The 138,509-nt window shown below is 36.8% G+C and overlaps 1 pseudogene; it reads left to right on the top strand.

The window, feature by feature from the left end:
* Window positions 1-27,909: 27,909 nt before the first annotated feature.
* Window positions 27,910-126,780, top strand: LOC125171733 (tigger transposable element-derived protein 1-like; annotated as a pseudogene).
* Window positions 126,781-138,509: the final 11,729 nt, after the last annotated feature.

Raw genomic sequence — 138,509 nt, 5'->3', positions numbered from 1 at the left:
CGAATTGTCGAGCTACATGGCTGTGTGCACGGCACACTGCTTCTTGTGGGCAGGAGTCCAAACAGTACAGTTTCTGCACATAAAAGGTGTCCAATAATGTTTTGGGATATTAAATAAAGTGATTAGAAAACATAGGAAGGTTGATGGGATGTGTGCCTGATTCATGTAATGCCAACTGAGAACAGCAACAAGAAAAAAAAAACCCTATTTTTATTTTTTATTTTTTTATTTTTTTATTTTTTATTTTATTTTATTTTTTAAAACCGTTTTATCAACGTTTATTTATTTTTGGGACAGAGAGAGACAGAGCATGAACGGGGGAGGGGCAGAGAGAGGGGGAGACACAGAATCGGAAACAGGCTCCAGGCTCCGAGCCATCAGCCCAGAGCCCGACGCGGGGCTCGAACTCACGGACCGGGAGATGGTGACCCGGCTGAAGTCGGACGCTTAACCGACTGCGCCACCCAGGCGCCCCAAAAACCCTATTTTTAAATGTAGGAAACCAAAGTAGGAAAAGGCAAAGAAAGGAGGAGCTGAAGCCATTACTCCTTTTAATAGTCAGTCTTAACAGCTATCTGCATTCATCAGACTCCCGCAGAAAATAGAAGCAACTCCAGGTCTTTTAAGCAATGTAATTTAATGTAGAAATTTGGCTATGCAAATGATGGGGAAGCTGAGAGGTCAAAGGAAAGACAGAGAAGCAAACCATAGGTTAACCAAGTAAAGGAGACAAAACTTTACCTCTACCCATCCTAACTTTTCAGCTGGGACTCTTTATTTATTTTTTTAATGTTTATTTATTTTTGAGAGAGAGAGAGAGAGTGTGTGTGTGAGCATGAGCAAGGGAGGGGCAGAGAGAGAGGGGGACAGAGGATCCCAAGTGGGCTCTGTGCTGACAGCAGTGAGCCCTATGCAGGACTGGAGCTCACCAACTGTGAGATCATGACCTGAGCCGAAGTTGGACGCTCAACCGACTGGGCCACCCAGGCACCCCTCAGCTAGGGCTCTTTAACAAAAAGTCGGATCAGGGGCGCCTGCGTGGCTCAGTCGGTTAAGCATCTGACTTCAGCTCAGGTCATGATTTCACATTCCATGAGTTTGAGCTCCACGTCAGGCTCTGTGCTGACAGCTCAGAGCCTGGAGCCTGCTTCGGATTCTGTGTCTCCCTCTCTCTCTGATCCTCCCCTGCTCATGCTCTGTCTCTCTCTGTCTCAAAAATAAATAAAAACATTTAAAAAAAGTTAAAAAAATTAAAAAAACAAAAAGTCGGGTCAGCAAGACAAAAACAGTTTATTAACACATACACAGTGCCCATCATGTGGGACAAACTTCAGTAACTCCAAGCTGTGGCTTAGAAAAAGATCTATGCTTCCCTGAATTCACTGCAGCATTATTTACAGTAGCCAAGATATGGCAGCAACGTAAGTGCCCATCAATGGGTAAATGGAGAAAATATATATATGACAGAATATTACTCAGCCAAAAAAAAAAAAAAAGAACAAAGTCTTGCTATTTGTGACAGCATGGTTGGACCTAGAGAGTACAATGCTAAGTGAAGTCAGAGAGAGAAAGACAAATACTGTACCATATGATTTTACTTATTTGTGGAATCTAAAGACAAAACAAATGACGAGGCAAACAAACAAAAAACCAGAAACTCTAATATGGAGAACAAACTGGTGGTCAGAGGGGATGGGGTGGGGGATGGGCAAATAGGTGAAGGGGATTAAGAGGTACGAACTTGCAGTTATAAGGTAAATAGATCACAGGAATGAAAAGTACAGCCTAGGGAATATAGTCAATAATACTGTAATAACGTTGTGTGGCGATACATGCTGACTACACTTGTGGTGGGCATTGTGTAAGATACAGAATCACTGAGTCCCTATGTTGTACATTTAAAATTTATGTAACTTTACATGCCACCTGCAAAAAAAGAAGTTACAACACCAGCTTAGGTAGCATTTATATCCTACCTTTAGGCAGAAAAGGGAAGGGGAGAGCTTTTCTGGCTTCATTTTTTTTTTTTTTTTAGAGAGAGAGAGAGAGCTAGTGAGCTTGAGATCAGGGGAAGGGCAGAGGGAGAGAGAAGGGGAGGAGAAAGAGGGGAGGGGCAGAGAGAGGGGGCAGTAAGAATCTCAAGCAGCCTCCATGCTCAGCACAGAACTTGACTGAGGGATGGATCCCATGACCTTGGGATGACCTGAGCGGAAATCAAGAGTCAGACGCTCAACCAACTGAGCCACCCAGGCGCTCCTCCTGCTTCTTAATTGCCTTTAGCTCAAAATAATTTTTATGTCAAGAGGCATATTTTGGGGTGATGTATTCTAATTTCCTTCAACTAAAACAGGAAGCTGCTACCACCCTTAGGGCAGAAAAAAACAGCATGACAAGAAAAAGTTCCCAGAACTAATAGGCCAAAGCTCTATGGAGGAAGCTAATCTAAGTGGGGGCTTCCTAGTAACAAGTGAAATTGCTCAGGGTGGGGTTGTCCCATGATAGCTAGAGTCACGAAGAAGACACTTTTGCTGCCAGAGGTAATACCCAAGAGTAAGACACGAGCAGATATACCCCAAGATCTCGCACATCTGCCCTCCCATCTCTAGTGGGTACCTCCTATTGGCCAAACCCAGACATAAACCAGCTGAGGTGGGAGTCTGAGAAAGCAGCTTGCAGAAGTGGGCTTTTCTGTAATATTGAGTAGAATTGGGCACCTACCTGAGGCACAGATCTGGAGGCAAAGATGCAGTGACCACTTAAAACCCCTTTTCTTCCCTCCAACTTTCAATCCAACCTCTGGTCTTCTCTCCATTCCAAAACACAGGATAAATGTTCACGCCTTCACTACTCTTGCAGCATAGAATGCAATCTCTGTGTTTCTTCCTACCGGAATTTAATAAATGTTCAAAGCGCAATTTGACTGCATTATATAGCTTTTCTCATGCCATCAGCTACATAAAGTACCCCGTTGGTACTTTATAGTACTTTGATTATATTTCTTTTGTAGCAATAATTTTTGCTTTACAGTATAGTGACTTATGTATATGTCCTTCTCTCCTAATATTAAAAACAGTTTTGGCTAATGCTTGACTAAATATGCCCCCTCATTCAACACTTTTTTTTAGTGCCAAATGTGTGGACTGTGAATTGTGTCCATAGGGCATTACCTGAGGTGGTTTGCCTTCACCTGCTTATGGTGATATCTATTAGTTCAGAGACAATAGGAAAAGAACTTTCATCCTGAGATATGGGCCGATGAAAACTACAATGGATGTCAAGATTTTGCCCTCACTGTCTTTGGATATTCCATTGCTGGAATAAACCCAATTTAGTTAGAAGAATAAATACATGGATTTTTTTTTTAAGATTTTTTTCCCTCCAAAGACAGAGAAGATTTCTATCTCTTTTTCAAGATAAGGCTATAGAGGATAGGAAAGTTATGGCCAGTATGTTTTTCCTTTACAAGTGGTATGGAGCTTGATTTATTAACACCAATATTAGAGTTGGTTACTATCTACAGATGTACTTCAAACTATATATTTCCCAATGTTTCATCTTATAAATTTCCCAGTATTCTGAGAAGAGGTAATTCACCTGTGAAACAACATTCTCTATTAAGCATCCATGTGCCATGGACTGTGCAAACGTTTCAGGAGGGTTAGTTCTGCACAGAGTTTGGTTATAATGATCCCTGGGATTCTTTCCAGGAATGTGGACTGGGGCTATCAAGGGTCCAGTTTAGATTAAAAAGATACCATCTAACTGAATCACAGCAATGCCAAGGACATGCATTCGACATATAGGCCTTAGTTAGTCATTCCAAGATCTCAGTATCTAGAAACTTGCAACTATTTTGTAATTTCCACAAATTTGAGATACTATACTTCAAAGTCTCAGACAATGGACTTTTGAGACTCCCTCCTGTACTGTTCTAATTTTGCTTCTTTCCAGGCATATTTTGTTTTAAAAATATTTAGCACTCATCTGGACTACATTTTCTATGCATTCCATATTTCTATGCATGGAAAATATGCTTATTCTGAAAATCATGTAAATTGTAAGTTACAAGAATGGACTCTTATTTGTATTCAAGAATATTGATTTCTTCCATGGTTCAAGATTATGATTCATGAGGGGCGCCTGGGTGGCGCAGTCGGTTAAGCGTCCGACTTCAGCCAGGTCACGATCTCGCGGTCCGTGAGTTCGAGCCCCGCGTCGGGCTCTGGGCTGATGGCTTGGAGCCTGGAGCCTGTTTCCGATTCTGTGTCTCCCTCTCTCTCTGCCCCTCCCCCGTTCATGCTCTGTCTCTCTCTGTCCCAAAAATAAATAAATGTTGAAAAAAAAAAGATTATGATTCATGAGATTCTCTGTGGTGCAGAGTATTCTTCCAGATTCTAGAGTCTGAGGATGTAGGATTAAAATGGGACTTTGGATGCAGGGACTCAACATTTTGCTTTACTGTTAAGTAGCTCTGTGATTTGAGGTTAATTTCTTTACTTCTGTAAGATTTACGTTTTTTTTTTTTTTTTTTTTGTAAAATTAGGAGCTTGGACTTCACAAGATTAATTCCAAGCTCTTTTCCAGCTCTGAAATTCTATGATACTATGATTTAAATATTTGCATATATGGGGCAGACACTTAACACTCTACAAAGTGCACACTTCTGACACATGAGGTTCTAAGTGACATAACTTGATTTTGAAAGTATCTTTGATGAGCAAGTGGTAGAAGAAACACATAAAGACATTGGCAGCCTGTAGGTTACAGACCATCCTTCTGTGACTTTTATCTCACTTTTCCCTAGTTTTTTATTCAAAACAAGTTTTACCACAATTTGCAGTTGAGCAGAATCAAAGTAGGATACAAAAATCAATCCATGTTTTTCCTGTTTCGTAGATCATTTAAAATTACAAATGATGTGCCAAGTATCTATAATTGGTCCCAGTTAGCCATTTGTGGGCTGAAATGACAAGACGGTGTGTCCAGAGGAGTGAGAATATCATTTCGTTACTTCAGGCAGGTGAAGTCTGGCCAAGAAGAGACAAGCTCATAATCTTCAGTGAGACCTGGGCAGTGGGGAGGGTATGGGAATAATAGACCGAGCAGATAGGAAGGAACAGGAAGATCAGTGGTAGCCCGGACCAGAGAGACTGGGAGCACTCGTGACCTGAGGAAGAATCACGTGAAGGCAAGCCCTAAAGCTTCCACAGTGATTGTTGATCAGAATGATGGCTAGGTGGCTCTGTTCAGCTGCTAATTTCATGTTTTCTCTTTTTTGCTATTAGTCACAAAATGAATCGGTTGCATTAAGAGCCAGTATCAGTCGTAAAAACACATTAGCTCTTATTTTTCTCTGCACTGCATTTATTATTGTTGTTTTCCCTTAATGCCAGTTATTATAAATACATTGCAAAAATTTAGAATAATATACAGGATTATAAGACAAAGACTCACAAGGGCTAATTGTAATCCATGCACTCTTTTAAATCATCATTTATTAATTTAGATGACACTTCAGGGTGATCAAATCCCTTCACCGAAATCAAAGATAAGGACAGTGGAACTAAGCTTAAAATATCTAAAGAAATAGGTTGTTTACTTCATTCTTCCCAGGTACCTGGCAAAAAGTATGTGGATATGCAAACAGGTGGAGAATCAAGTAGAATCTTGGCTCTATAAGTCACCAGTGAAAACTGCCTACATTGCTAAGAGTGCTTCCTAAAAATGACCCATTAAGAGGGGGCTCTACCTAGGCTTCCATGGGTGATTTGCTGTTCTAATGTGGTGCTTCCTACCTGGAGCTGTAAAAAAGCATCAGAAAGGGCACTGACGCTTAACTGTTCAGTGGATTTTCAATCAAAGTTCCAAAGTCATTCAACAGGAAAAGATAACCTTTTCAAAAACAGTCCTGGAACAAATAGATAAATAAATAAGGAGGAAGAAAGAAACTCCAACCCTTGCCTCACCGTACATATGAAAGTTAACCCCAAATGGGTTCTAGAGTTAAATAAAGAGCTGAAATTTTGACATAAAGATAAAACAATTTTAAATAGACAAAAGATTTGAACAGATACCTTGCAAAAGTGGCCAGTTACATCATAATCCATCACAAAGGGTGACCAACACCAGCAGTCGTGGGGAAATGCAATTGAAAACACAGCACTGCCTATGACTCTCTTACAGCAAAGCGTGCTTTCAGAAAATTAACGTTGCATTGAAGCTTACTACCTCCATAATTTGGGAAAATAAGGATTCTATGGTCACCTAGAAGACGAAAGCAAAAGTGTAGAGAGATAGAGGCAATTGGGTTCCGAATATGTCGTCATGGAGCTCAGTATTCACACAGAAACATGATTAAAAGGGACAAATGAGGGTATCCAGTGGCAAGTCAGACATGAGTAGCCATTACGGATTCATACTCTCTCAATGGCATTTCACTTTCCAAAGATCTCCTTGGGACAAAATTCCGTTCTCATGTAGGTCATAGTTTGGACTCTTCTGTCACATAATTGTATTATCTCTACTATAGCGAAGTGAATCCCTTTGACACTCTGTGAAAATATAATATACTTTATATCATAAAGACATCTCTCAGGATTTCCAGCCTACGGTCACTTTTTCTTGGAATGGAGCAGACAGATTTATCATCTAGTAGAAAAAGACTTGAGACGATTATTTCCTTTTAAAAAGAGATTAAAAAATAGTGCTACTTCTGGTTTTAAGGGAGTAGCTTACAAACTTGCTGTCTTGAAACAAACAATAAAACCTGGCTACAATAAAAGAAATCAAGAAATAAAAACAGCTATTTAAAAGTCCTGGAAAAAAATAAAAGCACTGGAGGGAACCAAGGCAACCAGAAATAAGAAAGAAAGAAACCTTGAGGTGAGCTCCTCTTTCTATGCAACTTTTACCCCTTGAGGCACTTGCTGATTAACAGGTTTGAAGGTCAAAATCTACATAAAAGAGGCTTAAAACTTGCTGTAATTTTTCTGGGCTAGTGATATAAAATAGGAGTTTAGAGATACCAAGGAACTCATGACTTCACCAGCAATGTCCTGAAGAAAAGAGAACCATGGAGAAAGGAAGTCATCTTTCTAAGTGGCTTTTGCCCTCATATAATATTATAAAATGAGTAAGGATCGTACTCTGAAGAACCTCAGCTTGTTTTCTGTGAAACTACCTGGAGCTTCCCAACTCTTTGTTCAGAATGAGCCTCCAACGACCACCACAAGTTGATATTTGTAGGGGAAATTTCCAGTACAAGCCCTTCCCTTTTTTGTGTGTGTAGTTCAAGGTGAACTAACACACCATGGAAACAGCAACAAAGGAAACCCAAGAGTCTTGAGACCAGTGTCTGATGAAGAAAGGCTTAAATTAGGAGGATGAAAGAAGAATGGATTTTGAGAAGTGAGGGGCTGGCTGCATTAGTTCACCTGTTTTGCTGTGTTTTGTTGTGTTTTGTTGTGTTGTGTTTTGTTTTGTTTTGTTTTGATGGAAACCCATTGATCTCAGGCTGTAGAGACCACCAAGGATATTTTACCAACTTGACTAGGTCAGGAGTCAACAAACTTTTTCTGTAAAGGCTGGTTAGTTAGCATTTTCAGCTTTTCCGTCCAGGTAATCTCTGTTGCAACTACTCAACTCTGCTGTTGTAGCATGTAAGCAGCCAGAGACAAAAAGCAAATAACGAGAAAGGCTGTGTTCCAATAAAATATTATTTATAGACACTGAAATTTAAATGAATTTTGTGTAATTTTCATGCATTATGAATTGCTATTTTCGTTTGATATCCTTTTTTTCATGATTTAAAATATAAACAAAGGGGCACCCAGCTGGCTCAGTCAGTTGAGCGTCTGACTCTTGATTTTGGCTCAGGTCACCATCTCATGGTCATGGGATCAAATCCCATGTCAGTCTCTGCACCGACAGCACCGAGCCTGCTGAGGATTCTCCCTCCCTCTCTCTCTTGCTCTCTAAATAAGAAATAAACATTACAAAATAGCTTTAAAATTTAAAAATAAGTGATGGAGATAAAGGAGTACACTTGCTGTGAAGGGCACTGGGTGATGCACCGGGTGAAGTGTTGAATCACTATGTTGTACACCTGAAACTAATATTACACTGTATGTTAACTAACTGGAATTTAAATAAAAACTTAAAAAATATTTTAAAAAAGCCATTCTTCAGTCACAGGCTGTACAAAAACAGGTGGTGGGTACACTGCACTCATGGCTATAGCTTTCCAATCTCTCTCTTAGTGTCTCAAGTCCTCCCTGATACTCAGGATCCTCAGGAGATTCTGTCCTCTTTCTCTGTAATGACAACATTATGGTCATATGGAATTTGAGGGAAATACTCTGAGGGCAACTGTTCCTGGAATTGACTTCATCTGCTTAATAGCCACATCATCAAGGAAGAGAAGATGGCTTGTCAGTTTTGTGGTTATTCTCCGTGTTTGCTCCAGAAATCACTTGCTTGATTCTTCTCCTTCAGAGTAACAGGCTCTAAACACGAGTGAGGAATCATTTAATATGATGAACTGTACTGTCAAGAAGGTAATGTGGAATGAGACATAATTTTTGTTTTTGTTGTTGAAATTTTACATTTGTTAGTGAATGGCTTCTATTTATGAACAGGTATAAGGTGACTAGGTTCCTGGGGCACCTGGGTGGCTGCAGGTCAGGTCATGATCTTCTGGCTTGTGTGTTTGAGCCCTGCATCAGGCTCTGTGCTGTCAGCCTGCTTCAGATTCTGTGTCTTCCAATATCTCTGACCCTCCCCCACCCTCTCAAAAATAAATAAACATTAAAAAAAAAGACGATTAGATTCCTGCACATGTTCGGAGGAACCATCAGTAATGAGGCAAGTGACTGGCTGGCTGGCTGAAACAGCTTTCAGATACTGACTATCATCTTTTCCTTATGAGTCGAGCCAGGGAATAGTCTGATACATGAGAAAATTAAAAGAGAAAGATGGGAAATGGCAATAAGATAATAAGGGCATATGACAGTACACATCCAACTGTGAGTAAGATTGTTATAGTTCAGAAATTTACACTCAAGTGAAAAACAACAATCCAGAAATCTATCCCTAAGATTATAAGTTTATGCAAATCTTTTAAATTCAAATGGGAAAGTTTTACAAATGAATTTTAGGTGGACATAAGGATACCCCATTCCAAGGCAAGTTTCCAGTTATGGAAAAGGAAATCAAAGCTGATGTTTATAACAAATTTGGCAATGGTTTTCTTGCCTCCAACAAAAACTGCATCCTTTCCCCCCACCCCTGCTCCCTGCCCCCAGAGAGTACTTGGGATGAATGAAGGCAATAACTTTGCCGAGTTTTGCTACAAAAGGGAAAGCTTAAGGTGGATATACCAGGACAGGAGCATGACGTTGCTTTGGAGAGGGTACTTTGGCAAGAAATGGAGCATTTGAGCAAAAAGACTCTCAGTACTGGCTCCCAAATCACTGTAACATTGTCCAAGTCAAGCAGCAAGTAAGTGAGAGCTTTGCAAAGGCCATTAATGGAAAGGGCCAGTAGATGGCATAAATAAGTCAGGATAGACTCAGAGGCTCAAGGAAAGGAAAAGGACTTTCTTTCGGGCAGCTCCTTACTTTTATGTCTAACACTTCTGCCTGAGCTTGTACTATTCGCCTCTCTGACCCTAGCTGTCTGAACTGTGGTTGCACCTTTAGTTCACATTCAAGAATGGTTCCACAAACACAGCCTAAGGTACTTAGGACCAGAAACTCAATGAAATGGTGAGATCCAAAGAGGATTATGTTTACTATCATTATTTTCCTTTCTAACCCCTTCTTTTCCTTCTTCCTCCCTCCCTCACACTCCCTTCTTTGATGCCTCAGGTGCAAATATCTGAGCCACTTATACTCTGCTCACCATCATCACTAGTTGTAAAACACTCTTATTTAAAAAATTTCTCCTTCTCTCTCAGGATTTCCACTTAAGTCTCCCCCATAGGCATTCAAGGGCATGTAACTGATATTTACTCTTGAAAGTGTATGTACACTGGTGACATATATGTTACACATGCTTATATTTTTAATTTTCATAAATGGCCCTATGTTGTTGATTTTTTGCTTCTTAGTGTTTTCACTGAACACTAGGTTTCTGAGACATATTCAAGTTGCTGTCACTTCTAATTGCTATCTGGTATTATTCTGTGCTAGGTGTGCACCTGCTAAAATTTAATGGGCTATTCCTTTAGTGATGGACAAAACTAGGCCTCCATTATTTAGGAGTTATCTTTTATTTTTTCTTTCCTCTACTTCACACATAGACTGGGAAAATGCTACATTTTGTTAAATGGCTCCTATAAATGTGATACACAGTGAATAAGACTGAGAAAGCAAGCTGAGTGTTTTGGAAAAGTATTCTGAGCCCACTACAGATCTGTTCTGCTCCTTTAAGGCTGCTAGAAGGACTTTCTGATTCTTATTCCTAATTTTTATGTTTTTACTAACCATAAGGAGGAAAACCAATGAGATATTTATGTTCATTCTATTCTTAAATTTATTTTTTCTTGTTCTAACAGTGTAATTTGAAGAGAGAGCAAAAGTGAGAATATTATAAAATTAAAATAACTAGTTAATGTTTTATAACCAACATCATGGCTATTTCTAATCTGAATCCTCTCTATATACACAATACTTTGTATGGAAAATGCATATGTACTCTGCAACATTAAACACCAGTAAAATATTTATGCCAGATAGATGGGAAATATGGTGGGTTGGAAAGATTATACTGTTTTGGTATAGGCCAAGAGTGTCAAACTTTTTCTATAAAGGCTGCTATGGATAAATTGTGTCTCCTTAAGATTTGTGTTGAAGTTCTAACTCCCTATGTGACTACATTAAAGATGGGGTATTTAAGAAGGTTATTAAAGCTAAATGAAGTCATAAGAATAGAGTTCTGATTCACTAGAATTGTGCTCTTATAGGAGGAGGGGGAGACACAAGAGCTGTCTCTCAACCATGTGAGGATGCAGTGGAATGCAGCCTTCTGCAAGCCAGAATCGGGTTCTCACCAGAACCTTACCTGCTGGCACTCTGAGCTCAGCCTTCCAGGGTACCAGGGTCTCCAGAACAGTGAGAAAATAAATTTCTATTGTTTAAACCACCCCCTCTATGGCATTTTGTTATGGCAGCCTGAGCTGACTAATGCAAAGGCCCAGATAATAAATATTTTAGGCTTATGTGCCAGGACCAGCATTACAAAACTTATTCTGGAATGCTTTTCTAAGAAGGTGACAGTTGGCTAAGGAATCAATCATGAGCGGGATCCAATTATGCAAAACTCAAGGTGTTCTTGGCAGAGCAAACAGTAGGCGTGAAGTTCTCAAGGTGGTGGAGGTTGCATCCAGCTGGTGAGGGAGGGAGGTAGGGTGTGCTCAGGACAACAATAGACCCAGTGTGTCTGGTTTAAACTGTGAAAATATGAATCATGTGAAAAGGAAAGAGAATGAGGAGGGTCATGGTGAGAAGATGGAAAGAAATTTGGATTTTATCATAAAGTGTTATGGGAAGATTTTAAGTGTGTGAGTGTACTTTGTGTGTTTAACCTTGTATTTGTTTTGGATGCCTTAAAGCCCAGAAGTGACTTGATCTGATTTATGTTTTGTTTTTTTTTAAAAAAACAAATCACTTTGGCTACTAAATGGAGTAGAAGCTGGGTACTCAGTTAGGAGTCAATTGTAAATCTGGAACATGATTGCTGGAAAGAGTGGGTGGATTTCAGATATTATTTTGACATGGAATCATCAGGATTTGTTGATGGATTACATATGGAAGGCAAGAGAAAGACAGGATGATGTACCATGTTTTGGTTTCAACAACTATAAGAAGGATGGTGCAATTCACTAAGATGGAGAAAATAGGGAAAGAATAGAGTGTTTTTCTTCTTTTTTTTAATGTTTACTTATTTTTGAGAGACAGAGAGAGACGGAGTGTGAGCAGAGTAGGGACAGAGAGAGAGGGAGACACAGAATTGGAAGCAGGCTCCAGGCTCTGAGCTGTCAGCACAGAGCCTGATGCAGGGCTCGAACTCACGAGCTGTAAGAACATGATCTGAGCCAAAATCTGCTGCCCAACTGACTGAGCCACCCAGGCGCCCCAAATAGAATCTTTCTCTAAGGAGAGGGAGGCAAGAGTTTATTTTGGGAATGTCGCTTATTGGATGCTATTAGAAATGCATGGAATTATTGAGTAGATAGTTATAGGTACAAAATCCACATCTCAGTTGAGAATGTGGGTTGGGTGCGGTCTTCAGCACAGAGATGGAAGAAGAGCCATGGAACTGAATGGAAGCCCCTGGGGCAGCAGTGAGCAGGGCAGAGAAAACAGGGGACTCGGGGCTGAAGTTTGGTGCATTTAGTGGCCGAGCAGAGAAGGAGCCATCAAAGGGCACTTCCAGGAAGGAAACTTCCAGGAGGGTAGGAAGGACATTTACCTCAGGTTAGCAGTTATTATAGAAATGAAGATCAGAGAGGATTTCAAGAAGGCCAAAGAAGTCAGTTGTTTTGGATGCTGATTGAGGGGTTGTGAAGGATGAAGACTGAGCAATGACCACTGGGTTTGGCAATGGAGATTGTCGGTGGACCTGACACGAGCAGTTTCTGTAACAGAAGGGGATAGAGACCTTAATGGACAGTGTTGAGAAGAGAGTAAGGGTAGGAATTTAAAGATTAAGAAGGAAAATAGCATGAGCACTGAACTTGCCTCTTAAGACCTGAGACTGAAGTTGATCTCTTCCACTTACTAATTGAACCATCTGGGGAAAATCATGTAATTTATTTTAATCTCATTGTGTTTCTCTGTAAATTGGGTGTAAAACAGCACACACAGGTTAGCCATGAGGATTAAATGAAATAATTCAGGGAAGTGCATAATGCACATAATAGACACTTTACAAGTATCATTTGTCTTTTCCTCTCACATTCTATTCATTTGATCCACCTTCTTCTTCTGGAAATGAAGGTCTCCAATATATGTAGAGTCACAGCTGGCTTTTCCAAGTGCCAAAGAACTCTGATGTTGTGAGTACAAAATCTTCTAAAATAAAAGATTTTGAAAAAATAAAAAATAAAAAAAAATAAAATAAAATAAAAGATTTTGCTGCTCTAATTTCCCTATCTGTGCACGATATGCAATAAGCATAAAACTCTCCATCTTGGTTTCTGGGGGCTACCACATGGGAGAGTAAGAGGATACTTGTGCCATATCCTGAACATTTTCCTTGGGATCTGTCAAATGATCCTGATCTGAGGTTCATCTACACCTAAGGTGTACATACCTATGGACTGAGTGATAAGAGAACATTCATAAGCCAAAGTTGGTGCACTTTTTCCCAGAAAAGCAAGGTTGGCATTGTCCAGTGTGTGCTGAGGAGCTCTAGAAGCTCTGTTGTCTGTTCCTATTTAATTGCATTGCACATGCACTTATGTCTATACTTGAAGAATGGGTTGAAGGAGCCAGTGAATAGCATCCCTCAGTCTTCTACACTGTTGCCTCCCCCAGGAGATTTTGTTTCATAGCAGGCCACCCTGGTACCCACAATCGAAGAGGAAAGTGCATTATTCTAATTGAGGGACTTGCCACATTCAATTTACCTTCTTTTGAGGATGTGTCCTTTTTTTCTGTCTATCTCCCCACCCCTGCACCTGTCACTAGAAAAATAGTCTCTTTAAGCTTCATAATTAAAAAATGCTCTACTGATTAAAATATTTGTTTATGCAATAACAATAATAATAACTAATTGCATTCAGCCTGATGAGTTTTATATCACGTTTCAGCCAAGTAGGACTCAAAACATCTGAGCTATTAAATCCTGATAAGTGATAATGGAAAAGACTGCTCAGCCTTAACTGTAGTGATGTTACCAGCAGCGCTATAATTATAATTTCCTCTTTCATTAAGTACCACAATTTGCCATTGATTTTTATGTAAAACCCCATGGACTTCAATGGGAGTTCCTTATATACAGCAAAGGGAAAAGATGCCTTTTGTTATTTCTTTGAATGTTTCTAAAACATTAAAACTTTAATCCTTTACAGTGTGATTGGGTCATCCTATTTATATCTTATTTTCTGCAAAAAGTGTATATAAAGCTACTGCAGTTCTGCTTAGAATGTTTATTGTTTTTGGAAAAATTCGGTACCGAATCATATTTTCAAGAGAACTGTAACACAAGTGGTGTCTGTTTGAAGATTGATAGAAGTTCAAGAGAATAATCTTCTTAGAATCTACAGAATCTCTTTTCTCATACTTCATGCCACGTTTCACCTGGTTTTATTGTTGTGTGTGTGTGTGTGTGTGTGTGTGTGTGTGGTTGTGTGTGTACATGTGTTGATAGTGTCTGAAGTCTGTGAACTTCCTGGGATATGTTCGCATGGGATACGAGACATGCTAAAGAGGCAAATTCCCCTCTGCTCTCAAATATCCACTCACCATTCCAGCCAGCCATCCTCTCACACTCTCCACCTCCTTCTCTGCTTATGAACACACTCTTTTGCACCTACATGCCTTCTATTACAGGGCACAATCACATCTATTGTCAGGCCAGCATTTCACTTGCCATTAAAGTAGTAGAACTGGAAAATGGCAACTCGTTAGATCTCTTATCAGTATTCCTCCTTCCTTCCGCCCTTATTTCCTCCTTCCTTATTCCTTCTTCCTTCCTTCCTTCCTTCCTTCCTTCCCTTCTTTTCCCCTGCTGAGGACTTGATGTTCACTAAAGAGAAGTTTGGACACTCCCATCTTGTTAGTTAAAGCAAAAACAGGAGTAATTTTCATTGTGGGAAGGAGCATCCCCTGTTTAATGCTTACTGAGTATCCTGTAAGAAGGTCCTGGGGATTATGGCTGGTTGTGGATTCCACTTTTAGGAGTAGAGCTGACTCCAGGCCCATGCACAGTGTTGTGGGGGGTGGGGGGAATGAATCATGGTTCTTCTTTGCTTATGATTTTCTAAAACAAAGCATGTCTCAGCAGTTCAAGGTAAATTCATGAGCATGCCTCAGTCTGTGTGTGCATAGGGAGTTCAGCTCTGCCACTATCTCACAAAGTGAATGTGGACAAGTTACCCAACCACTCTGGGCAAAGTTACTATTATTACAAGCTGAAGGTTAAGAATCAGAGGAAACTAGGTTCTGTATCATCAGTTATTGCTTCTTAACCAATCCAAAGTTCAGATGTCCAATAATAATTTATTCCTGCCTATGTGCCCATATGGGTCATGGGGGTAAACAGACCTATGATGAGTACAGCTGGGTGGTTCTGCTTCAAACTGTGGATCCAGCTGAAGTTGGTTTGACGGCCAAGCTCAGATATGTTCCACCTGTTTATTCTGGGCCCAGAGTGACTGGGCAGTAACTAACCTGGGGAAGCTCTTTTTTTTTTTTAACATTTATTTATTTTTGAGACAGAGAGAGACAGAGCATGAAGAGGGGAGGGGCAGAGAGAGAGGGAGACACAGAATCGGAAGCAGGCTCCAGGCTCCGAGCCATTGGCCCAGAGCCCAACTCGGGGCTCGAACTCACGGACCGCGAGATCGTGACCTGAGCTGAAGTCGGACGCTTAACCGACTGAGCCACCCAGGCGCCCGGGGAAGCTTTTCTTACAATGTTATCAAAGGCACAAGAGAGTAAAACCAATCTCCCAGGCACTGCGAAGGCTCGTTTTGTGTCATGTCTGCTAATATCCTGTTGGTGAAAGTAAGTTTGGGGACTTATTCTGGTCATGGTATTGGAGGGAACTATCTCCCATTGAGGTGGGGGAAGGCAGAAGAGTAACTATTTGTGAAGAATATGATTATAAGTAGAATTATTTTTTCTAGATATTTATGTTTCCATTTTATGTGTTGGTGCCTCCAGAAAGGAACAGTTTGATAGAATGCATTTTGGGGGAATTTTTTTTCAAATTGTGGAGGTGGATTATTTTGGGGATAAGATAAAGCTTTGAAGTTACCAATTAAGTAAACACTATAAATACTTCCCTATTTTGATTTTACTGTTTCTGTCTTTAAAAAAAAATTAGTCAATTGGTTTGATAATATTTAGGGGCTGGCTAAACCATGAGAAGCACTGTTGTTGGGGTCCAGAGAGGATAAATGCATGGGAAGAAATTTGAGGTAGAATCTCTAACTGAAATATTACTACCCCATTTTATGTAATGGTGTCTTATTAGAAGTAGTAGCACAGCAGATATTAATTTGCACAGAATATATAATCATTTGTGCGAAAATATAACTTCCTTTTCCTCTAATTGAACATAATTTCTGTTTCAAGCCATGTTCCCATCCAAAGGAAGGAAGGGTGTTTATTTTCTCCCTTACACTTGCAGGTAAATTCAGTCAAGTTTAGGGATTGTGTGTGTGTGTGTGTGTATGGTCATTTAAAATTTAAACTAAAAGGAAATCAAGATTTTCTCTCTCTTCCTTCTTCTCGTTGATTATACTTCTCAGTCCCTGGGGCAATGAGCCACTGCTGTGGTGTCAGTGGGCAGAGGGGCCTGCCTTCCACTGGCGTTCTTTGAGGTATTCAAACTATCTGATGGTGTCGTCCCTTTATAGCATCTGAGTTTGGAACTCATGTGTATAATATTGGTCTGTAGATTAATTCTCCCTTCCCAATTCTGAGGATCCTGAGTTTGGTGTACTTTGTTTCTGCAAACTCATGCCACACAGGATAAATGAAAAGCAAAAGCAAACAAAAAAGGTTGGCAATTCTCAGCCTCCTGTTGGGGCAGGCTGATGCTCTGTGAGGATGCTTAGAGTTTCTCTCTTGGGTATTTATGTTTAGATGCTCTCTCTTCTCTTCTATGCTATTCTCCATGACTCTGGAAAGGTAATGAGTCACATTTTTCCCTGTCCATAGATCCCTCAATTTATCTTGGCCCTCGATTGTTTCTCCCCAGGGACTCTAAGTCTATAGGCAGGGTATGGGCCAGTGGGCCAGTAACTAAGGCTCCTTATTCTCCAATTATTCTTTCTTCCAAGCTTGAATGATCTTTATTTAGTGGGCTATAGATGCAGGGGGAAAATTGTTTTCTCATATTATTTTAAATATTTCTACTCTTACCCATGAATTTACCACATGATCTGGCTTTTTGACCTTTGAAACCAAGAATATGACATCTTTTTATTCACTAATATTATTCACCCTGGAGGTGATGAGCTGCCCTAAGGAAAGATGATGATGGAACAAAAAAGAAGGAACAGAACAACATGCCAGTTAATATCTCGCTATATCATCCTCTCTCTGCAGTTTTAGGAAATGAGAAGATCATTCTTTAACAACCATAATGGTCTGCCATGGTTAGACTCCTCAGTGTTTTCAAGTATTTTCACAACATCATCTCATTTAATTCTCACAGTGGCTCTCTGGGGTTGAGCTGATCTGCAGCTGTGGAAGTGTGGCTATGCTTTATCACTTACTGAGTGAGCTTTGTCTCTTGGGACTGTTGCTTTAGCCGGGTTAGGAAATCTAGGTATCCATGCAGCTGGAGCCATCTTGGGGAAAATGCTTCATCTTTTCAAGCATAATTCTTTTTTTTTTAATTTTTAAATTTGAAATTGCTAAAGAGCAGTGGATACTTATTAAGGCTTTGCCAGATGTGCTAAAAGATGCTTCTATTCATAGGGATTTAGCCTCTCAGAAAACTTCAAGAATTCAACATAAAAGGCACAGCTATTTAAATTCACAAGCATACCATTCTGTCTTCTCTACTTTAAGCTTGCCTACTCTATTGGCTCATAAAGTAGAGTGTTCTGATTGAGCCTCAAACTAGGTTGGCCATGCATCCTTGGCTCCATTCTGCATCAGCTTCTATGGGGTACAGCAGGCAACCTCCGAGAAACTTCATAAAAACTGAGGGGTAGAAGTAGGAGAGATAGAAAATGGAACAGAATGAAGCAGTGAGAGGAAAAGAATGGGAGTGCCTGGGTGGCTCAGTCAGTTATAGCATCTGATCCTTGATTTCAGCTCAGATCATGATCTCATGGTTCATAGGGTTGAGCCCCACATCAGGCTCTGCACTGCTTGGGATTCTCTCTCTCTTCCTCTCTCTCTCTGCCCTCCCCCGCTTGTGTGCTTTCTCTCTCTCTCTCTCTCTCTCTCTCTGTCTTCCTATCTCTCAAAATAAGTAAACAAGCGTAAAAAAAGAAGGAATTATAAAGTAGTGTGTCTATTACCTGCTTCTGCCCCTTTGACTAGTTCTGAGCCTTAGAGAAAGAGAGCCATAATGAAAACACTGAAGGAGTTTTCACAAGTAGGGACTCTTCTAGATTCTACTTTAGGCCCCAGGTGGTAAAACATGCAGAATGAGCATCCTGCCTCTAGCAGCCTAACTTCATCTTAGCCAATACTCAAAAGCTATAATTGTGAGCAAATTATTAAGCTTTTACTTAACAGTTTTCATGGAAGTCCATGGGCTCTGCCTCCTGCTTACGTGTAGAGACTAAAAAGCCTGTAAAGAAACACTGAAAGAAAAATTGCACTTAGCACCTTAACTCATTATTAGGGCATAAGCCCATCAGAATTTCATTGAAAGGGAAGCAAAGTCATTCTCTTGTTACAAAGACTAATGTTTAGTAGAGCCTAGTTCAAATTTTGTCCTCATGATGTATTAAATAATGTGACCTTAGGCAAGTAACTAAACTTCCTGTGGTTCAGTTCACTCATTTCTAAAATGGGAATAGTAAGAGCAACCACTTCATTACTTTGTACGGATTAAGCAAATAAATACAGGATCTCAACCATTTGTGGGTTTAAAGAAAATATGGCTCTGTATTGCTATTGTATAACTCTTTACAAAGGATTTGGAACAATTTATTCTTTCCTTTCTTCCTTCCTACCTTCCCCACCTCTTTCCTTTCTTCTTTTCTTCCTTCTCCCCTTTTCCTTCCTGAATTTGAAACTAGCATCTTCCATCATTTTCCTGATTGATTAAGACTGTTTTGATTTGCTCAGTGTGTCCCTGATACCCACATATTACTGATATTTCTCGATTTTATTTCTGTATTTTAAAAATAAACTTATTTTGGAATAATTTTAGATTAAGAGAAAGGTTTCCAAGATAGCAAAACGTATTTCCCATATACCCATTATCCCTTTTCTTAAAGTTAATGTCTTACCTGTTCATGACACTTTTGTCCAAACTAAGAGATTAACATTGGTACATTACTATTAATTAACTAAAGACCCTATTTGGAGTTCATCAGTTTTTCCTTAAGTATGATTTTTCCATGCCAGGATCCAACGCAAGATAGTGCATTGCATTTAGTCATTTCTATTTGTTTTTTTTTTAATTTTATTTTAGAGACAGTGAGTGTGTGAGTGGGAGAGGAGCAGAGGGAGAGAGAGAGGGAGAGAGAGAATCCCAAGCAGGCTCCATGCTCAGCACTGAGCCTGTTGTGGGGCTTGATTCCATGACCCTGGGATCATGACCTGAGCTGAAATCAAGAGTCGGATGCTCAACTGACTGAGCCACCCAGGCACTCCAGTTATTTCTATTTTTAAAAGAAAAAAATATATTTATGAAATATCAATCTTCAAAAAAAACCCAAACACCATCAATTTGTTCATAAAACACTGATATTGATTAATTAGGCAACAAAGTTGCAAGTAATTGGAAAATTTTGATTCTTAAGTTCCACTAATATGACCGTATTCTATATGTTTAATGTCTCAACCCTCTTTGTATTTCTAAGATTACAGGAAAAATTAGAGTATGGCCAGAAACTATAATTGTTTAATCAGTCAGATCTTTTAAGGTAACTTTCAGGAGAGATATGATATACATTATAAATGCTACTTATTATATACAGCCATCTAAGTGTTTGGATTTTAGTTCAATTGGGATAAATACTACTTAGTTTTAATTTATATAGCTATAAGAATAATACAAATAATATACAAATTATCTTGTTAGATCATAATTTGGCCTTCATTTACTTTTTGTTACTTAAATACTGGATGACCTTGGTAGAATTTTGTTGCTTAAATTTGATCATATACAAATAAAGAGATTGGTTTTGATGGTTTCGAAGGTGAAAATAATCTGGAAATCCCCTATGTTTTATTTTGTATATGTTTTGTGTTTTATTTTCCATATTTTGGTTATTTCATATTTATTTTCATAGTAAATCATGAATGGCTGAAGTCTGCCAAATATTTTTCTTAAGTTCTGTTGGAAAAAATAAGGTTTTTTTTTTTTTTTAGGTCTTAACACACTTTGATAGCTATATAGCATTACATATATCAGTGGGTTAGATTATCTAGTTTCAATAGGTACAGGTAATTTAAGGATTGCTCTTCTGAGTTTAAGAGGAGCACTCTGCTCAGGACAGAGTGAGGAGGAGTGGTTTGGAAATGATGCCTCTCTAAAAAGAAAAACAAAACCCAAAAAACAAACAAACAAACAAAAAACATGTGCAGATGACTTCAGAGTTTCACAAGAACTTCAGAGGTATCTCTGGGCATCATCTTATGGTCACAGTATAAATACCAAAGAGTGTCATTGAGAAACCATGGCTTTGGCCAGCCAGATTTCAACTTCCTTCTGCGGTTTACCCCATTTTTTTCTTCTTTAACCATAAGTGTTATACTTGTGTTTTTAGGCATGTCCCTTGAAAGCACCACTTAGGGCTTACAAAGTAGCACTTTTGGTCCACCATCCATCATCTTCCATAAAAGCCTGATGAACTTGTTGAAGGTTTTAGTTGAGACCCTGTTTAAATTTGCACTTGACTTGGAAGTGTGTCTCACAGAAATCTTCCAGATGGATCTCTGACCTATCAGGTGTAGAGAGGGTTTGCTGTAGTTTTTTCAGGTATTCATTATTCCACAGAGTTTATTACAGGAAATTTCTGTTTATATTTTGTTTGAGTTTTCAGCTGGTTTTAAAGATATAAATTGAATAATGTTATCCTTAGGGGGTGATGTTTCCAAGACTGATCCTCTGGGTTTGGAGAACTGTACTGCAGCATTTTAGAATCTGTCATTTATAAAGAGCATAAATCCTTCCATTTATTTTTGAAAGTGGCTTTACAAATGAGTCTGGTATTTGAGACCGAGTGCAGTTATGAAAATTATACTTTAGTTTCATTCTGGCTGGCTGGGATTAGTCTAAACATGCATATTTTTCTAAAACATGTCCCATGTCTGACAAGAAAGGTGAACAGCTATGATTGCTATCATAACAGGGTATTTTATAGTCTGTATGTGAAATGGAAGAGGCAGTAAATTTACTGATATTATAATACACTAGTTTGATGTATAGTGTGTGGTTAGATTTCACCCACAGGAAAGAATATCCATTTTACTACCCTTGGTGCTGAACATATTGTATGGTTTTTCTGTCACAGAACATGGTATCTAGTTGTGTTAGAGTGGCATGCAAACCCTTTACCACATGGCCAAAATCTTCATCTTCCACTGCACCAGTATATGCTCCTGGAGTTCAATCCTCTTAGATTTCTCAGCGTTCTTCAACTTCCTCTGTATTTTCTCACCTCCATATTTGGTTCACACACCTTCCTTCTTTTGGAGTGTCCATGTCTGCCATCACAGGTTCTGACATCTCGCTCATGGTTCAGGTTTCCATTGACCTGCCCCTTCCATGAAGCACATGCCGTGTCCAGCTGGCACATGGCAAGTTGCACTACTAAGTGTTCATTCTCTTCTTTGTTCATCTGTTTTTTTCAGTGGATCATCCCAGGCCAAAGTAAGTGTTTCCTTTTGAAGCATCTTGTATTTTTGTAGCAGCAGAACAACTATTCTCCCCAATTTTATTTTATAAGTGTTTTCCTTGGTCTAGACTAGAACACACTTTCAGGAAGGAAGCATGCTTTGTTTACAGTCTCTCACAGTGCCTGACACTGAAGTCTTTGCTCTTCTCCCTACACACCAACTGTCCTCCTTTGACAGCAGATTCACGCTGATTTGTTTGGTCACCTGCTTGTATTTGGGTTAGTCTGGCAAGGCATGGCTCCTTTTCTATTAGATGGTAAGCTCCTTGAGAACACGTTTCATGTCCGAGTTATCCTCTTATCCTCCAAAGTACAAGGACAGTGCCATGCACATGGAAAGTGCTCATTAAATCCTTACGGAGTGAGAGAAACAGCCTGTTCAGCCAGTGCACAGGACCATAGTGTATTCCACAGTTCCATAGAAAATGGCATTTACTGTCCACTTTTTAGAAGAGGAATATATCCTATTAGAATAGAAACAGAAGGAATGGGGGGGGTCATATAACTTAGATCACATTCTAAACCTGAATGCTGGATCACATTCTAAAGCTGGTGATTTTGATAATGTAAAAAGAAATTAGCGGGGCACCTGGGTGGCTCAGTCGGTTAAGCGGCCGACTTCGGCCCAGGTCACGATCTCATGGTCCCTGAGTTCGAGCCCCGAGTCGGGCTCTGTGCTGACAGCTCAGAGCCTGAAGCCTGCTTCGGATTCTGTGTCTCCCTCTCTCTCTGCTCCTCCCCCGTTCATGCTCTGTCTCTCTCTGTCTCAAAAATAAATAAATGTTTAAAAAAATTTAAAAAAAGAAATTAGCAATGATTTGAAATATTTGTTTCAGAAAAAAGTAATAGTCCTGTTACCACTGGGTTAAGCTCTGTTTTTGAGTTACATGTCAGTCATGTTTGTAATATTTCTCCAGCCCCTGAGGCTTTTGATGTTTCCATTTTAGTTTATTACACAATGTATGGCTCCTTAAAAAAATAAGGAAGTTGGAACATAATGGGATAAACAGAAGTTTGAGTTCACTTATGATTTTTTATTTTATATTTTAAACTTAAAAAAATTAGTCAATTTATTGAAATTTTAAAATATTACCCATTTCTTCACCACCCCACCCATAGGCTTTTGCAACTACCAAGCTTTTCTCTATATTTATGAGATTAGGTTTTGTTTGTTTGTATTTGTTTTTTTTTCTCATTCCACATATAAGAGAGATCATATGGTATTTGTCTTTGTCTGACTTATTTGACTTAGCATAATACTCTTGAAGCCCATCCATGTTTGTCACAAATGGCAAGATTTCATTCTTTTTTATGGCTGAATAGTATTCCAGTGTGTGTGTGTGTGTGTGTGTGTGTGTGTGTGGTTGTGTGTATACCACAGTGAATGATGAATCCATCATTCATCCTTTGATGGATACTTAGGTTGTTTCCATATCTCGGCTATTGTAATTAATGCTGCAATGGACATGGGGGTGCATTTATCTTTTTGAATTAATGTTTTTGTTTTCTTCAGATAAGTATGCAGAAGTAGAATTGCTGGATCATATGGTAATTCTATTTTTAATATTAAAAAAAACTCCATACTGTTCTTCATAGTAGTTGCACCAGTTTACATTCTCACTAACAGTGCATATGGGTTTTCTTCTGTCCACATCTTTGATAACACTAGTTATTTCTTGTCTTCTTGATAATAGCCATTCTAGCAGGTATGAGGTGATATCTCATTGTGGGCTTGATTTGCATTTCTCTAATGATTAATGATGTTGGGCATTTTTTCATGTACCTGTTGGCCATTTGTATGTTTTTTTTGGAAAGACATTTACTCATCTTCTGCCCATTTTTAATTGGATTTTTTTTGCTTTTGAGTTGTATGAGTTCTTTCTATATTTTAGATATTAATCTCTTATCAGTTATTTAATTTGCAACATGTTTTCTTCCAGTCAGCATGTTGCCTTTATATTTTGCTGATGGTTTCCTTTTCTGTGCAGAAGCTTTTTAGTTTTGATGCAGTTCCATTTGTCTACTTTTGATTTTTTTCCTTTTAACTTGGTGTCAGATTCAAAACATTATCACCAAGACCTATGTCAAGGAGCTTATCACCTATCTTCCAGTAGTTTATAGTTTCAGGTCTTACATTCAAGTCTTTAGTCCATTAAAAATTAATTTTGGGGGTCCAGTTTCATTCCTTTGTATGTTTGTTGCCCATTTCCCCAACACTATTCATTGAAAAAACTGTCCTTTCCACATTGTATGTTCCTGGCTCCTCTCTCATAAATTAATTGACCATATATGCATGGGTTGATTCCTGGGATTTCTATTCTGTTCCATTGATATTTGTGTCTGTTTTTATGCCAATACAATGCTGTTTTGATTACTTTAGCTTTGTAATATAATTTGAAACCAGGTAGCATGATGTCTCCAGCTTTGTTCATTCTAAAGGTTGTTTTGGCTACTTGGGGTCTTTTGTGGTTCCATATACACTTTAGGATTGTGTGTTCTATTTCTGTGAAAAATATCATTGGAATTTTGATAGGGATTGAATTGAATCTGTAGACTGCTTTGGGCAGTGTAGACATTTTAACAATATTAGTTCTTCCAATCCATGAGCACAGAATATTTTTCCTTTTATTTGTGTGTTCTTCATTTTTTATTTAAAAAATTTTGAAATTTTATTTAAATGCAAGTTAGTTAACATATAGTGTAATAATGATTTCAGGAGTAGAATTTATTGATGTATCGCTTACAAATAACCCCCAGTGCTCATCCCAAAAAGTGCTCTCCTTAATGCCCAATCACCATTTGGTCCATCCCTCCCCACCCAATACCCTCCGGCAACCCTCAGTTTGTTCTCTTTATTTAAGAGTCTCTTATGGTTTGCCTCCCTCTCGCTTTTTATCTTATTTTTCCTTGCCTTCCCCTATGTTCATCTGTTTTGTTTCTTGGATTCCACATATGAGTGAAATCATTTGATATTTATCTTTCTCTGGCTGACTTGTTTTGCTTAGCATAACACACTTAGTTCCATCCACATTGTTGCAAATGGCAAGATTTCATTATTTTTGATAGTGGAGTAATAATCTGATATATATACCACAATTTCTTTATCCATTCATCTGTCAATGGACATTTTGGCTCTTTCCATAATTTGGCTATTGTTGATAGTGCTGCCAAAAACATTGGGGTGCATGTGCCCCTTTGAATCAGCATTTTTGTATCCTTTGGATAAATACCTAGTAGTGCCATTGCTGGGTTGTAGAGTAGTTCTAATTTTAATTTTTTTGAGGAAACTCCACACTGTTTTCCAGAGTGGCTGCACCAGTTTGCATTCCCACCAACAGTGTAAAAGTGTTTCCCTTTATCCTCATCCTCACCAACATCTGTTGTTTCCTGAGTTGTTAATTTTAACCATTCTGACAGGTGTGAGGTGGTATCTCATTGTGGTTTTGATTTGTGTTTATCTGATGATGAGTAATGTTAAGCATCTTTTCATGTGTATGTTAGCCATCTGGATGTCTTCTTTGGAAAATTGTCTGTTCATGTTGTTTGCCCATTTCTTCACTGGATTGTTTTTTGGATGTTGAGTTTGATAAGTTCTTTATAGATTTTGGATATAAAATCTATAAGAAAACTGTAAGAAATCTATTTGTGTCTTCTTCAATTTCTTGTATTAATATCTTGCAGTTTTCAGTGTACAGATCTTTTACTTCCTTGGTTCAATTTATTGCTAGGTATTTTATTCTATTTGATGCAATTCTGAGTGGGATTATTTTGTTAATTTTTCTTTCTCATGATTTGTTGTTAGTGTAAGGAAACACAACAGATTTTGTTTGCTGCAAACTTACTGATAGTGTTTATTGGTTCTAATAGTTTTTTGATGGGGTCTTTAGGGTGCATGTGTATAATATCGTGTCATCTGCAAATGTTGACAGTTTTACTTCTCTCTTTCCAATTTAGATGGCTTTTATATCCTTTTCTTGCCTAATTGCTCTAGGAAGGACTTCCCATACTAAGTTGAATAAAAGTGGCAAGAGTGGACATTTTCATATTCCTGATCTTAGAGGGAAAGCTTTAAGCTTTTCACCATAGAATATGATCTTAGCTGTGGACTTGTCGTATATGGCCTTTATTATGTGTAGGTACATTCCTCACTTAGTTGAAATTTATTATCATAAATAGAAGTTGAATTTTGTCAAATGCTTTTTCTACATCTATTCAGATGATCATATGATTTTTATCCCTCATTTTGTTGATGTGGTATATCACATTGACTGATTTGTGGATGTTAAACCATCCTTACATCCATGAAATAAATCCCACTTTATCATGGTATATGGTCCTTTTAATGTACTGTTGAATTAATTTGCTAATATTTTATTGAAGATTATGCATATGTTAATCAGAGATATTGGCCTGTGAGTTTCCTTTTTGTGGCATCCTTGTCTGATTTTGGTATCTGAGTAATGCTGGCCTCATAAAGTTAGTTTGTAATAGTTTTCCCCTCTTCTATTTTAGAAGAGTTTGAGAAGGACTGGTATTGACTCTTCATTAAATGTTTGGCAGAATTAACCAGTAAAGCTGTCTGGTCCTGGACTTTTTTGTTGGGAGATTTTTGATTACTGATTCAATCTCCTTTCTAGTAATATGTTCAGATTTTCTATTTCATTATGATTCCACTTTGATATTCATATGTTTCTAGGAATTTATCATTTCTTCTAGGTTGTCCAAATTGTCGCCATATAATTATTTATAGTAGTCTCTTATAATCTTTTGTATTTCTGAGGTATCAGTTGTAACATATCTTTCATTTCTGATGTTATTTATTTGAATCATTTCTCTTTTTTCACAGTGAGTCTAGGTAAGGCCTTGTCAGTTTTGTTTATCTTTTCAAAGAACCAGCTCTTAATTTCATTGATTTTATTTATTATCCCTTTCATCTCTATTTCATTAATTTCTGATCCAATTTTTGTTATTTCCTTCCTTCTAACTTTGGGCTTTGTTCTTTTTTTATTAGTTCCTTGAGGTGTAAGTTTAGGTTGTTTATTTGAGAATTTTTTTGTTTGTTCGTTTCTAAGGTAGGCATTTCTCTCTACGAACTTTCCTCTTTGAACTACTTTTGTTGCATCTCATAAATTTTGGTATGTTACATTTCCATTTTTGTTTGTCACAAGGTATTTTTAAATTTCTTTTTTGAGACATACATTATTTATATTTGATATATTTTAGAAATAGCAACTCCATTAGGCAGGTAAGGCCTGTGCCTCAATAGGGTTTAATGATTCATCCATGTCACCTAGTAAGTGGTAGGCTCTGAGGCAAAATAAGATCTTAAGACTGTGCTCCCCACTTCATGGAGTCATCCTCTGTGAAGTGCTCTTGGAATGGCAAACATACACGTGCAGCTCATTAGAGGTGGAGAAAGACATTTATTTTAAAAAAGTGAAAAGGAGCTCTGGATTAGTCACTCTATAGCAACATTTTGCTTCATTTTGTTTCATTTCACTACTAGAATTGTTTTATTGTTGATAAGATTACTTCCATGATTTCCTTTATTTTGAAAAAAATAATCTTTCTTTTAACTAAATGTTTGCCAGTTTGTGACCAAGATAAAGACACCATATGACTAGTCTTTTTGGAATGGGAAGTCAAAGACCAGAAAAAATTAAACGCCTTTGACACTCATCCAAGAGACCAGTGCTTCACTACTGATGAGATGGCAAGTCTCTGAGTTTACGTCTGTGTACATTCTTAACTCATGGCTAATACCTGTCTGCTGAGTATGTTTCCTGCCTGGTCTCAGTGCCCTAGTTGCAAAGCTTTACATGGCTAACTGCTTCTTCTTTTACTTTCCTTGAAGGTCACATAGGCAATAATGATGCACTCCTATTACTGGGAAGACAAAGATGTAGCTGTATTTTCAAATGCCCATGGTCATGGCTATCATTTTTCACAAAAGCAAATGAAGATTTAAATCCTGAGGCTTGTGGGGATGCACTTGGGTTTCATTATGGCTGGTGTGCTGATGCATCCATGCAATCTGTCTTTCTTTTAAAGATGTGCCATCCATCACAGAGCAATGGCACTAATGAGCTTTCCAAACAACCAGGATCACACTTTTTAATAAGGATTGGAAAATGAGACCTACGATGTCTTGCCTGTCAGAGAGGAAAAAGAATGTGAGAGATCTACAAAGTCTTGCCTCATGTAAATTGGTATTTGCCTTTCCAAATGACATGTTTGCTAGTAAAGTATACAAAGATGTCTTAGCAGGTACTGGAGAAAGCCTTAGGGCCTGCTGGTGTGCAGCAAGTAATCATACAAAATCTGAACTTGGGGTGGAGTGAAGTGGCTGTAGAAGGAAATAAACATTTTGTGCATTGTTTTGTCTTTCTAAAGACTCCTTTGTTCCCATAATGATGAACCATTACATTGACTATAAGAATACTGCCAACATTTCAGGCATTCTGTAGAATCTGCCTAACTATATCTTAGAATGAATCACAGCTGACTTAACCTGATAACTAATTGTTTATCAATAGAAAGGGGCTTTAAAAATACAGGGATATCAGACACCAAGCAATTAAGGGGTCATTTGTTCAGATGAAATATAGTAGATCAGTGGGGACTACATAACCAGCACCCAATTTAATCCTCATTCTGAAGACAGAGTCTTGATCTTAGCTTAAGAAATGCTTTGGGCAAATTCTGTTGGAGAAATGTGATTTGGATGCCAAATATCTCATATAGTGGATATGGGTTGTTCAATCTGACAAATGGAGAAGAATATTAAAAGAAACAAACACAGAGTCAAATTCCTTTAGAGACCAGGAACTAGCATTATGTCTATTTACTAATAACCAAAAAATGGCCTTTGTAGCACAGAAAGTCTCTAAATGCTTTAGGGTAACTCTAACCAGTCTCAATTACAGATCTGTTTTATACTTTAAGATTAGTTCCTGGGTGAGGAGTAAAAAAGGTGCCATTTTTTTCTTTTCTGTGCTCAGAAACATGAAAGACAAACAAACAAAAAACCCTGCATGCAGTATTTTTAGTAGGCTAAATATGAAATACTTTATACAATTTCTTGTTTCTTTTCATCTAAGCATGATTTAAAAAGGGGATAATGTGATTATATTTTTGTATAGGAGGGAGCAGAATTTCTGGATAATCTTATGCTCAGCTTGATTGCTTTATTGATAAGAAAGGAGGACGTGTGAATGTATATTTTATGAGTAATGCATTTATTAAGCACAGACGGTACATAATGCATTAGGCTTTATGTGAATTGCATTGGATTTATCTTTCTTTTAGAGCATATTTTAAAAAATGTTTTATTGCATCTATTACAACCCCTTTATAGCTAGGGTGTTACTCCATGGTAATAGTGGTTTAGCATTTTAGAGCAACTTGTAAGATGCTACTCAAGGGAAAAAAGGTCATTCAGGCACGCATAATCAATAATCAACATCTCTCGTCTCCCCATGTCCCCTTTTACTTAAGCAATGCTTCTTTTTCTGGAATCTTCTAGTCAGTCAAGTTTACTGACAAATCTGTGAAAAAAAGTGGAGTGATTATAAATTAATAGGAGAAATAAACAGATCTAAAAATAGTTTGTAGAGGTAGAGCCAAACGTCTCAGTCCGACAAAAGTAGCATGCTGCTTGAGAGTGTGTCATATCCTCTGACAGAGTGAAGCATACTCCTGATTGCTCTTTGAGAACGAACCACCTCCTGCAGGCAACAGGGGTTGGCTTGCATGGCCAGCCTCAGAAAGGAGACCATTGTGGAAATTATGCTCCAGCCGCCTGTTTTCCCTTAATCACTGCCTATATATTAGCTAATATATTAGCTCTAAATATATCTTAAGTTCATTCATAAGGATAAAACCTTTGGAGATTTTTCAGAGTTTTATAAACTTCTAATTAAAATTTTCCATATATTCTCAAATCTGGCATAGCATTTGTCAGTTTTAGCATTAACCTGACCACAGGGCTTTATCATCTGCAGCATGAATAAGCCATATCCTTTAATGCTGAAATAATCTAAACGGAATAATATGATTCATCCTCCCAATAAAAATTTTCAGCTGTTTGGAGGTTTATCATGGTATAGAGATGAGTATTAGAGCCTCCATTTGGATTAAGTTTGCATAACTAGAATGTGTAAAGCTTCCCCTAATTTTTTCCTGGCTTTGCTATTTATGAGAAGAATATTGCCTATGAAGAAAGTTTAAAACCATTTAAAACAATCCAAATTACACTGTAGATTTGAGTTGGGACTCTCAGCGTCATCTGTTTGCCAAATCAAGCAACACCTTAGAATTATACTTTTCTGATCACTCCAACTCAAATGTTTCAAACACATGAAATGTCATACATGTTATCCCAATATGGTGTCTGTTATCCACAATTTAATATAAAGAAAGAGATGTTCAGAATCATATTTCTGACTGCAAGATTCTGAGTTATCTCATCCATCTCTTCTTCTTTCCTACTGTTCTTTAATGTACATTTTGGCCAGGGTTGGCATTATGTTTTCCTGTGCAGAGGGATATTTAATTGGCAGGGGAGTACACATCACCACTGAGAAAGGAAAGATATCAGCTATTTCCATTACCAATTCTATAATAATCATCTTTTTCTAGAATCTGCTACTAATGCCCACTGTGATAGGGCATCAGATTGTTCATAGGCCTGCCTGTTGTCAGCACATTTCCAATGGTTTAAATTTCATGGTGGCCAATACTGCCTGTTTTGCTTACCGCTCTACAGCCACTGACTGGCATAGTGATGGGCACATGTTAGATACTTAATACATATTTATAGGAATGGATGAATGATATAGGTATTCTTTGCCATATTTGCTTGACTCCAAGTCATTGCATGGAGTGGACATCTCTGTTCCAGTTACTGAGACTGTGTAACAAACTCAGAGCTTAGTGATTTAAAGCAACATTTATTTTGCTTACATACCAAGAATCGGCAGTCTGGGCAGGGCTTGGTGAGAACACCTCACTTCCTTTCCACTCATCATGGCTGAGGTAGTCCAATAGTTAGGGGCTGGAATTATCTGAAGTCTTCTGACTCAACATGTCTGAAGGCTGGACTGGAAAGACTAAAATTGATGAGGAGTAGAACAGCTCGGGATCCTTGGGCATTTCTCTTTTTCTCCATGTAGTTTCTGCAGAACTAAAGTTGCATTATAGTTGGACTCTTATAGAGTGGTTTGGAGCTTCAAAAACATGTGTCTCGGGGCGCCTGGATGGCTCAGTCGGTTGAGCATCCTACTTCGGCTGAGGTCATGATCTCGCATTCCATGAGTTGGAGCCCTGCGTCCGGCTCTGTGCTGACAGCTCAGAGCCTGGAGCCTGCTTCTGTTTCTGTGTCTCCTTCTCTTTCTGGCCCTCCCCCTATTCATGCTCTGTCTCTCTCAGTCTTAAAAATAAATAAACGTTAAAAAATTAAAAAAAAAACCCATGTGTCTCAAGGGAAAAAAAAGCTGAATTATCTTTTGTAGCTTGGTCTGAGAAGTCACAGAGCATCATTTCTTTGTACTCTATTGGTGGAGGCAGTTACAAAGGTCTTCCCAAAGTACAGGGGAACACACACAGCCCCCACCTCTTGATGAAAGGACATGGACATCATATTGTAAGAAGAACGTGGAATGAGCTACGTATGGGTGCAGCCATTTTTGGAAAAATACTATCTGTCACAATTCTCAATCTTGTGTGATTATTTTACTTGGAAAGTATAGGAAAATTCTAAATCAGAAACCCATAAATCTTTCTTTTCTAGAAATGAAAAAGCAATAAAAGCTTAAGTGAATAAAAATATTAGTTTTACAAGACCACTTAGGACTCTGGCCAATGTGAATTTCTCATTTTATGTTTTTAGGGATATGCGAGATTATTTACATTCTACTAACCATGAAATTTTAATTTTTTTTGGTAAATTCCGGTTTTTAGAAGAGTAGAGAAAATGGAATAAAAGCATTCACAATTTACTTTCTTATTATCTGAAAATCATGAAGTACAATATTGTCTGAAGGTCATGAACATGTGATGGCAAACATCAGAACCATTTTCTGTTGTATTATTGGCCAAATTCCAGCACAATCCTTGAAAATGCCATAGCCCTGTGATAGTATGCATTATTATTATTATATTGTGCTCTACCGCTCATAGTGTCTCTGGTTTGAAAAAAAAGATCCTTCACCACGATTATAGAGTCTAGAATAGCATCTGTCATATCATATTATAAATAAATGTTTACTGAATTTGTGTGCTACTCACATAAAATTAACGCACTAGCTTATAATAACAGACTCTACTGACACCGACTACAGTAAAATCAGAAAAGGATTTTTAAAGGAGGCTTATCTATTTTTGTTAGTTTTCACAATTTCAGAAGATATTTTAAAATTGACTTTTAATTTCTACATTTGAAATACAGAGCATAAAAAGTTCTTCAGTTTGAATTTTAAGTAAGAAATCATAATGAAAAGGCAAGAGTCCTCTGATGACGGCAGAGAGTTAGGTTTAAGTCTCTATCAAACCATGAATTCTGCAGCCCAGGCAAATCACTTAACCCCTCATAGACTTGGTTTTCAGGCTGAGTAACTGAATGAATGGCTGGATGAAGAAATGAAAGAATTGTTCATGAGTAGGCCAGGAAGAAAGCTCACAGGTTCTAACCCATAAGAGACTCTCAAACATGGCTAGCGTGCTAGAACCTTAGTGAAATATAATAAAATGCATTTACCAATATTTCTCAAGGAGAAATTGAATGCATAAGACAGGAATATAGAACTTTGATAAGACCCTTTGAGGAGGCATGAAACTCAACAAAAGCTGGAAACAGAATTGTCTTCTAAGGTGGTAGGACTTTGGTTTTAAGTGAAGACTTTAACAAGTTTAAAGCATTCAATTTTGGGGACTTAAGAGAAGAGAAGGGAGGCTTTGTCCCAAGGGAATCTCACTCTCTACTTCTCTCAATGCTGTTCAGCCTTCCCTTCCTTCTTTCCTTCCTTTCAATATCAGCTAACATTTATGAGCCACTTACTTTGTGCCAAGTGGGAGCTTCCTAGTTAGAAACCCATTTTTAAATAAATGTTGGACACTTCCTTCCTTAATGAATATTTATTAGCCTGCCTAGGCACTATGCTGGAGCAATCACATGGTATCTCATTTACTCAGAGACTTTCACTTGTGTCCTGTTCCAGGTCTCGGTTTTACTGAGATCCTGCACTGATGAGCAGGAACATCTCTTAGAGCTTGGTTTGTTCACTTCTTTAGGTTTTCTTTGATGACTCATCTCTTAAGGTCTTTGACACTTTAAACTCCCAGAAACCAAAACATTAAAAAAAATTTAAAAAGGAGGAATAATAACATACCATCACATCACCACCATAAGGAAGAGGCTAGTTTCTTTGCCAGCTAAGGTATTACGTTGGGTGAGATAAAATAGATAACCATGGCATTACGGCCAGAATCATAACAAAAGAGAAAACAATTGAAATGCCAAGTTCAAAGACAAGACTGGAATGAACAATTAGCTATTGAGTGATTCTGAGATTAGGAGGTTTAGATCGTTGAAATGGATGTTACTAGGGTCTGAATTTTGTTCATAATACGAATTTTGAAACTTTGCAGACTTTGGACAAATTATTAAGTCAGATGTATCACGAAAGTATGAAGTTTAAAATAAAAATGATTATTATTCATGTTTTTCAAGTAAAAATCATGTCTCCTGTGAAGGAGCAGCCTCATCTCATTTCGCTTTATATCCCTAGCACCTATTGTGTTGTTGGTATGCAAAAGGAGATCATGTGATATTTGTGAAAGAGTTAATAATGAAATTCATTGTAAAAACATTAAGAATACATAAGGATAATATTGAAAATCAGAAAGAATTAAAATTTAAATAATTTTTCATTAAGATATCACTCTAGATCTTTAGTTCATATTGTAGAAGTAAAATATAGAGAGTTTCTGATTGTATATTCATATTCTGTTGCATATTCATATTCCTTCTCTTATGTATTTATTCCATACCTTTCTGTTAGCATTTGCCATTGTCTTTGCCTAACTCAACTCAAACTGTGGGTTTACACTCAAATAACTGTATCCGAATTTCAGAGGGTTGATGCAGAACTCTGTATTTTGTAAAAGGGTCATAGATCAGTCATGATCTTCCCTTGATAAAGACCACTGGGCTGCATTATCGTTCTCCACCTCATACATATGGCTAATCTCTACTTGTTTTTTGAGATTTAGCAGATGGTTAATAATCAATGTAATAAAAATTGTTAGGTTTTCCTTTATTTTGATGTTTATGAACAAACACAGATGGACAATACCAGTCAGAATAGATATATTTGAGAAGCTTGAGGTGCATTAAAATTTTAAATGGATGTTATCCGGTCTTATAATTCATGTTGATAGGGACAAATATCGTCCTTTTATTGCACATTAACTCTAGCATATTAATACGGAGCTTATATGTCCTAAGGAACAAAAATCTCAGAGTTTTACAACATTAAATATGGCATTCCATGGAGTTAATATATGAAAACACACTTGGAAATAAACAATTACATATTAAGAGTGGACTTTCATTTTCAAGAGAAAATTGTTTGTCAGTAAAGAACTCTCCAACATTCTAAGAGAATCTCACTACCTTACAAATTGTAATAATGTATGGTTTAATTAACTAGCTTCAATTCCTATTCGGTAGAAGGCATAATAAAAATACATCAACCCTCATATTCAGAATCAGTTATCAATATCAGCATGATATTCAAAATTAAATAGTGATTTAAAGGTGCAAAATGTATTTTTATTTTCTGGAATGAGATGAAGTACTAATTTTAGTTCATAGTACTATTTCCAACAAATTAAGTAATTATAATTACACATTTAACATCTAGAAAAATTTTATACATGCCTCTGAGGTAGGGGGTTTAATTTTATAGTCAGGATTCTGAATAAAACCAATATTCTTGATGAAAGCATTCTATAATTATCAGAAAGTGGTCCAGTTTAAATGGTATAGAACTGAAATTAATGCTTATGACCATTAGCTCCAAAAAATAATGAATAAAGGGTTTTAATTCACCAGTGAAAAACTGAGTCTCCAGCTTTTGACTGATGCAATATGATTGATTTGTGTTTCTACTATTATATATGTGTGTGTTCATATTATGAATTTTGCAGCTCTGGTAAATTTATGATCATGAAAAGGTATTTCTTTTTAGCCATAATTAAACTAGTTTAATGTTTATGATGAATCAATAAATAGGTACATTGAGCCTTCTGTTTTAAACCTAGTTGGTGTTGACCTACTGTTTCTTTTATTTATATTCTAGTCTTTCAACAAAGCATACTATTCTAAAGTTGTTGGGTTCTAATGATACAGATATGGGTAAGTTGTGAACTTGTCCTTCAAGGAACTAAAGTGCTAGTGGATTGATAACAGAATTTGAAAAATAATTACAAAAGAATAGAATGGCAGTGATATTTGACAACTTTGCCTTGGAAAGATGAAGAAGATCTGACAAGGAGATGACATTTAAACTGGGATCTGTAGGATGCATTGATATTGATCAGACTTATCAGGAGGGAAAATGGACATTAGTTTGCATGGTTCAGGGGCCAGGATATAGAAGGCTATATGAGCAAGGAACAGAGGGCATTCGTGGCAAGGGACACAGTACAAGCAAGTCACATGTGTATGGACACCTGCAGATCAAACCATCTGAATAGTATGAGATAACAAGGTTATCATACTGAGTTGCTGCATTTCCAGTCAAATCAAGGCAATTTCTTTTAGAATGAGGCTAGAATGAAGGTGGAGTGCCAATTCAACTGAGAGTTTTGACATCTGTATTGTAAGGGAAGAAAAAGTTTGCCTTAGCCTTTTAGTGCCCCTGGCTGGGTCTAAAAATTAAAAGAACAAAGATTAGTAGGAGAAAAGCCTACAAATTTTATTGAATTTTTACATTTAAATGGGATCCTTCCCAAGAGAAAGAAGACCCAAAGAAGTGACCAGAGCAGAAAGCTTTTATGTCTTTTAGGCAAAGAAACAACAAATTTGTGAAGAATTGACAAGACAGAGGGGCCTGGGCTAAAGGTAGGAAATGATGAAGTAACTAACTAGTACAATAAAAGTTAAACAAGTTTTGTTTGTATAGATTTCTTGGCCCTAAATTTCCTGACTCTGGTGATGAGAATGTCTTTCTTCCTCCAAGCACAGGGAAGGTTCCTTTTACATGGAAGTTTTATGACCTGTTTCAGGGAAGAAAGGCAAGGTGAAGAGGTGAGCATGATGTTCCTGCTTCTGCCATTTTCCCAAACTCCTTCAGCTTAAAATATTTAATATGCCAAGGTGCCATATTGGGTAGCATATCCTGAACCCCATCATTATACTAGAAGTCAGCTGTCTTCCTGTCCATTGGCTCTTGTGCACATGCAAGTGGTCATTATGGTTGTAGTAGTTAGCACCTTTTGGATATTCTTAAAGAATCAGCTCATGCAAAAACATTAATTTTATACTGAGAATTAACTCAGATTTCTGTCGGGGAGATGGGTTAGTGGTGGTGGATTAAGTTCATCACAACAAATAAAATGATATTTAGTCATTTTTTCCAGACTCCTTGCTTTGCCAAGTCAACTAATGAGAACAGTGATGGGGTAAGGATGGGGGAAGAGGGTGTCCACAGTCCCCTTCCCTTACTGATTACACACACAGCCTTCTGGCTTTGTTGCTTTTAATTTCAATGTTCTCCTTTGGAGATTACACAGAAATTAAGCTTTATCCAGGTCCTGAGATTGAATTTAGCTACTCAAACCTCTACATAGTAGTCAATGAAATGCAGTTTGGTTAGTTGTCTGGACCCACACTCCTAGAAGGCCGTTTACCACTTTTTGGTACATGATAATTCCTTTGAAGTCACAGCCCAAAATGTTATATTTGTACATTTATTTCAAAAATTCAATGTTGAATAAAATTTGGTGGATAAAATTTTGTCTGTCTTATTATTTATTGCATATATCTCACAGACCTACTTGTGTTCTTCTCACTGTTACTCACATAGACCTAAAAGGTCCCATAGTTAGGACCGACTACTGTGAGCAAAATTACTATGAGCACTTACTTCTCTACCCAGTTAATTAAGTTGCCAGTTTAATTCAGATATTTCTGTGTGGCAAACATGTATCAAGTTGAATATCACCTTAGAGAAGAAGTCTGTATAATCCTCTACATAAAGTCCATGTTGCATGTGTATGATACATGTGTGTCTGTGTGTGTGATAATAGAGCTTATTTAAATAACAGAATGGAAATAAAAGTGTGAGGCCTGGGATGTGATGTGGTAAAATGTTAAACAGGACTTGGAGAAGAACCCAGGAGAATGAGAAGTGAGGGGCAAATTAAATTCCCAGTGGAAACCTCTCCCATGTTTGCTGATGGTCTTCTTGTATTCCTCGTACCTCAACTTGGTGTCCGCTATGTATTGGCCACTCAGTATTTTTTTATGGAGTGAAGAAAATATGGTTGAGATGGGAAAGACCCGTGGTTAAAAGTGCCAGACTCTCAGAAATGGAAGAGAGATGGGGAGAGGTGAAGTCACAGGTGCCTTCTGTGGAGGTGAGATGGGGAGCCAGTGGAGGTGGAGGAGGAGCCAGCTGTGTGTTGGCAAGGGGAATTTTTCTTTACCCATCAGTATGCTGCTAAGATGATACCTGCCACAATAATTGGTTAGAAGGGATTATTCATTTAAGACAAAGCTTCAAGGGAAAGGGATTATCAAATGAGATCAGGATTCGCTAAAAGAAAATACAAGTGCTGTTTTAGAAAAGAAGTGTTGGTGGATATTCTCATCTCTTATCAAGAAGCTTTAGTCTGACATACTGTTACAAACTTAAACTCATTTTTTTTTAAAGACACTGTTGACACTGTTGAATCTGATGAAAATTTTATTTTATAGATACCATAAATCTTGTTAACTGGATGTGGGAGTCAAGAGCTAGAGCCATGGCTATGCTCATGCCAATAGGAAATAGATGCACAGGGTCTGCTTGCATAAGAAACTGGTTAGAATAAGGCATTACTTGGAAATAATGATGGTGGCTTCTCCTTGTCATCGATGGTTCTCATCTTTAGTAATTTTATGTATCCAACATATACTAAGAATATGCCGAAGAACAGGTGGAGATTTGCCTGTGATTCCTATGTGAAAAGAACGCATGTTTAAATTCCCATTGATTCATGCCCTGCCTCCACAAAAGACTTGGAGGCAGGTTAACAAACATACATCAAAACATGATGGTAAACAGAATTAGAAAGAAAAAATTAGAAGAAGTTACAAGTAAGAATAGATTAAAGGTGGGGCGCCTGGGTGGCTCAGTCAAGTGTCTGACTCTTAGTTTTGGCTCAGGTCATGATCTCACGGTTCATGGGATCAAGCCCCGAGTAGAGCTCTGTGCTGACAGCACCAAGCCTGCTTGGGATTCTCTCTCTCCTCTCTCTGTCTCTCTCTGCCCCTACTCTGTTCAAGCTCTCTCTCTCCCTCTCTCTCAAAATAAATAAATAAAATTAAAAAGAAAGAATAGATTGAGGGGACTGCAACAAAATTTGTGCCAACTGTTAGGACCAAAATAGATATTTGTATCTAACCTAAGATTTAGTTGAAAACTCCCTGTGGGACAAGGTGAAAAGGAAAATATGACCACTATTATGTCTTATGATAAGAAAGGAAGAAACACACCAAATACTCAAGGAAAGCAAAGCTGTTCCTGGAACTGAATTTCAAAAGAAAATTTTCATATGGGACTTTGTTTAGAGGGCATTTTGTGATGTGGTATATACTACCTTTAATAGTATTTCTCTGGAGTAATGGATTCCATATGGCTGTTTCCTGTAATTACTTTCTATAAAAGCTCAGTCAATGCTAAAGTGAAATTCAGTGAAGGCAGTTCTTTAAGAGGCCATAATAACATGATCTGAGTGTACAACCTTCTTATGGCCCAGAATGAGCAAAGGATGGTCCCTAGGTTAGTGGTCTTTGAACCTATAAGACTTTGGAAAAAAATTTTACCCTCTTCCTCATCTTTAGGCTAAATTTGGATTTTCCATAATAAGTTTAAAATTTTACAAAGTTTGTAGTTTATGGTACACTCTGAATGCTGACATTTAAAAATATCTTACAAATTATCCTTTTATGTGTATTCCCTGGAATCTAACCAACACAATATGAAACACATCATCACCCAAATACATAAACAATAGAAGTTCCTTTTGACAGTTATAAATTTTGCATCATTTATCCTTGAACTTTTAATTCTATTCTACTTTTCCCACATGATTTAATCCTCATGCAAAATGTTTACCTGAAACTTTATAATGGCCACTCAGACATATTTTTCTACAACAAAAACATACATACAAATAATTTTATTTTTTAATTCCTTTGACCATAAGCTTTAAATGTTGAAATGTCTACTGAATTGAATTTATACAATGATAATTATTAATGGACAATGGATCAAAAACATACGATGTAGGTTCAAATTTTGGTGGCTAATTGTTAAGCATAAAAAGTAAAATATATCTCAGCAGGATTATTGTAAGATAAAGAAAGAAGATCCTGTTCTTTTCTAAATTGGAAGAAGAAAAATTGTGAAAGGGGAGGCAAGATAGAAAAAGTTGGTCCGGGGCTCCTGGTTGGCTCAGTTGGTTAAGCGTCCGACTTCGGCTCAGGTCATGATCTCACGGTCCGTGAGTTTGAGCCCCGCGTCGGGCTCTGTGCTGACAGCTCAGAGCCTGGAGCCCGTTTCAGATTCTGTGTCTCCCTCTCTCTCTGCCCATCCCCTATTCACACTCTGTCTCTCTCTGTCTCAAAAATAAATAAACGTTAAAAAAGAAAAAAAGAAAAAGTTGGTCCAAAGGCATTCTTTTAGGAAGATCAGTTCTGGGAAGGAGCATTATATTTAGAAATTAAAGATGTAGAAGCCGATTCCCTTATATTTTTCTAAGTGTATGATTCTTTGAACATTTTTTACATATTCCAGTTTCAAAATGTTAAAAAATTTTTTTTTATCATGGTGCGCTTACATGAGGTAAAAGACTCTGCAGCTTGCATTATCTTGCCTGTCCTGGGGGCCCATAGGATTCTAAGTAGGGGCATGTGTGTTGGAAGAGTAAGAACTTAGATTTCTTACTAAAATAATGAAAAATAATGCTCAGTAAGTTTTAATGATATGCTTCACTTGGTTTATAAATACCAAACTTAGAAACTGAATAGTTATTAATAAGTTCCTTTAATCTTATGGAAAAGAAAAGTCTTTGGAATTTTGTATCTTTCACTATGAACTTGCATTCTTGGATCAGTCCGTGGCTCTGCAGGAAGACGTCACAGTCAAACAATGGACCTCAGGATAAAGTTTGAAAATTACCAACCTATTGTAATTGATGGCCCATCTCAGGCATTATTGAAAACCGTCTCCTCAAATGAAGAGTCTCTGTAGTATATAAAATATCTTGGTCTTGTAAACCAAAAAAGGAGAACATATGCCCTCCCTAAGACTTCAAGGAAGAAGCAACAGCCCCACTATCAGCCCCCAAAGCTGAAATTCTTTCTTAAACTATTCCTTGCCAATACCAGAAACCAACCCCACAACTTTCATAACTCATATATTGCATATACCCATACTGTGCTTGTCCAGTATGTTTTCATTTTCCACAAAAAAAAAACAAGTGAAAATCCCCTATTACCATGACACAAAACACGTAATGTGAAATCAGCCTATCAATTATTAACTCATATGTCCCATAAGTAGTACTATACACCCCAATATTACATAAGACATACTATGTATATTGTGCATTTCCAACATGGCTTCCAAACAGTCTTTGTAAACAGTACGTTTTTAAACTGAGTTAAAAATAATTTGACTCAAAGGTTTGGTTTCTATGTATTTTTCTTTCTCTTTGATCCCTCCCTACTACACTGAAGGCATACTTACTTAGGTCATACCAAAGAAAACAATGACTCAAGAAAGTCTTTTCTAAGTGCAAGCCAGAAAAATCCAGAGACTTTCCAGCAAAGCTGATTTTTCTGCTCTTAAAGAGCATATAAAACTTGGGTTAGCATGGACTCTGGAATTAGATTTTTGGATTCCAATCCGAGCTCTACCATTTACTAACTCTGTGTGATCTCGTCCAAGTTATTTAATCTCCCGGTAACTCAATTTTCCTCATCTGTAAAATGGCACTTAGGTGAGTTAATATTTGTGAAAAAAATGTACAGACCTGTGCTTAGTGCATACTGAGTGGTATACAAGTGCTTGTTTATTTAAAAAAGCACACACACATATAATACTCATAGCATTTTATACTTTACATACCATTTTCATGTTAGCTGTATTATTTAAATCTGTATTCTATAATATAGAAATGTAAAAAATATAGCTTGTTGCTTATCCTAGATCAAAGACCTATTAACAGACAAGTTTGTGACTCAAACCCACATGTTCTAGGTTCATATTTAAAGGTTTTGTTTTATTTCTGCCAAATCTATACCTGAATTCACTTTACTCCTAGCATCGTTTTGTTACTTGAACGATTTTCTGATATTTAAAGTTTGAACTTGCTGCACGTTTTCAGGAGCTTAAAGCAGACATACCTATAATTGAGTCTTTGCCAGCCTTTGTACCATCCTACTGGCTAGACACTACTTTCGACTAGGTTTTTCTGGTCCCTAGTCACACCTAGGTCAGTTAAAAAAACTGCCCCCTGGGAAAGGAAAGATCACTTCAAACAGTACCAGGCGACACTTATACTTGAAGTAAGAGGCCTCTTTCACACATACTGCGATGTCCAGGACTAAGATTTTCCCAGGTCTGGATAAAAATTGTGGTTAGTAGAGAACAATATGAGTATACCAACAGTCATTCATTTTCTTTCTGTTTCCAATTTCTCTAACTCAAAGACCATTACATCGTCTCTGATTGGTCATTATTTTTTCCTATTGTTCAAACTAAACTTGAGTAATAATTTCTTAAGGTTTCATTTTGTTAACATGAAATTACTCCTAGTCCAGAAAGAGAGAAACCTGTCTTTCAGGATTTTTTAAAGTTCTTTTTCTTTCTGTAAAATTTTTCAATGTTTATTCATTTTTGAGAGACAGAGAGAGACAGAGTATGAGCAGGGGAGGGACAGAGAGAGAGAGGGAGACACAGCATCTGAAGTAGGCTCCAGACTCTGAACTGTCAGCACAGAGCCCGATGTGGGGTTTGAACCCACAACCTGTGAGATCATGACCTGAGCCAAAGTGGACGCTTAACTGACTGAGCCACCCAGGTGCCCCTTAAAGTTTCTTTTCTTAACTTCCACTATGTTAATCTGGAAACTGTAGGTCTGAGTTTGAAGGAGAAAAATCTATCAAAGATCTCCCCACCTTAACTGGTTGAAACTGAAATGTCTCCTAACCCCATGTGAACTTTGGATTTGCTCCTTTACAGGTCCCTGAGTTTTTGCCCAGTTGCATGAAGTTCCAATTGAGTGCAAAACATTACTCTTTGCTTAGAATTCAATCACGAATTTGAGATTTCTTGTGCTCTTATTCTTCCTAGCTACTTCCTTTCTAAAACTCTGCCCCAGGGGTGTCTGGGTGGTTCAGCTGGTTAAGCATTGGACTTCAGCTCAGGTCATGATCTCATAGCCTGTGAGTTCAAGCCCCAATCAGGTTCTCTGCTATCAGCGCAGAGCTCGCTTCAGATCCTGTCTCCTTCTCTGCCCCTCCCCTGTGTTTTCTCTCTCTCTCTCTCAAAAATAAACATTAAAACAACAACAACAACAACAACAACAACAACAAACAACTCTGCCCCACAAAGTCAAGCCATTCCAATTTGAGTGAACTCTTAGGTCTGACTCCTCAATTTTGTGAGCCTGTCCTTGCTTGTGTTCCCTCCCCCTTATTTGTGTCATGCCTTTAGGCAAAGGTGCTAATAAGGCTCATCTTGTCTGTTTCCCTTCTCTTAGGGATTAAAGTCCTGTGTTGCCTCTTGTCTAATGTTTAAAAAGTACTGTTTCATGTATGTTTCTGGTGGGAGGGCAGGTCTGGTACTTTTTACTGCATTGTGGTCTATCTGTTGAATCAAATAACAAAACTTTGGCTTGTGCTTTGCATGCATTTTTAAAACAATTATTTTTCTATCGACTTATTTTTATTGTACTTTAAAAGTATATCAGACTGTGACAGAAGGAAAATAAAAAAGAGCCGCTTTTCACCACAACAGTTTAACTTTAATGTGCATACAAATCACCCGGGGATCTTGTTAACATTCAGATTCTGATTCGGCAGGTGTGGGAGCTAAGGCTCTACCAGTTTCATCAGATGATGGCAATGCTGCCAGTCTGTGGGCCACATTTTGGGTAGCAATGCTCTGTGCCATAGGAGGATCAACTTCTGGACTCAGACACATAACGGATACCGATAAACAGTAAGTTAGATTTACTGAAGGAGCAAAACCCACGAAGAAGCGTCAGGACAGCCCAGGTAAGAAAGAGACATTTGTTCCTTTCTTCTGCCTTTTCTCTACCCAACCCTGGAGGACTTGGTGTTAAAGGAGGAACTGAGAAGAGATCACTCAAAGAAGAAGTCAGGGTCCCAGCTCAAGACTGTACTCTGGCAAACAGCTGGCAGTGCATGAAGAAACCCTAATAGACTCTGAGATTAAACTTTTAAATGCTGAAAATGATAGAATTGGCTCAAGATAACATCAAAGTACAGGCAAATTATACAGAATATCACTGAAAGCTGTGATTAGAAGAAAAAGTTATTTCATATTTATACTTCTCAATATTAAGATGACTTGACAGAGTGGTTATGTATACACAACGCTTGCCTTGAGAACACTTTCAACTGCATTTCAAAGTTTGTATAAAAATGAAATAAAATCATGCATAAAATTATTTTAAAATGTTACCTTAGAACAGTGTCTATATAATTAAAGATTTAAAATATCCTCTTTATCCAGAGCAAAATACACACACACACAGGCGTGCACACACACACACACACACCTATACACACATACACAAACGTGCACACACACGCACCCCCGATCCCCCCACACTCACGTGGACACACACACGCACACCCAAATGCACACACTTGCGCACACACACGCGTGCACGCACACCACCACCCCCCTCCCCCCCCCGGCACACACACAGGCACGCACACACACACCAATTTTTGTAATAGAGACAAGTCACCACTTTTATGAGTGGCCTCTCTGGCCATCGATTCCAAGTTGGTCCCTTTACTTCTAATGTGTTTTCTTTCTTGAATGCAAACTTGTTCAGCTTGAAAAGGATTGGGAGATGCAGTGAAATCTAGGTAATAGAAGATATACAATGTAAGGCTGATTAACTCTAAAAAGAAAAGTTATTTTGTGACATGGAATAGGCAGTAAGATTGGATGATTTTGTAGCTGCATAAATTGAATTACAATTATTGCCAAAGGCAAGCAGCACCATTAGAAAGCACATCAAAATGGTAACCAAAGCAGACACACTGCCAGTGTTTTTAATGGGTGTATCAATTGTCCGTGGTGGAGATGTTGTTGAGAAATAACTCGATGAGACTTTTTCCGCGGTGCTTCAGACAAGGGAACTATTAAGATGTACATTCCATTGGCCTAGAAAACAGTGCATGTTTTTGGAGTTTAAGTGAACCATCTCACAAAAACTTGTGACTAAGCATGTGTGTACAAGTATACGTGCGCACGCGCACACACACACGAAACTTATGCTTGTGGCTACCTTTTGGGTATTCAAGATGAAATATTTGTCCATCAGGCTTCATTCAGGAAGCTGTGTACAATTCTGAAATTAAAAATGCTTTGTCAACTTTCCTATAGAAAAAGGAAAAAAGGTAACTAATATTTTGGTAACATGAATGAATCTACTTCTCTCGAGCTTGACTTCAATCCTACTTCCTCACTGAGGCTTTTTCTGGCCACCTCAACATAAAATGATCTATTTCACCATCATTTAATGCACTAGCTTCTTATCTGTCACTTATTTGTCATTTAAATACTGCTTAGCATCAATAATTATTTTTCTTTGTGTTACTTTCCCAGAATGCTCTTCCAGGACAAAGAATTTTGGGGTATCTCACAGTAATTTCCATGATGCCCATCACCTAGTAAATATTTAATAATAATCACTACCATTCATTGAGTTTCGAGTACCTGCAGGATACTGCTATGTTATTCACATATTCGAATCAATTTTTATGGCACCTCTGTGAGGTGGCTATTCTTTCCATTTTTCTTTTTTTCTTTTTTTTTACGTTTATTTATTTTTGAGACCGAGAGAGACAGAGCATGAACGGGGGAGGGGCAGAGAGAGAGAGGGAGACACAGAATCGGAAACAGGCTCCAGGCTCTGAGCCATCAGCCCAGAGCCCGATGCGGGGCTCGAACTCACGGACCGCAAGATCGTGACCTGGCTGAAGTCTGACGCTTAACCGACTGAGCCACCCAGGTGCCCCTTTCCATTTTTCTAAATGATGACACAGAGTCTCAGAAAAGTTAAATGACTTGCTGAATCCATGCATTGGGTTAGGGTTTGGTCTGACTCCAAAGTTTTAATTACTGTGATATCCGGCCTTCCTGGTACCCACTATATGTGTTAAGTGACAGTTCAGGAGATCAGATTCCAGGACCAGCTTTGCCTCTAAAAAAAACTCACTGATTTTGCCTTAGTCATTTTATTTCACTGGCATCAGTTTCTCTTGTTGTAAAATGAAACTAAGTCCATAGATCCTACATATGTGTTTACAGGGGAACTAGCATTTACTGAGCACCTAGTATATGCCACAAAGTATAGTAGTCACCTGCTTGCATATGCACATCTCGCTAAATCCTCCCAATGCCCCTTAAAAAGATATATTGATATATCTATTTTATAGTTGATGAAAGTGAGAATCAAGGACGTTTAGAAAATTATCCAAAAATATTCAGCCTAAAAATGAGAGAGTCTAGATTTGAACTTATGTGTGCCTGACCCTAATATCATTGTCTTTTAACTTCACCATGGCAAAAATTTGAGGAAACCTGCTATTGAGTCAATACTGACAGAGACAATCAATTTTCTATTTTGGGAGAAAAGATGCACATCATTCATTCCTTATATTCCTCTATTGGGTTCAGATTAGTCTTACTTTAAAAAATAGTCTTCCTGGTGCCTGGGTGGTTCAGTCAGTTAAATATCCAACTCTTGATTTTGGCTCGGGTCATGATCTCATGGTTCATGGGATTGAGCCCCAGAGTCGGGCTCTGTCCTGATAGCACAAAGCCTGCTTGAGATTCTCTCTCTCTCCCTCTCTCTCTCCCTCTCTCTGTGCCCCTCCCCCTGAATACTATCTCTCTCAAAATAAACTAAAAGTAAATAAATAAATAATGGTCTCCCTATCAGAAATGTATAGTTTGAGGTAGAAGTTAATCATTGACCACCAAAGTGGTCATAATAAAAAAGTCTCTAGATCCAATACTAATTTTTATCGCCGTTGAGATTCAGCAAAGTGTAGACAATATTTCAAATATCTACTTCTGGCAAATGTTATATAGAATGTCTTTGAAGTCTTTAAAATTTTCCAGTTTTCCGGTTTACAGCTAACATTTCTAGTTATCTCTAATGTGTTAACATGATTAGTATGCCCTCGTAAGGGCATGTAGTAAAGCATTTGCTTGCTCACTAGGTCCAAATATTTTTTAACCACATTAAAAAAAAATAGCAACTAATTACTCAGGGGTGGATTTGGGTATTGTTATTGTTATTCTATTTTACTCACCCCAATCTGGCATCTGACCTGCTTTCTCCCTCCCTTGCCCACCCCCATTTTCATTATAAGTATTACATCTGAATTCAGGGCAGTGAGCTGCATTTAATGCTGCTGTTAAAATAGTGTAGACTCGGAAAAGCAATTTCCTGTTTAGGGGGAAAGAATGAACAAAACCATAACTATTTCTCCCAGGATGTGTCCCAGTGCAATTTTCACCTTGAATTAAACCTTTAAGTCAAGATCTGCAAATAGTGCCAGAAACTTTTTGGCTTAGTATTGTACAGCAGTTAAGACTATTATTATTTTTTTTTCTTTTTCATCAAGTGAGTTTACAAATCAGGTAATTACCACAATGTTTTATTGTTTGCCTTTAGGTGAAAATGCTTTATTTGGCATTAAGTTGGTTCTACAAAAGAGCCCACTTAAAAAATATATACAAAGGAGTTCTCTTTATCACATGAAGGTCATACCAACTGCTAATCTAGCTTCACTGGAAAGGTCTTCTGTACAATTGATAAATAGGGAATGTGCTTATTTCAATTTCTTCCCAAGTCCTAACAGCAGATTTCTCCTCAAGGTTATATTAAACATACAAAGTGAAGAACTGAAGCAGAATCGGCCTTTACACCATGCTGTCTAAATGACTTCTTTATTTTGTTAATGAGTGTGTAGTCCAAGAGTTAATTCAGATCTACATGGTAGTGTAGTTGGGATAATCTGAATCATATGCAATTCTTTTTTTTTCTTTGTTTAATGCTTATTTATTTTCGAGACAGAGACAGGGACAGAGAGAGAGAGAGAGAGAGAGAGAGAGAGAGATGGAGCATGAGTGGGGGAGGGGCAGAGAGAGAGGGAGACACAAAATCCAAAGCAGGCTCCAGGTTCTGAGCCATGAGCACAGAGCCCGATGTGGGGCTCGAACCCACAAGCTGTGAGATCATGACCTGAACTGAAGTCAGCTGCTTAATTGACTGAGCCACCCAGGTGGCCCGTGAATCATACGCAATTCTTTTTTTTTTTTAATATGAAATTTATTGACAAATTGGTTTCCATACAACACCCAGTGCTCATCCCAAAAGGTGCTCTCCTCAATACCCATCCCCACCCTCCCCTCCCTCCCACCCCCCATCAACCCTCAGTTCTCAGTTTTTAACAGTCTCTTATGCTTTGGCTGTCTCCCACTCTAACCTCTTTTTTTTTTTTCTCCTTCCCCTCCTCCATGGGTTTCTGTTAAGTTTCTCAGGATCCACATAAGAGTGAAACCATATGGTATCTGTCTTTCTCTGTATGGCTTATTTCACTTAGCATCACACTCTCCAGTTCCATCCATGTTGCTACAAAAGGCCATATTTCATTTTTTCTCATTGCCACGTAGTACTCCATTGTGTATATAAACCACAATTTCTTTATCCATTCATCAGTTGATGGACATTTAGGCTCTTTCCATAATTTGGCTATTGTTGAGAATGCTGCTATGAACATTGGGGTACAAGTGGCCCTATGCATCAGTACTCCTGTATCCCTTGGATAAATTCCTAGCAGTGCTATTGCTGGGTCATAGGGTAGGTCTATTTTTAATTTTCTGAGGAACCTCCACACTGCTTTCCAGAGCGGCTGCACCAATTTGCATTCCCACCAACAGTGCAAGAGGGTTCCCGTTTCTCCACATCCTCTCCAGCATCTATAGTCTCCTGATTTGTTCATTTTGGCCACTCTGACTGGCGTGAGGTGATACCTGAGTGTGGTTTTGATTTGTATTTCCCTGATAAGGAGCGACGCTGAACATCTTTTCATGTGCCTGTTGGCCATCTGGTGTCTTCTTTAGAGAAGTGTCTATTCATGTTTTCTGCCCATTTCTTCACTGGGTTATTTGTTTTTCGGGTGTGGAGTTTGGTGAGCTCTTTATAGATTTTGGATACTAGCCCTTTGTCCGATATGTCATTTGCGAATATCTTTTCCCATTCCGTTGGTTGCCTTTTAGTTTTGTTGGTTGTTTCCTTGGCTGTGCAGAAGCTTTTTATCTTCATAAGGTCCCAGTAATTCACTTTTGCTTTTAATTCCCTTGCCTTTGGGGATGTGTCGAGTAAGAGATTGCTACGGCTGAGGTCAGAGATGTCTTTTCATGCTTTCTCCTCTAAGGTTTTGATGGTTTCCTGTCTCACATTCAGGTCCTTTATCCATTTTGAGTTTATTTTTGTGAATGGTGTGAGAACGTGGTCTAGTTTCAACCTTCTGCATGTTGCTGTCCAGTTCTCCCAGCACCATTTGTTAAAGAGACTGTCTTTTTTCCATTGGATGTTCTTTCCTGCTTTGTCAAAGATGAGTTGGCCATATGTTTGTGGGTCTAGTTCTGGGGTTTCTATTCTATTCCATTGGTCTATGTGTCTGTTTTGGTGCCAATACCATGCTGTCTTGATGATGACAGCTTTGTAGTAGAGGCTAAAGTCTGGGATTGGGATGCCTCCTGCTTTGGTCTTCTTCTTCAAAATTCCTTTGGCTATTCGGGGCCTTTTGTGGTTCCATATGAATTTTAGGATTGCTTGTTCTAGTTTTGAGAAGAATGCTGGTGCAATTTTGATTGGGATTGCATTGAATGTGTAGATAGCTTTGGGTAGTATTGACATTTTGACAATATTTATTTTTCCAATCCATGAGCAGGGAATGTCTTTCCATTTCTTTAAATCTTCTTCAATTTCCTTCATAAGCTTTCTATAGTTTTCAGCATACAGATCCTTTACATCTTTGGTTAGATTTATTCCTATGTATTTTATGCTTCTTGGTGCAATTGTGAATGGGATCAGTTTCTTTATTTGTCTTTCTGTTGCTTCATTGTTAGTGTATAAGAATGCAACTGATTTCTGTACATTGATTTTGTATCCTGCAACTTTGCTGAATTCCTGTATCAGTTCTAGCAGACTTTTGGTGGAGTCTATCGGATTTTCCATGTATAATATCATGTCATCTGCAAAAAGCGAAAGCTTGACTTCATCTTTGCCAATTTTGATGCCTTTGATTTCCTTTCGTTGTCTGATTGCTGATGCTAGAACTTCCAGCACTATGTTAAACAACAGCGGTGAGAGTGGGCATCCCTGTCCTGTTCCTGATCTCAGGGAAAAAGCTCTCAGTTTTTCCCCGTTGAGGATGATGTTAGCTGTGGGCTTTTCATAAATGGCTTTTATGATCTTTAAGTATGTTCCTTCTATCCCGACTTTCTCAAGGGTTTTTATTAAGAAAGGGTGCTGGATTTTGTCAAAGGCCTTTTCTGCATTGATTGACAGGATCATATGGTTCTTCTCTTTTTTTTTCTTAATGTGATGTATCACGTTGATTGATTTGCGAATATTGAACCAGCCCTGCATCCCAGGAATGAATCCCACTTGATCATGGTGAATCATTCTTTTTATATGCCGTTGAATTCGATTTGCTAGTATCTTATTGAGAATTTTTGCATCCATATTCATCAGGGATATTGGCCTGTAGTTCTCTTTTTTTACTGGGTCTCTGTCTGGTTTAGGAATCAAAGTAATACTGGCTTCATAGAATGAGTCTGGAAGTTTTCCTTCCCTTTCTATTTCTTGGAATAGCTTGAGAAGGATAGGTATTATCTCTGCTTTAAACGTCTGGTAGAACTCCCCTGGGAAGCCATCTGGTCCTGGACTCTTATTTGTTGGGAGATTTTTGATAACCGATTCAATTTCTTCGCTGGTTATGGGTCTGTTCAAGCTTTCTATTTCCTCCTGATTGAGTTTTGGAAGTGTGTGGGTGTTCAGGAATTTGTCCATTTCTTCCAGGTTGTCCAATTTGTTGGCATATAAGTTTTCATAGTATTCCCTGATAATTGTTTGTATCTCTGAGGGATTGGTTGTAATAATTCCATTTTCATTCATGATTTTATCTATTTGGGTCATCTCCCTTTTCTTTTTGAGAAGCCTGGCTAGAGGTTTGTCAATTTTGTTTATTTTTTCAAAAAACCAACTCTTGGTTTCGTTGATCTGCTCTACAGTTTTTTTAGATTCTATATTGTTTATTTCTGCTCTGATCTTTATTATTTCTCTTCTTCTGCTGGGTTTAGGCTGCCTTTGCTGTTCTGCTTCTAGTTCCTTTAGGTGTGCTGTTAGATTTTGTATTTGGGATTTTTCTTGTTTCTTGAGATAGGCCTGGATTGCAATGTATTTTCCTCTCAGGACTGCCTTCGCTGCGTCCCAAAGCGTTTGGATTGTTGTATTTTCATTTTCGTTTGTTTCCATATATTTTTTAATTTCTTCTCTAATTGCCTGGTTGACCCACTCATTCGATAGTAGGGTGTTCTTTAACCTCCATTCTTTTGGAGGTTTTCCAGACTTTTTTCTGTGGTTGATTTCAAGCTTCATAGCATTGTGGTCTGAAAGTATGCATGGTATAATTTCAATTCTTGTAAACTTATGAAGGGCTGTTTTGTGACCCAGTATATGATCTATCTTGGAGAATGTCCCATGTGCACTCAAGAAGAAAGTATATTCTGTTGCTTTGGGATGCAGAGTTCTAAATAGATCTGTCAAGTCCATCTGATCCAATGTGTCATTCAGGGCCCTTGTTTCTTTATTGACCGTGTGTCTAGATGATCTATCCATTTCTGTAAGTGGGGTGTTAAAGTCCCCTGCAATTACCACATTCTTATCAATAAGGTTGCTTATGTTTATGAGTAATTGTTTTATATATTTGGGGGCTCCAGTATTCGGCGCATAGACATTTATAATTGTTAGCTCTTCCTGATGGATGGACCCTGTAACTATTATATAATGTCCTTCTTCATCTCTTGTTACAGCCTTTAATTTAAAGTCTAGTTTGTCTGATATAAGTATGGCTACTCCAGCTTTCTTTTGGCTTCCAGTCGCATGATAAATAGTTCTCCATCCCCTCACTCTCAATCTAAAGGTGTCCTCAGGTCTAAAATGAGTCTCTTGTAGACAGCAAATAGATGGGTCTTGTTTTTTTATCCATTCTGATACCCTATGTCTTTTGGTTGCCCCATTTAATCCATTTACATTCAGTGTTATTATAGAAAGATACGGGTTTAGAGTCATTGTGATGTCTGTATGTTTTATGCTTGGAGTGATGCCTCTGGTACTTTGTCTCACAGGGTCCCCCTTAGGATCTCTTGTAGGGCTGGTTTAGTGGTGACAAATTCCTTCAGTTTTTGTTTGTTTGGGAAGACCTTTATCTCTCCTTCTATTCTAAATGACAGACTTGCTGGATAAAGGATTCTCGGCTGCATATTTTTTCTGTCTAGCACCCTGAAAATCTCGTGCCAATTCTTTCTGGCCTGCCAAGCTTCAGTAGAGAGATCAGTCACGAGTCTTATTGGTCTCCCTTTATATGTGAGGGCACGTTTACCCCTCGCTGCTTTCAGAATTTTCTCTTTATCCTTGTATTTTGCCAGTTTCACTATGATATGTCGTGCAGAAGATCGATTCAAGTTACGTCTGAAGGGAGTTCTCTGTGCCTCTTGGATTTCAATGCCTTTTTCCTTCCCCAGTTCAGGGAAGTTCTCAGCTATTATTTCTTCAAGTACCCCTTCAGCACCTTTCCCTCTCTCTTCCTCCTCTGGGATACCAATTATGCGTATATTATTTCTTTTTAGTGCATCACTTAATTCTCTAATTTTCCCCTCATACTCCTGGATTTTTTTATCTCTCTTTTTCTCAGCTTCCTCTTTTTCCATAACTTTTTCTTCTAGTTCACCTATTCTCTCCTCTGCCTCTTCAAGCCGAGCTGTGGTGGTTTCCATTTTGTTATGCATTTCGTTTAAAGCGTTTTTCAGCTCCTCGTGACTGTTCCTTAGTCCCTTGATCTCTGTAGCAAGAGATTCTCTGCTGTCCTGTATACTGTTTTCAAGCCCAGCGATTAATTTTATGACTATTATTCTAAATTCACTTTCTGTTATGTTATTTAAGTCCTTTTTGATCAGCTCATTAGCTGTTGTTATTTCCTGGAGATTCTTCTGAGGGGAATTCTTCCGCTTGGTCATTTTGGATAGTCCCTGGCGTGGTGAGGACCTGCAGGGCACTTCCCCTGTGCTGTGGTGTATAACTGGAGTTGGTGGGCGGGGCCGCAGTCCGACCTGATGTCTGCCCCCAGCCCACCGTTGGGGCCACAGTCAGACTGGTGTGTGCCTTCTCTTCCCCTCTCCTAGGGGCGGGATTCACTGTGGGGTGGTGTGGCCCGTCTGGGCTACTTGCACACTGCCAGGCTTGTGATGCTGGGGATCTGGCGTATTAGCTGGGGTGGGTAGGCAAGGTGCACAGGGGCAGGAGGGGCAGGCTTAGATCGCTTCTCCTTAGGTGATCCACTTCAGGAGGGGCCCTGTGGCAGCGGAGGGAGTCAGATCCGCTGCCGGAGGTTTGGTTCCGCAGAAGCACAGAGTTGGGTGTTTGTGCGGAGCGAGTAAGTTCCCTGGCAGGAACTGGTTCTCTTTGGGATTTTGGCTGGGGGATGGGTGGGGGAGATGGCGCTGGTGAGTGCCTTTGTTCCCCACCAAACTGAGCTCTGTCATCAGGTGACTCAGCAGCTCTCCCTCCCTTTGTCCTCCAGCCTTCCCGCTTTCTGAGCAGAGCTGTTAACTTATGACCTCCCAGACGCTAAGTCGCGCTTGTTGTGGGAACACAGTCCGTCAGGCCCCTCCGCTTTTGCCAGCCAGACTCGGGGGCTCTGCTTGGCCGGCGAGCCGCCCCTCCACCCCGGCTCCCTCCCGCCAGTCCGTGGAGCGCGCACCGCCTCACCGCCCTTCCTACCCTCTTCCGTGGGCCTCTCGTCTGCGTTTGGCGCTGGCGACTCCTTTCTGCTAATCCTCTGGCGTTTTTCTGGGTTATTTAGGCAGGTGTAGGTGGAATCTAAGTGATCAGCAGGACGCGCGGTGAGCCCAGCGTCCTCCTACGCCGCCATCTTGCCCGATCTCCCTACGCAATTCTTAAGAACTACTGAGAACCCTTACTGAACCAGAGCCTGAGTTCCTCTGAAAAAATATTGAGATAATGTCCATGAAAACTGGAAGTGAGAAAGTTCCTGTCACTAGTTAATTCTGGAAAAATGCTATGAGTGCAAGTTTTTTTATAGACCAATCATCCAGTGCCTGCTTTAGTCAAGCCTGGCTTTGAACACTGTTTTGGTCATAATTTATCTGTTGTGAACTTAGTTCACAGTGAATTTTATGAAAAGTTGAGCACGGCTCTGTTCTATTCTACTCTTTCCAGGTAGATGTCTTAGACCTCCTGGAACATGTCCAGTATAATTGGCCTCCTATAGTTCTATAACCCCTTGCCTGTGCATTAAGGTAGCATTTGAAGATTTGAAATTGTGGATATCACTAAGCAGGCTGTATTTATTATCTAGCAATCTGTTCACTATCTTTTGCAGAAGTGACACATCTCTGCTGCCTTTGTTAAAATTATCCATTTTTTTATTCGTTCTTGAAAGCATGGGATTCAGTCTCCACCAAGGGTTAAACTTAGTATAAACAATGTTCAAACTAAAGTTACCTGAGGGAAGGAGACATATCTTGAATTAATACAGCTGATCCTATAAAGAGGGCTCTTGGCAATTGCATTGATTTCATTTTGCTGAGAGTGATTTTGAGACATTAAAAAGTAATTGAATATTTTACTCCCTTTACACAGTCTGAAACATCTAAAAAGGACAAGGATATTTAGGAGCCATACTATGAAAAATAGTACATACTCTAGTCACAGTTAAATACTTTTGTGCATTTCCAGAATGCTGGCTTTGCAGATTATACATCAACAATGAAAATATGTCTTTCTTGTTTTCTGTTTCTTTTTCTCTCTTTAGTTTTTCAAGCAGATACTAGCACCAGTAAGTAAACTCTGTGTATTGCATTCTGAGAGAATACATTTCTAACTGTGGTCAATATATTTCCTGCTGTGTTAGGTTAATAGCTCCTTTCCATTGTTTACTCCAGAAAATGCATTTCTTCAAGGTCAGTCCTGTTTCATTAAGTTATTAAAAAATAAAAAAGTAATAACCTCATGTATAAAAAAGTTACCCTAACTATTGATGTTGCTGTCAGTGTGGCTGATACTGCTGCTGTGATTATGGCTGCGCGTGCTGGCTGTTGGCCACTTTCTTCTCCCGAATCCTATAAAGGCACGATAAATGGGATCATATCTGTAAATTATACAAAATTGAGATCTTTGGTTATATGCAAACACACAGCTTTATTTTCTTTCAAATAGCAATGTAGCTTCTCAAAGATAGAACGAAGTTGAGTCAAGTGCACTGAGTTTTTTATCCAAGTGAGGAAGATGTGAACTGGACTAAGCAGAGTCTCCCTGCCTGTGACTGCCATGATACCAGCACATGGACAGAAAATAGCTGCTGATATCATTGAGTTGAAATGTAATTTTTTTGGCTTGGCTGTGGCTGGGAAGAAGAAACATTCTTATTTAAAATAAACAAAAATTATAAGAAATCTTATTACATTTTATCTTCAAATTTTGCTTTCGTTCTACCTGGAAGCAGTAATTTAAGATTGCTCCCATGGTGTTTAACACAGTTCCTTGAATATAGCAAGCTCATGTAGGACTTGAGAACATGGGGGTGAAATGAAATTTGATATAAAAGATAAGTTTAATCACTTAATTGCTATGCTAATCTCTTTCCAAGTCCATAGCATCACTGGTGGTCTTGCATTTAGATGCACATTTCAATTTCTATACCCAGGAGAGTAGCCTGAACAACCACTGCTGATCCAATAGTTCTGGAGACTTAGGCTGTAGCAGAGAGGAGAGAAGTATCTCTGCTCTGGTATTAGAATCAATCATGGTTACATCTTCCAATTCTTGGTCTGAACTCATTGATGCTAGAATGCCTTAGAGACAAGGCTATCTCAGTGTGCATGCATGCGTGTGCACACACACACACACACACTAAATTTTCTAAAGCAGCAAACAGGTAGCACCAGAGCAGTTAGGTCAGGGCCAATTTCTGCTGTAGCCATGTGAGGTCCCTAAAATCTTAGGAAAGAAGACTGTTTATCATTTATTCAGTTAACATATATCATTGATTGTCTGCTATGTGTATACACTATTCTGATACTGCGGATAGAGTGATGAGAGACAAATAACTTGTATTCTAGTGAGAGACAAAAATAATAAACAATATAACTTCAGGTAGAAACAAATCCTACCTGTAAAGCAGAGTAAGGAGATAGGGGGTGACAATTGGTTTGCAGGCATGGTCAAAGACAATCCTTCTGAAGAGGTGACATTTGGGCAGTTGTGGCTAAGATGAAGGGGACAGTCATGCAAAGATCTGTGATAGGAGTATTCCAGGCATACAGCACAAAAATGTAGAGATGTGGGGGAGGAGCTAGCTTGTGTTCTTGAGGACCAGCAGAAAGGAGTAAGCATGGCTGGAGTGTGCTGAGGCAGAGTGATAGCAAGGAGAATGCGAGGAGGATCTTTTAATACCCTGGGAGATATAATGTGGCTCGGACTATGGTGGTATTCATGAATGCAGTAAGAAATGGTTGAGATTTAGGAACTGTTTTGAAGCAGTCAGAAAGTCTCATAAGGCTTGAAGAGAGAAAGAGAAATCGTTTTTCCATTAACTGAGATAAGAAAGAGAATGGGTGAGTCTTTTGTTTCCCTTCCTAGAGACATGAAGTGTTCTTTCAAACATGCTAAATTTGAGTAGCTTTTTCGACATGTAAATGGAGATCACAAACAAATATTGACCATTTATGTCTGGAGTTTTGGGGGGAAGGGTGGAGCTGGAGACACAAATTTTAAGAGTCATTTGCCTGTGGATGGTATGCAACTCCATGCAACAGGATGTGATCATCATAAAGAGAGAGGAGATGAAGAGAAGAGGTCTGAAGCATGCTACAATTGGAGGTCTAGAAGAAAGGAAAGAACAATTAAGGAGATTTCACGTTGTTAGGATTGATCATACTAATGAACTTGTCTTATCACAGTGATGAACATTCAGATCACAGACTGCATCAGAAAAGTGTTTTATGTAAACTATAAACTTGAGCTATTGTGGACAGAGGAAAATAATTTTCTATAGCTTCTAATTAAAGCAAATGTAGAAGAAAACAAACTTTCCAAACTAGATAGGGTGAATGTCAAAGATCAAATGCATAATTAAAACAACCCTTAGTCATCATCTCCCCAAAATTAAAGGTTTAGACCATATCCTATGATGGAAAATTAATTCCCCCAAAATATTATTTGATACTTGTTGAATACACAAAAATATTTAAGTTAAATCTTAGAGAACAATATACACTTTTTAATCCTCTTTTTAAAAGTATTTCTTTATTTATTTATTGAAAGTGTGAGCAGGGGGGAGGCAGAGAGAGAGAGAGAGAGAGAGAGAGAGAGAAAATCCCAAGCAGGCTCCATGCTGTCAGTACAGAGCCCGACATGGGGCTCAATCTCACCAATTGTGAGATCATGACCTGAGCCCAAATAAGAGTCAGTTGTTTAACCGACTGAGCCCCCCTGTGCCCCTACACTTTTTAATTCCTGCTCTGAATTCAGTCATACTTAATGAATCTTTTTGTTGTCTTTTTAGAACCAAAGTAAAAAAAAAAATTCCTTTGAGCCATTGTTATAGATTGAACTCTAAATCCTATCTCTGGTGTTCACAGTAGACAAAAAGCAGTCAACTTGCTCCTTTTTCAGGATAATGTCTTAACAGGGCTTTTTCTTTTGTGGGTACCCTAAACATTATAAACGCTCCAAGCAAATTGTCTAAAGAGACATCTGCCTTTTTCAGGGTCCTTTGGTAAGGTAGCTTTAAGAACAGAAAAGAGGGCATTTGAAAAAATGGAAAAGAAATCCTGTGGTTACATAAGACAGAGTTATTTTCTTACCTCTGAATTTGCCTTTCATTTATCAAAGAGTTATTTACAAGGACTAAGAAGACTGACCTATCTCTCTGTTCTTTAATTCTTTGCTTATGAACTGGTGTAAACAAGAATGCGAATGCACATAGCATGGGGAGTTAATGGTAAAAACCCATTGTTTGGGAATGCAAGCTGGTGCAGCCACTCTGGAAAACAGTATGGAGGTTCCTCAAAAAACTAAAAATAGAACTACCCTAGAACCCAGCAATTGTACTACTAGGCATTTATCCCCAGGATACAGGTGTGCTGTTTTGAAGGGACACATGGACCCCCATGTCTATAGCAGCACTATCAACAATAGCCAAAGTATGGAAAGAGCCCAAATGTCCATCAATGGATGAATGGATAAAGAAGATGTGGTATATATACGGCAATCAAAAAGAATGAAATCTTGCCATTTGCAACTACGTGGGTGGAACTGGAGGGTATTATGCTAAGTGAAATTAGTCAGAGGAAGACAAAAATCATATGACTTCACTCATATGAGGACTTTGAGAGATAAAACGGATGAACATAAGGGAAGGGAAACAAAAATAATGTAAAAACAGGGAGGGGGACAAAACAGAAGAGACTCATAAATATGGAGAACAAACTGAGAGTTACGGGAGGGATTGTGGGAGGGGGGATGGGCTAAATGGCTAAGGGGCATTAAGGAACCTACTCCTGAAATCATTGTTTCACTATGCTAACTAATTTGGATGTAAAATTTTAAAAAATAAAAAATAAAATAAAAAAAACACATTGTTTTGTTATCATAGCTTATAGCATTATAGTATTTCTCAATAGATTGGCATCATTGTTTGGTGCAAAGGAGTTTCCCATTAATTAAGAAACAGATTCACATTCAGAGATTAAGTTAATCCGTTTTAATTATTTCCTCAACAGTGTCTAAAATTAAATGAATGAGAAAATAATATAAATTTCTTTTATTCACCTTGAATTCATTTGAAAAAAATTAGTCCAAATATATTTTGGCCTACATTGTGCATACTAGTCTTGTTTTAATTGTGCATCTGTGGCTAGTACATCCTTAGCAACTAAAGCAAATACTACTGTGTGTAATGTTCCATAGAGATGATAGATGTTAAGCATAGTTGTCTTTGGAGGCGCAAAGGGAGAGGTCCAATGGAATCGTGGCTTCACTTCATTCTTGAGGATGGCTGATGTATTTGAAACTTTCTCAGGATCCCCTGCAATCACCATTTATCTTGGGATTTGATTCCATTGAGCCCATGGAAACTAGGATAATACAAACTACCTGTGCATCCCCTCAAAACTTGTGGTGCTAGATTTGATATCCTGGAGCTACTTTTCAGGTGCACACAGCTTTGATTCCTAGGAAAATTCATGAATATATTTTCTCTGTAACATTTCCTGTTATATAATGTTCAAAAACCAGACTAAGCATTACTGATGTTACAACGGACAATACAGACAAAAAAAAAAAAATCTCATACACAGATCCTATCTTATATCCTCTTTGATTCCCATGTGTCATGTGCTGAATGTTTGTGTCTTCCCCAAATTCACATGTTGAAATCTTAATCCCAATAGGATGGCATTAGAAGGAGTGGCGTTCAGTAGCTGTTTATGTTATAAGGGTGGAGCCCTCATGAATGGGATTAGTGCCCTTAAAAAAGAGAGCTGGGAGAGTCCTGTTCCCCTACCTCTTCTGTCACGTGAAGATACAACATTAAGATGGCCACCTGTGAACCAGGAAGTGGGCCCTCTCCCAGCATCCAAAACTGAGAGAAATGAATTTCTGCTGTTTATAAGTTTCCCAGTCTGTGCCATTCTATTATAGTAGCCCAAACAGACTAAGATACATAGTTAACAAACAAATATCTTTCTCAACTTTGTTTGACACAGGGGCATTTCATCATTTAAGATAATGCTATCTACTGTGGTCGATTAGCTTGAAATCTCCACGGGTTAATAAAATAGAAATTTATTTTCTTTCTCATATAAAATCCAAATAAGATGTTCTTGATGGGCAGGGAGCTTTCTACATTTAGGGACTGAAGCTCCTTCCATCTTGTGACTATCTCACTTCTTCATCAATTTTGCTGGCAAGTGTTACATATTACATCTGGTGGACACTATAAATAACAACCAGCTCCATGGCTCCAAGGACATGCTAAAGGGGAATGAAACCTGTGGCCCATTATTTAGTAGCCATTTTCCAGTAACACCTCTACACAATGGAGGGGAAATCTAAATCTTTGTCCTTAGACTTCTCTGTCCCAAACATCCTTGACATATGCTGAAGTGATACTTTGTTTACAGCAAACTTGTTCGGTCCTTGCTTTTAAAAATATGGAGCACCTGAGTGGCTCAGCTGATTAAGTGTCTGACTCGATTTCAGCTCAGGTTATGATCTCACGGTCATGGGATCCAGCGCCACACTGGGCTCCCTGCTGAGCATGGAGCCTGCTTGGGATTCACTCTCTGCCCCCCTTCCAAATAAATAAATAAACTATTAAAAAGCTTTTTATTAAATATGAAACAGTATGATGGGAATTTCCAGTTGAAAATGTATTATTTGAAGACATTTTTTTAAAGGAGTCTTTTCTTTCTTTTTTTTTTTTTTTTGAGGGAGTATTTAATTTTAGAGTCAATGCAGCACTGATTTCCAAATGACCTACTCGTACAAATATTCAGCAGAGGACTGAAGTCAGTTTAATTAAGAGATGATGTCTTGTAAACTGTGATTTGAAATGGGGGTAGGTGTTAGTTTCTGACATTTATTCTCAACTTCTTTTTGAACTGCTGGGTTTAGGGATTTATTCCATTGATCTTGGAACTTTGCAAAAGCCACACAATAAAGTAGAATAGAAATATTCCTGTGCTGTAAATACTAGTATCATTTAAGATTTAGCTGGGAGAAGGCTTTTGTAGGGGTGGTGAAGGCCTGAGGAAGAGAGAACCTGGGGCCAGGTCAGATGTGGGAGGTGGAAGGATGATGCCAGTCACAACTTGTATCTATTTTCTAATTGTGCTGAGTGTCAGTCCTGAGTGGGGTTGCTGATGTGGAGTGCAGGTAGCAAATATTAGTGAATAAAGAAAAAACTACACCTCTATTCTCTTGAAAAATGTTTTTCCAAGTGTCTACTAGTTTGCTAGACATTTTGCAACAAGTGACAGATTACAGTCTGCGTAATTAAGATTGAATCAATTCTTTTTTCAACGTTTATTTATTTTTGGGACAGAGAGAGACAGAGCATGAACGGGGGAGGGGCAGAGAGAGAGGGAGACACAGAATCAGAAACAGGCTCCAGGCTCTGAGCCATCAGCCCAGAGCCTGACACGGGGCTCGAACTCACGGACCGCGAGATAGTGACCTGGCTGAAGTCGGGCGCTTAACCGACTGTGCCACCCAGGCGCCCCAAGATTGAATCAATTCTATTGGCAAATTTAGGCAATAATAATGATAACTAACAATGAAAATGTGTTGATGATATTTGTAGTTTCAGTTTAATTTAAAAAATATTTTTTAGGAACTGGAGAGTGTTATACTAAGTGAAATAAGTCATACAGAGAAAGACAGGTACCATATGGTTTCACTCATATGTGGATCCTGAAAAACTTAACAGAAGACCATGGGGGAGGGGAAGGGATAAAAAAAAGTTAGGGAGGGAGCCAAACCATAAGAGACTCTTAAAAATTGAGAATAAACTGAGGGTTGTTGCGGGGTGGGAGGGAGGGGAAAGTGGGTGATGGGCATTGAGGAGGGCACCTGTTGGGATGAGCACTGGGTGTTGTATGGAAACCAATTTGACAATAAATTTCATATTAAAAATTTAAAAAAAAATTTATTTATTTTGAGAGAGAATGAGAGAGAGAGAGAGAGAGAGAGCATAAGCAAAAGGGGAAGGACAGAGAGAAAGGGAGAGAGAGAATCTTAAGCACGCTCCACGCTCAGTGCAGAGCTCAACGTGTGGCTTGATCTCATGACCATGAGATCACACCCAAGCTGAAATCAAGAGTACGACACTCAACTGATTGAGCCACTCAGGTCTCCCTCATTTAAGTTATTTTGACTTCAAGTAATATTTTTATATTACACATTGATATATTTATATGTAGCTAACAAGAGGATGGCAGGCAGCATAATGGTATTCCTAGACCCCAGTGTAGTATCTGGTACATAACAGGTATGCAATCAATAATACTGAATGAATGAATAAATAAAATAATCCTGGGTGAAAAATCAGGAGACTCCAGCTCTTACTGTGATTCTCCTAATGACTGTCAGTGTGACATAACCTATGACTCCCTATTTCAGTTTCCTAATCTATAAAATGAGATAGAAATAACCAATCTACCCACCTAACAGTCTAGACAGCTCCTTGCGTAGGAATAAAATAGCAGATATGTAAGATTTGTGAATGTTCCAATAACTGATAAACAGTCAAATGGAATATATTCTTATTTGACTAAGATATTTCCATATTCTCTTTTAGAAATAAGCTTTCTGATTGGCACATGTCTTAGGGAAATGAAAATCACTTTATTTTAGAAAATTTAATCATATCACCATCAGGCAAGTACGCTTTGTGAAATCTTGGAACCTAGAATCTCCTAGAAATATAGCCTAATGGCAGTGACTTGGGGCCTTGGAAAAATCTCAAGTACATCACATATAATCTTTTCCCCAATGCTTTCATACTCATGGACAGATGCTTCCCAAGGTAAATCCTTGGCATATATTTTTTCAACCTGGATTGCATAAGGGAAAGAATGGTTATCTGAAGGCAATCAAACAATAGGCTAAGAGGGAAGAGGTGCACACTCACAAATCTGAGACTGAGACGAAAGAGACATGTTTTATTCAAAGTTCAACATCCATTTATTTTGAGGATAGAGGTGTCTGTGTTGTGACTCATGCATGCTGTGAAAAAAATGCCAAGTGTCTTGATAACTAATGTTAGTAAGGAAAGACTCACCAAGAGGGGGCAGAAGCTCATGAAATGCTAATCTTTGAATACAAGAGTGAGACTCAATTTTAGATTCTAATCTTTTTGGAACATTTCAAAGGACCTAATATTTTGGTAAAAAAAAAAGATATTTATGTATTCTGAGAGTAATGATAAACTTTCCCTTATTAGTATTCATCTTTGAGGTTTTCTTTTCTTTTCTTCTTTTTTTCCTCACTGCTTTGGCTTTCCTGTTTTGCTTTTGTCTTCGTGCTGGCCCTTATCTTCCCTCTAAGCTTTCAGACTGAACATGGCATTCATTTCCTTTTGAGCTTTTAGACTTGTCTATTTACCTTAAAAAAAACCTCGTTGTGAAGGTACTCCTTTTATGCCAGGTGTTGAAAAACCATAACTTTAAGCCAGAAGGACAATACTTCCTTCAAAACCCCTCCTTTAACAGATGATTTTTCAGAGCATTAAAAAGCTCATAAAGAGACATTTCCCCTGTCATTGAATATATGATGAATATTATATCCTGAGAGTGAATGGGAGAGCCATTTAAAACAAGTCTGAAGAACAAATATTAGGGCTTAGTTAGGGACTGCACATTAACAAATTAATTCTACAAACTAACAAGGTCAAACACTGGCAACCTCCATTATAAAATGCCTTGGAGTGAAGGCTTAGCAAGAAGTCAGTCTTGCATAAGTATAAAAGCCAAACTCTTTTAACAACTACATTGCTGGAGATGATTTACTTTTATGTGGTATTTTTTTTTTTAATTTTAGACCTTTTACCTGAATGGAAATATTGATTTGGCTAATAGGACACACGTATTTTTTTCATCTTAAGATAATAATGGCTTCAAAGGAAGAGGTGAGTAGGACTCAAAAGAAGCAATCACAGACCACAAGCATAGAATAATTTCAATAATGTTGTATTTGAGTACAAAAATTGAGTTAACAAAACCATGGCCTCCTTCAACTTGTAATTCAAACACACAAAATAACTTGACTTCAATAGGCAAGGAAAATTCACACTTACTTGGAAATTTCTAAGGTACTTACAGAAAGTCAAAGAGGGGACTTAAAGTGAAGAAAAATGTGTCTGATTAATAATTAATAAACTATTGTTGATTCAAGGAATATTGTTGAATAGAAGCTTTTCAACATCTTAAATATGTCTTGATGTTAAACGCAGTGGTGTTGAATGGTTTTAAAAGAAATGTTGGCTCTGTATCAAGAAATCTGCATTTAATACCTAACTAGCTGGATTTAATATCTTTGTATTAGCCAGTCTTGAAAGAAACTAGCCATATCCAAATTCATGCATTGTGATTTGCATGTTTTGAGTCTGATAAATGTAGCTATAGAGAATACATATGTTTTAAAAAAGTAACCATGCCACTTGCTCTTTTGAATTGTTCTGCTGCATTTTTAAAAGTTTTAAAAATGGCTACTTGTACATAGAACAGCAACTGTTGCTCATTCTGTCTTTTCCTCGACTTCAGCAAAGGGATATTTTAAAAAGGAATACATTAGGAGTGCATCAAGAGACATAATGCAAGGGAAATGTTTTTCTTTTCCTTTTTTTTTCTTAAACCTTCACTGCAAGCATTTTGTCTGCTCTGCAGAAGAGAATGTCTCTCATAAAACCTTCATGGCCACTGTCACTGTGGTCACATTCTTAACTCCATCAAGGCAATTGGCATGGACCAAAAAATATGATACTACTAAGGAACAGCCTATTCATCTCTGGAATAACACAAGGGTTTTGGTTGAAAATAAACACAGCTGAATCACCTGTAAGAATGTATGGCTGAGCTAGTTAGAAAAAAAGCTGTTTTGAGCTATGTTTTCCTTTTCCTCTTTTCCTCTGTGTCACCATAATTCAGGAAGCTTATTTCAGCTAATAACAACAGCATTGTGAAACACTGACATGGAATATTTGGATCTCAAATATGAATGGGAGGATTTGTTTCAGAAGTTTGAAAGATCAAAACTTTGAGAAGAGTGTATTCCATACCCTAGAATTTGGGGTTAATCAATGACCATAAAATTGGGGGCCAAATGGTCTCTGAGAATTTTGAAACATAAGCTGAATATACAGTTGTTTTACATCACTAACAGCCAAGTTCATTAAAAAAATTTTTTTAATATTTATTTACCCTTCAGAGAGAGAGATAGTGAGACAGAGCATGAATTGGAGGGGGGCAGAGAGAGAGAGGAACACAGAATCTGAAGAGGCTCCAGGCTCGGAGCTGTCAGCACAGAGCCAGACTCGGGGCTCGAATTCACGAGCTGGGAGATCATGACCTGAACCGAAGTCAGATGCTCAACTGACTGAGCCACCCAGGCACCCAGTGAAATTTATTTTTAAAGCATGCAAAAGAGTGCTGTGGGAATTTTATGGTTTCTTTTCTGTTTACGTTCTATATTCAGATATAAAATTTTTTAAATATTTAAATAATTATATTATTTATATAAATAACATAATTTATACTTTAAGTATATTGCTTACATAAGTTTAAGAATATTTAAATGTTTCATACTTGAAAAAATGTATATATTAGCAAAATAATATAATAAACATTGGCGAACAACCCATTATCCAACCTAAGAACTAAAATGTTAACATGACTTGTGTCTGTCTATGCACATTTTACTATCTCATCCTACTTTCCAGTAGAGAAGACTAGATTTATACTAGCAATTTGTGTACCAGTATAGGAAACTAACGCTATAGATAGTTATTTTGGCACATGTAGTTAAGGCAAAGGTAGTATCTGGTCTAGCTTTTCTTATCTTCAGAATTATTAAAATGGCTTTATAGTCAACGTATTTTAAGACACATCCATATTTTTGCCATTGGTTTGCTTCATGTAGTGTCTTAACTACTTTTTAATGTTTGATTCCGTAAATACAACATTGTTAATTTGTCTATTCCTTTGTCAAAGGACATTTGCGTGGCTTCCAGCATTTTGTTGTTATTAATACTCTCCTATTGATATTTTTTCATGCTTCTTGTACACATATGCAAGAAGTTTGCTAAGATTTGTATGGAAGGGCAGAACTACTGGTTTGCAGGACATGAGAATGCTTGTTTAACCTTATGAGATAATGTCAATCAACAGGGTTTCTGATAAAAAGTCCAAATTTACATTCCCACCAGCAGGGTATAACAGTTCCTGCTGATTTTCATCCTCTCATATATCATAGTTCTTAATTTTTTGGCACTTTAGTGGGTATGTGTAATTACAAATGATTTTATTAACTAAGTAATAATCCCCATCTCACTGTACTCTAAATTACATTTCATTCATTGCAGCATTTACCACGTAGTTATTGAGTGCCTACTATGTGCCAGGTACTGTTGACTATGCCGTAAATCCAGCAATAAACAAAACAGAAAAAAAAAAAAAAAGCCCTGCCCTCATGAAGATTAAGTTCTAATTGGGCAGAGACTGAAAATTAACATAATAAATAAGTGAATTATGTAGCATATAAGGAGATAACAAGCACCACTGAGAAAAATAAAGTGACATGGAGAATCTGGAAATAGAGGGCCAGTTGCATTTTTAAATATGGTAGATTTTTGGGGCACCTGGGTGGCTCAGTTGGTTAAGCATCTGACCTCGGCTCAGGTCGTGATCTCCCAGTCTGTGAGTTTGAGCCCTGCACCGGGCTCTGTGCTGATAGCTCAGAGCCTGGAGTCTGCTTCAGATTCTGTGCCTCTCTCTCTCTCTCTCTCCCCCCCCCCCCGCCCCCACTCGTGCTCTGTCTGTGTCTCTCAAAAATAAATAAACATTAATTTTTTTTAACTTAAAAAACGTTAATTTTTGTGAGAGAGAATTTGAGCAAGGACTTGCAATAACAAGGCCTTAATGATGTAGAGGGAGCCGCCAGGGCAGAAGGGATCCTCATATGTTTGAAAACCAGTTACAAGGACATTACATCAGGAGCAAATTGAGCGAAGAGAGAGTAATATGGGATGAGACTGAAAGGTAATTATGGGGCCGGGACATCTAGCGTCTAATAGGCTACTCTAAAGCTTTTAGCATTTATATGGTGAAATGTGACTCTACTGAAGGATTGTGAGCACAGAATTTACATGTTGTGAGGCAACAATGGTAGAAGAGGTAGAAGGATGCAGACCAGTTAGGAGAAGTTTAGAGAAATGTGAAAGATGATGATGAATTGGACTATGGTGATAAAAATGGCGGTAAAGTTGAGGAGAGTATCTACTTCTAAAATATCGGATCATTTTGTCGTTGAACATGGGCTATCTCTCTGTGTAGGTTTTTATAATGTCTCTCCATAATGTCAAATTTTCTACACACATATCTGCTCATCTTTTGTTTCTGTTTTATTGTAAAGAGTCCCTATCCCACCTCTTCTTGCTCTTGCTTTTGGTGCTTTAAACATTGTTTCAGTTCGTTACTTCTGTGAGATGCCATTTTTGTACAGTGTCTTTCTTTACAACATGGGTAAAACCCTGCTAAATTCTTATTAATTCTAGAAATTTGCCTATAGATAATTCTAGGTATTTTATGTGGTCAGTAATATCACCTATAAATGATGTTTTCTTTCTTTAAGTAATCTTTTAAATATTTATGCTTTTAATTTATTTTGCCTTTCTTAGTGTACTGAAAAAGATCCTCAATAAAATTGGAATAAAAGTTAGTGATATGGGAATTCTTGGCTTATTCTGGATTTTGAGGAGAATGCATTTAATATTTTACCACTAAGAGGATATTTGTGATAGGCTTTTTGATATATACCTTTTACCAGGCTGAGAATCTCTCCTCTAGTCTTAGTTTTCTAGATGCTGGATTTTATAAAATTTCCATATCTCTTAGATGATCTTATGCTTTTCCTTTTAAATGTTTATGTAGTTTAATAGATTTTCAATGTTACAGTATATTTGTATTCCTAAAATAAGTCACACTTGGTCATATGTATTTCTTATGCTATTCTGGATTCAGTTGTATACGTATTGTTTAAATTTTGCATCTATATTCACAAATGAGATGAAGTTATGATTTTCCTTGCTAAAACTGTCCTTGACTAGTTTAAAAATGATACCAATATTTCTATTTCTTAGATTTCAAATTCACTCTACAGAATTTGTACACATTAAAATCCTTAGTCCTTACTAATACCATACTTACTAATACCTTTACTTAATTACTACATACCTTTAATAGCTTACTTACCAATACTTACAATGTGTGTATTTCCTACATATTGTCACAATTCAAAGATTTGTGTATATGTATATATATACATAGCCTAACACACACACACATGTTTTTAGTTATTTTTGAGAGAGAGAGAGCAAGCAGAGGAGGGGCCGAATCCCAAGCAGTCTCCATACTGTCAATGCAAAGCCCAATGCAGAGCTTGAACTTATGAATCCATGAGATCATGACTTGAACCAAAATCGAGAGTCAGATAGATGCTTGACCTGAGCCGAATCAAGAGCTGGATGCTTGACAGACTGAGACACCCAGGTACCCCCTACTCGTGTATATCTTAAGGCAGCAGATATTTGCCTAAGCTGATGAAATAAACACTCAGTCAATATATATTATGTCTGTTGTGCTTTTGTAATTCATAAAGGATGATTAACTTATATTTATAGATAAAAAACAAAAGAATGATTATTCTATGGGGCTGAGGTGTTGCAAACCAATTCCTACAAGAGTGTGATGTTTTGAACATATGAATGCTAAATCAGAATCTCTATGAACTGTCTACTTTTTTTTATGTGTGTATATATGTATATGTGTATATATATGTGTACACACATATGTATGTATATTTATACATACACACACACACACACACATATATATATATATTTTTTTTTTTACAAAAGTTTTATGCATGTACCAGTTTCCAGATCTCTACCCTAGCCATCTAGGCTCCTGTTATCATGTCTGCCTGCTTTTAGATCATCTAACATTTTCAGGTTAACTCTTACTTACAGTGACTTGACTAATTCACCCTCAGGTCGGAGATCTCTTCAAGCTGTAAGGCTCGTTAAGTTGTTATCACTTCCAGATTTCACCAGACCATAGAAATTGTTAAATAAATAGAATGATTAGACCTGAATCTGTTAAAACAACAACCTAGAAAAAAATTTAAACAACTTCGTAATATCAAGAAGTTGTTTAAATGGATTATTTTTTTTCTTCATGGTATTACGGAGTTAGACATTTGCTTTATACAATGGCACTGGATTTGAAAACTCCAAAGTTATATTTATTTGACAACTTGATGAACTCCCTGTGTAGGATTGTGAGATAAAAATGCAAGATGTGTAATATTTGGGACATATGCAAACAAGTATTTGCTGTTTATTCAAATTTTATTTTTTCAATTTTTCAGTTTATTCAAATTTACCTGGGTGTCTTATAATTTTGCTTGCTAAATATGGCAACCCTCTCCCTAAGGGAATTAAAAACAAAAACAAGTTTTCATAAACACAGTGTGTAATTTTAAAGTAGCACCCAGCTCATCTGATTAAGCCTATTATGTCATCACTTCAAGTGGTTAACATCTGTTCTAGCTAGTCAAAAATAAAAGCAACACAAATCAATTGGGAGTTTGGGTACATCCTTTATATACATTTAAATAGAATTTTATACAGTTCTTGGTATGTGGTATATCTTTTACGTATGAAATAGAATTGTGGGGTACAATAAGAATAAGCGAGAGAAAAAGGAGTTGCTGGATCCTCTCCTGATGATGACTAAGGGTGAAGACTTCTCTCAGGAGTCTGGGTCTAAGTTCACTTTGAGCAATTAACTCAAGATTCTTGGACACTCATACATCTTTTAGAGATGGATATAAATGAAGGAAGAGGACAGAACTCTGAAACATAATTACTTGGAGAGTTGAATCAGGGGTCCAGGACCAGAAAATGATTTGGTTAGAAAGTAGATGAAATAACTGGTGTTTTCAACTAGTCCCCATAGGTGCCAGTCAAGACCTGATACCCTTAATTGCCCATTCTATGATGTGATGAGAATCCCTGGAATATTTCAAAGAGGAAGTACTGATAAATGCGCCGTCTATTGATAAATTTTCAATTTCTGAGACGTTTATTTTCCAAGTAGAATAAAAGAATAATTCCCATTTCTATGAATAAACTTGCAATTATGTTGGGAAGAAAAATTCCAAAGAACTTTAAAGCCATTTTGGGAATTTGTGTTAAACCAAACAGAAAAGTCACATAATGACTGAAGCCATTCATGGCTTTTGAATGGCTATGGTCTGAGTATGCAAATTATCTCATACATGTAGTTATTTTAGGTAATACTATAATCTGAGCAGAGAGGAAGGAAGCTCTTACTAAGTTTTAGTGAATAAATAGATTTTTTTACTATGATTTGGCAAAAGCCATCTGCCTCCCACCCAATATGACTCCGACCTTGATTTTAACTCTCATCTATGAAAATCAAAGCAAAACAAAGGGTAAAACAAACACAATATGCAAAAATCATCAGCATTAAATTTCGCAATTTAACATATGCCTATGTTAAATTGCAAAAAAATATTTAAGGTAAAGTGCCAATGTGCCAAATATTTATTTACAAATAAAAATATTTGTTTTAATATTATCTCTTACTAGTGTGTCTTTAATTAGAAATAAAAAACTGTTCAGGAATTTGGGGATCAGTCCAGTTTCAATAATTAGTCATGTTAGCTGATCATGAAGCTTCAGTATTTTGAGTAGCAGAATTTTCTTAAGCCCTCTGGTATTAATGTTAATACCACCTATAGAACACTCTTGCCAATAAACAGCAAATGTTTCACTTTCTAAAGTCACTCATGTATTTTGAAAATTAACTTGAATTGGATCTGTCATTTCTTATTTCAAATATGTATTTTTTATTTAATTATTTTTTTGATATTTTTTTCATATTTTGTAACGATTTTTCTCTGCTCTCAATGGTTTAACATGTGATATACAAAAATGCTCAAGGGAAAATTACCTATTAAGATGGGGTTTATCAGTATCATGGATTGTGCAAAATAGTTTGCAGTTGAATAATATTCCTTATATGTTAATAAGGAAACTTATTACCTCTTGAATATGTATTACTTTGACTGGGAATAACCTTGTCTGTAAAGAATATCGAGCAGAAACCACATTTTGATTCCAGAAGTCAAACCGGTCAATTCCCAGTGCAAAACTAGTCCAAAGGTCTAAGTGTATTTTTTGTTAATATCTCTGAATAAAGGATGGAAGGAAACTTTTCATTAGCTATTTCGCTCTCCAGAGTGGCGCTCTAAAGATATCTTTTTGGTCCATGAATAGATTACTAAGGATTTATTTGACATGTAATAAATTCTAGGTGCTATACTGGGTAGTGCACAGCATAGTCTGTGTCTGCAGAGCCTTCATATTTATTTAAAAAACAGGACAAAGATTTGTGTCCAAAAAATCAGGTGTCTATTTAACTGCATTAAAATGAGACATGGCACAGCCACATCTATCCCTATTGTGCTACAAATTAAGTGCAAATTCCTCATCTGGAATTTTATACTCCCCATAGTATGACCACACCCTCTTTTGAAGTTTTTGGTCCATTGTTTTCCTCATATCAATACACCATAGTTTGATGGGGCTCTTAGCAATTAGTTAAAACTAACATTAGACAATTTTTAGAATGCTCATCATGTGTCAAGCATTTTAGGTGTATGGACTCATTCAATCCTTATAACAATTCTACAAGGTAGTTACTACTATTATCCTCATTTTACAACCTGAAGAAAAGAAAAAGAGAGAGGAAAAAAAAAAAAAGAAAAAGCAAGGCATGAAGACGTTAGACAGCTTGTCCAAGGTCATAGAATTAGAGGTTGGCACTGCTAGCAGGTGAACCTCGGCTGGCCGGTCCCAGAGCATGTTGGTATCATCACTCTGTTATGTGTCCTTCTTGCCTGCTCTTCTGACCTTCTAGTCTTGTTGTTCCTCCTTACAATGCTTCTTTCTACCATTAAAACTTTGTCTTTTGGGGGGCACCTGGGTGGCTCAGTCAGTTAAGCAACCGATTTCAGCTTGGGTCATGATCTTGCGGTTCATAGGTTCAAGCCCCCGCTTCGGGCTCTGTGCTGACAGCTCAAAGCCTGGAGCCTGCTTTGGATTCTGTTTCCCTCTCTCTCTGCCCCTCCCCCACTCATGCTCTGTCTCTCTCTCTCTCTCTCTCTCTCCTTCAAAACTAGATAAACATTTAAAAAAATAAGAAAAACAAAACCAAACAAAAAAACCCTTTGCCTTTTATTGAATTCCTACTCATCTTTTAAAGTTGTTCTCAAACGTCACCTTTTCTTATGGACCATACAAAATGTACCTTTTCTATTACTCTAAACTACTCTGTAGAACTTTATTTAACTCTCTTCAGCTATTTATTTCTGCCCTATATTATTGTAATCTTTGCACTTATCTGCATTGTGAGATTATAAGCTTCTTTTTTTTTTAAGTTTATTTTGTAAGAGAGAGACAGAGAGAGTGAATAGGGGAAGGACAGAAAGAAAGGGGGGGAGAGAGAATCACAAGCAGGCTCCATGCTGTCACTGCAGAACCCCATGTGGGGCTCAAACCCATGAACTGTGAGATCACAACATGAGCCGAAACCAAGAGTCGGAGGCTTAACTGACTGAGTCACCCAGGTGTCTCAATTATAAGCTTCTTGATCGTATCTTCATTCAATCATTTATTCATTCAACTGGATGAATGAATTCATTTATTCATGCAACTCTCTGTCACTGTTCCAGTCTCTGCAGAACATGGAGTAACACAGAGTTCTAGACCTCAAGGAAAGCCTTTTAGAGTGGAAGGCAATTACAACAACTAATTACACGAACAGCTGGGTCAGTGCAGTGACAATAAAGTGCAAGCGTGGCAAAACCAGAAGTTTGAACTGAAGCTCGTTGGTGACTGGGGAGATGGGGGACAAAAAAACCTTTTTGGATTGTTGATACCAAGCTGAAATGACTGGTACTGAAACATGGAAGTGACTGGTGAAGAAACGGATGTCCTAGTCCAAGGGGCCATCAAACTGTGTTCCTGCATACAGTAAGTGCTTAACAAACATTGGTAGAATGTAATCAAATTAAAATCACTACATTCATTTTTCTCTTTGTCAGTCATACTGGGTGTTGCCATGCACACTCAGTGAGAACAACTTTGAAGCCATTGATCAGAAAGGACGTTATAGAAATGAAAAGTTTCAGCTTTTTGTGAGGTTCTCTGCCGAGCAATCTCACAATTGCACATCATGGTTAATAGTTTGGCAAATATTATGGGCTTTGTAGTCTTTATTTTCTTTAAAGCTGTCTATTTTTTTAGAGATTTCTAGATAAATACATGGCAGCACTCCACACAGAGTGCACAGAACAGAACATTCAAGGATAAATCCTACCAAGCTGAGGGGATAAAAGAATTTTTAAAAAGTCAACTTGAATTTCAGGTGGTTAGTCTGGACAAAAAGAGAATAGAAACAGCTTTTATTTAGCACATTCAATAATTCAAATCACTGGAGAACAGTAGTGGTGTCATCCCCAGGCAGAACATTCTCTTATTCATTTTTAAAAATAATTTTTTATGCCAATGGTCTATTTCTACCATCTAATGAAAGCTGAAGATCGATTCTTCCCTGGTGAGTGCAGAGAGTTGGCCAAATGTGGCCGCATCACGGGTGACATATGTCAATACCTGTGGAATTATAAAAATGGGCAACCAGAGCTGGCTCTGGTGTTTTAATATAAAAAAAAAAGTATTGTAAGGATATGAGAACATGTGTGCTCCCTATGATCTTTGTACCAGGAAAAGTGTGATAGATGTTTCCAGTCAAAAAGTGCTCATACTTTTTTTAAATATAATATTGTGGAAAATTGAGTGGCTATAATAGTGATTGTATATATAAAATGTTTACTTGAAATGTATTTAAATAACTTTTCCTCAGCATAGTATTAAAGAAAAAGAACAGTACTTTCCATGGCATATGCCCACATTTGTGCTTTAATCATAACAGCCTCGTTTTCCAAAGGTTTATTTACATAAGTGCTTTCTCTGTAAATGTTACATTAGAAAAAAATACACACGTTCACATAACCTTTTAAATCAACGACTGCTGGCAAAATGAATGGAGGAGACCCAAGAAATATGCCAAAAGTGGTTTGGAAATGTAGTTAGCCTTAATGCTGTTTGTAAAATTCATTTTAACTCGGATGCCTGATTGCATTGCAACACTTTTTCAAGGTTCCATCTGGCACAGTAAGTGTAGTGGGTAATCTGTGCTGAAAAGGGAGTTTGGGAGGTGTTAAGTACATTGCCTCATGGGGGTCTTGGACTAAGCTTTTCAGGCAGAGGTACTTTGGACTGATTAATATCTGGCGAACCTGACTTTACATCTTCATCTTGTGCCCTGGAGGCCTGCTTTTCTAGAGTAGGCCCTCACTTCAGCACCTTTTTAGTGGATGATAATGAGACCGAAGGACCCCCTCCTAGCCTGGTGAAAGGTATTGTCCTTGGATATTTAGACTCTTTTTACTTCCTAGATGCATTATTTAAAAGGAGCTGATGAAACCGACCAACTGTGTTGATGTCTACAAGGATAAAGCTAGGACAACAACAAAAGTCATAAACGTCCTAATGACTGAGGGAAATGTTTAATGAGCCCTTCAAATTTTGTTCAATTCTTAAACTCACTCTTCTCATTCTGACGTCATTTTTTCTCAATTCACGGAGCACATTTTTTTCTTTGGTCTGGCACTGGCCCAAATGTTGTAATTGCGAGACCACAAAACAAAGTAATGTATTTTGACTGTTTGAGTCCTGGATTATTTTATAAATGCTTTACTTTAGAGATATAAACGCATTTAAGATTGAGAGAGATACCAGGAAACCTTATTTCAGTCACTTTTAATGTTAGCTTTCTGAGGGCAATCTAAGAAAATTCTGTCTCTAGTATATCCTCCCAGGCCCCTCCCTGGGGGTGCAAAATTCTTTCTCAAGATTACACCACCATCTGTTTTCATTCGTTTGGTATTTGGCTGCAATTGTTTCACAGGGTATATGTTTGAATAATAATTAATAGAAGTAAATCAAACCTCTCAGAGAAATAATTCTCATATGTGGAATAACAAAACCAGATGAAAATGTGACTGGAAATAGCAAGTTTATTTTCAAAGTTGAGGACTGGAGATTTTGCCTTGTGGCCTTGATCAAGGTCAATAGGACTCATGTGAGTAAGTCTTGGCAAAGTGCTCGAAAAATGCTATCCCCAGCAAGTATCTAAGGAAACTAGACCCAGGTTAAAAAAAAAAAAAAGTCAAGAAAACACAGGCACATGAAAGAAAGAAAACCTCAGAAACTAATTGTTTAGAAAAGCTAGAATAGCATGCTGTATTAAGTCATTCAGTATTCTTGGCAATATATTGGAGGTAAAATTTTGTATTCTAGAGCAACCATGACTAATTCTTCCACCTGCTGTCCCTCGGTTTCCATATTTTTTCATTGGTGTTTTCTTTCCTTGGCTCTGCTGAATTCAGCTCTCCCCTCTTGGGGAAGACCAACGAAGAGTCCAATTTTTCATTATTCAATATGGCCTAAAAATCTCATCAACATGCTGATCTCACTTTGAAATCAATGGAGTCTCAGCCCCCTGAAGAGGTATTTAACTAAATGAGAAGCAGCTCATGGGAAAATGACAGGGAAACCATTTTACCATGCTAATGTACATTTCAAATCCAGATGTGAAAACGTGATGGACAATAGAGGCAAACCTGTTTGACAAAGGCCATAATGCAAAGAAACATATTATGTCAAGAATTAATTTAATTCATATAACAAATATCTCAATCAGACAAAGGGGGGAACAAAAAGAGGCATTACTTGATGTAATTAATGTTTAGTATGATCAACATGATTCAATATTTACTTGAACCCCTAAGCTAACAAGTAGTATACCAGGGTCTCTAATTTTTTATTGTCTGTGACTAGAAACAACATTTTCAGAATTATAAATAGTACATTTGGTTACATTGCATTATAGAAGTTTATCTATAGTGTCTATGTTTTATCATAGAAGGATGATAATTTCCAGGAATAATCAGAAATCTGGTTATCCCCTGAGAACGTTATTTCCTTTGTAGGTCTGTTTAGTGGAAAAGCTCGTTCCCTGGGACTTCTCACTTTTTTCAATACTGGGAGTATTGTCATTCTTCAAGATTTTATTTAAAAAGAATGTTTATTTTATTTATTTATTTTGAGAGAGAGAATTCTGAGCAGGTTCCACATTGTCGGCCCAGAGCCCAACACGGGGCTCGAACCTATGAACTGTGAGATCATGACCTGAGTCAAAACCATGAGTTGGTCGCTTGGTTGACTGAGCCACTCGGGCACCCCTCCAAGAATTTAAAATCCACACAAAAACTTTCAACATGAAAGTAGCACCATTTGCTACCCTGTCTGTATCCTTTCTATCATTTACTTTTCATTTACATTTATACAAAGTTACATAAATTTACATAAATATAAAAATGCAAATTTTCATTCACATTTCAGGTATTGATCGAGGACAATGACTTGTATGTTACAGTCGTACCCATCCCTTCACTTTCTATTATCATATGTGATTTCACCATATAAATCACCCCAAATATCTCAAATCTCATGGCTTATTTCCTCTATGCCAATGTCTTTTCCTTATATTTCTCCCCAGGGGCTTATCTCCATAGCCGTATCCTGAACATTGCCCTCACTGGAAATGGAGCCTCCACAAATAGGATTAGAAGGTTTAAACTCCATTGTCTTTCTTTCCAACTACATCATTTCTTTTCAGACACCTTACCAGCATGCCCCACAGTCTTCCTCTTTGATCTTGCTGGGTGCATTCAGTCTCTTGACATCCAACTTTTTCTTCTAGTTCTGGACTTACATTAGATATTTGTTCATTTTCACTTCATTCCACTCCATTCATTTATTTCAGGTGTCCTTTAGCTAACAGCCTCAAGTCTTTTGCCTTCCTGACTTTCTGCATCATCATTTCTAATTCCCTGGCCAATCAAACACATTAAAAATTGCCTTCTACTTTCCTACACCTGTTAGCTTTGAAAAATCACAGGCAATCACACTTTCATAGCTGTTTTTTTATTGATTTAAAAAACTCTCCTGATCTTTCCATTTGTTCTTCATGCCCCTTACCTGTTTTCTTGCAAACTTAGAGATAATCTTGCCTTCTATTTCAAAGAGAGAACAGTATGAGCCACCAAGCATGACCTTTCTTTACTAACTCTCCATCCTCTTACAAACATGTCTACGTCTGCTTCTAGCTTCATTTTCTTTTCTTCAGTCTCTTAGACTGAGACTAATCCCCAGTTCCTCTCTATCCGCCATTTTTTTTAAGTCAGTATTAAAAACAAACAAAATCACAGACGTATCTCCAGATTGTGCACTACCTTATATGGTACCCGTTTATCTTCACAATAGCTTTGTGTGTTTGTCCCTGGTTCAGCAGTGTTGAATGTTTGGCCAATGGCACATTGTTAGTGGCGGAGCTCCAACCCATTTCAAGTCTTTTTCTTCCCTCCACACTGCATTGTTAGTTATCTTTTCCTATGCAATCTTTCAAATTAAATGTATGCTCCTTATTCATTGTATCCATCACAGTACTTAGCCCCCTACCTTCTAAGGTGGAATCTTGGCTTCAACTGTGATAAAGTAATTACAATGACTCAGTGCTTTAAATTCTGGTACTTACAATATAAAAATCATGTAAACTCTGTTCTTGGTGTCCAATTTACAGAAATGTAACAAAAGAACCTTTCCAATAGCAGTCCGATGGATGTTGGCATGATCTTTTGAACGCTTGAAAAGAGTAATGGTTTACATCACTGAACTATAAAATTGTACTGCCGACTCCTAATGACCTTCTTGACTGTCAAGATTTCCCTCTGGTTCTCCAAATGCCTGAAATTATAAAAGGAGAAAAATCTGAAATGCTAAAATCATATTATAAACTGCACCTGGAGAAAATGCATCCAGGTCATAAAATCGCTAGGTTATGCAAATGAAACAATTTTATTTGAAAAAAAAATCATAAAGAGAACTTATACCATGAATCAAAGTATCCAAAAAAGAGAGAGAAAAACCCTATATTTTTATTCAATTTTCTATTCCATTTGGGATAAATATTTATGAAATACATTAAAGAAAAGTTTTTGTCCAAATAACTTTGCATATACAATTGTGAAATTATTTGTAGATGCTGCTTTTCAGTCATATTGTGGGTATTGATTTTCAGTATAGCAATGGAATAACATCTCCCTCACTTGCAGTATGAAAGGTAATTTTCCTGCTTTATTTTTTTCTCCTCCTGTTTTTGTGATATTATTACCCTTATGTGCCAATAAGTGTCACACCCGATGGGATGCATTTCCATAAGCTTTTCTAGACTTTGTTATATATGCATCTCTAGTTACTTTAAAGGATAGATGACACCAAAAAGATTTAATCCATGTGTTAAGTCCAGGCCCATCTGAAGAGAAATACTTCAATATGAAGACATTAGTAGTGTTCTGATGGAAAAGTGATACCCGTCTTATTTACGGAGTAGTGTTCAAGGGCATTTCCTGTCATGAGAGAATGTAAAGAAAAGGAAATACTTATCAGCACAAGTATGGGTCAGATTTTAAAGCTACCCTTTGCAGTTTGAACCAATTTTCTAATTGTCTAATATGACATAGCATAATGTGAGAAGTGTTGGAAATCCCAACCATAAAACTGATGTCATTAAACCATCATAAGCAGAACACTGTGCATCTTTGTCCTATTAATGTGTATAATTAGAGTCCCCTTGTTCATTTCATGGCAATTATAATATTTTTTCCAATTGTACCAGACAGATCATTTGCATTCCTTCACATTCTGTAGTATCAGCTCATGAGATGTATTAAATGGGAATCACTCAATGTGATGTAAAAAAGGAGATCAAGAGATGAAACAAATGACTCTCTTTTGCTATCAGTTTGGGAAAACTGATGAAAGCATTGGAAAGAAGGTGGCCAGATGGTGAAGTGTTTTATCAGAGACTAAATTATGATGAGGTAGTTTGATATATTCAGTAATACTTGCTAAGACATTAAAAATGAGAGAGGAATAAAATCACATGTAACCTCAAAAGCGTTTGCTTGCTCTAAGTTTGGGCATTCTTCTTTCAACTTATTCCTTTTTGCTCTGGTAGAATTGGGGGATGAGATATGGTTTTTCATGTTATCATTTCACTTTGAATTAGACTAGTAGCTAGTTCCATTAGGTTTGTCAGGAGAGGTAGAATTTGCCAGTATCATATTCTGTAACTTAAAACACTGTTCTCTAGAGAGATTATGTGGCAGGTGCAGGCTTATACATATTAGAGTGAATGACTCCTCTGCTGAAGTTTCATGGGAAGAATTTATTGGCTATCTGGTATGCATTTAGACCCCTCTTCTCTCTGTCAACTCTACTAATCGTTTATTTGAAATTTATTCATTTAGTAAGAATATAGGGGTGCCATTTGGTGAAAACCCTACCCTCACAAATGCCTTTGTCTTTGCCTAATTAAATTTCTTTGAATCCCATTTAAAGAGGCGTTTTGGAGGCCTCTTTGTGGACAGACTCTCTTCTTGACCTAGCTCCAATCAGTGCCTCTGATCCCTCCCCAGGCCTCTACATCTGCATATTTATACAGATATAAAAATGAGTACATATTAAAGGTTTTATATAACTTGTTAATGAGGAAAATAGATATTACAACTCATTCAAAAGAAAAGTCAAAGCAGCACAAATTTATATGGAATTATGGAGTGTTGAAGTGAATACACACATGGAGGCAAAACTGGCTTTCCCACAGCAGGGGACGTTTGTCTTCTCATAGAATTTATTTACATGTTGATAGATAAGAAGTATTTTATACAATAGCTGCCATAGAATTGGAATCAGATAGTCCAGGAGGATGTGCTATAAAAAATGTATAGTTTTGCATTAAAGCACAAAGCTTTCTCTACATTGTGTAGACATTATGAGCTTGATTATCTGTCCTCCTGGACTGTAGTAATGTTTCTGATGGTTTGGGTAATACGAGGACACTGGACCTCAGCTGAAATTCCAAAGAAAAATTCTAGAGTTGAATTTACCACCCTGATAGGTCAAATGGTGACTAGTCTGCAAAACTCCTAAGTCAGTCCTGAAATTGCTGGCACATAGGGGTAATCTGGACCTGATATCTTCAGAATGACTTTAGCAGCTAAATAGCAAAGGAAGACCAATGTTAAGAAATTTGGAATAAATTACAAAAACAAAAAATAACCAGGTGTCTTCAATGGAAAACTATGCATTGTTTAGACTATTATACCTTTCTGGGTTACTGATTCTAGCTTTTCTTTGCCTTTGAGCTATTTTAAAACTCTGCAAGTTGTATATAACTGTTAGCAATGAGAAATAATTCCTGTCAATATACATGCAAATAAATTTTGTCAGGTGGAGATTCAGTTGATTTCCCTCACTCCTTACCCCTCAAATACTCCTGTGAAAAAAGCCAATTTTAAGTCATTTGCAAATTTATTTCAACATTCCCTTATTTCACATAAATCTGTAGTTCTTTGATTTCTTTTTTGACAGACATACAGAGTTTTAAAGATCAGTCTCATATTGGGTGGGTCACATTACAAAAGCAAGTAGAAATTGAAGGAAATAATAGCAAATTAGATTACTTGTAATAGATCTCTGTCTTTATAATCTCTCTTGTACTTCTTAAGATTAATATGCCTTACTTTTGGGAATAAAAACTAAATATTTGGTTCATAGGGGGATATTTATTAGATGAAAAACACTACATAATTACCATATTTGATAAATAACTTGCTGTCACTATATCTTACATTTTTATCAGAATAAATAAGATATTCAATTTACTTCAAATCAACTCAGTTCATTTCAAGTTAACATACCTCTACTGTAAGTGTCCTAGAGGTGCTTTAATTAAAAAAATTTTTTGTTATCCAAGTTAAATATATTTTGTGTAGTTCGCTGTTGTTTTTATGGAAAACTATTTCATAATTGCAGGGTACTTCTCAGATATGTATACAAGCAATAATCAATTATCAGAATTTCTTCTGGTTATTGGTAGAAGGGAGTGTCTTCTTTGAGAAAATAAATTGGTTTTTGCCAATAGTCTTACTCAGACATAGATATATTTAGACTTCCACGCCAGTCCCTTAGCCTTCATTATGTTATGCACAATGAATAGAAAATATTTACCAATGGAAAACATGTTGATATAGTGAAATGGTAAATTCTAGCTATTAGATTTAGGAAGATTACTTATGTAAGCATCTAATTTGAGGTGATGTTTTCATGTTCAATTGCAATTATTTGAAATTCTTTTAAAGAAAGTGCTCAATTACTTTAAATGTAGACAATGAGCAAATACTTTTCAAAGACAACACCACTGAAAAATTTCTTATGAGTTTTCTTAGGGAAAAGATACGTGTATTTCTTTTGCATATGTAATACTATGGCAGCTTGAAATGGAAGAGACCATGTATTAGTCAGTTAGGCCTGCTATAACAGAATGCCACGGACTTGGCAGCTTAAAGAACAGAAATTTATTTTCTTGCCATTCTGGAGGCTGGAAAGTCCAAGATCAAGATACCAGCAAATTCAGTGTCTGGCGTATAAAGCCAGGACACCTGGTTCCCTTCTCACTCTGTTCTCACATGGCCTTTTCTTGGTGTGCCAGGAAGGCGGGGGGAGATACAGAAAGACAGAAAGAGATAGGAGTGTGAGTGAGCTCTGGTGTCTCTTGTTATAAGGACACAAATCTATGGAATCAGGGACTCACCCTTACGTCCTCCTTTAACCTAAATTATTTCCTTTGAAGTCCTGTCTCTAAGTACAGCTGCATTGGCGGTTAGGACTTCAACGTATGAATTTTCGGGGGATACAAACATTCAGTCCATAACAGACCATATAGTTCAACTGTCATGAAAACTTTTGACTTTGTGTATAAGCATTTTGTTACAAATTGGTTAATGAATTATTCAATCTGAATAATATTTGCTGATACTAGCACACTTATACCTTACAGAGAAACTGACTCTAGCTTCATGAAACCATCTTTAGTGCAAATATAAGACATTTACATTCTATCAATGAAATATGTTTCCATAGTGCAGTGCAATTGGTGAATTCTGATCTATTGTTTCTTTAGTTTGAAATAGGCCCTCACATTGGAGCGAAAGTATAATATTTACTTATGTTACAGCTTTTCTGAAAAAAAAAGTTTATATTTCTCCATTTCTGTGATAAAATAATTTGAAGAATACTTTTACTGATAATTAAAATGAGACTCTAATAACATAGCTTATTGTATTAACATTTTCTTTAATATTTATTTTTTTATTTTTGAGAGAGAGAGTGTGAGCAGGAGAGGGGCAGAGAGAGAGGGAAACACAGAATCTGAAGCGGGTTCCAGGCTCTGAGCTGTCAGCACAGAGCCCGACGTGGGGCTCAAACTCACAAACTGTGAGATCATGACCTGAGCCAAAGTCGGACCCTTAACCACCTGAGCCATTCAGGCACCCCATCTTATTGTACTTTAAAAGTAAGAAGTTAGTTAGGAACTAAGTGCCAGTTGACATCCATCGAGTCATTGTGACTGTATCCTCCAAAATATCTACTCTTCAGTGTCTGTAGAAATGCATGGCTGTTATAGGCTGTATTACAGCCTATATGTTTGCCAAAGTGAGATTGTATCAACTGATATCTTCTTACATATACCATATTTTAAACGTCTCTCCAAGGTTTACACATGAACCCACTGAAAGATCACTTTGCTAAAAGTATCTTATACCCCCCAGTGTCTTCTGGTTTATTATTTTCTCTTGGCTACAACATGAAAGGCAATTAATCAACTTAAGCCAAGTTGCACAAACCTTCTTCCTTCTTACACTGTGATTTTGCAGAAGATTCACATTAAAGCATAAATAAGAAGTAAGCCCCCTAAACCTGAATAACTGAGATGTATTTGTTTATTGCTATAAAACTGCTTCCCTTTGGTACTCTAAAAAAAATTAGAAATGTTCTTTAGAAGTAAAACTTTCCCTATTTGCAGATAACATGATACTATACGTAGAAAACCTGAGAAACTTCACCAAGAAACTACTAGAACTGATAAATGAATTCAGTAAGTTCACAGGATACAGGAGACAAAATCAATATACAGAAATCCACTGCACTTCTATACACTAATAATGAAGAAACAGAAAGAGAAATTAATAAAGCAATCCCATTTCCAATTGTACTAAAAATAATAAAATACTAAGGAATAAACTTAAGGAAATCAAAAACGCAAGAAACAAGTGTTGGTGAGGATGTGGAGAAAAGGGAACTCTCGTGAACTGTTGCAATGCAAATTTGGTAATGCAAATTTGTGTAGCCACTGTGGAAGACACTATGGAGTGTCCTCAGAAAATTAAAAATAGAACTACCCTATGATCCAGTAATAGCACTACCGATTTGAAAGGATATGTGCACATCTATGTTTATTGGAGCATAATTTACAATAGCCAAATTACAGAAGCAGTGCAAATGTCCATCTATAGATAAATGGATATGGAGATATATATATATATGTATATATATACAGTGTATACAATATATATACATATATATATACACATATATGGAGATATATATGTGTATATATATATATCTCAAATCTCCTTAACCATTATATATTATCCATTATATATATCCATGTGATATATACATATATATATAATGGAATATTACTCAGCCATAAAAGCCATAAAAAAGAATGAAATCTTGCCATTTGCAACAACATGGTTAGAGCTAGAGAGTATAATGCTAAATGAAATATGTTAGCCAGAGAAAGACAAATACTATATGTTTTCACTTATTGTGTGGAATTTAAGAAACAAAACAATTGAACAAAGAGAAAGAGAGAGAGAGAGAGAGAGGGAGGGAGGGAGAGAGAGAGAGAGAGAGAGAGAGAAACCAAGAAACAGACTTTAAATTATAGAGAAGAAAACTGATGATTACCAGAGGGGAGGTTGGTGGAGGGATGAGTAAAAGAGGTGAAGGGAATTAGGATTACATTTATGAAGCTGAACACTGAATAATGTGTGAAGTGTTGAATCACTATATTGTACACCTGAAACTAATGTAACATTGTATGTTAACTATACTGGAATTAAAGGTTAAAAACTTAAGAAAAAAAAAGAAAAGTTCTTTATACTTTCAGTGTTCAGTGGTGATTATTCTTTCCTTAGGCATATCTTTCCAAATGCCTTTCAAGTTCCTAGTAAGGGTATAATACATTACTATTGTTTCTGTGGTCTGTTTTCTATTTCTTTTTATCGAAGTGGGGATTAAATGCTCCTGCAGAGTATGTGGAATTGAAGAATCACATAAACATGTCTTCCAAGGATCTCAAAATGCTACATTCTCATTTAGGATTTTGAAAATATTTCAAGGACTTCCCTTCCCATTGTTTTTCCAGAAATTGACCATCAGAATGATTTTCATAGTCACTTTGACTTTACAAAATACTCCTTTGTGGTCTTGTAATAAATTATGGACTCTGCTGCCTTTTGGCAACCTTCCCATACTACTTCCATTGTTATGATTTACAAAAGGGAACACATAAATTGATACACATGTAGACCCCGTTATTGGGAAGTTCTCATGCAAATGTTATTTATTGGGAGCTGATCACTAAGAATCATAAGAAAAATAGTTGGTCTTGACCCAGCTATTATGGCTCCTGTAATTATCATACTCAGCCGTTTACGTCACAACTATATGCAGCCAAAGATCCACGAACACAATTCCCAGTAATATCATTGAAATTCAGCAGACAGACTTTGGAGCCAGACAAACCTGAATTTAAATTCCAGCGTCACTACACATAAACTTAACCTTCTGGAAGTTACTAACCTGTCTAAACTTCTGTTTCTTCATTGGAGGTTGATGAAATTAGAGGTTATGTATATAACCACTTAGTATAGCTCCTGACAAAATTCTGAGAGTCAATAAAATCTTAGTATTGTTTTTTGTTATATATCTGTAAGGATAGGTTATTGCTTGTTTTTCATAGAAGTATTAGAGACAAATTTAGTCTCTAGCTATGTGTGATTGTAGAAAATATTTACAGTATGAAATATTTGTTATTTTTATAATATCAATGTGAAAATCTTAAATGTTTCCATATATTTTTATTTATGAAATTTTATCCTATGTAAATAGTAGCAAGTAGATTGCAAGGCAAAAGTGGAGGCTTAGGGACCAGTTAGTGCAAATACACTGTGATGATAATTTGGGAAAAGGTGCTGGCAGTCTGATGGAAAGTTGTAGATAGATTTGTGAAGTATTTATAAGATAGATTCAAGAAGATTTGATGACAGGAAATAGGTTGTAGAGGGTAGATTAAAAAAAAAACTCATAGGTTTTTGTCTGAAGCAACTGTTTGCACTGTCATTTATTAAGAAAGAAAACACTAGAGTAAAGTTGGGTCAGGGATAAAGTGAATTCAATGTTTTAAAAATTGATTCATAATTGGTGTGCAATAAAACACAGATATTAAGGGTCCAATTTGATGTGTTTTGGCTATTTTTTGGACTGGTGCAATAGCAGCACAAAATAATATCTTGAAGATTTTCATTAGCTTAGAAAATTCCCTCATGTCCCTTTCCAGTTGATTTCAACTCTCCTCTAGGCAATGATTTTATGACTTCTATTATCATAGATGGGCTTTGTGAATCCTCACACTATGTATAAATGGAATCATGCTGAATGTATTCTTCTGTGTCTGGGCTTTTCATTTAAACAAAATATTTTTGGGAATGTCATGTGTCTTGGCAGCTCGTTCTTTTACGTTGCCGAGTAGTATTCCATCGTATGAAACTATCCCAATTTGTCCATTCTCCTGTTGTCAGACTTTTGGATTGTTTCCTGGTTTTGTCTATTGTGGGTGAAAACTGCTATGAATATTCTACTACAAAGCTTCTTGCAGCTATGTGTTTTTATTTTATGTTACTATCAAAGAATGGGATTGCCGGGTTGTAGAGTAGATGTATGTTGAATTTTCAATAAGAAACTGACAAACAATTCTCCAGTGTTCTCGATTTTACAGTCTCAACAGCACTGTATGAAAATTCCAACTGTTCCACATTCTGTCCTGTCTTTAGTATAGTTTGTTTATTTTCCCATTCTAGTAGATGTGATTGGTTTTCATTTTAATTTGTGTTTCCCTGATCATAATTTATCATATTTCATATAGGTATTTATTTGTTTAATCAACATTTGTCCCCTCCAAAAACCCCCTTTTTTCCTCACTTTATCCAGCAATTGGCTAGATATGTGAGTCTGTTTTTGGACTCTATTCTGTTCAGGAATCTCTTCATCTATCTTCCACCAATATCACACTGTCTTAGTTATTGTAAGTTTTGAAATCAATTTGTATTATTCCTTCAACTCTTTTTTTTAAAGATGATTTTCTAGATTCTTTGTATTTCCATATGAATTTTAGAATCTTCTTACCAATCTCTACTAGAAATCCTTTTGGGATTTGGTTGAGTTCACAGGGCAATTTAGAAAGAATGGGCATCTCTAAAATAAATATTGAATCTTCCAATTAACAAAATGGCATATCTATCCCTTTAGATCTTCATTAATTTCTTTAAGTAATGTTTTCTATTTGTCAGTATACAGATTGTGCATATTCTTCTTTTGATTTAGTTGTAATACTGTTTATGTTACATTAATGGTGTTGTTTATTATAGTAGGTAGGAATGCAGATAATTTTTGTATATTTATATATTTTGAATGCTGTGAACTTGATCAATTCCTTTATTAGTTCTAGTCATTTTTTATAGATTCTATAGAGTTTCATAATACATAATCATGATATTTTCTTAAAAAAAAATTTTTTTTTGAGAGAGAGAGCGCGAGTGGGGGAGGGTCAGAGAGAGAGGAATACACAGAATCCAAAGCAGGCTCCATGCAGGCTCCAAGCTATCAACACAGAGCCTGACACAGGGCTTGAACTCACAAGCCTTGAGATCATGACCTGAGTCAAAGTTGGACGCTTAAGTAAACATTTTTACTTTATTGCACTGTCTAGGACATCCAATACAATGCTGAATAAAAGTGGTGAGACAGAATATCTCAGCCTTTTTTTCCTATCTTTGAGGAAAAGTTCTTAATATTTCACTATTAAATATGATGTTGGCATTAGGTTTTTCATTATGCCCCTTATTGGATTAAGGAAGTTTTCTTCCATTCTTATTCTGAATTGTTTTTTTGTTTGTTTGTTTGTTTGTTTTTTTAAATCGTGAATTGGTGTTGAATTTTGCCAGTGTTTTTTGCTTTCCTGAGAAAGTCATGTGGCTTCCTCTTTTATTCTGTTAGTGGATTAAGTTACATTGATTTTTGAATGACACACTACCTAAATTTCAGGGATATATTGGCTGTAACTTATTATCCTTTTAATGTATGGATGGGTTGGATTAATTAATATTTTATTATGTATTTTGTCCTCTGTGTTTATTAGAAATAATGGCCTGTATTTTTTCTTCTTGTAATACTTCAACCATAAGCTTATTCTGGTTTTATACAATGCTTTGAAAAAATGTTCTCTCTTTTACTAATTTCTGTAAGTTTATGTATGATAATTATTATTTCTTTCCTAAATACTTGGTAGAATTCAATAGTGAAGCTGATTCTACAGTTCTTTGTGGGAAAAATTTGATATTAATATCCTTAAAAGTTATGGCTTTTTTGCATTTTGTTTCTTTTTGTGTAAGACGAAATTCCCCATTTCATCTAAGTTGTCAAATGTAGTTGTTAAATATATTTTCTTATAATCCTTTTAATAATTTTAGTATTTCTAATTATTTCCTCCTTTTAGTTTCTGCTAAAAGATGTTAATTTGCATTCTCTTTCCATGAAATACAACAGGCTAATTTGTTAGCTTTGACAGTAACTTGAGTAGATTTTTAGCAGCCCCAAATTTGAGTAATTTTAAATTACAAATGATAATTTTCTATTTTACCAGCTCTTTTCTAGCAATTTAGCTAGTATCCATTAATACTTGTACACTATTTTTAAATTCCTTGTTGCAAATTAGTCTTCAGAACTAGTACTTAGCATAGTGAGTGTTAATTTCATTAATGACTACAATTTAAATATACAATATTTCTTGGCAATCGAGAGGTACTTTGGTATGTTCATATTGACATTACTTGCACTATTAGGTAAACCTAGATTAACTAAATTATTGAGCCATTCAAGAGTTATTGCCCTTTAAAGCAACTCTTGTGCAAGTTACTGGAAACATAATAATAAATAAGATCTAGTTCTTACCCTAAAGGGGCTATGACATTATGGTTTGCTCTAATAAGTGATGTGATAAGAGCAGGCAAAAAGAACACAAGAAGAGGTGACTCAATTCAGTCTTCATTAGGAAAGGCTTCTAAGGGGAGGTATCATAAATTCAATTCTGAGGAATGAATAAGGGTTAGCTAAGCTGCTTCCACATTCCTGTCTTTCAGAGACTGCAAAAATATAACCCATCATTCACAGATTCCGTATGTGGAAATTTGTTTACCTACTAAAATATATTTGTAACCCCCAAATCCATACTCATGACATTTTTACAGTCATTCACAGACATATATAGAGCAGTGAAAGTCTTGAGTGGCCCAATGTCCACGTCTGTGTTCCGGGCTGAGCTCACCATCCTGCATCAGCTCTCATATTGTAAACAAGTATCCTTTTTATGGTCTTTTTGGTGCCCTATCTTCTGCACTTTTGTGCTCTTTGGTGGTGATTTCACTGTTTAAAATGGCCCCAAGCATGATGTTGAAATGTTTTCTAGTGTTTCTGAATACAAGAAGGCTGTGCTATGCCTTATGGAGAAAATACAAGTGTTATATAAGCTTTGTTCAGGCTTTTGGCCAGGAGTTTAGTGTTAATGAATGAACTACATATATTAAGTAAGGTGGTTTTAAGCAGTAATATGCATAAAACAGTTAGGTGTTGATTCGTTGTTGAAAAGGTTGCGATCAGAAGCTGGCAGGAGCCCAAGCCTGTGTTTCTCCCTACGAGTAATGGCTGCATATTCAATAATTCCATTTTTGTAGTGACTTTGTAGAACACACCTACTACAAATAATGAGAATTGGTTATAAGTGTCTTCTGTTTTAGGCTCCTAAATTTTATGTTCCAGGTTTCCCCACTATCTGAAAAGAGCATTTTCACAAGAACTTTGGTAAACTGAAATGATGTATAGCGAAGAAACAATTACCATTCATTTATACGGAAACATTTTTGGGCATTTCCAAGCCTAAAAAAATAATTTCTCTGATACCGTTAGCGAGTAGGTTTTTCATATACCTTAGGACATATCTTCCTAATGAATTCACAAAATCAGTGGAGATAAAGCACAAGTGCTCACAGACACAGTTCCAAGCTATGGTGGCTTGATGCCGAGATGCTGAGTGTGGTTCCTGGGGAAGGGGCTTAGCGGGGCCACTCTCGCTGCTCCATATGCACATTGCCTGTGGAATGGCCCGCTTCAAATCAAACACTGAAAGCTACTTTCAATTTTTGATTTTTTTTCTCCATAAAAATCAAAACTCCCCTTTGGACTTATTTCGGTTAGCAAAATCAGGTGCTAATGTAAGTCTTTCAAAGAAGTGAAGTGGCATAATATGGACTTTTGAAAAGTGGGAGATACCTGTAATTGGTAATGCAGCAATAGATAAGTAATGGAACATCTGAAGTCCAATGATACAGCCTTTTTATAAGGCCTGTGTAATCTGATAACTGAAACACATGGGAGAACATGTCTAATGACTAACTGAAAATATTTGGGGGCAGAATAAACGCATACACTTGCAGGTGGATATTTATTCTTTTTTGCTGGAGTCAGCATTGCTCTACATACTGTTTATTTGAAATCACTGTGTTTTAAGAGATTCTGAGTAGTTTTCTATTTGGAAGCAATTTAACGTACCAAGAGGTGGCCACGTCAGATGCCTGTGATCAGCTTTGTTTTCAGTATCTCCTTTAGCAATGTGTTATGAACAACATAGCAGGATTCAAAAGTATCTGTTTTGTGGATTTAATGTTGTGTACATCAGTTTGAAAACCTACTAAACAAGATTACACTGGTTATGTGGAAAAAGGCGTAAATCAGCAACCTAAGATCTGTGTTTGGTTTTCATCCTCCATGATTACTCTATACTTGTTTTACACTTGTTAAGTCCATAATTATTATTTAAGTTACAGAAGAAATTTGCCTCGTCCTGATTAACACACATAGGTGGTGGGTGAGCCATTGGTGAAAGATTAAATTGTTGGTGCTTTATTAGAAAGTCCCACTTAGTTTATTAAAGGATTTCAGATTGTGTATAAAAATAGAAAATTGCTGAATTGGTCACAGGCATCCTGCTGGGATTAATTGAATGGCAGCTGCAAAACCACTGTGAGATACCAAAAAAGCATTTTAGCTTTCACTAAAAAGACTTTGGGTCTCACTTTCATTGTAGCTCTGGCCCATGTCTTGTTGCCAGCTCAACTGTTAAATGACTGTAATATTGGAGAACAAGTTGGGGCTAGCTGTGTCGATAAGGAAAATAATTTAGGAAGTCCTTGTGCTCATTCCCCAGAACAGCACCTTAAATGGATAGTTAATAATAATCATAATATGCAATCATTTGATGTCTATACAAATATCCTAAAAGACATAAGAAAAGTGAAATGTTTCACCTGTGGAATTAAATACTTATTGAGAATTTAAAAAATTGCTCATCTCAGAGACAACACTGATTCTGGAAATCATGTGGTTACTCGGCATAGAAGAAATATAAGGGTATGAAACATATGTTTTTAAAATTCAACCGGTAACTGAAAAATCATTTATATCAGATCTTCTAGGATCCTTTTTTTTAGGTCTTGGAGTTTGAGCACAGTGATAGGAATCTTGGCACTTATATTCTTTGTGGTTTCCAATACTGCTCTGAAAATCATGAGAGATATGACCCATTTGAAATTTAGTTCTGCTTAGACACAAAGTCACAATTCTTGCTTTCATCTACCATGGGAATGAGAAGGAAGGATGGTCTGAGAAGAAATTAATCAAGTATTTTGCTTCAAAAGTATTTCCTTCCCTGCCATGACCTCTGCCCATGTTCCGTCAGGTCAATAATTCCCACTGGGGGCTGAGGGGCTATGGCAAAGAGACCTTCAAGCCATTGGTTCCAAAAATATGAACTAATGGCTACAAAAATAGTAAATTTTGGAAATAAGGAGGGATTACTATTCGGTCTACCCACTTAAAATTTCCATGTTTTAGAAGTCTCAATAATGCTCATATTCCTACAAACCACAAAATGGCTTAAATAAGATTTTATTTCCTCTAAGTAATCCACAAGGAGCTTGAAATGGAACTACATTCTAACGCATTATAGTTTAATAGATGCATTATTATTTAAATACACTGAGGTTGTATTTTTTTTTTTTATAGAATTACATTCAATCTAGCCTTTGTTCTACCCTGCTGGAAATTTTGTTCGTTGCAAAATCTATTAGAAACTTTGATCTCTTTTTGAATTCACCCATTAACCAGTTCAGTTCACTGATCTGATTCTAAAATCTAAGCACACAGAAATACTGAAATAATTGGTTTGCTTTGAATTACACGAACTCATATGGATAGAATCTCTGGATATATCAGGAAAGCCGAAAATAGCGTGAGAAGATTTCCTTCAGTGGTTTCATTGTGCTGGAAAGAACGATAAATTTGTTTTTATCTCTGAAACAAAAAACCACCAACAAAAGGTTATAAAATAATATTTTATTAATATAAAGACGTATAATTTCATCTATGTCAGTTTGGTTTAACAAAATGAATTTTACCTTTAACTTTTCAAAAGATGAGGAATATTTTGTAAAATGCCTTAAACTCCATTTTAATTGTTGCTTTGAACCTATCTTTACACCAATAGTTAATCAAATCAAATTAAATTAATTAGGCAATTGAATATACTTCAGGGATAAAAATCTATTGACCAAGTTTTTAAATTAATAAACTTTCTTTCCTTTTTTAGAACAGTTTTAGGTTCACAGCAAGATAGAGTGGCGAGAAGAGAAAGTTCCATATACTTCCTGTTTCCACGTACCCACAACCTTTCTCACTATTTACATCCTGCACTGTATGGTACATTTTGTTGCAGTTGAAGAACCTGTATTGACACATTATCAGCCAAGGTCCATAGTTTGCATTACAGCAGGGCAAACATTTTCCTAAATAGATATATTTAACATAGGTACATTCATACATACGTATCTTTGTTCGTGTGATACCCAAAGTTTTGAAATTTTTATTTTTATTCACTTTTATTATATTCACTTTTATTATAAATAATCACTTTTATTATAAAATTGTAACAAAGGCTGGAGTGTTTTGATCACTCTGGAAAGATGAAGTTCAGTATAAACACAACTTTGGAAGTCATTCAGAGGTTGTGGCAATATCTTTTTTTTCTAAATAGATATTCTTTCATTAAGGGTACCATGGACTCTTAAAGGGATCTTGTGACAAGCACACTACAAATGCTACCTAGGGACCAGAGAGGGAATCTTTTCCATACTGAAGACTGAAGTTGTCCTTCCTTTCTTTGCCCTTATCTCTTGCAATGGAGCATAGCCCCAGTGGTGATGGGGAGGGGGTCTGGAAACAGTGTCTTACATGTGATGAGACATCTTGAAGCAACTGCTTTTTGCTTGTATTCTGGTTCCCTGCTCATGTTATGGAAAGCTTTGTAAACTGGTATTGGCTAATATTGTGTGTCAGAAAATTTTTCGTTTATTCCTAATCTAGGACCAACTGATACTGACTCTGTGGTCATCATGTAGGAGGTCCTCAAGTCTAATTAACTCAGGTGGACCTGACAAAAATGGTTTTAGGAACTTTCCAAGGGAGGGCCAGCCCTGAAGTATTATAGGATCTGAGTCTCCGGTATAGACTGAATATTGGTCCCCCACCCCCACCCCCCACTCCCTGCACCATGTGTGGAAATGTTAATGTCCAGTGTGACGGTGTTAGTAAATGGGGCCTTTGGGAGGTGATTAGGCCATTGGTGTGGAGCCCTTATGAAAGGGATTAGTGCCCTTATATAAGGAGACCTCAGAGCTCTCTTGCCCAGTCTTGTATGTGACAACACAGCAGGAAACTAGCCATCTGCAAACCAGAAAACAGATCCTCACCAGACACCAGACAATGTACTGGTGCTTTGACCCTGGACTTCCCGGCCTCTACAATCTTGAAGCAATAAATGTTTATTGTTAATGCCACCAGTCCATGGCATTTTTGTTACAGCAGTGCCCCCAAACTAAGATTTTCTGCCTGCACAAACAACCAGTATGTCTAGATCAAATTTCCATTTTTCAAACCTCAAACTGCAACCTTCACCAAGAACATATATAACTTCTCTTGTGCTCAGCGGATGTCTTATAAATGGGACACAATGTACACTAGAGATTAAGCAAACAGGTTTGGAGTCACATACATCTGGGCTTTAATCAGAGCTCTTCTTCTATTAACCGTGCAACCTGTGGAACTGCTGGAAACACTCTGGTTCTCAGTTTAGCCGTAGAATGATTTCTACTTGGTAGATTATAATGTAAATAAGTTACTTGTAGGTTAAATCACAGAATGAATATCACCCTGCATAGTTAATACTAAAAAGTGGGTATTCCATAAAAGGTTATTTTCCCTTTATTCCATCTTTTAGGTTATTCGTTTATGTTTTAATAGTTATAGTGCAATGAAAGGGATCTCTAAGGGCAGTGCACTTCTGAACATTTCTATATCATATCTACAAGATGTAAATAATGATAATATAAAATGGCTCAATATGATATCATGAGGGGATGTCTTATTATCTTAATATTACTACTGCAATTACCTCAGTCATTTAAAAACTGAACACAGTAAATTCCATAGGGCCTTTATTTTAGGACAGATTTCAAGATAGATTGCTCTTCCAGAATGAATGGGGTGATTTTACTGCCTTTCATACAATTTCAACAATCAATATGAAGCACTATAATTTTTCAAACTGTACGTATTTGCTCTTGATGGTATTTTCTAAAATTTCCAAGTTGCCTTTCTATATATTCAGAACACGATTTGATTTCTGATATGAGATGTAAATTCTTCCATTTTGGCCCCCAGGATACTGAAAATTGACAGGTATGACAGGCTGTGTTGCCAGAGACTTGGTGAGTTTAAATGAAAGAACAAAGTTATTTTTTGGCCAGTTGCCATTATGCTCCATCATTATAACTGAATTAATCCCCCAAAAGGGACATAGTTTTGATTTTGCATGGAAAAAGCTTCAGAAGTCAATAACTTTGTACATAGCACTTCTTTCCATTTCATCTGTGTTCTTTTGAAAAAATAATTATGGAAATTTTAAACATAAAAAATGGAAAGAACAGTATAATGAATCCCCATGTACCATCATCAAGCGTCAACAAGTATCATCTTACTATCTCATTTTATTTCTCTCTTCTACTTTTTTTCTTCCTGGGATACTTTAAGCAAATCCTAGATATTATGTCTCATATCATTTTAACCACAAATACTTCAGTAATTTATCTCTAATAACTAAGGACTTTAAAAAACAATCAGTGCCATTATCATGAACTCACAAAATTAAAAACTATTTACGTCCTCTAATGCCCAGTATGTGTTTATATGTATTTTTAAATATATTCTCAGAAAGAGAGAGAGAGAGAGAGATAGAGAGAGTGAGTGAGTGGGAGAGGGGCAGAGAGGGAGAGAGAGAGAGAGAGAGAGAGAGAGAGAGAATCCCAAGCAGGCTCAGCGCTGTCAGCACAGAGCCCTACTTGGGGCTTGATGTCATGAACTGTGAGATCATGACCTGAGCCAAAATCAGAGTCAGATGCTTAACTGACTGAGCCATCCAGGCACCCCTGTGTTTATATTTTTCATATTGTCCTCCAATAGTCTGTTTTAGTGTTTTGGCCAAATCGATATCAAAACAAGTTTTATACACTGTATTTGGTGTCTATCTTCTAAGCCTCATAAACTATAAGCCCTCCTTCTTTTAATTTTAATTTTTAAATTAAGTTAAATTTTTTTTTCTATCTTCAAATTGTCTCTTCCTGTAGAAAGTAAGTTAAAATATCTTCTAAGGATTATTTTTTTCCATAAGAAGTATGTAATTAATTGGAACACACAGATCTTAGGTATTTTTCTGTAAGATAAGACTCATTCATTTATTCAAAAAGTATTTTTGGGTGCTTACTATGTGCCAGGTCGTGTGCAGTGTAACTGGGATAGAATGTTGAATGAAAAAGATGTAATTACTGCTCTTCTAAAGTTAAATGTTTAGTAGGAAAGAAAGATGTGGAATCAGACAGCTAATATGCAGTGTGCAATAGAAGTGCAGGGCACTATGGGAGCAAATGAGGGAGAACCTGACCCAGTCTAGGAGTGGAGAGTGTTTGGACTGAATTGTGTCTCCCTAAATTCATTTGTTGAAGCCCTAACCTCCAATATGACTGTAATTGGAGATAGAGCTTTTAAGGATGTAAGACCAAATAAGGTCAAAGGTTGGGTCCCTAATCTACAGACTGGTGTTTTTACAAGAAGAGGAAGAGAGACCAGAGCTCACTCTTTCTCTGTGAGCAAAGAGAAGGTCAGGAGAGGACACAGCAGGAAGATACCATCTACACACCGAGGGGAGAATCCTCACTAGAAGCGAACCCTGCTGGCACCTTCATTGTGGACCTCCGCCTTCCAGAACTGTGAGAAAATGAATTGCTGTTGTTTAAGCCACCCGGTGTGTGATATTTTGTTATGGAAGCTTGAGCAAACTAACACAAGGAGTAATAGTTGGAAAGGAGCAAGGGTAGTCCTTTCTTACCTCTTAAGCCTGAAGTACATGAGAATTCCTCAATTCATTCATCAGCAATACTGATTATGAATCTACTGTACCAAGGGCTAGGCTAGGATGCGTGTTGGTGGAACAAATCACACACATATCCTGCCCTCATGGGGTGTATAATATGATGGGCCATGTAGGCCTTAAAGCAGATATCAGCTATACGTTCATCATTATAGATTATGTTGAATGCAGTGAAGGAGAAGGGCAGAGTCCTAGGAGATAAATAATGGGCTGCTGTGTGGGTGGGAAGGGACATGCGAGGGGGATAAGGAGTATTCACAAAGGTGAAGGAACGCCTCCAAGAGGAAGGGGCATTTAAAATAGAGCATGAAATATGAGTGGGGATTCAGGGAAGGTTCAGAGAAGGAGTATTTTAAGCCCAAGGACAGAATCAGCTTTGATTCATTTGGGAAACAGAGACAGAACCTGCGTGGGGAGTGTAACAAGAGAGCCAAGAGCTGTGAGGTGATGCTGGAGAGGAGGGAGGACCCAAACCCTGCAAGGCCCAGGGAGTCATACCTCCAATATGATACACTACTACAGTGAGTGATTCTGAGTGGTGGAAAGTAGGAAACACCTGTCTAATGGAGGACTTAAGACAATCACTCGGGCTGCTAAGGGGAGAATGATGTCTAAGATGCACAAGAAAGTACAAGATTTTAGGAATGAAGTACAAGATTTTAGGGGAGGGTAAATGCCTAGAGGAGCTCACATCTTGGCAGTAACTGGAGATAAAAGATTCGTGTCTTATTCGGCATCTTCTTTAGCACATGACAATATCTGCTCTCAAGCAGCTAGAACATCGCTAGAGAAAACCCACTCCATCCTGACTGGTCCCACTCTATGTTTATGATTATTACCTCAAGGCAGCCTTTAGAGCTTCCTGTAAATTCAATGGGGTTTACATCTTCTTGGATCAGGGATCAGCAAACTATTTCCTGTGAGCCAAGTCAGCTCTGATTTAGAAAATAACATTTTATTTATTTATTTCATGGTTAAAACACAGCCACACTTATTTGGTTATGTATTGTCTGTGGCTGCATTTGCACTACAACACAGACATTGAGTAGCTGTGATGGAGACTGTATTATTTACAAAATCTACAATATTTAATATCTGCCTCTTTGCAACAAAAGTTTGATGCTCTCTGCCTTAGATGGCTATTACATACATTCTCCTTTGCCCACAAAGTTTTAACCCTCTTTTTTTTACCCTCTTTTCTCTCAGCCGAAAGCCTGCCTTTATATTTCAAAAAGAGAGTAGAGGAATGCACAGGAAAATGTCACATTCTTCCAACACCAAATATCTATCTTCCTTCAGCCACTATCCAGTTTCCCTGTTTTCTGTTCTCTTTTGATCTTGTTGAACTTGATGAGAATTTGAAAGAGTTATCTACATTTACAATATGTTTCTACTCTTCCATTTTGTAACTATGTATTCTAATAAGAATATTCTTGTCAAGGCCAGTAATAACTTCTTCGTTAGCCAATTTGTTGGTCAATTCCAACATGCCTTGTAAATAGCACTTGACAAAATTGTCATTTCCTCTCTCTTGAAGCCTCAAAATCTGTTGATTATTCTCTTACTTCACTGTCTTCTGAATTTCTTTGTCCTTTCCCAGGATTTATTTTTCTTCCCATCTTCTAGACATCATTGCCCCAAGACTTATTTCTCTCTCCTCCCCTGTATATACACACAATGCTAGTGATCTTTTCCACTCTCTAGCAGGAAATGCTATCTCTGTATTGATGATTCTTTTTTTTTAAATGTTTATTTATTTTTGACAGAGAGAGAGAGACAGAGCGTGAGCAGGGGAGGGTCAGAGAGAGAGGGAGACACAGAATCTGAAGCAGGCTCCAGGCTCCAAGCTGTCAGCACAGAGCCTGACATGGGGCTTGAACTCACAGATGGCGAGATCATGACCTGAGTTGAAGTCGGATGCTCAAATGACTGAGCCACCCAGGCGCCCCTGTATTGATGATTCTTATATTCACTTCTTTGAATTCCAGATTTATATTTCTCTGTCTAGTCAGCATATTTTACTTTATTTTATTTTATTTTATGTATTTTATTAATTTTTTTTTTGAGAGAGAGAGGATGCAAATGAGTGAGAGGCAGAGAGAAAGAGAGAGAGAGAGAGAGAGAGAGAGAGAGAGAGAGAGATTGAGAAGTGGGCTCACCCAAAACAGGGTTCATGTTTTACTTGAAGTAGGGCATGAGCTCACCCGAAGTGGGGCTCAAGCTCACCTGATGGTGGGCTCGAGCTCACCCAATGTGGAACCCAAACTCATGAACCGTGAGATCATGACCTGAGCCGAAGTCAGATGTTTAATGACTGAGTCACCCAGGTGCCCTGTCTCCCTGACATTTTAAATTAAATTTTTCCAAATACATTTTTAATTTCCTCCTAAAATCTACAGCTCCTTATTTAAAATTTTTAATGTTTATTTATTTTTGACAGAGAGAGAGAGACAGAGCATGAGTGGGGGAGGGGCAGAGAGAGAGGGAGCACACAATCTGAAGCAAGCTCTAGGCTCTGAGCTGTCAGCACAGAGCCAGACGTGGGGCTCGAACTCATGGAGTGCGAGATCATGGCCTGAGCCAAAGTCAGACGCTCAACCAACTGAGCCACCCAGGCACTCCTCTATAGCTCCTTATATTGGTGACGGGCATCTCCAATCTTCTGGTTGCTTGGACTAAAAGCTGTATTTTATTTTTTGCCAGAGAGGGGAGGGGTTCTCTTTTCCTCTTATATCTTAAACTCAATCCATTAAAGTACCCTAAAATTTTGTTCAAAATGTATCTGGTATTCAACCACTTCTTGATACATCTGCTTCTATCACTTTATGCCAGCCAACATTATCTCTTACCTGGATTGTTAAGATACCCTCTGAGATGGTCTCCTCTGCTACCAACCTTGTCTGTCTGTCATCTATTCTCCACACAGCTGCCAAAATGATACAAGTATTTAAATACTCAAAACTCTCCAGAGAGTCCTTGGGCACCCATATAAACACCAAATCCTTCCCTTGTAAACGACAGGAAACAAATGGCATATTCAAGTTCATCAATTTTCTAGATAATCAAGTGTCTGTTTACAAAGATACGGACAAAGTGAAAGAGGAACTTCAAGGTATAGTGGGCATAGTGTGGGACCATGGGATCAGCGACAGCAGATGCCATTGCCACCCCTGGGTCTGAAGGGCTGATGGAAGAAAATGATTACTGGAGCCCAGTGATGGAGGACTACTTGTCAGGAACTGTGGCATCAGCTTAGGGGCAAAGCCAACCAGAGGCAACTAAACACAGTGAGCTGAAAGACTGCGCACCTTACCTTTACTCCACTTCCTCCTCTAATTTCTTCTTCATACATTTTGTTGGCCAAATCCAACCAAAAGGCAAAGGGCAAGACATCCCATTGATGTAGTCCTTAAAAGGGCACAGATGAAGGTGTAGAGAGTGAAGAATAAATCCAAGGGACAAATAGAAGGTATCCGATTTATAAAGTCCAATGAAGTTGTCCTGGAGTTGCCCTACCCTTGTCTACCTATTTTTCTTCTAATTCTACCTAACAGTTGTTTCCTTGTGAACCCTGGCCTGCTTCCTTTTTCCCATTAAAAAGTACACTTCTACTTGGAGCCCCTTGCTTTGGTTCCCTCCTCTGTTTGGCACTCTTTTCTCTTACATTTCCTGCTTTAAGGTCATTCCCGCAGAGAAAATTTCCCTGAGCAGCCTCTATAAAAATACAACACACCCATACTCACTATTGCCCTACCTAGATTTTTTTTCAATAGTTTTACCTCCCAACATGTTGTATTTGGTTTGGCTCTCCCCTACTCCCACCCGCTGAAATGCAAGCATCTTGAATAAAGGACTATGTCTAATTTATTCATTGCCAAATTCTCATATTTAAAGGTACTTGATAAACAGTAACTACAGTTGATTCTCATGATTCAGGGTAATTATGTCCTGTACAGTTATTATGAATACGAATTAGTGAATACTGAGCCACTGTTAGCAGAGGAGTTACAGGGTTATGTTTCTGACAGCCTCTGGTCACATGATATTTGTCTTTCCCTGACTGACTAATTTCGCTTAACATAATACCCTCTAGTTTGATGCACGTAGTTGCTAATGGCAAGATTTCATTCTTTTTGATTGCCGAGTAATACTCCATTGTATGTACACACACACACACACACACACACATATATATATATATATATATATACACACATACATATATACCACATCTTCTTTATCCATTCATCCATTTGGGATCTTTCCATACTTTGGCTATCGTTGATAGTGCTGCTATAAACATTGGGGTGCATGTGCCCCTTTGAAGCAGCATACCTGTATCCCTTGGATAAATAATTAGTAGTGCAATTGCTGGGTCATAGGGTAGTTCTATTTTTAATTTTTTGGGGAACTCCATACTGTTTTCCAGAGTGTCTGCACCAGTTTGCATTCCCACCAGCAGTGCAAAAGAGATTCTCTTTCTCCTCATCCTTGCGTGACTGTCCTTTGTAAAGAGTATTTAGGATTGGTAGAGGGGTAAAAAGTCTTTTACTTTTAATTTGACATTTTTAAGGATTTTAAATTTACTAACTGTATGCATATTTTAATACCTAAAAGCCATAAACCCAAATGATGTCCTCAAATATAATAAGTGAAAGATGTATTCTATATTGACTTAATTTTTAAGATTCTAATTATGTGAGTGAGATTAGTGAATTTACATAGTTGTAGAGAGAGTTTTGGAATGGCACATACAAATATTAAAAAATACATTTAAATAAAAAAGCTTAATGTGACAAATTTCTAGACTAATTTATAGAAATATAAATAGGTGAGGAAATCATATTAACATGCCTTTGTGAGGAAATTGCTGGACACTCTAAGTAGCTGATGATGGAGTTTTTTTTTTTTTGCTGATGATGGAATTTAATAGAGATATTGGTGGGAAAATATTTAATTTGTATTTAATTTTTGAGGAAAAACTTAAATATATACAACACTTATCGTGGCTACAACTGATGTTCACATTCAGAGTACTGCAAATTCCATTGATTCAGCATTGATACTTCACCTCAATCTGTCACTGACATCAACCAGACCTAGTGCTGCTACCAGAAAATAGGATATTTAGTAATTCTTTACCAGTTATAAATAGAGTATTGTCAGAAAAAACACAATACCATTGGAAAATGGTAAAAAAAAATTGGAGATTGCACAGTTGTACAATGGTATTGACACAATTTTTGTTGAGAACTCTAGGTGAATATCAACTAACCTGTTGGGAAAATAGACCCTTTTGACCCTGATAAATTGGAAGAGGATTTTAAGTGGCCTTTGAGGTTATGAGTAGTTTCACTGTGAACTCATTGAACAATTTCGGTTCATTTTATAGTCATGATGTAAGAGAAGTTAAAGCAATACAAATGAAGGAGAATATTATTCTGAGAGGTAATCTCCAAAGACCCAAACTTGGTCTGACCTATTTGATGTGGAGGACTTAAGGCTGATATAGAAATATTGAACCCTTAAACTTTGGACACTTACCTTCAAAGATTTATTGAAGGATTTATCCTTATAGATATATATCTGTACAGAGATATAGGAGAGATATGAAACATATTCTTTTCATAAGAACTATGAATCTGCTATCTGCCATATGTACCCAAGTCAAGTAATGGTTTTATGATAAAGAGATTGAGAGGGCTATTTTCATATACTTGTCCACAGAATTTATAGTGATGATATATTCTCGTGTAAGATTGGAAACATTAATATTAGTGTGCAATTAGAATATAATTCTCCTTGTTGAACATATTTGTAGAATGCATCCTTGAAATACAAAACCAGGAAATTATATTAAATATGTTAAATATCAAGTAGCACTGACTGTTTGCTTTTGTCTTTGTTTTCTGCATATGATAGGAGTTGATTAATCTAGGTTATATGGTTTTGGTACAATTGAATTGATATTGGAATGAACTGTTGTGCATTCAAAATTATGCTCTATCTCCTTGAGCACAAAGCAGAAGAGACCCCTCAAGTCCAGGGTTGGCTTGAGCTGAGAATTATCTGGCAAAAGTGCGCAACGGAATTTAGGCTACTACATACAACAAAACAAACAAGAAACTCCCCACAAAAACCAGTCTTAGTTACATTCTGCATGAGTTGGCAAAATATATGATGAAATTTAATTATTTCTTCAAAGCTTGAAAAAGTTATAGAAAGAAGGTAACTTCAGCTTTCAAATTGGATATATTTTCTTAACCTAATGAGACTGGATTTTGGATCTGGGCTGGTGATTTCTACTATACTTATCATTTACATCCTAGGATTTCCAAGCATTTTTGTGGCAGTCCACTAGAAATATCCTTTCATATTTAGAACTACAAATTGTCTCTTTCTGGAGGTTAAGTTCTGGTAAATAAAATTCCACTCTAGAATTACAAGCATGTTCTTACTATTTAATGAAATATGAGGAATAGGTTTAAATAATGGATGTGCTTTTGTTTCCCTGAAGAACATGCAAATGTGAAAGCCATACTTATATTAAAATGCCTAAATACTCTACACTCTAGATTCAATTATGAAAACACTATTATCATATATACTAATATAATGAGATCTAATAATTAATTGAGGTAAAATAGTGCCTTCTCTAATGAATTTTGGTTCCATGAACACCCCTGAAAAGTAGATAATATTGCAATGAGGTAAGATTTAAAAGAATCACTTTCCACCACACTGCAATGTCATTTGTTTTTTTGTAATACATCTATTTTGTCAATTCTGTCTTCCTTTAATTGATATTCTCCATTTTAAGGAGAAAATCAAAATACCTTCTTATTTGATGATTATTAATACTATGAAGAATTTCTTAAAGATCTATTAGTTTTTCATATAAGATTCTGAAACTTTTGTGTTTATAAATGTTCCCCAAACCAATTGTCTGTCTCTAATGTGTTATCCATCATGTACTTCCCAGGAAACTGATGATAACAAATTAAAATTTATTTACAGACCCTAGAGAAGAAAAAAAAAAGAAATAAAACAGACTACCTTATTTTAATATGAACTTTACTGTAAATTCACTTTAAAAATAAATACTCAAATAATCATTTTGGGAACTTAACTGTAATAATTTTAGAGTCAATACAGATCTACAATTGCAAGGAAATCAGATATTGTTGTTTTTCTTTAGCCAAATCATTTCCATTGTTATCTGACTACTAAATATATCTATAATATTTGTAGTTTTAAACAAATTTTCAGTCACAGTAATCTGATATTGCAATTGTTAGTATATCTTAAAGACTAAAAAAGTAAGACAATTATACTTTTATTCTAATAGTGGTTTTATGTAAATTTAGATTGTTTAATAATCTAGCAAAAGATGGAGGCATCATTGAAATGACAACAAAATTTGTTTAGATGATTTCCAGCCTACAGACTAATGTGATACTCCCAGAAATCCTGGGGGGTGTAATAGGTGATAAACACAGTAGCACATATCAACACTTGGCTTTCTTCCAAGCTCTATGCCAAAACTTCACCTGTTTTATCTCATTAATTCTTTCAACAATATGGTGAATATTATACCCAATGCACAGACGTTGAGACTGAGGCACATGGAAGCTAACAAATCTGATTAAGCTTACATAAGTTAATAAATGGCAAAGCAATAAAAATGAAAGGCACAATGTCGGTCTCCACTTGAAAGATGAAGAAACTGACCTGCAGAAGGCATTATTTGGGCAAATGCTCTCAACAAGAGGGCATCAGATCACAATGGCAGACATCGGTCACACTTCAGACACAAGGATAGAAGTTTCCAACTCCAAATCTTACACAATTTCGATTGCACTACACCATATTGGTCTTAAAATAAATGTATGTTTTGACTCTCATAAATTAGACATTTCACAGGAAATTGCAATTAATGTTGACATAAATTAAAGTAATATTATTTTTTCTTTATTCTCTATACGTACACATGAAAATTTAGAGTAGCTATAAATCAAAGTTTGCATCCTCCAGTAAATTAAAACTACAATTTATGGAGTGTCTCCAATGACTACACATACTTCTGAGTGCTTTGCATATATTATCTCATTTAACAGCCACAGAAAATCTATGAAGAAGATACAATTACTACTCATTTTGGATGAAGAGATGTAAACACATATTTGAAAAACTAACAAACATCCAATAAATTATAGACACATATTTGAAACTCAGCTTTCTTTCTAACTCAAATCCAACTCCTAACTACTATTCTGTGAAGACTATAAAGCATACCACAAAATCACAGAGTTTAAATAACTTGAAATCAAAAGTGTCAGCTTTTACTTTTAAAAATCACATAGTTTCAAAATATATAATATTGCTGAGAACTTAAGAAGTGTCGGTTATTTCAATTCTCACACCAATGTAAATTCTGCTGTTTTGTTCCATTTTTAGGAAAGACAAATGAATTTTTAAACTTAAACTCACCCCAAAAATTCTTAGGTCATGTATGTTCTGTTTATTTTCTTTACTTAACTCAAGCACAAATATTTGTCAAAGGTTTGTTCCATGGGGCATTAAGTTTCCCAATATTGTGGGTTGCCTATATGTGAGAACCCTGAGTAGAAAGAAATGAAAAATGCATTTTATTTTATTATTTTAAAAAATGTTTTTATTTATTATATTTTGAGAGAGAGAGAAAGAGAGAAGGGCAGAGAGAGTGGGAGAGAGAATCCCATGCAGGCTCCCGGGGCTGGAATCCACGAAACATGAGATCATGACCTGAGCTGAAGTCAGATGCTTAACCTACTGAGCCACCCAGGTGCCGCTAAAATATGTATTTTATTTTAGATTCACATATCTTTAGCCTTTTCCAATTTGCATTTAAAAATGTAATATTTAACACAAATGAGGCACAGGTTTTTTTTTTTTTTTTTTTTTTAAATTTTTTTTTTTCAACGTTTATTTATTTTTGGGACAGAGAGAGAGCATGAACGGGGGAGGGGCAGAGAGAGAGGGAGTCACAGAATCGGAAACAGGCTCCAGGCTCTGAGCCATCAACCCAGAGCCCGACGCGGGGCTCGAACTCACGGACCGCGAGATCGTGACCTGGCTGAAGTCGGACGCTTAACCGACTGCGCCACCCAGGCGCCCCGAGGCACAGGTTTTAATATAATAAAAATATACATATTACAGAGGAAATTAGAAGTGTCTGTCTCTTTAGCCAGTGATATTGATGAACCCCCAAGATCTTCCCATACAAACATACGACAGTAAACTAGACAGTGTGTTATTTGCAAAGCTGACAGTAGCATCAACAGCCTTATTGACTTAGTGAAAATACTAACAATATGTGCCAGTCAGACTGCTAAACTTTAATCTTTATTAGAAGACTAAGTGAAACATGCTTTTCTAGTTCCTCTTACAGAAGGTAATGAGGCCAGGAATGTTTATTATCTTGCCCCAAATCATACAGCTAGCAGGAGCAGAGTATGGGATATAATAGAAAATATTTAATTTTACCTTATCTACAAGACTCAGTTCTTAAACAGCTTTAGTGTTGATACAGGTAGTGAGATATGTGAATAAGGCTGCCACAAATACTTTCTCTCTGAGCTGCAACACCTACTCCAGATCAGTGCATGGTTAACTCCCAATTATTTGTGTTGAAGAAATGGAAAAATAAATGTAATTGCACTGGATATACCATAAGAGTTATTCTGATCAAGCCCTTATTTTCTATTTCTGTAAGCCTGAAACTTCATTTTTTACTACAAGCCCCACCCCTCCCCACCCCCCCTTATCGAAGGGGCTATGTTCCAAGGCTCCCACTGGGGTCACTTGAAGTGTTCCATTTGTAGGATTTGTGTTTACAATTCCACCACATTAGAGATCTTGGCTTCCAGGGATACAGTGAGAATTCTACTTAACTTGAAGCTGAAGCTACCCCTGGCTGGTCACTTTGAGTTTTTCATGTCAGTAGTTATATGGACAGAAAAATAAATATTAGTGCAAGCAGTCAACTGATCACCATAAGAAGGTTGGGATGTTGTTACACAATGGGGGTAGGGTAAGTGTATCTAGTTTCCTCAGGATTCTTGGTGCTTCCATTCCCAATAATAGTGGCAAATGGGCAAATTGCAGCAACAATGGCCCAGCAAGGACAATATAACTAAGGGTCCTTTAGTTCTCCCCCTGAGCTAAATGTCTGTACCATCATACTGGGCAGATATCCAAGACTAGCTTGGGTGAAAGAGTGGGAGGTAGAGAAGGAGATGGTGACTCAAGGTCTCAAGGTCCGTGGCAACAGTGGGGTTGGTAGCATGTTTCTCTAAACCTCTGCTCTTAAGGTTCTGCAAAGATTGTGGCTGGCTTCTGCCTCAAAGGAAACTATGACTTATCAAATCTGTATCACCACTCTCTGGAAAAATCAAGGTCATCATTTTCTCACAAAATTAGAGCCCCCATCATGTATTTTGGAACCAATTATAATGGAGGCTACATGTTTATCTGGGGGGCAAGTATTCAACCAACACTTGGGGAGAATAAGTGAATAAATTCTTCTTCCTTTCTCCCCAAAGATGTTCTGATCTGGTAGGAACTTTATATGCCTTCCAGGAAAATGTTCTCCAAGATTGATTCATTGCTGCCCTTAGCAGCCATCTCAGTAAATGTGGGGTTTTATAATGTGTCATCTTGACTAAGCTCAACAATATTGCCCAAAATTCCCTTCCTGTATGATTTACATATATGTTACATATATTTTATTATCTACACATCTATGTATCTATCTATCTATCTATCATCTATCTATCTATTTATCTATCTATTCTATTCTATCAATTACTGAGTCAGAGGAGTTAAAATTCTCAACGATAATTATGACTTTATTTCACTTCTTCATTTCTATAAGATTCTCTTTTATCTATTGTAAAACCATTTTTAGGTATATATACATTTATAATTGCTATATCTTTATAATAAGTTGATTTTTTTCCTGTTAACAATTCTTATAGGTGTGTAGTCATATCATATTGTGGCTTTAATTTCTATTTTTCTAATTACTAATGATGTTGACCATCTTCTCATGTGTCTTTCTGCCATCTGTATGTCCTCTTATTTTTTAATGTTTATTTATTTATTTAGGGAGAGAGAGAGGCAGAGAGGGAGAGAGAATCCCAAGCAAGCTCTGCACTGTCTGCTCAAAGCCTGACTTGGGACTCGATCTCACAGACCAAGATCATGACCTGAGCCAAAATCAAGTCAGATGCTTAACCAACTGAAACACCCAGGTGCCCTGTCATCTGTATGTCCTTTTTGATGACATGTCTGTCATGTCTTTTGTACATTTTCTTTTTTTTTTAAGTTTATTTACTTATTTTTAGAGATAGAGAGAGTGAGAGGGGCAGAAAGACAGGGAGAGAGAGAGAAGATCCCAAGCAGGCTCCTTACTGTCAGTGCAGAATCCTACCCGATGGGGGGCTTGAACCCATGAACTGTGAGATCATGACCTGAGCCCAAACCAAGAGCTGGACACTTAATCCACTGAACCACCCAGGTACCCTTGAACATTTTCTAATTTGATTGTTTGTTTTTAGTCCAATGAGAGTCTTAATGTATGCATTGTGATTCTCCCTGTAATAGCAAGATATGCAGTCTTGTGAGAAACTATTACAAGACTGTTGCTCATCCATCTCTCTCTACTTTGTGGGAGGCTCCAGGTGTAGTGGGAGACTCCTGGAAGGCAGCTCTCATTCACCTCTTTGGTTACGGTGAGGTATGAGACTTCCCACCAACTCCTCTGCTTAGGATGCAGGTATAAGCTGTAACATCACGACTTAACTGCAGTCAGGAGATGGCTCATCCACATCAGAGCAATGTACTAATTGTGCTGTCATTTGATCCCCTAAGTCCTGTGTCATTCTGTGGGATTAGGGTCACAGGCATCGGAACCCATGCTGATACTGCTTTTGCTTTTCTTTGTGTTAGTAATAAGCTGTCTAAATCCATTTAGATTCATTGTCTTTTACTGGCTGAATCTATAGAAATGTGGCAAGCCAAACTAGTAGCTGCCATGACGCTGCTACTCAGGAACTGCTTGACCACTTGACAATATTCATTAACCTTCTACCCAAACACCATCTCTTTTACCTATAATTACATTTGCTTAACTGATCTCCCTGCCAATAATCTTGCTTTCTGCAGATCTCTGTCTTACATTGAAACTAGAGTAGCTTTTCTAAATGCAAATCTAATACTATTCTCCAACTTAGAATCTTCTAACTGCTAGATAGAGTGAAACATTTTACCATGTATTTTAGCCAGTTCAGGCTGCTATGACATAATACCATAGACTAGGTGGCTTATAAACAAGAGAAATTGATTTTTTACAGATTTGGAAGCTGGGAAGTTCAAGATTAAGACTAAGCAGAATTAGCACCTTGTGAGAGCTCACTTCCTACTTTTAGTCTTCTTGCTGTGTCCTCAGATGGCAGAAGAAGTGAAAGAGCTCTCCATGGTCTTATTTATAAGGGCACTAATGTCTCTCATAACTTAACCACTTTCCAAAGGCCCTACCTGCTAATATAATTATGCTGTAAATTAGGATCACAACATATGAGTTTTGGGGGGACATATCCAGTCCAGAGCACTGTGGCTTACAATGACTTCCATGATTTGCCCCTGGACTACCTCTGCCCCTCATATCTTGACACTCTCCCTCCTTTTTTTTAATTTTAAAGAAAGAAATCATGAGCAGGGAAGAGGGGCAGAAGAAGGGAAGGGGAGAGAGAGAGAGAGAGAGAGAGAGAGAGAGAGAGAGAAAGAGAAAGAGATTCTTAAGCAGGCTCCCAACATGGAGCTTGATCCCAGAACCCTGTGATCATGACCTGAGCCAAAATCAAGAGTCATACACTCAACCAACTGAGCCACCCAGGCACCCCAACACCCAACACTCTCCCTCTCATAGTATAAGTTGTAGTAGAATTAAATATATTCTTTTTTTTTTGTTTTTGAGGCTAGTTACATGTGCCAAATTTTAGGCATTGAAAATATTTAGTCCTTACTAACTCTAAGCACAAAATATGGCAGCAAGAAATGAAGCTGAATAGAAAAGCAGAACAATGTTGGATTTATTTGGAATACTTCAGTCTTGCCTTATTTCTCTGACTTAACAAGGTGAGTGTATATCTTTAAAATATACTAGCAATCCATGATTTGCATGCAACATATATCACACTCACCATGTATTGATAGGAGACTCCAAGACCAGAGCTACATTTTATTACCCTTTTCCTAAATTTCCAGGAAAACAATGACTTGTTAAAATTCCTTCAGTCTTATAAAAGCTCAAAGGTGATTACAGGGAACTGATTTGAGACATCTTTGAGCGAGTGGTATAGTATGCGCAACATTATGTAAGTGGATTTGGGATTAATTAAGGTCCTATTTGTCTAACATTTTGCTTTAGTATTAGAAAATCCAGCACATGACTCCTGTTGATATGGGTCAGCATAAAACTCCAGACCACAAAAAAGGTGGCTTTTTCATCTTTGACACTATACTCGCTGCCCTTTTCATCTTTGTCAAACTCTGAGAAAGTAAGCAGTCCTTTGTAAATACTGTCTAAACTTTTAATATGTGATACCCAGAAACAAAAACAAAAATGGGTATCAGTCACTCCCCCCAGTAGACTGTTCCTCAGTATGGAACCCAAGAATAATGTTCCATAGAAGGACAAAAGATCTTGAGGGGAGATGTTTAGAGGAAGATGGTATTTTAACACTTGGGAGGAAAAATAGGATTCTTCTCCATAGTAGTAAGGAAAGCTGACATTTGCAAATTGCCCATTTTAATACTTTTAATGTGCGTCTGGTACTTGGCAGTATTGGTAGCAGTAAAAATAAGAGTGGGCAGAGCCTAAGTGTCTAAGAATGAATGTAGGATGTTTTGAATTGCAAAATGCCCGAGAAATACATTTTAATTCTCACTTTAGAAATACTGTGTTCACGTTGGTGTTATTTGTTGCAAACATATTCTCTTTAGGTAATAGAGTTATGTTAATGGCTGTTGAAATTCAGCTGATATTCCTGGGTACGCCTCTTACTGTATTCATGACAATGAATTATGGTCTAGTGATACTGCTTTCATATGTTGTTGAGGGATAAAATGGGATTAGGAAAATTGCTCCCAGCCATCATAGTAAATTTTCACCAGAACAAGTAGGCAGCTATGGTAGGTGACATTGGCATTTACTTTAACTTCCAAACACATTATTAGAATGGAAATGACTTTATATCATATGCCCAAATATATGTTCTGTTTTAGTATCCTTTGTTGCTGAGATATGTTTCCTAAGATTAGTATATTCTATGTCAGTATATGCAGTTTAAACAAAATCAATACTTGTGATATTTTCTATTTTGATATTTGATGACATTGGCACATACTCAAAGACTTATTCGTGAAGTGGCTAGTATTTAAATTGTCATTGTATGAGGATAAAGGTGACATAAAATTTTTAATCGTTATACTTAACTTTGCATAGTCTCTTCAGTTTCCATATTTTTTTTTCAAATCTTCCAAACCACTCAGTAATAGAAATTGTAGCTAAAAGTGACAGTTGACATTGTAAAAAAATAATTACATGAATTTAATACAAGGAAATTCAAGGAAATACAAGGAAACCCGGCTCAACTCAGTATAAAATGTGGTGTTAATTCCATGCATGTATTTTATCCATTTAACTTTTGAAAAAATATTTTTAGGAAAAGCGTATTGCTGATCATCATGTCAGAACCCAAAATGTAACAGTAATCACTGACTTGGAGTTTGTATTTTAACATAAATGTCTTGTCGACAGTGAATGTTGCTGATTGCAATCTGCCGTAAGGTTCATCAACTCAGGCTGTTCTCTTAGTTGCTTCTTTTAGAGGACGCTGCTCAATAATTGTACTTCATGGTAAAGATAATTTTAACTTGAGGTCAGGTTTCAATGTCAAAGGGCAAAAATATAGCCTCGAATCAAATGAACCATACTCACATTCTACAGAATTTTCTCTTGCAATATTATATTACTTTCCAAAAAAATATTTTTTACTATTATGGAAGTATGGGAATATGTGAGTTTTTATTTCTCTCACAGTAATTTTGTATTAAAACTTTGATGTGGGAAGCCAGGAGATTGAGATGTTAGTTCTGACTTTGGCACTTTGAAGTTTATTACCTTGGCCAAATCATATTAATACTTCCAGACCTTAGTTTTCCTATTTATAGTGTGAAGGAGTTGGATAAGATCATCAATAAGATTTATTTAGTTCTCAAATATTATAGTTGTGTAACAAAGAACTTGCTTATGTAGGAAATTAATTTAAAAAATTGTACCACAAAATTTGTTATTACTTGTCATGTGATTTTAAAGTGAGATCTTGGGGTGCCTGGGTGGCTCAGTTGGTAAAGCGTCTGACTTTGGCTCAGGTCATGATCTCAAGGCTTGTGGGTTTTAACCCTGCGTCAGGCTCTGTGCTGACAGCTCAGAGCCTGGAGCCTGCTTCAGATTCTGTGTCTTTGTCTCTGTCTGCCCCTCCCCCACTCATGCTTTTTCTCTCTCTCTCACTCTCTCTCTCTCAAAAAATAAATAAATAAATAAATAAAAACATTAAAACAAATTTAAAGTGAAAGCTTTAAAAAATTTTGTTGATGGGGGTGCCTGGGTGGCGCAGTCGGTTACGCGTCCGACTTCAGCCAGGTCACGATCTCGCGGTCCGTGGGTTCGAGCCCCGCGACGGGCTCTGGGCTGATGGCTCAGAGCCTGGAGCCTGTTTCGGATTCTGTGTCTCCCTCTCTCTCTGCCCCTCCCCCGTTCATGCTCTGTCTCTCTCTGTCCCAAAAATAAATAAAACAAAAACGTTGAAAAATTTTGTTGATGTAATGAAAACAAAGCTACTTTCTTAAAATTTAACTACAATTACCCTGTATGTTATATTTTTGTTAAAGAATAATAAAACATTACTTTTTCTGTAGAAGTATATTTTAGTGAGAAATATATAATGGGTTTTTTTTCTGAAGGACTAGATAAGTCACAAAGATTTACTTTTTTGTATGGTGTGTTTTATTTTTATATCTAGAATTAATATTTTGTAAAACTTAATAATATCTTGAAATAAGGACAATACATAAGTCAGCAGTTGCATATGTTATTAGACTTGATTGTGTAGAATATGATGCTTATTTTTGTCATCTGCAGGTCATTGTGACACATAATCAAGATGACACTAGGTCAGAAGAGAGATAAGCAGTTTTATACCCAAAGAAATCTTTGTGCTAAATCAAACCTTTTTGTGCCAACTCAAATAGAGAGCTTGATTTTATTCTGAAAAATGTAAAATCATTTAATCATCTCAAAGTAAAATGTCTTTAGAAGTAAAAGTATTCTGTAATCTGATAATTATAAAAATGCCAATCACTGGTTAAATATTCTTTCACTCATGTGACATTGAATTTGTGTGTTTTGTTATTTTTGTTCAATTTTGTTCACATTTTTGCTTCAAGCAGCATTCAATGGAGCAATGATTTCAATGACCTCAACTGTCTATATGGCAAAGCAATCTGCTTCTGCCTTTATACACATTGAATTAGGGTCAGGAGAGAGTCTCTCTCTGGGTCTATGACAGATTATATCCACTTACGTACAGTCCTAGAAGGGACATTATCAACTGCAAAGAAACCTATGTAATCCCCTAACACAGCATTCCAGTCAGTCATTGACATATTAACTACAATGGGTTAAGTTGAATGAGCTTATCTCAAGGTAAGTCTAAATGCTTTTCAGAAATTATTAAATCATATTTTTGATGACTATTAATCATTTAAAGATTGGAAGCAATTTCTAATTAGTAAGCCTCAGAAGAAATACATTTGAAAAGCCAAAATTAACTTATTCTAATGACCTTTTAAATCAGATTATATTAGAATAGCAATTTAGTAAATCACATGCCTCTTAATTATAAATGAAGATTTGAGATAAAAAGGTAGAATAAAAAATGTTGATGTTATAGAGAGCGTCATATTGGGAAAATACTGTTTCACATCCTGATCATCTCTAATCTTGGTTTTGGGACTCAGACTGTCCCCTCTTAAATCATTTGAAATCAAGGAATCTGAGAAAGAACCACATTATATATTAGAAACCTCAGCTTCCAGCTTTATGATTGACTGGATATTCTAAAAACGAAGAGACAAATAAACACCCCTTCCTCCTCCAATACAGCTTGATCCTGGGTAAATATTAACATGCTTGTATTTACATGAGTGATTGAAATTGTAAAGAAGTAAAAAATATTACCAGGGATCTCCAAATAGGAATAGTTTGCTGAAACCAAACAAGTGAGCATTTAGTAAGTAAAATCTAGGAGATGTTCCTAACAGCAAATGTTATGTATCTGTTAGATCTTAAACGTAAATGATATAGCATGTAGGAAATTAGACATTATTGTTAGGCCACCAAATTAGAAACAAATGAATAGCACACTCCTACAATTAATCTGGAGTAATATAAAAGAGCTACACGTTAGTGAAAAGATAGGTTACCAAAAATTTTCTGAGCAGCTGAGGAAACATATAAAACCACTGGTCTATCCTATCTCAAAAAAGTGAAAGTTATGATATAAAAATAATGATAATCATCAAAATGATAGTCTTATTTGATCATTTGCAAACATTGTGCTTCTCTTCGGTAACTCTGGATTTCAAACTCTTACAACTCATGTCAAATGTGTGTCAAGACAAGAAATTAACTTAAATTGGTCCCAATTGAGCAGTTCTTCTAATGACCTGTAAGTTCTCTCAGGAGCAAACAGATCCAGGAAAATTTCAGGATTCCAACAGATTATATTCTGTAAAAGTTAATTCAAATTAAAAAACACTGAATACTTCAGGGATGCTTAAATGACTGACTCTTCATTTTGGCCCCGGTCATGGTCTTGTGGTTTGTGGGGTTGAGCCCTGTGTAGGGCTCTGTGCTGACAGCATGAAGCCTCCTTGGGATTCTTGCTCTCCTTCTCTCTGTGTCCCTCCCCAACTCATGCTCCTCTCAAAAAATAAATAAAAAATAAAAAATAAAAAATACTGAGTACTTCAGAAAAGAAGCCATTATGTTTGAGATTCGGCAGAAATAACACAATAGATAAAGATATCCAAGAACTTCAGATATTGGAATTAACAGATTTAGAATGTAATTATGTGCTAATTGTTTTTTTTTAATCTTTTAATGTTTATTTTTGAAAGAGAGAGAGACAGAAAGAGTGTGAGTGGGGGAGGGGCAGAGAGGGAGAGGGACGCAGAATCTGAAGCAGGCTCCAAGCTCTGAGCTGTCAGCACAGAGCCTGATCCAGGGCTCGAACTCATGAACCAAGAGATCATGACCTGAGCCAAAGTTGGACGCTTAACCAACTGAGCCACTCAGGCGCCCCTATGCTTTTTAAGAAAGCATACGTTTTTTAAGAAAGAGGGCATAAAGACAGCAATGTACAAGAAGTTACCATAAAGTACCAGAAAGATCTGATTTTAATGAAAGAGAATTGAAAATGAAAAAAATAATAAATTTAAAGTGAATAGAAGATGAAGCAGCAGGTTAAATAAATATGTAGAGAATATTAATGAACCAGAAGAGATATTAAGAAATTATTTAGTCTCTAGCAGAGAGAAAAGAAGATGTGTAATATGAATGAAAGGTAAAAGATATGTAGGATAGATGGAGATGGTCCAACATTGATATGATTAGAGTTCTAGAAATAAAGAGTAAAATGACTAAGAATTAATGTTAGAAGAGATCATTGTTGGTAATTTTTCAGAAATTTACATGATTTTATATGACACAAAAGTCATTATGAATACTAATAGGATACATGAAAAGAGGGGAAATACTTTGATACTTGATTCTTCGTAGTGAAACAGCTACATCATGCTCAAACACGAACAAAAAAAAAACTACACCAAATAGTTTTAAAAAGCCACAAATTATATTTTTATGAGCCAGAGTTGTATTGACAATTGATATTTCAAGAGTAATACTGTAATCTAGACAATAATGGATAGTATCTTCAAAGTGGGAAGAGAATTTCTATACCCAGCAAAGACTATTTTTTATGAGTGAGGGAAAAAAAAAAAGAAATTTGCCACGGAACAAAATGGAGTTTATTAAAAGAACTCACAAATTATGTATGCATCTCAGGAAAAAAGAAAATGATTCTAGAAGAATGTCTGAGATGTAAGAAAAAATGGCTAGAAAATAAACTGGTAAACATGTTTGTAAATATACATACATACCAATTGTATAAAATAATTATATGTATAATTTGGGGAAATAAAAGCAAAATACCACATTAATTGGGGCATAAAAACCATTCAGAGTTCTTGGTATTTGAAAGGAGAGTTAACATACCGATTATATTTAGAGTTTCTTTATGTTAGGTACTCATGATACAATTGTAAGTTGGACTCATAAAAGAATAAAAATTATATGATAGCACCCAAGCATGTAGATTTAAAGAATAATAAGAAAAATTAACAAGTGAAAATCCTTGAAAAACTCCTCCAAAAAAGGCAACAAAGAAAAATAACACATATAAAATCAGAATAATAGAAAGTTTAAAATAAAATAATGTAGACAAAGTCTAATATGTCAGTAATCAAATGTATGCAGACTGAATGTTCTCTGTATGAGACAGAAATTGTCAGGTATAGTTTTCAAAACCCCTGTAGCTATAGGTTCTTTATAAGTAGTAAACCAAAAATACAAGGCACCAAGTGTTGAATATGAAAGGATGGAAGGAGTTATATAAGATGGATACGAGAAATAGCATAGATGTTATGAAGAGAGGAAAACAATAGACTTTAAGATAAGAAAGTTATTTGAGACCAAAGGAATTTCATACAACGATCACAGGTTTAATTCACCAGGAAGATGTAGCAATTCTAACTTGTAGATAGAAGCAAATCTATCTAATAGATGAAGCAAAAATTTATTAAACCAAGTGGAATTTGAAGAACATGCTTAACCAATGTTATTTCATAATAGATCTTTTCCTGAAGCCAACAAAGAATACAAATCCTTCTCAAATACTCATGAAATATGTATACCGTTTGTCTTAAAGAATGCTAGACCATTAAAAGATCTCAACAATTTTTAATAAATTGATATCATACAGATAATAAACTGGCCATGATTATATAACATTAGAAATAAGTGAGAATTAATTTGATTGTGGTAATCGTTTCACATTATATACATATATCAAACCATCATGTTGTATGCCTTAAATATATACAATTTGTTATTTTCTAATTATACATCAATAGACGTTAAAAAAAATAAAATGCAAAAAAACTCCTCCCAAAACAAATTAGAAACGTTATAAAATGATAATGAATAAAATATCTTTCTATGTTAGAAAAGTAAAAAAACATAATTAAATAATTGACTGTATGAAAAAAATAAAAATGGACATTAAATAAAAAATAGGGGTGCCTGGATGGCTCAGTTGATTGAGCATCCAACTTGATTTCTGCTCAGGTCATGATCCCAGGGTCATGAGATCAAGCCCCATGTTGGGCTCTGTGCTGAGCATGGAGCCTGCTTGAGATTCTCTTTCTCTTCCTCTCTCTCTGCCCCTTTCCTATGCTCTCTGTCTCAAAAAATAGAAATAAAAATAAATAAATAAATAAATAAATAAATAAATAATTATGTTCCTGCATGGTAGCAAAATATTGCATGTTAACACTGGGTAGCTGCAACCAAATTGATTAAATACAATTGTATAGCCTTTAATACTTAGAAAACAAAGAAGCCTGAAAATAAATGGGCTCAGCATCCAACTTTAGTTAGAAAAACTGTGTTAGAAAGTCAAATCTAATAAATACATGAGTAGAAATTAATAGACTATGAAACTAACATACAAAATAAAAAAAACCAACTAAGCTAAGACAATGATTATTAAAATACCTATAAAGCATCATCCCTTTTACAGGGTTGAGTGACAACAACAACAAAAAAAGAGAATGAAAATACAAAAACATCAAGAATTTAAATGGCAGCATAACTAAGAATATCATAGAGATTGAAAAGATAGAATATTATAAACAAATGTATGCCAGTATGCCTGAAACATATGGAATGGGAAAACTTCCTAGGAAAGTGACTTACCAAACCAATTCAGAAAGAAATAGGAACACTGAATAATCCTACAGGCATTAAATACATTGAATCAATTAACAATCTCCATAAAGATAATACCACTAAATGTTACTCACAGATGGTTTTACAAGCAAATCCTATCACTTATATGGAAGAAATCTGTCTCATCTTGAACAAACTATTTACAGAATAAAAACAGTAGGAATGCACCCCAGCTTAATTTATGAAGCTACTATAATCTTGATTCAAAAATAAGAAATAGGACAATGGTATTCATGAAACAGGTGAAATCATTAAAAAATAGTCAAATAGAATGCAGCTGTATATAAAACGTATATTACATCATGACTGAAAAAGCATGTCTGATTTAATATTATGCATTCTGTGTAATTTTCTCATTAAAAGATTACAAGATAAAAATCCTATGATCTTGTGTATAGCGTAAAACAAAATTCAACGTGCATTTATGATGAAAAAATCTAACAAATTAGGGCCAGTTGGGTGAACAATCAAGAAGCCAAGGCCCTATGTTTATCATATTTGGCTGGGGGTATGGGAATTACATATACAAATCCATGTTCTCTTAGAAAGGGCATTTGAGACATCAATGCCTTTCTTCTGGCATATTTTAGTATGTGCAGTGGTAGTTACCAGGCTATATAAGATTAACTTTTTAAAAACATTTTTTCTTAACATGTAACATGCATTCAGAAAAGTTAAAAATCATAGGTATAGAGTTTGATACATTTCACAAAAACCATGAAGTGAGCACTGCCCAAATAAGATTAAGAATATACAAACACCACAGAAGTCTCATTCAATCCCTTAACTATACTTGGACTCCTGTCCACTCCAAGTGTAATCACTATCCTGACTTCTGACTTCTATCATCATAGATATCAGGATTTACTGATCTGTTTTGCTTATGAAAAACAATATTGGATATCTTTTCACCATTGTAGTAACTTGCATATCTTTATTTTTTTCCGTTTAAGTTTTTTTTTCTGTTTTTTTTTTTTAAATTGTGGGAAGAACATTTAACATATCTATCTCCTTACTAATTTTTAGGTGCACAATACAGTACTGTTAATTATAGGCACTGTGTTATACAGTACATCTCTAGAATTTATACATCTTGCATAACTGAAACCTGATACCTACTGAACAACATCTCCCCATTTCCCCCTTAACCCAGTGCCTGGCAATCACTATTCTACTGTCTGCTTCCAGGGTTAACTATTTTAGGTTCCTCATATAGGTGGAATCATGCAGTATTTGTCCTTCTGTGACTGGTGTATTTTGCTTAGCAAAATATCCTCCAGGTTCATCCATGTGGTTGCAGATGACAGTATTTTCTTTTTTTTAAATTTTTTAAATGTTTATTTTTGAGAGAGAAAGAGGGGGAGAGCAAGAGTGAGCATGAGTGGGGGAAGGGACACAGAGACAGAGGGAGACGCAGAATCTGAAGCAAGCTCCAGGCTCTGAGCTGGCAGCACAGAGACCCACATGGGATTGGAACCCAGGAACTGTGAGATCATGACTCGAGCTGAAGTCGGATGCTTAACTGACTGAGCCACCCAGGTGCCCCTTAAAGGCTAGATAATATTCCATTTTGTGTACAACCACATTTTCTTTATCCAGTTATCCGTCGCTGGAAAATTAGATTATTTCCATATCTCAACTATTGTGGATAATGCTGCATTGAACACGGAAGTGCAGTTCTCCAAGATCTCATTTCAATTCTTTTGGATATACACCCAGAAGTGGGATTGCTGGATCACATGGCAGTTCTATTTTTAATTCCTTGAGGGACTTTGTGTTTTCAATAAAGGCACCACTTTACCTTCCCATCAACAGTATATAAAGGTTCTAATTTCCCTATATCCTAGGCAACACTTCTTCTTTTTCTTTTTCTGATAATAGTCATCCACATGTGAAGAGATATTCATTGTGGTTTTAATTTGCATTTTCCTGATGATTGGTAATGATGAACATCATTTCTTACACCTGTTGTCAAGTTATGTTTTTTCTTTGCATCTCACACATTTTTATAAGTTGTATTTTCATTTTTAATTACTTCAAAATATTCTTTATTGTAATCTCTATTTCTTTTTTTTAGCCCATCTGTTATTTAGAAGTGTGTTGTATAATCTCCATATATTTTTGGATTTTTCAGCTATTTTTCTATTTTTGATTTCTAGTTTAATCCCATTGTGTCCTGAGAGCTGATATTGTAGGATTTATATTCTTTTAAATTTTTTAATGTGTAGTTAATGTCCCAGATTGTGCTCTATCTTGGTGAATGTTCTATATGAGCTTAAGAAGAATGTGTATTCTGCTGTCATTGGATGAAGTAGCGTATAGATGTCCATTTTACCCAACTAATTGATGGTGTTGTTAAATTCAGCTATGTCCTTGGGGATTTTCTGTCCCCTGGATTTGTCTATTTCAGTTTGGAGAGGAATACTGAAGTCTGCAACTACAATAGTGGATTAATCTATTTCTCTTTGTGTTTCTATTCATTTTTGCCTCACATATTTTGATGCTCTGTTGTTTTGTGTGTGTACATATATATATATATATGATAAGGATTATTATATCTTCTTGGAGAATTGACCCCTCTATCATTGTGTAATGGCCCTCTTTATCTCTGGTAACTTTTCTTGGTTCTGAGGTCTACTTTGTCTGAAAGTAATATAGCCATTCTTGTGCTGTTGTTTTTAAGTGTCAGCACGGTATATCTTTCCCCATCCACTTTCTTTTAACTATCTGTGTCTATATTTAACATGGGTTTCTCATAGACAACATATGATTGGGTAGTGTTTTTTGATGCACTATGAATTTCAGTTTTTTAATTGGTGCATGTAGAACATTATTGATACGGTTAGATTAATGTCTACTGTATTAGTTCCAGTTTTCTATTTGTTGTCCTTGTTTCTCGTTCCTATTTTTGTGATTCACCCTTTCCCTGATTTTTGTTGTTTTATGTGGTCATTTTATATGATTTCATTTTCTCTACTTTCTTAGCATATAAAATATATTTCTTTTTATGTATGCTTTTAGTGGCTGTCCTAGAATTTGCAATATACATTTACAACTAATCCACATCTATTTTCAAGTAACACTCTTGCTTCACAGGTAGTGTGAGTACTTTATAATGAAAATAATCCTAATGCTTTACTTTTGTCCCTTTGTTGTCTTTCACTTTGCTTATTCATAAGCATGCATAGACAGACGGGTGCACATGCACCCACACACAAACGTAATCAGAGACATTGTTGCTATTACTATTTCGAATAAACTTATCTGTTAGATCAATTATGATTCAGGAAAATAAAAGTTTTTATTTTATCTTCGTTTATTCCTTCTTCTATGCCCTTTTCTTTATGCATATCTGAATTTTTGATCTATATAATTTTCCTTTTCTCTATAGAACTTTTAAATTTCTTACAACAGCTACTAACTACAAATTCCCCCATTTTTTGTTTGAGAACAACTTTATTTTCCTTCACTTTTCAAAGTTAATTTCATAGTGTACAGAATTCCAGGTTAGTGCTTTTTTTTTTTTCTCTTAACACTTCAAGTATTTCCACTGTCTTCTTGCTTGCATGGTTTCTGAGAAGTAAGATGTCATTTTGATCTTTGCACCTCTATAGGCAAGGTTTTATCCTTTGGCATTTTGTAGAAGTTTTTTCAGTATTGCCTATTGATGTCTCAACTTTAAGGATGCAATTTGCCCTGTGCTCTCAGTTCTCTTACAGATCTGAGAAGCATTGTTGATTTTATAGTTCACCAGATGTTTTAGGATGGAGTGGCAACTTCCAAGCTTTTTATACGCTAGACTGGAAACCGGAAGTCCCAGCTTGGTTGTCTTAGATCTGGGTTTAATTAAAGGAACTTGACACTCATGGAAAGCATATAATTCTTCTCTGGAATTAAATTACTTGTTTTCCTTCACATATATAAGGCTGTTTTGCTTAGAAGAAGTTGTGGACATGGGAGGCATCCAAAAAACCATAGTCTCCTCTCCTAGAAGTTTCACATGCACATTTGATCCTCATATCAATGAGATTAGTTAGGACCTGAATTTTCTTTATTTTGCAAAAGAAGACATCGAAAGATTGGTTTGGGCAATGTCATACGACTTTATTTATTTGACTTGAATGTCACCAATTTCTAGGCAGCAACTATATTTTACTTATCTTGATAACCTCAGTGCCTAGAAAGTTCCTGGCACATAATTGGTGTGTAGTTAACAATTGACGAATAAGTGAGTAAACAAAGAAACAAATACAAAATTAGAACTCAGACTGCTAGACTTTTGCTCATTCCATCATAGCAAGGGGGTTTTAAATTTAAAAATATTTTGAAACTTTATGTCCTTGTCATTAGTATTTGCTACCATATTCCCAAAAGATACTCCTGGGGGATAGACAGTGCAGAAACGCAATGGCATCAAATTTTAAATTGCTTTGTAGCTGAATACTATACATAGAGGTCATGCCCTAATTTTATTATTTTGTAAAAAAGCTTGTACTTCTTCAATAAACATTTTTATCTCCACGGCTTACATTAAATTCCCTTTTAACTTCAACGCTTTCTCTTACTGAGTGTTCACTTCCTGACTCATTTAAACTTATATGCAGCCGTGACACAGATGCTACATTGATATCTTGCTGGTTAAATGGACCAAAAAGGCATACTTATTAGTTGGTAAATATGATTATTTTTCATTTTAAATTTCCACAAAGGCATATGCAGTAGTAAAGAAATGTGCTGTATGTACTATGTAAATTTCCATGGAGATGCAGTAAACTGAGTTCTGCAAATCTGAGCTCTATTTTACTTTGGGTCTGTTTCTAGTGCCAATCAAAATGACAACTGCAAATTCATTCATGAACTTGATCTGAGGAGAAAAGAAATCCATGCAGATGATTTAAGTAAAGGGAGAGTAGAGAAAATCAAATTTATAGAAACTAGGTATTACTGTCCATTATAGTTGCTAAAACTACTGGGTTCCCAGAGAAGGGACAGAAGGAGCTCCCACGTATTGGCTAATAATTTGGAAGGATGTAACATGAGATTAGAAAAGGAAAGTTTAAGGTCCGTATAACAAATGTGTGTGAGTTGGAGTGGCACAGTTTCTCAGTCAGAATCAAACAAACAAAAAAACCCTGAATAGAAGCTTTAATGGAACACCTTAAACTTTTGGAAAATTAGTCTGTCAAGTTTCATAATATGAATTAGGTAAAAGTTTTTGCTTGCCTCAGGGAGAAAGAGAGCTATTGGTTTTAACTAATGAGATTTCGTGGAAATAGATGAATTCAAAAAAGAATAATTGCTCTAATATTTTTACCCTTTTTAATGGCCAGGATCAAGAAAATTGCCTATCCATATATACATGTTTCTCAGTGTAGTACTTAAAAAAAGGTAGAATACTAGTAAAAGACTGCACTTTGAAACATATGTATTCATTTCTAAAGTACAATGTTGGAACCCAGTGGGGAATGAGTCAATATATGTTGGAGTGAGGGAGCAGGAAGAGAAAGGCGAAACAGTATGAGGATAAGAAAAAAATGAAAAGAGATAGAAAAATGGGAGACATTATTATAGTAGCCCTGAAGTTGCTAGTTCATATATTACTGATTTTTAGGTTTAAAGTTTATTAACACTTAAGATCTCCAAAAAAATATAAGCAACACTGTATCAAGTACCCACATACTTACCAACTAGCTCAAGAAAAATGCTTGATACAGTTAAATCTCTTTTACCAATCTTTCATGGGCACAGCCAATCTCTCCTCTAGAAGGGTCCTAACGTTCTTATTTAGCACTGTCATGAATTTCTTTATAGTTTTCTATATATGCATATATCCCTAAGTCATACATCATGTTGTCTTAAATATTTAAATCTTTATATAATTGGTTTTGATGTGTAATTTCATTTTCTTCATCCAACATAGGGTTTGTGAGGTTTATTTATATTCATTCTTTTCACCTATCACATGAATATACCAACATTTATTTATTCATTCTCCTGCTATAAACATTTAAATGGTTTTTATTTCTTTTATTTTTTATAATGTTATTTTATACATTTTCCCAAGTGCTTGTACCAATTCCCAATCCCACCAACAATGTATAAATATTCCTGATACTTCTCTACTTCTCCAACATTTGATAATAAGCAACTCTTAAAATTTTTGCCAACTCAATTATTATGAAATGGTATTTCATGATGACCCTAATCTATTTTTTTCTTAATTACTAATAAAGTAGAGCATCATTTCATCTGTTTATTAGCCTCTCTTGTGAATTGCCTTTGCATGCTTGTTTTTTATGGTTTTTAGGAGTTAAAATATATGTTATAGTTATCTGTATAGTATACTATACATAAATATACATGAATATAAAAATTAAAATTTTTTCCAATTTTCAGGCTCTTTTTCCACTTCTTTAATGTGTTTTAATGAAAATAATTTTACATTTTATCTCAGTCAACTTACAAATAAACTCATCACCCAGATTCTCATCCCTCTTAGATTCTGTGTAACCTATTGGGACCTATAGTCTTCGATCTATAATCTTTTTGCTCTCTCTCCTTTTTGTCTTACATATAGACTTCATGGTTTTGCTTTTTATCATTCAAGTTGAAAAATCTGTACTATAAATGAATCCAGCTCTTTGTACTCAACATTTACACTGGGACTCCTGTCTATAGTGGAGGAAAAAAAGCACACAGCCGTGATGGCTGCCTCACTGGAACTCACAATCCTGTCACTCTGTTGCTCTCATAGGTAACTATTTCCTGATTTCTTCTAGAATTTAAAACTCTCTTAGCCATCTTCACTCTCAGTTTATGTCCTTGCTTATTTCACTGAAGAAAGAGGAACAATTGGAATAAAGATGCCTCATATGTCCTCCACCACAACACCCAGGAAACTTCAACTGTGTCCACAGTCCCTAAGTCATTCCTATAACTAAACTGTGCTCTTATCTAAAGTTAAACCTTCATTGGATCCCCCCACCCACATTTTTTTATGCTCAAATATCTTTCCAGAAGGTATCTCATTTTACTTTTGTGCATCATCAGTTTTACCTGTTTATTGGATCTTGACTATCATCATACAGATAAGAAATACTTTTTCATATACTTGAGAACAAAATCTCCCTGGACTCTACTTCCTCTCTAAGTAGCATCTCCCAGCATGCCATTTCTCATCCCCGTTATATAACTAAGCTACTAAGAAAAGTTGTGTGTAATTACTTCTCCAATTCTCTGCTTTTATTCTCCCGTTTTAAGGTTTTTATTTAGAAAAATTCAAACATACACAAACAGGATAATGAAATCTTATATAACCTATCACCCAGATTTAACAATTATTTGCCATACTATCTACATGCTCCCTTATTTCTTTTCTTTTTAGCTGAAGTATATAAAAGCATATTATTGTACTTCTCTAGTCGTTTCACCATAATGACTATTGCCAAGGTCAACTATGACCTTTATATTGCTAAGTCCAATGGTCAATTCTCAGTTCCCCTCATATTTGGCTTATTATCATTTTATAAAGTTGATCACTTGTCTTGTCTAAACATTTTTTTCACATGCCTTCCAGTGTATTCTGCTTCTCTGGTTTTCCTCTTGTTACACTCTTCAGTTCATTTTCTGGCCTCTTTATAAATGGAGGCCTTGGGATTTAATTAATTAATTAATTTTATATGTAGAGAGTGCACAGAAGTGGGGAAGAGGGGCAAAGGGAGAGAGGAAAAAAAATCTTAAGAATTTTAAGCCCCAATGTGGGGCTTGATCCCATGACCCTGGGATCATGACCTGAGCCAAAATCAAGAGGCAGAGCCACCCTTAACTGACTGAGCCACCCTATTGCCCCAGAGAGAGAGAATCTTAAACAGGCTCCATGTTCAGAGTGAAGCACGACGCAAAGTTCCATTCCACAAACCGTAAGATCATGATCTGAGCTGAAATCAAGAGTCAGACACTCAACTGACTGAGCCACCGAGGTGTCCCTATAGGTGCAGTTTTCAAACATTTGCTCACTTGATGGCTTTATGTCAAATTTTGGTAATTCTGGAAATATTTCCAATTTTTTATTGTTATTATATTTGTTGTAGTGATATGTGATCACTAATCTTTGATGTGACTATTGTGATTTTCTTGGGGAGCTGCAGGCCCATATAAGATGGCAAACTTATTTAATAATGTTGTGTGTATTCTGACTGTTCCACTGATAAGTTGTTCCCTCATCTCCCTCTCCTTGGGCCTTTCTATTCACTGAGACACAATAATATTGAATGAAGTTAGGCCAATTAATACCTCTACGAGGGCCTCTAATTGTTCAAGTGAAAGGAAGAGTTGCATGTCTCTCATTTTAAATCAAAAGCTAGAAATGATTAAACTTAATGAAAGAAGCATGTCAAAAGTTGAGACAGGTTGAAAGCTAGTCCTCTTGCACCACAGTTAGCTAAGTTTAAAGGCAAAAGAAAAGTTCTTAAAGGAAGTTGTAAATGCTACTTTAGTGAACACATAAGTGATAAGAAAGCAAAACTGTCTTATTGCTGATATGGAGAAAAGTTTAGTGATCTAGATACGAGATCAAACCAGCTGCAACATACCCTCAAGCCAAAGCTTAATCCGGAGAAAGGATTTATCCCTCTTAAATTTTATGAAGGCTCAGAGAGGTGAGGAAGTCACAGAAGAAAAGTTTGAAGCTAGCAGAGGTTGGTTCATGAATTTTAAGGAAAGAAGTCATTTCCATACATACGAGTGCAAGGTGAAGCAGCAAGTGCTGAGGTAGAAGCTGCAGCAAGTGGTCCAGAAGATCTAGCTAGGATCACTAAAGAAGGTGGCTATGCTAAACAACATATTTTCAAGGTAGATCAAACAGCCTTAAACTGGAAGAAGATGCCATCTAGGGCTTTCATAGCTAGAGAAGAAAAGTCAATGCCTGGCTTCAAAGCTGTATAGGATAGGCTGTCTTGTTAGGAGCTAATACAGCTGGTGAGTTTAAGCTGAAGCCAATGCTTATGACCATTATAAAAATCCTAGTGTCATTAAGACTTAGGCTAAATCCACTCTGCCTGTGACCTATAAGTGGAACACTAAAGCCTGGCTGACAACACATCTGTTTACAATATGGTTTACTGAATAATTTAAGCCCACTCTTGAGACTTCCTGGTCAGGGAAAAGTTTCTTTTTAAAATATTACTGCTCATTGACAATGCACCTGGTCACCCAAGAGCTCTGCTGGAGATGTAAAACAAGATTAATGTTGTTTTCATGCCTACTAACACAGCATGTACTCTGTAGCCTATGGATCAAGGAGTAATCTTGAATTTCAAGTCTTATTACTTAAGAAATACATTTCATAAAGCTATTGCTGCCATAGATAGTGATTCTTCTGATGGATCTGACAAAGTGAGTTGAAAATCTTTTCGAAAGGAGTCACCATTCTAGATGCCATTAAAAACATTCATGATTCATGGGGAGAGGTCAAAATATCAACATTAACAGGAGTTTGGAAGAAGTTGATTCCAGCTCTCATGGATGACTTTGAGGGGTTGAAGGCTTTAGTGGAGGAAGTAACAGCAGAGGTAGTGAAAACAGCAAGAGAACTAGAATTAGAAGTGGACCCTGAAGATGTGACTGAATGGCTGCAATCTCCTAATAGACTTTAACGGATAAGGAGTGTGGTTTCTTATGGATGAGCAAAGAAAGTGATTTCTTGAGATGGAAACTACTCCTGGTGAAGATGCTGTGAAGATTGTTGAAATGACAACAGAGGATTTAAACTATTACATAAACTTAGCTGATAGAACAGTGGCAGACTGCGAATATTGACTCCAACTCTGAAAGAAGTTCTACTGTGGGTAAAATGCTATTAAACAGCATTGCATGCTACGGAGAAATCATTTACGAAAGAAAAAGTCGATTAATGTGGCAAACTTCATTATTGTCTTATTTTAAGAAATTGCCAGCCTTCAATTGGATGTTGCTACCCCACACTGACCAGTCGGCAGCCGTTGGCATCTAGGCAAGACCCTCCTCCAGCAAAAAAAAAAAAAAAAAAGCTCAGATGATGGTTGGCACATTTTAGCAAAAAAAAAAAATTATCTAATTGATGGATGTACATTGTTATTTTAGACATAATGTCATTTCCATAGTATAGTGGAAACATAACTTTTATATGCACTAGGAAACCAAAAAATTAATGTGATTCACTTTATTTAGGTGTTTTGGAACCAAATGTGCAATATCAAGGTATGCTTATAAAAGCCAAAGTCTTTCAAGGCTTATAAGGTGAGCATACATTTATCCTCCGAACCAGAACACTTTAAGGAGTGAAGGACAATAAAACTGATTAAGGTGATATGATTTTGAAATATGCTCTTATGAATGGACAAATTAGATTAATTATATTTGTAGATATGAAATAATTATATTCAAGAAATACTTTCAAAACTAAAATTTTCTCCCTAATCAGTGGTTGTTAAAGTAACATTTAAAAACAAAATATTGGGGTGCCTCAGTGGTTCAGTCATTTGAGCGTCCGACTCTTGATTTCAGCTCCGGTCATGATCCCAGGGTTGTGGGATCAACCCCCATGTCAGGCTCTCTGCTGAGTGTGGAGCCTGCTTAAGATGATCTCTCTCCCTCTCCTTCTGCCCTTCTCCCCCACTCATTCTCTCTCTTACTCTCTCTCTCTCTCTCTCAAAAAAATAACTAAAAACATGATATCTTGCTTTATTGTTATAATGCAAATAATTATTCTTGTACATTTTCACACACTGTAGTCATAGCTTGGCTTTTTTTTATATACAAAAGGATTTATTTAAAAAAAAACCAGTAAGACACTAGTACATCATAACACTGTTACACTGGGCTTTTAACACAAGACTTGCTCTACAATACTGGGCGGGGGGGGGGGCATAAAACACAAATAGATTCTGAAGCATAGCAATTAAGAAATATAACAATGGAAGCAAATTTCTTTTAATGAGAACTCAGAATTAAACTTCAGAGGGACCCAATGTCATACTTCCATCTCTAATACTATGTCATTGGTATTTTTAAGTACAAAAATTTACCATGGATTTATTTTATTTTTAAAATATTTTTCCAAATATTCTTTGAAAGTGCATATATAGTTAACTTGAATGTGATGATACTTTTAATGTGTTCTTGTTTGCAAACTGTCAATAATTTCGAACTGCCAAAATCTTTAGACCTGAAATTTTGGAAGGGGCTCCATTTGTTGAATACTTCAAATATTTTTAATGTCTTGTTTTGGAAAAAAAGAAAAAAAATGAACATCTGGAAGACTTTTTAAAATAATTTTTAGAAGTTTTTTATTTTAATGTTTATTTATTTTTGAGAGAGAGAGAGAGCGAGAGGGAAAGGGACAGAGAGAGAGGGAGACACAGAGTCCAAAGCAGGCTCCAGGCTCTGAGCTGTTAGCACAGAGCGTGATGAGAGGCTCGAACCCATGAACTACAAGATCATGACCTGAGCCAGAGTTGAACGGTTAACCAACTGAGCCATCCAAGCACTCCATCTGGAGAATTTTTTAAAAAATGTTCAATACTATTATAGGACACAGTTTTATTGATGAAGCAGTTGTTTGAAGAGTCAAACATTTCCAAAATATTATTGATGTGGGCAACAAAACAATCTTACGTAGTGTCATGTAGAAATATCTACATCTATCAATATTTTTATGTATGGCATTTAACATTAACTTAATCATAAAAGTTTTGTGGTAAGTTAATCTATATGCATATATGTATGTGTTTATATATTTGATAATTATAGCTCCTGCTTTTATTTTCAGAAAGTTGCTGTTTGTTTGAATGCAAATAAAAATTGTATGTGCACTATACCCAATTTAAGAATATTTCTCAATAGATATTTTCAACTTGGGAAGAACATTGTTACAATAATGCTGTTCTTTAACATTTGTATTTGTTTCATCACTGCAGTGCTAAACTTTCTAACTGAATTAACAACAAGAAAAAGGTTTTACAAGAATGCTATTTAAAACTTGAAATAATCAACTTTGAATAGCTTTATTTTCACCACTTGAATTATATGAACAATTCAAATCATTATTGGAGTTAACATTTTTTGAAGCATCAGATAGCACAGATATGAAACTGGAATCTTGTTGGTGAAATTCTTATGCAGCCATCATTTCTCTCTTCATTTGTACACAAGAGAAGTAAAAAATTTACAAGAAACCTGTGATTTAAAGAAAAGCCACACTTAACCGAGTGACATGTAAATGACTATTCTGCAGTTACAAGCGCTAAATCATCATCTTGTATGTAGTCTTCTTAAGAAAAGAAAAACACTAATGTTGCACATCATTTACTTATTGTTTACTTATCATTTAACTTATTGTTAGTTTCCAGAGTATAATTAAGTGAATTTGGAAAAATTAAGAACTTAAAAAGATTTTGAAAAAAATAAAGGAAGGTTAGAGGCTGATGGAGAAGGTCTATAATTTTATGAACATTGACTTACAGATTTGAACATAATACCTCAATATATCTGTGTTGTTTGAGATCTTGAATGTTGGAATATGGTGATGATGGACAAAAGTCATAGTCGCAGACCAAGAAAATCTCACAGCCAAATGCAATGAGTTGTTGTGAATGGGCAGGGCCAAGGCTTAGGTATGTTCATAGATGATGTTAGGCAATAGCCTTCTTTGAACAACTTGTCTAGTAAAGCTGGGAAGCACTTTCCACTGTATGGACCTGGGGGTTTACATGAAAGGCCAAAGAAGTCTTCTGGAATGGAGCATAAGAAATTATTATAACCCTGACCCCTTTGGCCCTAATGAAGTTTAGCATAAAGAGAAAAAAAAAAGTCCCATTTACTAAGGTTAATGTAGACAATGCTAAATATTGGAAAGAATAAAAGAAGGCTCTAACAGAACCCAGTCTGAAGAGAGAAAGAGTGTGGACTTGTGGCAGGACAACAGCAGTTGCTGGCCTGTTGGGGAGGCCGGCAGAGCTGGTGTGAGGCACAGAGAATAGTTGATTTAGGAGCCCATTCAGATTCAGCGCATTTTCTGAGAAATGGAAAGGTGTGAAGTGAAAGTTCTGTGCCACTAAAGAGGGTACAATTGCAGGCCCAGGTAGCTTTGTTGTGGTGAGCCTCTGATTAAATGTAATGAGAAGAACACATCCTTCTCTGACCTATGAATCTACAGAGACGAGGCATTTTACTCGGAGTATTGCTGGCAGTTTTAGATGGTTATCAAGGACTCTAAATATCTGGCTCCACTGTTAGCAATGACAGCCCACTGCGGGTAGCAGACTCTAAGGCTGGAGGCAACTGGAACCACTTGGGGGAGTGTGGGGCACCATCCGTTGTGGAGTTCAGCTTTCAGTGATGCCACTGGCACAGGGGGAGCTCTGACAAGGACTGATTTATGGACAGAGTATAAGAATCTCTAGTGATTTTTGTAAATATTTACGTGGAGAGTGAATTCTGGGAAAAATAAAAATGACCAGAAGTAAAGGTATAGTATTCAAGATAATATAATCTAAGCATACCTAAAATGGCCTCTCATTTTTGCCATAAGGTTAGTGAGGCATGAGGAGGTTCTCAGTGACAAAAGAACTCGTATTAAGGTAGGTCCAAGGGGACCAGTAGCTGAGAAGTTGGAGATAAACTTCTTCTGTTGGAAGTATGGCTCTATTATTTACTAGTTTGTGAATTAGAAGGTAGATTAATCTCTCTATACCTCAATTCCTTTAATCTGTAAAAGGGAGCACAGGGGTGCCTGGGTGGCTCAGTCAATTGAGCGTCAGGCTTGGGCTCAAGTCATGATCCCGAGGTTCAAGGGTTTGAGCCCAACAGGCTTGTTTTGGTCAGCACAGAGCAGAGCCAGCTTCAGATCCTCTGTCCCCCTTTCTCTCTGCCTCTCTTCTGCTCGAGCTCTCTCTCAAAAATAAATAAACCTTTTTTTTCCTTTTTTTTTAAAATTTTTTTTTCAACGTTTTTATTTATTTTGGGGACAGAGAGAGACAGAGCATGAACGTGGGAGGGGAAGAGAGAGAGGGAGACACAGAATCGGAAACAGGCTCCAGGCTCTGAGCCATCAGCCCAGAGCCCGACGCGGGGCTCGAACTCACAGACGGCGCGAGATCGTGACCTGGCTGAAGTCGGACGCTCAACCGACTGCGCCACCCAGGCGCCCCTAAATAAACCTTTTAAAGAAAAGGGGGGAGCAAATAGTGCCTACTTCATTGAGTTGTTGTGAGTTTCAGGGTCCTAGATTATTAAGTACTTAAAGGAAATCCAGGCCCATAGTGCATGCTATATATGTGTTTAGATAAGAGTCAAGCAAGGAAGTGGAAGAGAACAAGGAGAGATGTGTTTTTTTAAAAATAAAAAAGGTGAGAGGCTGAGTATTTTAGCATTTCAGGGACACCATCCATCGACTCTGTAACACTGATTGAACACCTTCTGTGTGTCAGACAAGATTGCCTACCTGCAGCCCTAAACCAGTAAGTTCCAGGAATAGGTGAACCAATCAGAGAGGGATACTGCCATCTGTTGCCCTCGATTATCGGGAAGAATTGCCATTGAACATCTTCTTGGATCGATGGCCAGCCTGAATGTTTTCTACCAAGACAAAAACAGGCAGTCCTCTAGCCTAAGGAGTGATCCTAAGAGTTGTTTCCCAGGCTCTCCTCTGAGGGTGCTTAGGGCATTGCTAGACATTAAGAAGCAGCAGTGTAGTGATATGTGAAACTGACTATGGCACCAGATGGGTCAGGGTGGTTGTATTAAATAGACACATGTATAAAGCCTAATAATAGGCATATTGTGGGCTCCTGTTATTAGGATGTTACATTTCTTAAATTATTCTCCTCTGCTGGTTCTGTTAGAAATTCAGCATTGGTCAAATACAGAGCACCATTAACAGGGCTTTGGGGATGCAGCAAAACATAATGGCTCAGCATTCAGGCTCTGGAGACCTACTCCTTGCATTCAAATCCCAGCTCCTCCACTTAGGAGCCCTGTGACAATGGGCAAAGTCCATGCTTCAGGCTCTTCATATGTAGTGGGCATGATAAGCAGTTCTAGCTTCACAGGTTTGTTGTGAAGATTCAATGCGTTAATACATGTGAAACCCCAGAAACATTACCTGTGGCACAATAAATGACCTTAATAGACGTATTAAACTTAAATGCTACTATTAATATAATAGCGCAACAAAACACCAGGAAAAAAATAGTATCAGGAAAAATTTCACAGAAGATGTATCAAAAGAGTCACAAAGTCAGATTTGCATTTTCTGTAAAAGCTTTGATAGCAGAGTCCTGTCTCTACTGATCATCACTACCAGTGGCTCCAGTGGGACCATATGCAGGAAAAGGCCTGAGTAAGGACTGTGGTAGTGGCAGTAATGAAAGTGAAAGCAAGAAGCTCATGAAGGATCGTCTAAATATAGGAGATTCTGATTTGGGGGCAGCGGGCTCCTTTAAAAACCTACCACCCGGTGAGTCTGAAATCCAGTCTTAGAATGTCTCAGTTGATCTGCTGGCTTTGCTTGCTTAGGTCTCCAGCCTCATTTCCACTCGGCTCACCAATACCCCTCTGAACTCTGCCTTTTCTTTTCCTCAAATATTCCCCATTCTAAACTCATTCTATCCCCAGACTTTTGAACTTGAGATTGCCTTTCCCTGCTGGCTCCTGCTTACTCAGGCCAGGATTCTCTGAGCACCTACTGAGAAGTTCTGGGCTGACCCTGGGCACTTTCAATCTCACCACCTTGCTTTCTTGTCTTCTCTGTATTTATCACTGTGAAAATTATCTTGTTTATTTGCTTACTTGTGTAGTGAAAGCATGGGTTTTTGTCCCAACCATTATTTTTCTTCTGTCTCTAGAACAGTGCATGGCATACAGCAGGAGATCAATAACTATTTGTTATGGATGAAAAATATTCTGGCCGTTCAGCAGAAGAGGGTTGGAATTTATAGGTGAACTATCTTCAGTGCCTGCAGCTGAATGGGGCTGACAAAGTCAGGCACAGACATTTTCAGGTCTTTTCACCTCTATGATGACGTTTTCTGTCTATGCATGAGGCTGTTTGGTTCATCTTAAAAGGTGAGGACAAGCCTGCAATCCTCCAGGTATAGTTCCGAATGAATGTGGCCAGGTTTATGTCTATCTTTTCTCTGCTTTCCATTTACATCTAAAAATACAGAAGGAAAACAACATTACTTAAATAGGTGAATGAAAAACATAAGAATTTGGGACCCGTCTCAGTTTTATATGGATTTTTAGCATTTTGTTAATGTAGTATTTCAAATTCATGGATAACAGATTGGCTATTCAACAAATGATGCTGAGAAAGCCAGTTAGCCTTTGGGGGAAAAGTGTAATGAAAATCCATACCTCACTGAAATCAATTTCAGATAGAGCAATGCATGTAATATTAAAAAGTAAAATTTTGACAACAGTTGAAGAAAATAGAAGTGACTATTTTAGAATGTTTGATAGAGGACAACTTTTCTGTGCAGGACATCAGGCCAGAAGCTATAAAGGAAGTGGTTGACAGAATTGCCTAGAAAAACACTAAAAGTTTCTGTAGGAAACAATAGGTCCTGTATACAAAATTAAGAGACATTTGCAAACTGGAAAAACATGCTGACCTTAATGTATTTAGAGATATATTCACACATGCGTGCGCACGCACGCACACACACACACACACACACGCACACACACACTCAATTTCAGTAAGAAGACACCTAACCTTTGTGAAGTGGCTGGTGCTGGTGGCCCCTCATTTCCTCTCTTCCCTCTCATTTCCTCTTTTCCAGCATAGTCAAGTTCTCGCTACTGAGGCTGAATTATCCCCAGAAGCATGCTTTGAAGGGTCTCTGCAGTTAGACCAAGAGCATGTGACTCAGTCATGCTCAGTGGGATCTGAGTTGAGGTCTGCTGAGCCTCCTAGGAAAGGCTCTTCCCTCTAAAAGAGGCTCAGAATAAAAAAAACCCTTTTCTTTTTAACTAGGCATTGTTGTGTACCTGGACACAGCATTTTTCCCCGTCTGAGGGATGAGTCAAAAGTTTCAAGCCTAAAGACCAAGCTCATATGCTAAGGAATTCCATTCCGTAATTAATTTGAGAAATCATGTTAAAGGTGGAACATGATTTAGTACTTTATCATTCTTTTAAAGGTCCCTATCGTTTTTCTTTTCTAACCTAGAAGTTAAGGCAGGTTACACATCTGCCAATAGTGTTTGAAGTTGTTTTGTTCTTTTTTTAAAACGTGACCATGTCACATATTTGAATTAACTACCATTTCGAAGGCTAAGCAAGTCCACCATTTGTGGATTTGCTGCCGACCAGCCCGTACCCTGCGTACAGTTGACAGTCTCAGAGTTTTCTAACAGGCGAACGTATGCAGTGTTTCGGGCACTGGGAATCCCTGTCAACCAGGCCAAATGGTGAAATAAATGCTCATTGTCTTCAATGAGATTGTTGTAGCTAACTTCACACATGTCTGATCCCTGTCTTAATCAGTTAAAGATCCTATGGCCGGCTCCTCCGGCCCATCTGTGCTCTGATGTTCCTTTTTCTCTACCACACTGCACTACTTTGTCCTTGGGCTGCCTTCCTGTACCTACTACACCATTCGCGACATCCTCTGGAGTTGCTCCTCCATAATTGGCAAACCCACTGTATCCTCAGTGGAAATCTCCATGTTTTCTCCTTCATCTGGTCTTCACTGATAACTACCTCCTTCCAAATACACCACTTCTGCCTTCTCCAGTCCACTTCTCTTACCCAACATAACTCATGGCCAGGAATTAGGCTTTGGTGACCCCCTTTATCTCCCTTATCACCTCCAGCACATTACTCTTACACTGTCCTATAAATAACACTAATTATTTTCCTCAAGCCAGCGTGTTGAGGACTGTATTGCCTACTTTACTGTCATCACCCCATCACCCCATAACCTCATATATATATCTTCAACACTCACAGGATGAATCCTCCAGTGTCCTGCTTCTCAGTGTGTTGACCTCTTCAACTCCATGACTCTCTTTTTCTCTACTTTAACAGTCTACTCTAATGGGCATTCCTAACATCATATCATCACCTCCAATTTCTTTTCCCTTAAAATCAGTAATTCACCATGTCCTCCTATATGTTCAGCTTATTTTTATTCAACTATCACTTTTTCAGCTCTTCAGTCTTATTTATATCTTGTATTCATTCCTAGCCATTCATGCCTTTGTTTGTCAACAGCTACTTTTCATGCCTCATCATTCGGGTTAAATTTCATGATTCACCACTTCAACAGCACTCTTGCCAATTATCTTATACTTTTTTTTTTGTTTTTTTATCACTTTCATTCAGAACTATTCAGTGTTTTCCTGTTTTCACTTAATTAGCCATTAGCTGCTTCTAGGTTTATGCCCTTTCCCTTTTCCCCTCCCTAAAGTTTATTATCCACATTCTCCACATATCCTAAATGTTTTCATTTCCTTCCATCTAATTTATTCAATAATTTAGTCCTGTCAGTATTCTGATCTCATCTTTTCACCAAAATAATACATGTTACAACCACAAATGATCTCTGTCTTCCTTAATTCTTCAGGCAATCATTAGTATTTATTTGAGCTTTCATCAGGCTACTGTGTTTCTGACTCACCCATCTTAAAGTAATTCTCTTCTCTTGGTTTCCATGTCAAAGTATGCTTTTTACTTCATTTTTCTCAAACCTCTGTTCTCTTTCTGTGTGTGTGGGGGTTCATTCTTCTCTACTCACCCAATAAACATTGACATTGCCAAGGGTCAATGCTGCTGACAAGGATTGCAACTGCTAGTTGATATCTTCCTTGGACATGGTAAAGGCACTTCAAACCAAATATGTCTAAAACAGAACAAATGATGTCTACTCATCTCCCCTAGAAAACAAACAAAGTAAGCACAACACAGGTTCTCTTTCCAGTGACACCACCATTTGTCATTTGTACGAATTAGAAATCCTCCAAGTCTTCTCTTAAAAAAAATAAATATTTAAAAAAAATTGAAAAAGGGGCACCTGAGGGGCTCAGTCTGTTGGGCGTCCAACTTGGGCTCAGCTCATGATCTCACTGGTGGTGGGTTCAAACCCCGCATTGGGCTCTGTGCTGACAGCTCAGAGCCTGGAGCCTGCTTCGGATTCTCTATCTCCCTCTCTCTCTGCCCCTTCCCCACTCTGTCTCTTAAATAAAAAAATAAATAAATACTAAAAAAAAAAAAAAAGAAATCCTCCAAGTCCTGTGCACAAGGAAGCCCTATCAGTTTCATCTTCCACACAACCTAGAATAATATAATTTGTTTCCAGGAATGTTATTCTGATGTCACAACCATCTCTTTTCTATCTTGCAACCATCCTGGCCAACACATTTTCCACATAAGCTCAATTAGATAAACTCTCTGTTTAAAACAATGGCTTTGTCTCACTCTCATGAAAAATATTTTAAGTGGCCTATAGTTATATTGTATGTCTATCTGATATCTCCTTTTCAGCCTCATTGTATACCTGTCTTCCCAAAGAAAGAGTAGTCCAGATTAACTCAAAGACTTGGCCTGAGAAAATTCTAGAATGGTGTTGACATTTCCTGAGAGAAGAATGTACAAGAAGTGGGGGCTATTATTATTAATTTTGTTGTTATTGTTTGTAGTGGTGGAAAAGTCAAGAGTTATTATTTTTGGAATAACTATTAAACATCAAAATGGAGATGTTAAGTTGGCAATTTGATAGAGGATTTGGGAAATTAAGACAGAAAAATGGCACTGGATATGTTAATTATGGAGTCATTTTATGAAATTACCTCTGAAGTGAATATAAATAGAGAAGAGGCTCAAAGACTGAGCTCTCAAGCAGAGAAACAGAAGTCTGGATGAAGGGAAGGGCCTAGCAGAGGAGAAAAAGAAATAATGGTCAGTGAGGTAGGAGAAAAACAAAAGTGGTGGTGTCTCAGAAGCTAAGTGAAGAGAGAGTGGGTAACTGTACCAGAAGATCCTGATTCCAATAAGTTGAAGACTGGGTTTTACAATATGTGGGTAATTAGTGATCTCCAGAAATGCAGTCTCAGGGGGAAGGGTGGCATCTTGACTAGATGGCTTCAAGAAAAGTGAGAGATGAGGAAGTGAAATCAACAAGTAATGAATTTCTACAAAAGGAGATGCACCTGACTTTGTTCACCAATGTTCACAATAAGACATAGTAGGCTCTCAGAAAACATTTGTTGAGGAAATGAATTAGGTGGATAAAATAAGTGAAAGGAAAGTCATGAAAAAAATCATATACATGTGTTCCGTTGTTTCTAATTAATAACTTAAGTCATATCTTTGAATTCCAGTTTTTCTTATATAGCAATACATAGCATCTTAAAAAAATGTTTTAACGTTTATTTATTTTTGAGAGAGAGACAGAGTGTGAGTGGGGGAGGGGGAGAGTGAGAGGAAGAATCCAAGGCAGGCTCCAGGCTCTGAGCTGTCAGCATGGAGCCTGATGTGGGACTCGAACCCACGAACTGTGAGATCATGACCTGAGCTGAAGTTGGATGCTTAACCAACTGAGCCACCCAGTCGCCCCTAATATCTTTTTTTTTACTTATAAAGGAAACTGACTTTTCATTTTGGCTTACAGTTATATGAATTTTAAGACATGTATGGTTTCCACCATTATCAGGATACAGAACAGTTGCGTCATCTCAAAAAACTTCATCATGCTATTGCTTTATAGTCACACCCTCTCTTCATCCCTTTTCATTGGCAACCACTGATATGTTCCCCATTACTGTAGTTTTGTCTGTTAATGTCTTATAAATGGAATAATTTGGTATGTAACTCTTTAACACTGACTTCTCTCACTGAGTCTTTGAGAATTGTCTGAATTATCATGTGTAATAATAGTTCATATTTATGGTTGTGCAGTATTCTATTATATGGATGTACCATTCATCAGTTGAAGAACACTGGGGTTATTTCCAGATTTTGATTTGTTAATTAGAAGATAGACTTTTTGTATGACTTCTATAGTGTTAAATTTCATGTTATCACTAAGAAATGCCATTATAGGAAAGGGTAATTTAAGGAAGGTTTTTATTTTTTATAACTATTTTATAAAGTTGCATAAAATGACATTTTTTTTCCTGTTACAAGAAAGGCTATTTTAAATTCTGTTAGTTTCAATATGACTATAATTAACAATTTGTGACATTGTAGGCACAAAATGCTCTTGAGGTTAAGATAGTTTTTTAAGGCCGATATATAGAGAAAGCTATAAATATTTTGCATTACAGATGATATCTAAAATATGTTTCTCTACTTACTTTCAAAGCTTGTAAGTCTTTTTGGATAAGTACATATGTATTTCTTTTCAGATAGAAAAAAATTGTTTCAACAGCTTGTGTTTAGAGCCCTGAAAGCAGTGGGTTATTTCTTCATGAATCTTCCGTCTTTTTGTAGTCGTAATAACCTCTTATTTAATTGTATTTCATGCACATTAAAAAATGCTAAGCATAAGTTATTTAAACATAAATGAAATCCAATATATTATAGAAAAAAAATTTAACTGTCAAGACAATACTAGGGATAGAATGCTCCTGGGATATAGCAAAATAGAGTGGAAACTAATCATTCACTGAACTCAATATAATAATATGCCATTGTGATTTTGTTCACAAGCCGGTATGGAGACAAATGTGAGGACCTACGTAGGAGACTCACATTTCCAATTCTTTCCAGAAATGAC

This window comes from Prionailurus viverrinus, chromosome C1 (assembly GCF_022837055.1).
Source record: "Prionailurus viverrinus isolate Anna chromosome C1, UM_Priviv_1.0, whole genome shotgun sequence".
Classification (NCBI taxonomy): Eukaryota; Metazoa; Chordata; class Mammalia; order Carnivora; family Felidae; genus Prionailurus; species Prionailurus viverrinus.
Note: the sequence above shows the minus strand (reverse complement) of the source record. Positions and strands in the feature narration are given on the sequence as shown.